This window comes from Oreochromis aureus, linkage group 5 (assembly GCF_013358895.1).
Source record: "Oreochromis aureus strain Israel breed Guangdong linkage group 5, ZZ_aureus, whole genome shotgun sequence".
Taxonomy (NCBI): domain Eukaryota; kingdom Metazoa; phylum Chordata; class Actinopteri; order Cichliformes; family Cichlidae; genus Oreochromis; species Oreochromis aureus.
Window position 1 is genome coordinate 22,060,038 of NC_052946.1, and position 139,640 is coordinate 22,199,677.

The following is a 139,640-nucleotide window of genomic DNA, read 5'->3' on the forward strand; positions in this document are numbered from 1 at the left end:
CCGCTACAATATAATAGACTACAAATAACCAATTAGAACATATAATAAATAATCTACCGTTCACCACCAACAACAATTGAATCTTCAATTTTTCTGCAGAACCTGCTATTCTATACGTACTATACATACATTGATTCTTATATACATTTGTGTCCATGAGAAAAGAAATTATCCCATTTTACTGCCTTAGTAATATTTTGAATCAAAGTACTATACTTTCAAAACTGTTTTCAAATGATGGGCCTACTGCTACTTCAAATTAAAACTACTTTTACTACTACAAGCATTTTCTTCTTCTTCTTTGCTCTGTTAGGGGTCACTCACTAGCATCCTCCTCTGTTACACCAACCCTCTGCATGTCCTCCATCCCTACACCCACGTATGGAAGCTTGTTTCCGCCACTAAAAAAAATGCGATCCATATCCAGTTAATAACTCGAAATTTCGAGTTACGGATAGCATTAGGAGGGGGGGGGTAGTGGGGAAAACAAGCTTCCATACATACCACACCCATTGCCCCAGACAATGTTTTTTCATTTATTTATTTGTAAAACTTCGTATAAAACTTTGAAAACTTCTCTATTAACCTGGAGCAGAAATACTGAGCTGGGTGCACAATAAAGACAAACTTACCTGCTCTCCAGGTTGTAACTCTTTGAACCAAACAAAGATGGCAGCAGGAAGTGACTAGTTGGCATAAGTACAAAAGCTAAATATCCATTCATTCAATACATTAATTATTAGGATGTTCAATAAATGTTCGTATTACTTATTTATTTACTTAATTATTTTTTGGAAAACTGAGCATCTTATCCCAATGAAGTTGGGAATGATTGCTTGATCAGACATCCAGGTTTAGGATAAATGACAGTCCATTCAAAACAAAACTTTATTAAAACCATTACAATACATTCAACATTTAACCACCTAACATATTGAGACGAGCAAATAAACGCTGGACTTTTTGTAAGTAGAGGCCCTGCACCGCACTGTGTGGAGATCTTAAAGACGGGGACGTGTTATTGCCGCAGGTCGCCAGAGGTCAGCATTGCACACTGCACACGCTGTTGCTGTCAGCGGGGAGTTACGGCGTGTAAATAAGATCGCAGATTTCTTATTTGCAGTCGAAATAAAGCAGATTTTTTTTCTTTTTTTGTTGTTGACGGATTTCGTCGGTTTCAGTCGATGCGGGGTCAGCTTTACGGACCGCGTGTGTGAGATGAGTTTCGCAGTGCTTTGGGATGCGCAGTGCGCTTTGCTGACTGGGACTGCTGCAGTGTAAACAAGACTGTCCGAGGCTGCAGCGCTGCTATCTGCACAATAAAACATACTCACACAATTCCGCTCATAGCTGACTTCTAGGCTCAGAAAAGAAGAGCTGTATTTTCACCGCGAAAAATCAGGGATCCTTTTTTCTTTTTTTTTTTTTCAAAATGCGCAAGGATTTTGGTTAATTTTCTCCAGGGGAAGAAAAAAGAAAACTGGAGCTCTTTAAGGATTTTCTCTCTTTTTAAATGTAATCAAACTAGACATCGGTCACTCGGCACATCTGCTACTTCTGGGGACACATAAAAGGTTTATCTCGTCGCCTGATTAAACAGATGGACTTTGGCTGCCGAGGACCCAACAACTCCTCCAGCCAAGATGACTGACAACCAGGAAACCCAAGATGCTGCTGCCGAGGACACGTCTCCGTCCGGGAGCGCGACCTTGCCGCTTCGTCAGCCGTGCGAGCGCCTCTCCTGCCACAAGAGCAGCGTGTGCTCCCGCTCCTACTTTGTGGTAGTGATGGTGTTTTTTCATGTTTACATCATTAACGTGATCGCGCTGCTTTTCTACGTGCACTACAACAGTGGGCAGGAAGACGCGAGCCGAAGTCGTGATGCTCCCAGCAGCAGCCACCAGCGCCCCGAGTCGCGACGTCCGCCATCGAAAGACGAGTTTCAGCGCGATATTTCCCTGCCACGGATAGAGGGAATAAGGGTGAGTTAGGGTGAGTACTTGAGGATGATGATGATGCATCGCTCCTTCTGTCATCCTCTCACACGCCTTTGATTTCCCTTTCAGGTGGGACATGTCCAGAAGGTGTCACTGGTGTCAGGGAGACTTCACGAGATGAGGACTTTGAGCCTGAAACCGCTTCTTTTTGGTAAGAGGCTGCACAGCCATGTAGCTAAAAGAAAATAAAAATGAAGCGCGTCAGATCAGCCTCAAATGCCCAAAAGGGGAAGAAAAAAAAGAAGTGCTGCAGCTTACACTTGGCTCTACTTTACCTTAACATAACCCAGACTGGGCTGAGTAGATGTGTATTGTGCTAAGATCATCCGGGACTTCATAAAATAGGCAAGTAAGTCCTAAGGCAACTGCTCTATTCAAAGTCGGTCCATTGCACATGTGATGCAATTAGGGTCTCACAGCTGACTGGGTAAACGGCAGAAATGCATCTGTACCTGAAGAACATAATGCATCAGTGCACAGCTTGCAGTGAGGATGCTTTACAAATATTATAAAGTGGGGAAAAATGTAGGCCTGTAGTCATTTGGATTGCTTCCTGATCTATTCACATGTTTTGTTTTGTTTTTATAAGTAATGCGATTTCCTGCAGATTTTAAAGAGCTGACTCAAGGTTGATATAAATAGATTTGCTGTAGGTCAGCTGGACACTAACTGAACTTTGGTTTGACAATATTTGAAATTTAAATTAATCTGATAGTTATGTTTTTTTCCTTAATCAAGTAAATTTTGAAAATGTGAGACGCAATATTCAGAATTTCCGAAAGTCAACAAGTCCAACTTTTAAATCAATCAACAACTGATTTAAACCAATGGTTAATTCCAGCCTGAGGAATGTAGCCTGACATTATAGAGTGGTACTTGTATGGCATCATTCTACTCAATTTGAGGACTCAAAGTGTTTTTCTTTTACCGGTCTCATTCACCCAATCACATTCACACTCATACAGTGCTTTTATCTGTACCTAACCACTGTTTTCTAACATTCATGTGCATACTACAATTTAATGCAGGAAATTCGGGGTTCTTGCTCAAGGATTCTTTGAATTATGCGGCTCGATCCACCAACCTTCTGACTGGCCTTCCTAACCAATTGGTAGATGACCCTTCCTACCACACTTTCTAAGCTACCCCATTAGTTTAAAAAAGATGAAGAATCAGACAGATAATGCTGTCTCAATTTCCTCCGTAGTGTTTCTTACTTTTTGTGTTTCTGCAGAGATCCCGGGGTTTCTGTCTGAGGATGAGTGCCGTGTGGTGATGCAGCTTGCCCAGCTGAAGGGTCTAATGGAGAGCCAGTTAATGGTACAAGATGGTCAGGAGGAGCTGGCCAGGGAGCTCAATCTCAGCCCAGAGGAGATCTTTAACCTTCTAGATATCAACCAGGATGGACAATTGCAGCTCCATGAGGTGTATGTCAGTTTGTGGACTGAGAGGCATAGTGTGCAACCTGAAGTATTTTTTTGTTACTTTTTGCTTCAGAGGTCTCTAACTCATTCCATCTTAAACACTGACTCCACCAGATACTGACTCATTCTCGAGTGAGAGATGGCATCTGGCTCACACCAGAGAATCTGCAAGAAATTTATGCTGGGCTCAAAGCTGACAAGGATGGCAATGGTAAGAAATTAACTTAATTAATCATTTCCACCAAGACCTTGTAAAAAAGATGCAAGGTAATGTGTATTCTAATTTTCCACTGAGAATTCACTTTACCTTGCATCTTTATCTCGCGTGTCTCAGTGCAGCCCTTCACATGATTTGCTGTTATTTTCATAGGCTGCAGTGCTTTTGAGCTCTCAAGGCCACAGTAATTACCTCCTTACAAAAATAATGTATGTATGGATAATTCTGAAAAAAATTTAGCTGGTAACTAAACTTACTTACCTTCTGCTATACATTTAATTTCTTTTCCAGTTAAAAAGGTTTCAGTGCTATATGTCCATGCTAGTAACAATGATGTGATGAGAATCTTAATCACATATTCAGCTCTATTTAAACATTAAAGAGAGTTAAAGAGGAATTTAAGCACGTAACTAGCAGAAAAGTGCTGCCAATCAGATGTGTTGATTAAGTGATTTGGTGGGCGTGATCTGCGGTGCCGTGCGGATGCACCTGCACGGCATCCGAAATCACAATCCGTGCGTCTGCACAGCCTCCAGACCAGTGTCGCCACCACCGCTGGAGGCGTGGGCGGCCTCCAGAAGGGACACGGCCCTGTCACCGGTTGGGGGGGGGGGTAGGTTTGGCCGGGTGGCTCCCCAGTCTCAATCGGGCAATGGGGGTCTGTGGTGGGGCGTGGTCTGCGGTGCCGTGCGGACGCAGCTGCACAGCATCCGCAATCACGCCCGCCGTGTTAAAACACGGGGAAGCAAGAGTTGTAAGTTGTGTGGAATGTGGTGTGATGCATATGCGGCTGCCAGCTGTGAGCTGCAGCCACGTGTATTAAATTTGGGTCTGAACAACGATCTATGGACCCGCCGTGTCTCAATCACACCACAAGTGATCATCAGCAAGTCCAACCATCTCTGTAAAAGCAGAGGTTTTGGCAGATTGCAAATCTGGAGCATTCAGGTGTTGTCATGGGAAGGTTTGCGACAGGCAGCATATAGAGACAAGTGCAGGACTCGGCAGACAGACTTATCTGAAAACACATCTTTATCAGCTGGCAAAAGGCAGATTTAACAAAATATAAAACAGAGCAGGATAGAGCTCGCGCTAGAAAAAAACAAACTGGAAGGAACTAATGCTGACTAACAGAGAGCCATAACATTAGGGCATGTATGATAAGGACACAACAGCGAATTGAAGAAAAATGAGGGCTAAATACACACATGAGGTAATTAGGGAGATGGAACACAGGTGAACTAAATTTGACTAACGAGGCAGAAATCTATACATAATGCACACTGGACAACAGACTATCAAAGTAAGACAGGAAATATCACCAACACACACAAACAGACTCAGACTAACACATGTGAACTTGACCCTGGGACTGAGGAGACAAAGAGATGGAACGTAGAGAGAGAAAAATGGGAACAGGAAAGGGGAAAGCACACAGAGCCACACTACAGCTGTATTAACTAGACAAGATAGGGAGCACAGACAGACAGGGAGGCAGAACACAGGGACCAGACAGACACAGGGACATGACTCGGGAGACAGGGATCACAAAATGGACTAACATTAACCAAGGAACTGAAATAGAAACATGGATAAGGATGAAACTGTTCAGAACTAGAACATAAACCACTTCACTAAACCCACAAAGCTCAACACAGTGGGTCATCGACCCATGAACCATGACAGGTGTGTTAATGTGAGGCCATCTGTCCAAAGCCAAAGCTTGGCTGATACTGAGTCATGCAACAGGACAATGATCTCACCTACACCAACAAATCTACAAAAGGACGGCTGTTAAAGTAAAGAATTAAAATCTTGCAATCGTTCAAAGTCCAGAGGATCTGGAGGTAACAGAGGCCTCAGGAGAGCTGTGCAAAAACAAATTCCAACAAACCTCAGTTAACTGAAGCTACATTACTAAGAAGAGTGTAGAGAATTCTGCCACAACAATGTGAGGCACTGCAGAAAACAATTGCTTCAAGTTATTGCTGTTGCAGGATGTTCTACGAGCTAGTAAATCGTGCGGTGCATAGAACTCTGAAAATGTTCACACGACTGTACATCCTCATACTTTGGGTAGGTTTGCTGAGTCTAGAAGAGTTTAGGCTTCTGAGCAACGATGCTTTCCAGCGCTTCCTGTTGCAGCGCGGGGTGAAAAGGAGTCAGCTGGTGAGGAACAGCAGACACACGTGGTTGTACCAGGGCAAAGGAGCACACCAGGTCCTCCAAGACATCAAAGAGAGGTAAGAAAGACAACCGTTACTGGGATTCATCCTGTGCTTACATTTATTTAAAATGTTTCCTTTCACTTGTCAAAGGGTGATTCGCCTCACTCGACTCCCACCCACATTAGTGGATCTTAGTGAACCTCTTCAGGTGGTTCGCTATGAGGAGGGGGGACATTACCATGCCCACCACGACAGTGGCCCGGTCTACCCTGAAACAGCCTGTACACACACACGCCTTGCTGCAAATGCTTCTACTCCTTTTGAAACGTCTTGCAGGTGAGAACCTAGAAGCAGCACTCCTTAACAAATATATATCCACGTTTGTTCACATATGAATTCATCTGTCTGACATCATTACTAAACTACTCACTGTTGCTCCATTGTGACAGCTGGCATGCTAGTTTGTGTGACTCAACATTATCTTGCAAAAAATTGTGCATGCTTGTTGTTTATGTGTGTGTTTGTGTGCTGTTTGCTTGCACTATACATGTGTGTGTGTCAATTTAAATCTGTGTTGCACACTTAGGTACATCACAGTTCTCTTCTACCTGAATTCTGTTGATGGGGGCGGGGAGACCGCATTCCCAGTGGCAGACAACAGGACCTATGATGAAGTGGTGCGTAATAGTGTCTGGGTCAGGAAATGTGTGCAAAGTGTCCTGCAAATGTATTGTGTACATTCTGCGCATGTGTTTCATAACTGTGGCGACTCACACATATGTCAGCAGCTGCATGAGTCTGACATCAGGCAAGCTATGTGACTGATTTTGAACGTGTGTTTCAGTCTCTCATACAGAATGACGTGGATCTTTTGGACACCAGAAGGAATTGTGACAAAAGTAACCTGAGGGTGAAGCCGACCAAAGGGACCGCTGTTTTCTGGTATAACTACCTGTCTGATGGAAGAGGTGGGTAAATGAAAGACAAATTTCCAGTAAAAAAGTGCGAATTATTTTCATTACGTATTTCCAGTACACACATCGAGTACCAACATTCAAATACAATGGTTATGAATGACCTCATTCATAAACAGTGCAGGTACATAAATTTGTAGTTTTTGTACCTGATTTTGTTTGTACTCTCTGAACAAATTTAGAAATGGCTCAGACCACAATATGAACAAATGGCAAAGATCTGATCTCACAGAATTTAAATATACATCTTAAAAATACTACTACTACTGCTTACTATTTTTACTACTACCCTACTAATAATGATTGATTAAGTAATCAAATTAATATTTGTTGTTAATATTAATGTTTTTTCCTGAACTTTGATGTCCAAACTTCTTTTTTAACTTGATCCACAGTGAGGGTCTCAGGCCCATTATTTTAGCGCCGTGTTTTTATTCACTTATTATAAACTGTTGTCACACTCATGGAAACACTTTGGAAAGCTGCTCTTTTTTGGCTTCTTTCTTGGGCACTACTGTATCAGTTTCTTGAGTGAGGCATTCTCCTGTTTTTTTTGCCTTAGTAGTGCAAGCTTCTATCTTACAGCATTGTCCCGCTTTCACCTACTCACGTCAAGATAAACATGCTTCTATATAAAGGGAAATTTGTAATATACACATAGTATGCAGATTCCACTGGACTGTTGATTTAAATTGATTCAAATTCACAAGCATTTGCATGGTGATGTGAATAAAATTGGACAGTGCACACATTTGTGAATTCAGTAGTTTTGTGCAGGGTAAATAAGTTTCTGTGAACATTAGCGAATGAGTCTCGATGTGTAATTTGCTTTTTTTTTTAAAAATAATCTTAGTAAGTGTTAAATAAGCCTAAAAATCCATCCTCATAGCTTACATAGACTCAGTAGTTCTTGGAAATGAGTGCATACCAACAGTGTTAACATGTTTACAATATTAGATTTGCATGATAACTTTTGAGACTAAACAGTGAATAGAGGCTGTTGGTACTGATGGTTAATTCTGGTATATGATTGGTTGGTTTGTTGTCATAGAAACATATATATGAGACATATACCTCATGGTGGTGTTGGATCAAAGTTAAGGATACAGTAGATACAGTGTCAGGCATTCATGAATGTCTTTACCAGAGTTGGTGCCATTAGGTAGAAGTAGATGAAAAAATAATGGACATCTGTACAGTCCTGATAGTTGATCAAATAGTTGTTTACATGAATAAAAGTTAAATGAGATCAAGAAGATATTAGAACTGAAGTTTTGGAGCCTAAGAATGTAGATTTAAAAATTCATGTTAATACAGTGATAAATACTTCTAATCTGAACTGCAAAATTCTCTGGTTGCCACCAAAGTGTCAGTATTTTAATGTAAATTTGATTTTTAAATTAAAATAATTAAAGGATGTTTTTAGTAAAAGGAAAAAAAAACACATTTTTTCTCATTAGGTTGGGTGGGGGAACAGGACGAATACGCTCTGCATGGAGGTTGTATGGTCACCCATGGCACTAAGTGGGTTGCCAATAAATGGATCAACATTGATCCAGATTACCAGAGGCAGGCTCGCTACCAGCAGTTGGTGTCACAACAGCCAGAAGAGGAAGAAGATGATGATGAAGATCTGACTATGAACACAGGAATACAGAGTCCCAGCATCCATCAAGACTTGTAGCTCATCTGCCAAATAATACAAATAAAAAATCCCAGCCTTCCTCAGTCCTGTGCACAATGTTTTTGGTAACACCCTTTGTGGCCAGTATGTAGAGACAAGATTTATTCAGGGAATGAGGTCACAGTGGGTTTATGCAACAGTAAAGAGATGTTTTGTTGTTATATTTTTTTGCTTGGATATTGCTATCCTGTTATTTTTATCTACCAAAACCTCATGTGTTAGAAGTATTGCACTAGAAACACAGTCAAGGAGTTGCAATTTAAAAAGCTTTTCTTTGCATGCGTCAGATGTGCAACAATTGCACTTGAAAACTGAAAACAAAAACCTTTCAGTGTCCTACCTTGTTACTGCAGCCATTACCAAAAAACAGGCTCACACACTGTCAGTGTGATGCATGTTGCCTTTGTTTTTCTCCCTTGAATTCATCGGTACCTTTTCCATGTGGAATGCACAATACATGAAATGCACAAGATATTGTCCAGATTCCATTTTATTTATTATGTATTTATTTTTGAATGCACTCTCACTCTCCCACATTGAATAAAATAAAGTGAGCTCTTCTGTCTTGAACACTAGTCTTTCTTTTATATAAGTTAAATAAAAAAACTGTATGAATATCGAATCAAGTCAGCAAGAAACTGAAGGAGACACCCTTATCACACAGTGGGATAGCTCATAAAGTAATAAATTGATATTGCATAAATTCATTATTCCTTCTAGTCAACGTTTTTCCATATGAGTTTGAATGAAGGCCTTAAAGTTTCGTGCTGGTAGGCAGCTCCTGTAATCAAAAAAGTGTTTTAAATATTTAATCGTCAGCCATAACATATCCATACCCAGACGGATGAAAGTTGTGTTTGAAAATGAAACCTGAATGTTGGCTGGACGTACCACTGACGGCTCATATGTTGGGATGGTTGTCGCTCCACGATGGTTTAGACAGTGGAGCACAGCGTCGTGTACGGAGGCAAAAAGACGTCTCTTTGTTATTTTCTCAGAGAAGAAGTCACCATGCTCTAATTGTTCCACCACAGAGGCTGCAAGCAAAAGAGTCTATGAGTGAATTATCACCACCATAAAGTGCAGCACAATACACCTGCAGCAGCAGTATTCACTTACCTTGACAACCAGCCATGTAGATATCTACATCAATCTCACTGAAGTCCTGGAAAATCTGTCGATATAATAAACCTCTGTTATTTCAGTAATTTATATCAGAATGGATCTTCAGGGTCAATTTTACTCTGACAAGGTATGAATCTATTACAGAAAACTGCAATTTAGACACCAGCATTCGAAAAGTATGCTGCTCTGTGTCTATATTTGACATTGCTGTTTAAAAACAACCTTGAATGCTGTAAAATGTTGTTCCCTGAATTATCTTAAAGTCTTATGGTTTTGTTCCAAGCTTTTAAAACAGCATAAAATGTGTGGGTATTTCACTCGTGAAATAATTGCCAGCTTATCACTCACATTTTTCATGGTCTTGATAGCCACTGTGTCAATGAAGTTAGCTGTGGAGAGGTCAAGAATGATGGAATGAATATCCCAGGTCCATTTGCCCAGGGAACCCAGAGAGACCCGCTCAAGATCATGGCTCAAGGTGTCCTCACTGCTCGAGCCCAGCGTGGTGGTGTCCCCATCCTGCAGCTCAGACATCCATCCTAAGCTGGTGCAATCTGGATCTCCTCCTTTGAGGTATTCCCATCTACCGTCTAGTGTTCGGGGAGTGGTTGGGATGACAAACACTGTCCCGTTTTCCCTCTCTGTCCCACCCGGCTCGTCCTCCACTGTAACGGTCCCATCTATGGATGTGTCTCTCCAACAGCCACCCTCTTCCTCCACAGAGAACTCTGAAAGCTGTCTAGCTGCCCTCTGTGCTCGTCTCTTAGGAGTTGGATATAAAGGAAATTATTTTTAATATAACTGTGAAGTACACCTTTGGGGTTTTAAGTTTAGAGGAGTTGGGCTACTGATGGCCCACATATATGATTATTCTTTCCACTGCTCCCTTTAGAGGTCACCACAGTGGATCGTCTGTCTCCATCTCACCCTACCTGTAGCATCCTCTTCTATTACACCAACCCTCTACATGTCCTCCTTCAGTATATCCATGGATCTTCCTCTTTTTCTTTTGCCTGGCACCTCCATCCTCAACACTGTGTTCAGTATATCGACTGTCCCTCCTATGGACATCACCAAACCGTCTCAGCCTTGTCTCTCTTACCTTGTCTCCAATACCTCTCAACCAGAACAGTACCTCTAATGTACTATATATAATCCTGTCCATTCTGGTCACTTCCAGTGATCATTTCCAGCTCTGCCACCTATAAATTGGCCTCCTGTCTTTTTTGTCAGCTCCAAACTGTGCATCATAGCATGTTTCACTACTTCTTAAACCTTCCTTCTCAAATCACCTCTGACATTCACCTCCATCCTGCCTGCACTCTTTCGAATCTGTGTGACTCATATTATGTATCAGTTTTTCCATTAACTTTTGGTAAGGCAACAGTCAAAATCACTGTATTCCTTTAAATATGACTGCCACTGTTCCATAATAAGATTTGTATTGAGAGTGATGTTAATGAATAGGATTAATAAATACATCACAGGTCAGACGGTTTGGTAATAAAGTAAAAAAACCAAACAGATTATTGCCTTGGACAATTGCAGAGGAGATATACTGGGTAAACTGGGAGAAGGATGTTGAGGTGGAGCTGCCAGGACGGAGAAAAAGAAAAAAGGCCCAAAAAGGAGGCTTTTGGATGTGGTGAGAGATGACATGTATGTGGTTTGCATAAGAGAGGAAGATGCAGTGGGCGAGAAGAGATGCTGCAGTGACCCCTAAAGAGAGCAGCTGAAAGGAGAACAAGATACTGAACATTTTCTACATATTACCTCTCTCTTGGCCTGCCTCTTTGCCCGTCTCTCAGCCCGTCTTTCTCTTCGTTTCTGTTTAGCCTCCTGCCTCCTTTTGTAGATAATCATTTTGCTGATGTTAAGCCCGCTCTGAAAACAGGAAGAAGAATAAAATGTAGGATGAGGATAACATTAATTTAAGAACATGAAACATGAACAATTTTTTTTTAAATGATTGGAATTGGGACTGACAGGGTCATATTGTTGATACATTTTTTTTCCACTGTGCAAGATGATTTGATTATTGATCAAGAAAATAGTGAATGATCAGACTATTCAAGAGATAAAGTCACAAGTTGCAGTCGTGGGCTTGATATTATTCTTACAGACCTTTTCTTTCAGGGCTTCCAGGTAGAGATCAGCATTGGCGAAATAAACTGTAGCAGACGAACGGAATATAGTAACACCTGGAATCCCTCTTGCCTGTCAAACACAGAGACATCATTATTTATTTGGCAGTCAAGGGAGACAAGCTTTTACTCATGGCTTTCTGTCTCACCTCTCTGTGCGTTTCTATATCCACATAGAGCTCTGTACCTGGAATATTTCCCAGAACAGAGTATGCCGGCCTGAGAAAAGGAATAAAAACACTTAATGTATGTGCGCATTATGTTTGCATACAGCATTTTGTCTAATCTGGCAAATCCTGCAGTCTAACATCTTGTCCCTAATGCTGCATCTCACAAACAGCATGACTGACAGACTGCAGAGTGAACTGCTATGATGAGGTGAGAGGTGTCTTACAGCTGAGTCCTGAAGATAACCGTAAACAAAGCAAAGGTGACGGATGCTGCCAGACCCAGATCCAGATTGAGGAGCAGTGTTGATACCCAGGTGACCAACCAAACCACCTAAAGGACACAGGGTTACACTGCATTATCCTGTTCCTGTGACAGTCATTATGAAACTCTGTCACAGCTGCTACATTTGAGAATGATTTAAAATTATACACAATCATAATTTGTTATCCTCTCACCAGGTCGATCTTGCTGCTCCTCCACAGTGTAACAATGTCATAGTACTGCTTGAACATCCCTTTCAAATTTACAAACACAATTGCTGATAGGACGGCCTAAAGCAATGAGAATAGTCAGGAATATGGTCAGAAATGGCAGAAAATCTGTAAAGCATCATAAAAACAGTAAAGACAGGCAGGTCATAGCGCAATCAGACCTTTGGCAGTTCCTGGAACAGTGTCCCAAGTTTAAGTATGGTCACTAACACAATTAGAGATGAGGCAACTCCAGCCATCTGCACAAACAACACAAAGATAAGACAGCATGTGTCTAACACATATATTCCTAACATTTAGCAGTCCCCAAACAACTATTTTATTGCTTCTTGTCTCTATTTAGCTTTTGGTTTGCATAATAACTAAACGTCATAAATGTCAAATTTACTGTTTACTATTCTTTTTTTTTAAGTTAAGGTACTCAACTAGGACACATTTGTATCCAGTTTGCTGTACATCTCTCGCACATGCAGTGCTTTTCTGGAATGACTTTGGTTTGTTATGTAACGCTTATTTCTAGGCTGCCTCTGTGTAAAGTTTTAACTTCAGGTGCTCACTCACTTGTGTTTTGCCCCCAGTTGTGTCTTGTATTAGACTTCGAGACATGGAGGAGCAGACAGAGAAGCACTGAAAGAAGCCTCCGACTGTATTACTCAGACCCAGCGCCACAAGCTCCTGTGACAGGGTGGAGACAAAGACACACAATTTGGATAGAAACAGATGAAAATAACTTTGAGTTTTACTGAATGTAGAAAAGGTCCTGGATTATTTGTTGTGAGGTCTAATTCACCTGGTTACTGTCCACCTTGTATCCATGTTTTAGTGCAAATGTTTTTCCGAGGGAAATAGTTATGGCGTATCCAACAATGGCCAGTGCAAAAGCATCACCGATAACTTCTCCGAAAAGACTCACATCTGGTACACTGGGGGAGCTTAAACTGGTGCACAGGTGGAGGATATGAAGGAAACCAGTTAGTTCTAACATGCTGGAAAGATAACTTAAGCAAAATGACAGCAGTAGAAGATAAGGTCAGATGCATACCCACTAGGAATTTCTCCAACAACTGAAATTGTGTAGTTGGTGTTCAAGTGGGCATAGGAGGATATCAGTGTCCCTGCCACAATCTAAAGTGATCACAGCAAACACGAATGTCACAAACACAAAGGTGCAAAGCTAAATTTTGCAGCACATGTCTACTTTTACAATCAATCATTAAAATTCAGTTATTCATATGACTAATTAGATGATGTGCACTTAATTATTAGCCATAAATATAATTTTTTTTTTGCCATGAAGTGCAAAAAGAGAGAGGCCCTGATGGTGGTGCTGAGTCAGCGGCTCTTTTTCCACTGTGTCTGTGCTTTTTCAGCACCGCTACATCAGCACAGAGCACAGAGGTGATAACCTAAAGAGCAGCCAGAGAGGGTGTCCTCCAGTCAACTCACCGTGATAAGCTCCACTGGGATGGGAACTGGCAGCTTTGAACTGAGAAATGAGTTGAGCTCCTTGGCTGCAATTAAAAGCACTATAGTCACAGCGCTGACCAGCAGTGTGGGAAGATGAGTGTTTGGCAGCAAAGAGCAAACATCCTTCAGAGTCTGAAAATGGTTTTAAAAGTAGGAGGTGGTTATAGATTTAAGCTATATATATATATCTATAAAGACACATAAAAGTGACATTGTACTGATTTTGCTCATATTAAGTCAGGAGTACAGAATGCTGTCTTTAACAAGCTGTATTGCCTGCATAGGTTGAAATCGAACTATGACAGATAACTGATTTCAGATTATCACATGCCTTGTAGTTAACTCTGGAACCACTCAGTAGTTTTAAATACTTTTTCCAATGCATGCTTTAGTACTCTGCAACAAAAACAGATTAGGATGTGTGAAATCCTACTTTAAAAATGCATAAAAGACATCTAAATGAAAGAGACAAAGCCCTAAAAGCATTTGTGCTCTTTAGGTGAGAGTATATATGCAGCTCCTCTGTGAGTGTCAATGCTGGGATTTAACACATACACTCAAGTTGTTCCAACACATGTAAAAGAATAAGGTCAGGACTGTTTTATTAACAGAAACACAGAGAGCACTTACTCACAATACTTCATAGTACTCACATACACCAATGACAGCGGACCACTAAACCGCGTAGGGGAAACTCCAAGGACGTACTTCAGTTGTGCTACGACAGCATGGGCAGCTGCAGCTGTTGTGTAAGCTCGCACCAGAGGTTCAGACAAATATGTCCCCACAAATCCAAACTTTACCACACCCAGTAACACCTGCAAATGCGATATTTTCAGTACATATGTGTTAATGCAGCTGTAATAGCAAATTAAAATTATTGTTTTCTTAGATGTTCCAGTTTTGCAAACCTGAATAAGTCCTCCTAGCACAGTAGTAGCTGCTGCCACTTGCACCCTGTATGAGTCCCTGGCAGTCACATCTACCTCTGCAGTGATGTTGGTCCCATTCGCTTTCTGGAAATCTACATCCGGAGCAAGTCTTTCTGTCACACTACCCACCATGATGCTGAGCACCGTAAATGTGCCTGAACACAATTAAACATAGCAACGCGTGTTATTACAACAATTACCACAGCTGTCATGGCACAGTGTATGTCTCCCATTTGCATCATTACCTATGGAAACATGGCGTGATGTTCCAAAAAAGAAGTAGACCAGTGCTGGGTAGAGTGATGAGTACAGGCCAAATACAGGAGGTAAAGAAGCCAGTAATGCATATGCCATACCTGTAGATGGCAGATGTTTTGTTACACCAGTTGACAGACAAGTATGTTTAAGGAGCTATGCTATTTGAATACAACTGGCAAGTCATACTAAAATATTCCCATACCTTGTGGCAGGTGCATTATGCCCACACTAATCCCAGAGATGAGGTCTGGCATGCCGTAGTCCCAGACTGAGTACTTGGGGAGCCAGTATAACACAGGCAGTCTGCTCACTATACTTTGCTTGAGGTAAGGTACGTTGCATCTGGGAGGAATTTGAAGAATTCAAGAAGAAGAACTGTGAAAATCTTTGTGCTGTAGAGCTGCTGGCAGATATTCTTTAGGACCTTACCTTAAGGAATTCTTTAGCTGCTCACTTAGAGAAGAGTGGATATCAGCATAGGATTTCCTCTGTGTTACTTCTTCCAGTTTCAGTTCATCAAGCACATCCCTCTCCACTCTGAATCTCCCAGATCTGCGTGCTGACTCCATCTGTCTAACTCTGTCTAAGTACAAAGATTCTTTCTGACTGCAAACGTGCAACCAAAAGCAGATGCCAGAGCACTGTTGTGGAAGCAGCAACTGCATCTGCATATGTACACCATATTGCCTAATGGTTAACTACGACCAGGCGGACCTGCTGAAGCAAAAGATGTAATTGTGTGCTGAAAGCAGAAAAAGGTTAACTCAGTGATCATGTGTTTCCATTCACGTTGTTTTATTTTTTCCATTCAGCAACAAAACTGAAGCTAATGAACCATGAACAGTCATTTTAAACCCAGCGTACCCTGGTAACTATTTAATGAAGTCTTCCTCAGAACAAAGTGACAAAATCAAATGTGGGTTCTTTTAAAGCTTTATGTCTTCTTTTTTTTTTTTTATCAGAAAGTCTAATTTCTGAAGCTTGTGCACACACAGTATACACTGGGTCTTTAAGAGAACACGGTCATGAAATCTGAATCCAAACTCAGAGCAACATCTCATACATTTCAGAGCAGCATGCATGTAACCAGGGCAAACAACCTGGAAAGAATTACCCCAAATGGTGGGCAATTTAATTCTGATGAGTGAAATTATGAATGACAACATAAAATATAATAACAGTTGTTGTTGTGACTGCTTTAAAACCTTCTCTTCAAGGATCACTCAAAACCTTCTGACCCACTTGTTGTCTGCCACAACACTATCTATTTTTGGGTTACCAGCTCAGAGGGCAGCAGCAGAGGAGGGGGTACATATCTTTGCCACGCATTTGCTCAGGCCTCTCTAACCCCACCGACTGTGACATTCGGCAACATCAACAACACATGTAGCCTGTTTAAAAACAGATATGCACTGGTCTTTTTAGACCGGAGACGGTCTTTTTAGTGCGCCAAGAGGAGCTGATGCATTTGGTAAGACTTGTTTTTTTTTAAAGGGAATAAATGCTGCACTATGTGTCTGCTGTCATAGTGATCTGTTACAGTGTGCATGTTACTCTGCTTCTACACTTCTATATGTTGATCTATATATTGTACACAAAGGCTAATCTGAAAATGTCATGTCATCATGTCATGATGGTGGTGAAAATATAAGGCACTGCTTAAAGTCTCTTTTAGACTGTACTGATCTTAACTGAAACATTACTTCCTTTTTATCCACATAAGCTTGATTTGATCAAACTTTTTTTTAACCAAATTTCACTCTATCGTGCACCAGTGAAACATCGGGAGTGACAACCTTTAATTTTCTTCTGTTTTTCAGAGAAAACCTCATTAGTTGTTCAGGGTGTATAAAACCTCCTGTTTAAGTTTGTAAATAACATTTTCACCGACGTTTTGAAGCAAAATGGATCTTACTACCAAACATGGGCTGCTGCTGCTCGACCAGCTGAGGAAGATGAGGGAGGCTGAGCATCTGACAGATGTGGTGCTGGTTGCTGAGGGCGTCAGCTTTCCCTGTCACAGAGTTGTCCTATCCGCCTTCAGCCCATACTTCCGTGTTATGTTCACCTGTGGCCTGCGTGAGTGCAACAACAGAGAGATATTCCTGCGTGACACTCCTGCAGACAGCCTGGCCCTCCTCTTGAACTACATGTACTGCTCAGCTCTTCCTCTCACTAATGGCAACGTGCAAGGCATCTCCATAGCAGCTTTTCTTCTGCAGATGGATGATGTCTTCACTCGCTGTCAGCTGCACATGATGGAGAACATGGATGCTTCCAATTGCCTCGGTGTATATTACTTTGCCCGTGATCTCGGTGCAGAGGAACTGGCTGACCAAGCTCAGCGCTTCCTGAGGCAGCACTTTGTCCAAGTGTGCCAGAATGAGGAGGTCTTGGAGTTGGAGGCCCATCAGCTTGGAAAGCTTCTGTCATCTGACGATCTGAATGTGTCTCGGGAAGAAACCATTCTGGATGTGGTCCTTCGGTGGGTCAAACACAGCACCCTGGTGGATGGAGAGGTACGTGTTCGACATCTCCCAGAGCTCCTGCGGAAGGTCCGTCTGCCACTGATAAACTCCGACTACTTAAGAGAAGCAATAAAGAGAAACACAGCCCTGCTGGCTGATGCTGAGTGTCTGGAGATTATGAACGAAGGACTGGAGGCCACAGCTTTGCATCCCGCGGCTGCACCACGCAAACTAAAGCTGCGCTATGGCATGGAGACCACCGATCTGCTGCTCTGCATTGGCAATGACAGTGGCGGTATCAGGTCAAGGTATGGCAGCTATGCCGAGCGCAGCTTTTGCTTTGCCCCGTCCACAGGGCGAATTTATTACATCACCTCACCTCGCTACGGAGAGGCTCTGGGGTATGTGTGTGCTGGGGTTGTGACTGAAAGAAATGACATCATTGTAGCAGGAGAGGCAAGTGCTCGCAGAATGGCCCGACAGAAAGACATCAGTGTTGAAATCTGCAGGTAAGAAAAGATATCTGACAACACTTGACTGCTTTGCCTTTGGTTACCCCACATACAGAAGATACTAAATGTTGCCAGATTTGATTTCCAGGTACAAAGTGGAGGCCCAGGGAAGCTGGGAGCACCTGACATCAGCAGAGTACCGTGATTCATATGCTCTGGCGTCACTGGGAGACACTCTATACCTGCTGGGTGGCCAGATGAAGCTGAAGAACCAGTTTCTCATCACAAACTGTGTGGAACGATGGTCTCTGCAGGGTGGACCCTGGCGGAGTGCAGCACCCCTTCCTATGCCTTTGGCCTGTCACAGCGTGGTCAGAATGAAAGATCGCCTTTATGTGGTGGGTGGTCGAACCCCACAGGTGAGCCAAAATAAAAGAAATCCCTTTTTTAGCTATTTAAATACATTCACTTTAAGTCTTATAAACTAAAGATACTTCATTTACACATTTAACGAGAGCTCTTACTGTGTCCCTATGTGACCCTTCTCTGACTGCACCTGCTCTGCTTTGTCATATCATTGCTCCCCTTCAACCTTCCAGTCATACCGGATGGATGAGGAGCCCGACTGTCTTAGTAACCGCCTCTTGGAATATGATCCAAACACAAACAAATGGACAGAGCTTTGTCCCATGAAATACTCAAAGTACCGCTGCAGTGCTGTGGTACTCAATGGGGAAATTTATGTGATGGGTAAGATGAATTATTCAGTTAAGCTGCCAATATATTTGAAGGAATTTTATTAGTGCCATTATGATGGCTGTCCTCTTTGAACTGCACTGATTTTTGTCTTTGGGAATGTTGCCGACTTCTCTTTCAGGTGGTATTGGCTGTGAGGGTGTGGACCGTGGACAATCCCGTCACTGTCTCAATGCTGTGGAGATTTACAACCCAGATGGAGATTATTGGAGGGATGGACCTCCTCTGCCGTGTTCCCAGCTTTCACTGCGTACCAACGCCCCCAATGCTGGTGTCGTGGGAGGAAAGATTTATGTTTGTGGATATTACAAAGGAGCAGGTAATGAAAAAGTATCCATATCAAATATGCATAAATATATATATTTTTTTTTTCCCCCTGTGACTGTATTTCCACTCTGTGTATTAACTATCCTTAGATCGCCATGATGACATAACAAAGGACATTCTGGAGCTAGACCCGTGGGAGAACCGGTGGACTGCGGTGGCTCGGCGTGCTTTAATGCATGACAACTATGACGTCTGCTTAGTGGCAAATCTCAACCCAAGGGGACTCGTATCCCCACCTGCAGACTTAGTAAAGCTGTGACAGCGCTCTCAGTCAGATCAAAGTCTGCGAAGGAGAATTAGTGAAGGAAATTAATCATTGATGCACTTATTGCACAGCTTATGGCAATGACTTTTTTCAAGCAAGAAAGCTCTTAGTACTCTGCATGAAAGAGATGTCTATGGTTAATTGCTTGGTTGCACACCGGGAAGTAGGAAAGCAATTTGTAAATACAATATATTTGTTGCTTCTTAATATGTTGTGTAACAGCTGCAAAGCGGATTATCCCAAACCTGCAGCTGTGTAGTATATCTGGAGTGTTATTAGCAGCTCCAGGAAAGGATTTTCTTTGAGGGTTATAATGATTATAATAGTGGACTTCACGCTTTGATAAAAAAAAAAAAATATATAGCAAAATTCTGGCACTTGGCCTGTTTTTGACAGGAAAAAGATTCAAGACAACCATGCTGAAGTTTGAAGCCACTTAAAAAAGTTATTGTTTTTGAAAGTAAGCACATTCATATTTATTGAACATGTTCTTTTGTGTGCGGTGTAAATGGCAAGTAAGGAAAAATTGAACAGTTCACCATAAATTGCATATATTAATTCTAATGGCTAAAATAAATGTAGGTGTACAGAGGAGTGATTATTTAGTAACCACCACCCCTGTGTTCTAACAGCCCAGTGCAAGTTTAACATGTTTAAAGATGCACTGTATAAAGCTGCAATAAACTTGGTCATTTGTGTGTCTGGACAGACGAGGTCAATATTTCTTCTTTATTTAGAAACTTGGATGATTCTTGCTCTAAAAAATGATTATTAAATGCATAAAATTGAAAAGAAAGAAAACCATGCTAAAACACAATCTTACAGATGTTTGTGCCAGTTTATGAAATGTCAAGAATCTCTTTCTCAGACTGGGGGTCTCTGATGCACTTTCCACCTGTGTGCTGTGTAATGGGGCTTCCTGGCTGCTTCCTGCTCTGGTTCTGGTTTTTATATATATAATAAAAAAAAGAAATGATAAGATCAACAATTTTAATTTAATTTTTGTGTACAACACAGTGCTCAGTTTTTGTTTTTTTTTTACAGCTCTTTCACAAAGACAAAAAGGAACAAATTTCCAAGAGAACACAGGTCAGAACTAATAAATACAAATAATAAATATAGATACACTTTTAGTCTTTTCTCCTCTATGCTCTGAAAATAAATAAAGAACACATTCTGGCACCTTTAATTATTCTTTAAAAGTCTAATTCAGAATCAAACAGCTGCCACAAGCTTCCTGGTTGTACAGTGGAGCCCTGCTCTGCTGACAGCTTCTCTAAGATGGAGTCTATTTCTGTGAGGCACACAGAGCTGCCGCTGTCCTGAGACCAGAAGCTCAGAGGCGTGATGAAACAACCTTCAGTTTCACTGGCTCTCCTCTCGTTAAGTGGCATCAGACTGCCTGGACTGACACTGTCCTTGCTGCTCACTGTGCTCATGTCACAGCTCTCAGGTTTCTGCTGTTTCTTCACGAGAGGTTGACGGTTTTCATCCGAGACTGCACCCTTACTCCTCTGTGACAAAACCAGGGGTCTCTTTTTGGGCCTTTTTTGTCTCAGACTGAATTTCTGCTTTCCAGCGAGGTTGCTGCGATTGTGACGGGGAACTTCAACCTGATGTTGTTCAGGGTTGTATGATGCACATGTAACCTGTGTGCCCTCAAGCTTGCTGTTGTGCAGGATGCTGGATACTGACTCCTCTGGTGCTGGTGACGTCTGCATGGCGTTATCCATCACTCCCTCAGAACGGGGTTTGGACAAGTGCTCTGAGACTAAGGCGCTGAGCAGCTTCAGGGCCTCTTCGAGCATGTGTCCTTGTCTTCCCTGTTCCTCTTTCAGACCCTCCAGACTACTTTTTAAATTTTGCAGATGTGAGTCAAGCTCTGCTAGAGTGTCTCCATTCTACAGGGTATAAATGAACAGTTATACTCCTCACTCATCAGAAACATTGCCAATTAAATCTCATCTCAAAATAAAGAGCACAATAGGCAACATCTTCACCTTTTGCACTGTTTCCTTAAGTTGTGTCATCACATCCTGTTGGGAGTCCATATTATTTACCAAAGTCTTAAACTGCTGGGAGATGTGACCCTGAAGATTGTCCAAATTATTTTGCACTGGGATGAACAAATTAAAACATTAAACACAGAATAAAAATGACAACGGCGTTAGAAGTGGATTGCTGCTTGGCAGGCAGCACCATCTGCTGGTGTTAAGATTTCCTTTTCAATGCATCAACTTAACCATGTTTTATAAAAACACACGAATCAACAAGGAAACTTACATGTTGATGTGAAATTGTCAATTTTTTCAGAAACTATTTGGCACACAGCTGCGTTTCTCTCAGTGCCAGCCACCAGCTGTTGAATCTGAAAAGAGAAGTTGTTTTGAATTTTTTGTTTTCAAATTAAAAACATTTTAAAGAGAAGGTAATCTGAAATTGAATAACTAGAATCAGTTTACATTATCACTTACATTGCTAAGTGTTTCTCTGATATGCTGGCATTCTTTGGCTAAGTGATCACTGTTAAAACAAAGAGCGGGGAAAAAGGTTACATAGGGATTTAGAGTTGCATATTTGAAATGACCAAAAGACGCACCTGTCCTTTTTTTCTTTTGCCTTTTTCTTGTCTTCTTCAAATTTATCCAGTATTCCTGGAGTTCTGGTTTTATCCTTCAAGTCTCCAAGGAGGAGAGGCTTAGTGTGATAACTGCTTGAAAACTTTGGGTCACTCCCCTAAACAGAGACAAAATACAAATGTGAGGAAAGCAAGAATTATTTAATATGTTTGTATGTGTGCGCTTATGATCCCACTTGTTTTTTTCACACACATAAACCGCTTTTATGGCATTGGAAATTCAGAAATGCTTATTTTTCATACAACAAACACCTACTCATTTCTTTGCCGTATTGTCTTTGTCATTTAAATATTTTACATTAATGTAAAAAAGGGCTAAGCTTTAACAATTCACAGGTAAAAAAAATTCGAAGAATAGGTAGGTAAAAACAAACACAGCAAATCGGCTTTGGAAAAATCCAGATTACAGACAAGAGTTAAAACTGAATAAGAGCATGCTAGAAATTAACACAGTATTGCAAATGAAAAGAGGAAAGCTGCAGGTCTATAAAAAGAGAATAATTAGCTGAGTGAAAACAGGTGATCTGACTGGGGAATTGGGTTAACAGTAATAAGTGTTATGAAACAAAGACAGTAAAGCATGCAGTGGTTTCATGGAGGAACTGTGTAAAGAAGGGCTACAGTCAAAGATCTGTAAATGTTAGTACAAGTGGGAGCCAAAGTTATAGATTTGGTTGAGTATGTAGTTTCAAGACTGTATAATATACACATCTAACACCAGGAGTGAGAAAATGTAAACCATTACTATAATATTTGCCTCGTTATTAGCCCTTTTGTGAAGGTAACAGGGTGGAGGGAAAAATCAATACAGCATTGTATTGCGATTTTGCTAGAGACACCAAATACTGATATTTTATTAAATAAATTTAAATATTCTTGGAATACTATGAACAAGAGCACACATCTCCTGAAATAACATAAGGTGAGATCTAACAGATTGCCAACATGTTGCCATCAGTGTAAATGAGTCTTTGTCGATGAGCACAATTCGAGGGGACTTGACTCAACTGGCTGCCAGCTGACTGTAGTCTAACAGAAAGTCTGGTGAGCGCAAATAACCACAACAAAAAAATATTCAAAGTGAGATCATTTCTCTTGTATTGGATAAAATAGACATTTACAAAGTTTAACTGTGAGGAATAATTTGCGTTCAAAAAAAGGTGACAAATTGCAAAGTAAGTTATTGCAGTACTCCAATGTTAAAATTTGCAGTATTATCATATCCTCATTGAAGTATTGTAATAATATCATATCGTGGGGCGTTTGGTTATTCCCATTTCTAATGCTTGGCTTTGCATTTCGTAACCAAGAACCATCTGCAAGGTGAACATGGGAAATCCTACCTCTTGTGAACTTTGCTGGGAAGTTCTGGAGGACAAACTCATATCCTGAGATGCACTCTGAGAATTTTCCTGCCAAAACTGAGACTCAAAGAAGATCTGAGAGTCTGACAAACTGGAGAAACCACTGGTAGATGCATTTCTGTTTGCATTTTCATCCCCATGAAGTGTAACAATAGAGAAGAAAACACAAACACATTCAAATTGTGTAGCAAAACCACTTAGTAACCTATTTTTTTTAATTGTCCTATGTGTTTACATGAAAAACTTCAAATTTTTTTTAGCTTTAAAACGGAAAATAGCAATGTTATATGTCAATAACAACATAGATAAACTAGTAAAAAAAAAATCATGTAGTGGCACATTTTAATTACCTGCTTCCAGTTGGGATATTTAGCATTTCCTTTATATTTCTTATATGATTCATTGCTCTTTGGTTATCTGTTTGTAAAGATAATAAGTTAGCCACAGTCTCATCTAACTGTCATATTAGCAGTACAGTAGCTGACAGGTAGATATTAGCAAGTTGTTCACAGCTAGAAAATCAATAAAGGCCTTCAGTAAAAAGTAATCTTGTTAACGTTAGTGTGTATAGACGTTATATCAGTAATTCACCACTGAAATATATTATTTAAATTACCTCACAGTTCTTACAGATGTGATTATTGATAGCTAGCTGGAGAAAACTGTGTGAAACGTAATTAAAACTCCCGCCATCTGCAGAGGCTGCGCTGCGTTCAGTGGCCGTCGGAATGTGTCCTACTGCAACACACCTGAATAAAATTAGTAGGTCATTATTAGTAAGCCTATATAACTTGATTGCAAGCTGAGGTGGCACTTCAGCCATTTGATTTATGTTACAGCAGCTCATGAGTGAATGAACATGGTGCAATAAAAAGTACTTTTAGAAGCACATTTTCCAAACACATTTGCTTACATTTATGTAAATTTACTTGAGTAGGGTTAGGGGTTGCCACCTCAGCATACAGTAAAGTTCTATAGTCTTGCTAATGACCTACTAATGTTATTCAGCTATGTTGCAGCAGGGACACCGGTCCTTGAGGAGGCTTTTCTTATCATACAGAGATTCTTTATCAATCAAAGTATTTATTGACATGCCTTGCTCACCCACCCATGGCTCTATCAGCATTTATTTTCATTATCTGCAGAAATTAGATTAAAGATAAAAGCAATACAACAAGCTAAACAGGACTGTAAAGTGGTCCATTATTATTATATGAATTATTACTAACACAATATTGTTTTGTACTTTGTTTAAAAAATTTCAGTTACTCTGCAAATCCTGTGAAAATATTTGAGTGTTCAAAACTGCAATTTATAATTTCCAAACCCTCACAAATTCAAGAGCGTTGTGTGTACGGATCCATTATTAATATTATCATTGTTACTGGTACTAGGAAGAGGACGAATTGGAGAATGAGAAGAGAAATTAAAAAAATGTTCTGCTTGTTATTCTTCTTTTCTTTCTCACAGGAGTGTCGCCGTTCTTATGACTCTTATTTTGAAAAGCGTTTCCGGAAGTTTACATGCTAAATGTAAATCCGGTAGCTGTGAGCCACTCGTTGTAGGATTATCTGTTTGTGGGTCAACACCAGAGGTGTGTGGATGAGCAGTTTGACAAAAGCTGTTACTATCTGTGTGGTAACACCTCCGCGGCGGACGAGACCAGCCGGTTACTAAACCGCGCCTAGGAGTTTGGTCAGGCCAAAGCCTGGTGCTTGGCTGGTAAGTTAACTTTTTCTGTCTCCACATTCAGCGGCTACTGATGTTGTTAGATTGTAAATATATCCGATCATGTGAAAAAGGTTTAGATCTTCAACTCTGGCATGGATATTTGGGCGTTATTTTAACTGCTACAACAATCAAGTTAAGCCTTCATCTCGGTGACAGGTGCTAGCTACTGTAGCTGAACCGCTGTGTAGCTCCACTGACGTTAGCTCGTTGCGTGCAGTTTTCTGATAATTTAGCTTTGCTGCTCTGCTCCTCAAATAATTGTATTGTACTGCAGCGTTAGATGTAAAAGTGTAGTTTTTCCACCATAAAAAGTTGTGGGGGGAAATAGTGAAAACTACTTTATTAACAACAAAAAAGGGCTATGCATATACTTGTGTTGTGATGAATGTTCAAACTGTTTAATGGTAACTAAATTGTAGTTTAGTATCAAGCATATACTGCATCTTCCACTGTTGTATCAGACAAAGGTATTTTTATATTAACTAAGTTAAAGTAGTTAAAGACAAACATATTTAGCTACAGTACTGTGCCTTGAGCCATCCTTCATATCTTTATATTTTGTTTTCTGAAGATCCTTTAAAGCTATTCTTTGGACATTGGATGCTTTTTCATGCCTTTTCAGTCCAGTCCTTGTACCTGACCATTAAAAAAAAAAAAAAAAACATTTGTTAAGCCACTTAACACTGACCATCATCAATCATTCAAGCATAAAAGACTTGTCTAATTCAAAGGATGAAGCAGTGTTGTGTCTACCCATAACAGACAGCTTAGCAACTAACCAGTTTTTCTGTCTTTAGGCATTTCGTTACTAGTAGCTTGTCACAAAACCACATAATTCGTTCCCATTTATTTACCCGAATCTGAAAAAAAGAAAGAAAAAGTTGGCACAGTTTGACATACAGAAAAAAAAGTATCTTAGCGACAAGAAAATGATTTGTAAAGTGTTATTAACTGAAAACTTAACATGTGTTGGCATAGTGTGCAGCGTGTCCTTAAAAACAAAAAATTAGGAAACAGGACAAGTTTGTTTAAGTAATCCAAACAGATTAATAGTATGTGAATGTAACTAACTGGCACAGGATCTGAAAGATCATCTGGCCCAGCTGATCCATCTACTGTTCACTGAACACTCATCAGAAATGGTCTCAGTGTAATCTTTAAGAAAGGACAACCGGGGTATTCCAAATTATTAAATAACTGGACTGAAAATCAGCGACAACAGGTGTTGTTAAGGAGCAATGAAATGTGATTTTTTTTTTTTTTTCAAATTCTTGGTAAATCTTTAGTGACAATAGGGAGGGAAAAATTCCTGTAACAGGAAAAAAACATCTGCAGAACCTGACTATGGGAGGGCAGCCATCTGCCTCGACCGGTTGGGGAAGAGGGGAAGGTGAAAGCAGGAAATAGTGTAACAACAAACACTTGGCAGGTTAGACGGGCCCTTAACTGCAGATAAGAAACATGTTTCTCCTGGGATACCTGCAGAAAAGTACAGAGAGAAGACACACACTTAAATGAGAGGCAATAGTGACAAACAGTAGGCTCAAATAAAGTCTATAATTTGCATTAGGGTTGAATCAATCAAAAATATATATGATTTAAGCTGAGAAAATCTGAAGCCAGCTCTCATTACTTACTGGTTTTCTAAGAGGAAATTGTAGTCAGTATGTAGGCTTTATACACATCCTATTCATGAAATGTATTAAAAGTTGTGTCTGCTTTTTGTTTTTGTTTTTCTCCAAGGGTTCAAATATGGCTCTGCCATTCCTTCTGGTCTTTGCTGCCACCGTGATTCTTATCAGACCCGAGACGCCTGTAACTAAGGTAGGAAATGAACATTACCTAAGCCAAAAGACCAGCTCATGCTTTGTTCAGCTGATGTCGATCTCTTAAACTATGCATGCTTCTCTGCTTACAGGCCCTACATCAGAACTCACTTGAATGTTGTGGTGATAAGCAAAGAGCTAACAGTTCATGCTCAAATGACACCCACTGTGAACCAGGTAGTGTGGATGTTTTTAATGTCTTATCACTGACGAACATATCGGCCTTATTACGTTGGCTACCACTGAGATTTGACCTGTTTGACATCATTGTTGTTATCAGTATACGATTAGGCAGAGTTAAAACACTGAGAATAGTGCAGAGCCTCTGATTGTTAAGTATTTTAGAGATTTGTGCGTATGGTGTCTTTAGTCTAGTTGACCTAAATTATTCCCCATAATGACTCAGAATAATTCATTTCTTAAGTTTGGAAAAAGGCTTGCTGTGCATCGTACTTGTGTTTAACTACGCATTTTAAGATCTCAGGGATTAAATGTGAAGTTAAACATCGTGTTTACTTAAGATCAATGTCGGCTGTACGTGGCCTTTGATATTAAATGAGTTTGACATCACTGATATAGATGATTTATTCTGTACAGTTGGGATTCAAAGATAAGTTAAAAACAATTCTGCCTTTTTGATACATGAATGGAAACAGAATGGGCTTGCATTTAGCAGCTGCTTAAAGATATCTGCGTGACGCTAATAAATCCAAAGCATCTGCTAAGAAGTGGAACAGGATGTGAGTGGTGAGTGATGGAGCATGAGAGCAGTTTTAAAAAAATCTCCTTACTCTATTATCTGTGAAATCTGTTTTTCAGTTTACAAGTTTTTTTTTTTCCAAGTTTCAATTTGTGGACAGTGAGATTATGCAGGACCCATGCCCTGTTGCCTCATCAGATTATAGAAACTGCAGTTAATTTAGTGTATCAAAATGGGGAAAGACTTGTAGTTTGTTGCTACAGCACTATAAATACTCAAATCAAAGTGTGTAAAAATTCACACTATGTAATACAGATGTCATTCTCTTGAATTTCACAGGATGTTTCCTGCGCGTCCTCGAGAACACCAACACCGTCTGCATATTGTGCGACTCAGCAGCTGTCGATTTAGAAAACATAACAGTCTGCACCTACAGTAAGGACTCTCGGCTCACTGCGTGTTGGATTGTGTCGCGCATGTTTGGGTCGTTTGTGTTAACTTGCCTTTTTCTGTGCTTTCTAGACTACACACTGGAGCGTAAAAATCATACAACTGTAACGACAGTTGTTCCTAAAATTGGTAAGACGTGCAGACTGATTTCGTGCGGTGTAATATTCCTTGCATGGTTAGAAGAGACGGGAATGTTGGATGCAGTAAATGTCTGTCAGTTCATTTTCTGTTTTTGTACTGTGTTTTTGTGCAGGTGGCCCTGGTGTGGCAGCCTCTCTACTTCTGGGAACGCTGTTGATCAGCCTCTTCCTGATACTCTCTGTCGCCTCCTTTTTCTACCTCAAACGCTCCAACCGACTTCCAAGTATCTTCTATCGCCGCAACAAGGGTGAGGAGCACTGCACAGTGACTCACAGTGACGCGCTTTTGGTGCTGGCTTTGATTTTGTAACTTTTTTTTCCCCTCCCAAATGCAACATTGTGTTTTTGGTCTTTTTCAGCCTTCATATTTCAACCAAGTGAGACAGTAAGTGGATTTTGCCATTCAGAGTGTAGAAACTGCAAATCTGTTTTCAACGAAGTCTTTGTGCGTTAACTCTTTAACCTTTGCTCTTTTCCTTCTAGGCTGTGATGATCCCCTCCTCGTCAGGTGAGATGGCCACACTCTCTTTTGTAAACTGTAATCTTTGACCAGGAAGTGTTATGTGAAGCAGCAGTATTTGGTATTATTCATGAGGATGGATGGCAAATTTTTCTATTTAAAAAAAACAAAACAAAACAATAAAAAAAAAACAAAAAAAAACACACAAAATGAGCTCAAACATGCTAACTGTGATTACAGTGAATGTGTCCTCCTGTTCCTCTCACAGATGATTTTATGACCCTTCATTTGCTCTCTTTTCCAGTGAGGAAACCCAGATATGTCCGAAGAGAGCGACCCTCTGCTTCGTCAACACTGAACAGTGCAACCATCACGACAACTTCATCTGCTCAAGTTTATAATGTGTAGGGGTGGGGGGTGCAGGTAGGAAAGAGAGCTCAGGAATGACGTAAGATTTACAAAAGGGCAAAGGAAGACAAGATGACTCTAATAAGGATGGCCAAATTTAACTGTAGCTGCTTTTGCTGCATTCATGTCAATAGGGCTGTTAATTTTTCTCTATGTATTGAGAGTATAACAAAAAACTGACCAGTATCAAGTAACTAACTTTCTGGGGCTCTGAACTGTCTTGTACTCAATTAGTTATTCGTTAAAAATGGAGCAGACACGCAGTCTCGCCGTCCTAGGAAAAATGGCTCGTGTTTATGTGCAAGTTTGTCTTTTCTTGTGGTGAACGAGAGTTGCTCGTCTCCCGATCATGCCTCAGTTTAGGTGGAAACGCTGTCGGCAAGCGGTTTTTATCTGTTGCGTTTGGTCGGTGAATCTAAATGAAGAGTTTGTTGAACATGTGGATGCCTGTCAGGTTTGACTCGTAAACCGTTCGTCGTGTCGACTTAGCGACAGAACGGTAACATGCGATGGACATTTTGTTTTTACTTGTGTGCTATTTATTCGCATTTTGTAACTGTGCACTGAGTTTTACTGCTTAGAATTAGGCTGACAGGTTAAAAGACGTGTCATCGTAGTTTTATTTCTTCTCTGGTGGACCAGGTCTGTAGGCACTGTATTGATGATGGATTGTTTGATTGTATTTTGTACTCTTGTTGTTGCCGTTGTATTTATTATTTTTGTAATCAGCCAAGATGAATGTATTCCACGTGCATAACACAAAGCATGCATTGCAGTTGCATGCACTTATTTTTTCATTCCATGTGCAGAGCCACTCCTTCGCTCTTTTTTTTAGAGCTGTGATCCTGCTGATGCATATAAAATAAGAGTTTCTGTTTTTTCCTGTCAAAATTTAGAATTTCCAAACATCCCCGCGCACTTTATCCATCTGAGGTCTTCACTGGACTTTGGACCTTGATTTTTTTTTTTTTTTTTTTTTTTTTTCAAAGAAATCAATGTTGCTATTTAGTGTGATTGAGATTTTTTTTTTCTTTCTGTTGCATAGACGGCAGCTCTGTAGTTGCATTTTGAACATTACTTGATTACCATTAACTTTGCCAAATGTATGAAGAATATGGCTTTGTCCTAAATGCTGTTACTGTGATGACTCTGCCATTATGAGCTTTAAATGGAGCCAGGAAGCATTTAATCACAATGCGTCTGTGCTAATAATTGGGTATTTGAATTATGACAAGTGGCCTTTTTACTGTAGCTCCAATCCTAAACCCTATCCAAGTTCTACATTGTAGTTTTTTTTCCTCTTTGATTCACAGATGGTTGTAAAAGTTATTTCTGTCTTCAGTATGTGCGGAGCAATCTGAACTGAACCAGATAAAAGGCAGCAGTCATTCCATGAATATTCCTCTTTTGGCTTCATGTGTTTACTGTTGTACAAACAACCATAAGCTAAAAACATGTACATATTGTTTTATACAAATGATGTATCGTTTTTGTAATGATGTACATATTCTAGTTTCAGTGCCATGAATAAATTCAGAAGATCTAAGTATTGTTTGCAGAAATAAAGCACCTTTCATAATCCAATGCAAAGTTGCCCTTTTTTTGTCTTTGCTGTTGTTTTTTAAACTTAAGTGAATGAATTATGTCCGCTGGTTGTCTGGAGAAGGGAAAAAGGTTCAATTGTTCAAATTAACTTACAAAAAATAACATTATTTATAACATTGACAGTATTTGTACTATAAAAATAAGAATACAGAGAAAGCAAAACCATAGAGAAAGACTTTAAACAATATACGATCTATAACAATCGCAGAGAGCAAATCCCCCTGAAGGACAAAGGCTATACTACAACTTTATGATGTTTTTATTACAACATGCCGATGTCAACCTTTTATTAAACGTGCTAACTTCAGCTTTTTCCTAATTTGTGTGACCTATGACCTTGAGGCATTACTGAAATGGTGTATTTTTATGATCATCTTTATTTACTCTTTACAAACGTCATATTCCATATGACTGAAGGTTTGCTTCTACAAACTGTAAAGTCTTTAATCTGTAAATATTGTAACATATGTTCGTGCAGTGTGTGATTTTGTGAAACTTAATGATTTTTAGTGTGATGCCACAGGGTGTCGCACTGAAAAAATAAGTGTGTTGTGCAGCTCTTTTAATGCGATATATTATCAATATGATGTCTTGGCATTTCTTTTCAAGGTCAACTTTGACCTTGGACGTTAACAATGAAGGTTAAGGTCAAATGCTTTGCCATCCTAGGTGCTCGTGTCCCCCAAGACCTAGTATATTGTTTTTGTTTAGGGTAATAGTTGAGGTAGTTTTTACTCATTTTCATTTTTGGTGAAACCCTGACCTGTTTTTCACAAAAATTAAATCAGCAGAGTTGTTATAGGTATCTACTATCACACAAAATTTGAGATTGATGTGAAAACTGCGAAAAACAAAACTGCTGACGTTACATCCAACCAAAATTTAAGAAATCGATCAAACAAGAACACTATCATTTCCTAAATGTTGCCAATACAATCAAAGAAAGAATTTTAAGAATAATTTTCAAGATAAAAGACATTTTATGAAAGTTTTTATAAAAAGATTTACTTTTTGGAAAATAAATACGTGTTTATGAATGACAGTAAAAGTGTTTGGATTTCTGTCGTGTTTTAATGTAATAATAGAACTTATATTGCTGTTATTATTATCAGGGTTAATATTTTGGGGAGCTGGAATGTCTCGTGTCTGGCATTCGAGGGAAGGACGTTTGCACCAGGAGCTACATGTGACAGGACATACTACTCTATTTATAACATCTGAGTGCAAGGGCCCAGTCTGACATATGCAAGGGCAGATGGACATCGTAGCTTAACTATTCCTGCAGGAAAACGCAAAGATAACTCTAAAATTGGATGATTTAAAGAAAAATAAATAAAATCTGCATCAGGTAAGCCTCTCTATATTTTACTGGAGCACATTTAACATAATATAGTGTGGTTATACGGCTCGTGGTTATGGATACTGCTGGTAAGATATTTAGTAGTATTGACCCACAGCAGTTTATATTCTGATAATATTAATTAGGACAAAAAAGTAATACTAATGGTATTTTGCTGTTACTTAAACAAAACCACAGAAAATGGCAAATGTATTGTGTTTGAGACGTTGAGGCCTATCATAATCAATCATTTTTGAGATTTTCCCTATGTTGAAAAGGCAAAACAAACCCAATGCAGATGTTTGTTAAGCTCATATGTTGTTCTCTGACACTGGGCAGCTGATTTGTTTTCATATCAGATTATATGACCTGTTTTCAAAGATCAGGGCCCTGGAGTATTTTGGGGTTTGTTATGGAGCTTGTGACTAAGGTGCTTTGGTGTTAGTTTGCCACTCTGAAGTCTCGCTCATTCATCAAACTTTGATCTGAGAAAGCTTTGCCCTCTGCACAACGGCTTCCTTTAATGACAGGTGATTATAAGCAATGTTAAACCTAAGACAAATGCACATGCTCTATATTTAACTCAAATGTGTTGATGTAACCATATCTGCTACCAAAGATACCAAGAATGGATTGTTATGCATCACTCAAGGCCACTTTAGTTAAGCTTATGCAAAAGAAAAAGAAAAAAAATTGAAATCAGTTTAAGTATAAATATATATTCTTCTTTTTTTAGATTGAAGAGCATGTGAATTGTCAGAATGGATGATTTAGATCACAGTATTCACATTGCAGAGGATGACTGGACAAGCTTCTATGAGGAGAGTGAGGAGTGCAGTCTGCTGCAGCCTTCACTTGCCTGCCTTGATGATGCCAGCCTCACAGATTCAGAGGATTTGGGAAACCTAAGCTCAGCTGTCAGCCAAAGCCAGCAAGACTCACAGCAGAATCCTGATGCTGACAAAGATGGAGATACAAGCAACGCAGCAGAATGCACTGAAGAAGAAAGCTCAAATTCGTCAGTGCCACCTAACCAGCCGGAGGATGCTGCAACAAAATCTGAAGAGGACTTTGAAGTATATCCTAAATGTCCTGCACCAGTCCCAGAGGAGACGGGTTACAGCGCTACAAACACTCTGCAAACTGAGCTACTGAATAAATCAGCACATCTGACAAAAGATGGAGAAGTGCAGCCAGAGAGTGAACCGCTTTCTTGTCACCAAACAGGATTAAATGTGAATGAGCCAGACATCACAGGGAGGGCTGTAAAGGAAGATGTAAGGAGTGTTTCTTCAAGAGCAGAGAAGGAACGCTGGTTTGTGACAGTGAATGATAATCCAGCACGATGGCGAGCACGTCCCACCTCTGTGAAAAAAAAACGAAGACAAAAAAAACCCTTTGAGAGACGTCACACGTGCAACACTACTCAGGAGAACTCACCTGAAAATGGTGTAAAGTTAGAGATGAATGAAAATAAACCTGAATCTCAGGGAAGAAGGGAATCTAAATCAAACCAAAACCAAAAATCAGGAAGCAACCCAAATTATGAACACATTGTGGAGGTAGGAATCATTTCAGAATCATCACAAGCGGCTTTAATATCTGATGAAGAAGACAATTTTCCGTCACTGAAACTAAATACTCTTAAGCCGATGATGAAGAGAAGCAAAAGTGAACCAGACAGCTCAGCTTTGATGGCACAAGACCCACTCACGCATTCACAGATGGAGAATGAGGAGTGCGATGAGCTTGAAGACAGCGCTGAGTTCCTCTCCGTTTACAGTTATGATTCAGAAAGCTATTTGTCAGCAGCTGAATCAGTGGAGGAAGCTCAGCATCCTCCTCAACACCCAGAAATGTGCCGCTCGTTATCTTTGACATCCGACAGCCAAAAATATGATGCTGACTCGACACAGGACAGACAAATGCATTCTTCTTTTTCCACCAATGTGTCAGCTGCCAGCTGTAAAGTTTATGAAGGTACCGGCGCTGTGCCTTCCCCGATGCTTCCATCTGCCAACCAAAGAAATACAAGCATGCCAGATCATATCCCCCCATGTGAAAATGAAACACACAGCTTGATACTCTTGGACACACCTGGAGCCCAAAGACATAAAATCAATCTTTCAGTATCTGGTTTCTCTAAGGAAGAACAGCTTTCCTCTCTCTGTGTTCCTGATGTAACAGTAACCACTTGCTCTGAGGAAGACTGCCCAGAAACATATGCCAAAGCTGTGGGTCACAGTCAACCCGTGTACGCCATCTCTGCTTTTTGGGATGAAATGGAAAAATTGACAATAAATGACATTTTGCAGCTCAGAATGAATAGATGCTCGTCGCCTAGAGAAACAGGAGAAGCCACGACACCAAATGTAGATGAATCCCCAACAAATCATGGCCCTCTGGTTGACACTGTGGAGTATAATTTGTCTTGCAGCACTCCCATGGATATGTCAGACACAGCAGACTCAGACTATTTCACGCAGGCCGACGAATCTAAGCCAGATCTATCTAGCTGTGAGTTTTCCACCTCAGATTTTGAAGAGGAGTACTGGCAGTTTGTTGGCACCAGCAGGAACCCCAGCCCTGACCCTCACAGAAAAAACAAGCACAGCAGGAGTGACTCTCCATTCTTCTCAAACGATGAGTCCACATGCTCCGAAGGCAGAGAGACGCCTGTGCCTTTAGAGGACTTTGCAGGGCAGTGTGTTGACAGCCAGAAGCCCCACACTTTGACCTCAAGCACACTTGCATTGCCTAGACAGTTAACCAAAAGTAAAAGTATGCAGAATATACAAACTCTCAACAGAGAGGATGCATCTTTGCCTGCTTTACTTGGTAATGATGAAAGTAGTCTGTTTTTTAGCAGATGTCAGTCTTTGGCAGAAAACACTGCTTTTAAACTAAGTGACAGCCTGGGAACACAAATTCCTCTGTCTTTTCTATCCAGCATAGACTTTCTTGATTACCAAATATCTTACCCAGAGGTGTTTGAATACTTTTTCACAGAGGATAAAGTAAACTCTGACTCCAGGCGCTTCACTGTTTATGATCCAAAAGACATCTCCGTGGCTCCTGTCTTTGACTATGCTCTTTGTTCATGTAGAGATGAAATGTCTTTCTCTCCCCTTCACTGCAATGAGGAGAAACCCATCCCCATTTTCTCTTGTTCTCATCCTACCGTCAGAGAGCTCACACTGCCCAAGCTGGACTATGTTTTCTTGAGTGCAAACTCTGATGAAGTGGATGACATCTCTCCCCTGAGAATAGTGTCTCATTCTTTCATTCAGGCCCACCAACATGGATCCACAGTAGAAGCAGCTGTGGGTGGATCTGCCAGCTGGAAAAGTTTACTGTCGATAAGAAAAATTCACTTCCATGATAAAGGGAGCATATGGTGCAGAGGATCTGGTGACTGGGTGTTTCCTGTGGACTTCGAGAAGATACCCAGCAGGAGAGAAGATCCAGGGGCACTGGTGCCGAGTGAGGGAAGGGTCTCCCCGGCTTCCTCTCAGCTGTTTAGAGAGCTAGAAGAGCAGCATTTCATTTTGGAAACTATACAGACAACAAGTAAACATGAGCTTATGTAAAATCAGGAGACATAAATGTAAAAATGCAACATATTCAATTTCACTTTTTGCCCTTACAGGGCACCAGGGCATCTTCTCCACACTGAAGCAGTCAGACATGTGTTTAGTCTGCATTGCCTTTGCCTCCTGGGTACTAAGATCCTCTGATCCAGAGGCTGCTGATGCCTGGAAAGCAGGTATGATCATTTCTGAATTTATATTCCTCTATCAGTCATAGTCAGTCATGATGTTTTTTCCATTACTTTGCTATGCTTCCTGATAAAATTTAGGGTAACAATTTATGATTGAGCCCCCTATTCAGTAGTTAATTTTGTAAGTACTGAATAGGTAAATTTTAAGTGATTAGTATTTTTTGGTATTTTTGTAGAAAAATCAATTATTTTCCCGTCTTCCATCAACTACACCTTACTCTTGGGGCACAGGCGATGTTATGGAGAGGCTCTAAGGTACTATATAGATAAGAAGACACTGTACACTCATTTTGATACTTATGTTTGAACAGTGACTATGAAAGATCACATAGGCCTGCAAATGTTAAGTTTTTATTTTTTTATGTAAGTTGGTAAGGAAGAACAGACCTTATTATATTTATATTGGTAAAATAAAAGGCGCAAGATTGATCCACTTCATAATATGAAGTGGATCAAAAAGTACTTATGATGTAAGATGGGGAAATATAGTTTGTTTCAAAAATTACAATTAAATTGCACACTACTTAAAATTACTTATGAAGTACTTTAAATCACTTACAGTACAATTTGTGTCTCTTTTCCTGTAACATGTTTGAAAGTGAGGCAAAGTTAATCAACTTCATAATATAACCCGCACCCCAAAAAGTACAGCGTACTTACAACGTAAAGGGAACGTATGGGGAAATATCATTTTGTATTTAAAATTAATTATGAAGCACTTTAAATTACTTATAGTATAATGTGTGTCTCCTTTTCTGTAAGATACCCAAAATGTAAGCAATACATAAAATTACCTAGGCATTACTTAAATTTATTTACAATGTAATTATTAGTTTTTTCCTGTAACATACCTGAAGTTATGCAATACTTACAATTACTCTTGAACTATAAATTACTTAAATTTATTTACAGTCTAATTATTTCTTTTTTTTCCCTGTAAACACTTGACTTTAACCCCCTTATTCTAGTGTACCTACTTTTAAGTATTTGTAGGTAAATTTAATTACATTGCATTTTCAAATCAAATACACTGAAATTCCATTTAGTTACTAGAGAATTGCGTCCTTAGTTGTAGGCTGTATTATGAAGTGCTGCCAATTTTAGTAAGGAAAATAACTTTTGCCTTAAAACATTAAACATTTTCCCTGTCACATGTTTGTGTACTAGGTGATCAAACACGAAAAGTTGAAATTCAAAATAACCTTCATGGAAATCCTTTTCAGCTCTACTAGCAAATCTGAGTGCACTATCAGCTATCCGGTACCTGCGGCAGTATGTGAAGAAGAGGAATCCTCCTCAAGCTGAATTTTGATATGTACATACAAAAGAAACTAATTCCAGCCATTCTCACTTGGGTCCATGCATAAAAATAAATCCACTGTATTTATATTTTGCAAAATGTGTACAGTTGAAATGCATACACAAGGTTTCAAGCTACAGCCTGGCATGAACTGAGAAAAATTAAAGTTGTTTCCAGACTCAGTTGTTCTGGTGCAATTTTTAGGTCAAGCATGTACAGTATGTGACAAAGATATTCAGGATTTATAGCTTCAGTGTGAAGGAACAACAATGCAGTTTAGAGCCACAAAGCAGAGATTTTACAGCGATATCAGGCATTTTAACGTTTTATTAACTTCAGTGTGTCACTTCTGGGTAGGCCTGCGTTGATTTAAGGACCATAACTAGACATTTTAGATTTGCTCACCACCTTCCACTTTGAATGTCATGTTGTGCTAAAACACACAGCTGCATAATGTCAGAGCAGCTTAATTTCGACCAGATGGAGAGTGTAAGTGGTTGTCTGTGTGGAGGAAGAAAGGTTTTGCTGTAGATGTCTCATTTGTATTTTGCTGTATGTTGTAGGGAAAGGTTAAGTAGGTGACAGAAAAGCTTTGAATACAGACGGTGGCTCCCAAATGTCTTTGTGAGAATCTTAAGACAAAGTCACGTCTGTGTATGATCACACACTGAGAGGTGTTTAGAGGGGATCTGGCATTTTTCGAACATTTTCTACAAGATGAAATTATTCAGATTCAGCTGAATAAGGTTAACTCAGCTAATTATTATACAAAAATGGGAAAAATCCTGGGTAAATTAAGATAAATAAACTGGTTTAGTGTCAAATTTGTTGTTTTCTTCTTGCTTCAGTTATCATATAGGGTGGCACAGAGGCACAAATGTTGGTTTAAAATGATTAAAAAGTCAGGGCAAGATCTCCTATGATGATGTCACATCCTGCGGGTGTACAAATTTCAAGCTAAACGAATATCTCATTAGTACCTTCAACAAAACACAAAAGACAACGATTTATGTTTCGTTGGTATTAGTGTCACAAATGTATCTTGTTGCTGTTGTGAAATGACAATTTTGTTGAAAGATTTTCATGTAAATGGTTGTTGTCAGAACACTTCATGTGATTTCCTTTTAGTGCCACAAATGATTAAATGCAATCAAATCAAGAATGAGAGCCTTTTCCTCTGTCTGAACACAAGCTGAACTTCATAAGCTCCAGAAATTTAAAATTAGCTGCAGAATGGTTGTACTAAGACATTTTCACACATGCACAGCAGCCCTGGTGGAGCTGTATGCGAGATCTGCAATTTTGTGACTCACACCGGATTGGACTCTAAATGGATTATAACCTGCCAGCTGCCTAGAACGTGTCTGAGAGAATACAGTAAGAGAATTAACTGCCTTAACCAAAGTGAGTATTTCAAGTACTGAAAATGCATTTAATGTGGACCATTTCCTGTTTTTGTAACATGTATCAGCATTGGGGGACAATAAGCTCATAAAAACAGGAGCTCCTATTGAACTGTCACTATAGTGTTCCCTCTACTACACTCTGAGTGTCTCTTTGGGAAACAGGAAGAGCAGGAAGTGCAAAGAGGACATGGTGTCAATTCAGAAATATTTATTGAAATAAATATGTCATGGATACACTTTCATATCATGTCACATAAATACTGAATTTGGGCAGTTCTTTTTAAAAATGTTCAAGCTGAAGTTTCAATCCAATTAAGTTGTTCTCATTAAAACTGGAAATACGCTTTCCTAATAAAATGAATAAAACACTGTCTGTACAGACAGATCATGGTCCAATTATAGTCACTGCAACTCATAATACTATATACTGTTTTTAGCTTATGACTTACTTTTGTGCTGGATCAAGGGTCAAGTGTTCACAACTACTGTTATATCAACTCGCTCATATAGGTACAATCTCAAAAATGAGTGAATAAAAGCTTCGGTTATAGTGTGAAAAGATATGTTGATATATAAAACTTTCAGATTTAAACAAATATTTAGCAGATTTAGGAGTACATACAACCTCTACTATGCTTTCAAAGGCTAAACACCACAATGCAACTTGCTACGCTAGTTTGGTGAAAACTGAAGACTGAGTCATGCTAGGTTATTACAATCATCCACACATTGATTTAAATGTCATTCTGTACAAGGAAATCTTTTAGAAATCATTACGGAGATATAGTTGACACCAAAGTCAGTCTGTTTTCATATCCTTTATAACAGCTGAATTTTAGCTCATTTTTAAGTGACTGCATAACAAACAAGTTTTTAGAGTCACTTTGAATCTCACATAAGAGTCAGAATAATAATATTATTATTAATAATGCTATTATTATCAGTGTTAAATATTATAATAATAAAGTAGTATAAATTTTCTAGTGATATGAAAATCTCAGACGGACTTTGACAGTCGCATTAAGTGCTGAACAAGGAATGCACATAAAGATCCACAAATATTTTTCTAAAATATATTAAAACAAACAAAAATGACACAAAATATTCTCTTACAGTTTCAAAAGTACACAGTATTGGGTAAAAGTTTAGAGTTTCAGGGCATGCACCTCCTTGGACTCAAGATGGCTTGTCACCTTCTTTCTTCAGACGGCTTTTGACAAACAGAAAAAGAGTTAGATGGTGCAATGATGTGTAACAACCGAGTTTCCCTGAGCAGTGTTGCCTGCATGTTGGACATTTTGGCAAATGTTGTACAAGTACCATTTCAATTTGTACCTTGCGCAGTTAAATGGTCAAATATGATTTCAGATAGAGAATTTTATTATTCAAATTCCTAAAGTGACTGAATAGAGAGAGCTCACCTGTAATAATCCTCCTGACCTGGTAGCGGGCCTCCATGCAGGTGATGCCCGTGCAGCCACTGCTGCTCCATTGCCATCCTCTGCAGCTCTGCAGACTGAGCATGCATGGCCTGAAGCTGATGAGCTGCAGACATCGGAGGAATTGGGCCCTGCAGCTCTCGTGGATACGCTGCTCCTTTTCAAATTTAAACAAGGTCACAGTGAACCAGTGGAACTCAGAAATGAGTCAAGTTGTGGTCTGTGACTAAGTACATTAAAGACTACAAACCAAATAGTGGGTGGCGCAGCATCTCATGATCATGAGGAAGATCGCTAAGTAAAGGGTTGGGGATTGGGCCTGCAGGGAAAGGGAATCGGGCCAAACGTGGTCCTGTTGCCAGGGGATCCACTAGTGGATGAGGGCTTGAACCTGTTTGAAGAAAAAAGAAAGACCTATTGTAAAAAGCTAAAGTAATATTAAGACCTTGATATGTTGAATACTGCTGAATAATTAACTTCACCTTGACCAAGGGGGTCCTGTTGGTGCAGGTGGAGGTGGGAGTGAATGTGAGAGTGTTGGTGATGGTGGGGTGTAACATTAAGCATCTGCAGCCTGGCAGCAGGATCAGTCGCCACTGAAGCCATCCTCTCAGCGTGAAGCCGCTCTGCAGTGAGTCGCTCAGCGTAAGTCAGCTCCGGCCGCAGCTGAGGTGCCGCCAAAACCATTCTTTCACGCTCCAGGTGGTTCAGCCCAGGATGGAACGGTGCAAAGGGATGTGGGGGCCCAGGTATGTGAGGAAGACCTAATGGCCCATGTCTTGCAAAGTGCTCCATAGGGTTCGCAGCAGGGTGCAAGGTTTCCAGGTCTGGGGGTTTGACCTCAAAGCCAGGCTTCATCCTCTCGCGTAACTCCCTCTCTCTGAGGTTCCTCAGCTCACGCTCTCTGAGGCTAGGCTCAGCACTGTACAGGCCAGGCATGTGGTAGGCCAGCAAAGGGTCACCAGGGGTCAGGGACACATAGAAAGGATGATTGCGGTTGGTGGGAGACATGACATGGGGTCGGGCGTATTCGCTTAGGGTGCGCAGGGCAGGTGTGTCTGGGCCAATGTAGGGAGGAACGGCTGCTACTGTGGTGGGCGGCTGCTCAAAGGAGGGGCGTCCGTGGCCTTGAGCCACCATATGAGCCTCACTCATACGACTGTCATGAGAGGAGCTGGATGCTCTCTGTAAGCAAATGAGAGTATGAAAGATAACTGTTGGCATGTTTCATGTAACAAAAAGGGAAAAAAATGAAATTAAAAGATTATTGCACTTACAGCACTTCTGTCGGCCTCCCTTTCTCGCTCTCTCTCTCTGTCCTTCTCCCTTTCGCGTTCTTGTCGAGCACTGAGCTCAGCTTCTCTCCTGGCCTTTTCCACAGCTTCCTCCCTTTTCTTGGCCAGCTTGGAGGATGGCAGTGGAGTAAAGAAAAGGTCTGTCCTGGCACATGAGTTGTAGCCACGATCCAAGTGCTTGATAAACCTGAAATATTTAACAGATATGCATTTATGAGGACTGAGTATCAGCTTCTTATGTACAAAGATTGCATTACGAATCATTCAAAAAGTTTAGCTTTTATATAATAGACACAAAGTCTAATGAAACGTAGACAACACTCTCATTTAATGTTGATTTGCTTGCTTGCTTGTATTTTTAGTTTGTTCTTTAAATGAAGTATTGAGATTTTTCTTCACTTAACCTGAAACTCATTTATGTATGTTTATTAAATTACTGTCAGCTATTAAGAAACTTTGTCAAGAACCAGTATTACAACATTGTTTATGCTCATTGTTTGATTGCCTTACTCACTTATCTGGAAATGAAAATAAAAGTAAACGTTATGATTTTGATCCAAGTCTCCCAATACAAAGAGCTTCAGACACATTAGTAGCTTTAAAAGCCTAGTGAAACATTTGAAGGGCCTTTTGGATCAACTTAAGTTCTAGTCGAAGAATGAATCATTTTGTATGAACTTCCAGACTAGTTGAGAGGTTGGTTTTCAGTTAATTATCCTGCCAATTATGGTGTTTTCAATTTTTTTGTCTCACTTTACAACAAATTAATAATATCCAAATCTAAATTTTGACTGGAGATGAATAGAAACATCCAGTCAATTTGAGGTATTTTCTTTAAAACCTGGATTGTTTTTTTACATTTTACATAAATACTGACTTTAAAAAAACAAACAAACAAACAAAAAACATACCGTGCAGACTGACTGGCATGACTTGCCATGTTGATAATGGTTGGCTCTGGTGAGGGGCTTCGAGGTGGAGACGGTGGGCTCTCAGCTTCCTCCATCTCATCAAGAGGCTCCTCTTTAACCTGAACTTGTGAACCTCCAGCAGCGCTGCCAGACGAAGGTCTCAGAGGAAGAGATTGGAATGATGGCTGGAGGCTCGGGACAGGGCCAATAGCAGTGGGTGTTACAGAGGTGAGGGGGTGTGAGGCTGCAGCAGGTGAGTAAGAGGAAGTCAAGTTTTTTCCAGAGTGTGTCTGCACCTGAGAGATCACTGGAAGCTGGGCTGGAAGTGAATGTACTGGCAAAGGTTGTGGCATAAGCTGAAGAGGTGGAGGGGGAGCACCTGGAGGATGCTGGTTGGGCAGAGAATTGAGAGGCTTTAGAGCAGGAGGCGGGGGCAGATTAGAGGGCATCTGGGGGAAAGGTGTAGCAGACTGATGGGGAAGCTGTTTGTGTGAAGGTGGAATAGGAGTAGTGGGAGGAGGCTTGACTTGAGGACCAGAAAGAGGCGGCTGGTGGAGCTGACCATCCCTAAAGAAGGATGGAGGTCGTTGGGGGGGCAAAGGCGATGGACCATGAGGCTGCAGAGGCTGCGCACAGTTGAGAGTGGATGGGATCTGAAATGCAGGAGGAATAGGAGAGTCCTGTTCCAATGATGATGGCAGAGCAGGTGGACCGGAAATACAGTGAGGGGTGGGCTGTGCACGGCTATTTGTGCCCACTGTGGCAGCTGACTGGCCAGTGGCGGCCTGAGGGGGATCTGGAGAGGGAGGAGGGGGGCTCTGAGCTGGATCCGCAGAGGGTATGCTTTGCAGTGGCTGGGGAGTGATGGGCTGAGAGGGGAGGGCTTGGGGGACCGGTGTGTCAGCTAACACAGCAGTGGGGGCAACCGGCTCTGATGGAACACCATTGGGCTGGGCAGATGAGTCGGAGTCACTCTCGTTGCCCTGTTGAGGGCTGGGAATGCTGGGAGAAGAGCTTCGGTTGTCCTGATCGATGTCTTTGGTGTCACTGCTGCCATCGTCCTGAGCACTGCGGCTCTCTGAAGAGCTTTCCTCCTCGACCTCAGCCTCACCCTCTGAACGCGAGCTCTGTGGATCCTGGAGGAACACACACACACACACACAGACAAAAAAACCCTGGTTCATATTGTACTTAAAAGTGAATTCATGTAACTGTGTTTTTATTTGTCTTATCAGCTGGAATGAAGACAAATTGTTACACTATACTGAATAACAACAGGTTTTCCTTAGATGTTACTGCAGCTTTAGTTTGCATTAAGTGCTCATGTGCTCTCACCTGTGTCTTTGGCCTTTTAGGTGTTACTTTCTCAGGCTCATCGGGCTCCTGAGCAGCACTTTCCCGAACACGTTTTGCTGATTTTTGTGACGTGACCTCCTCTTTTATCCTCTGCAGAGGACAAAAATGTCATCACTCTCCACAAATTAGATAACTCCAACCGACAAAACTATACACGCATCGTAATGCCGTGCACACAGCTGTTTAAATATTAACTTGGGTAAAAGACCAAAAGTTGAGGCACACAATGATGTGTGCTGCTGGTAAAGTTTCTGGGCTGCCTTTCCTCATCACAGCCATCCCTCAAGATTCTCTCAGTTTAAAGCAATGCATTATCAGGGACTGTAACATCTAGTCCTTTTACTGAAAAATTGTGTGGTTGTGAAAGCAAAAAGAAAAAAAAGAAACCCACACTCTACTGTTTGGCAACCAAAGTGACCCACAAACAACCAAGCCAGTATCACAAGATAATTCCAAACAGGTTCAACAAGTATATAAATAGGTAATCATGCTCTACCTTGTTTGTTTTCTTTGTGGAGTCATTCTTAGTATCTGTGGAAGACGATCTCAAAGAATTGGAGATGGATCCACTCGGGGAGGGCTGGTTACTGGATTGCTGATCCTCACTGGTCGGGGAGCCTGTAAGCCTCCTGTGGCCACTTCGTAACGATGATAATTGCTTTAAAAACAAAACAGAACACACATATAATACTGTTAACACCCAAAACAAGGATGACAAGTATCCCTTACTTGCAAAACCTGCAAAGAGGTGAAGCAAGATTTGAAAAGACTTAAAGCTATGAAATCCAATTTAAGTGTAATCTAATATCACTGGTAATAGTGAGTGTGTGGCTGATCTGCCAGCATCACGCTTACAGGTGCTCTACTACGCCGTGTCCTCATGCCATGCTTGCTGTTCACTTCTTCCTCCACTTTAACAGGTTTAAACATGAACGGAGCGCTTCCTGACTTAGGGGCTGACGGCAGACATCCGTGTTTGTTTTCATAAGTACGACAACTTGTACACAGCAAAGGGTTGCCTCTCCCTCCCTGGTGCCAATCCTTAGAAGCTGTAACAAGAAAAATGGCTTTAGGTACAAGTTTCTCTGCTAACTGTTTAAAAACAGCTTTCTTTATCAGCTTTTAGCCACTGTCCTAAAACTAAAACTCACTTGTTGTGCCACAATGACTGCAGCTCTTGCTTTCCTGTTCACTGTCTTCACTGTCAAGATCATCATCACTGGCAGAACTTGCATCCACTGCAAGAAAACAAACAAACAAACAAACATGCCAAAAACAGCTTAGACCGACACAAAGTCCAGCTCATAGGACTGCCAAATCTCTGGATTTTACAGTTATTCCTCCATTCAACAGACTTGGGAACACCTTTCCAAAGAAGCTTATGAGGATTACCTGAATAATTTCGAGACTGGGTGTTCAAAGGAGAAGCTGCAGATCGGGTTTTTGCTTTGCGAGAGGACGGCTGCCTGCGCTGCTGTCGGTAAGCTCTGGTTCCTGCGGCCTCTGGTGTTTTCTTCCAGTGGTAATAGAAAGTGATCAGTTCTCCCTGATGACAAGGACACAGATAGTCATGTTATGACTGTCATGTTATGGCTTTCTGATCAAAGATGTGACAACAGTGACACGTTACAATCATTATAAATGCTTTGTCTCCAAAAAAAAAAAAAAAAGGTGAAATTACAGTCTTTTTGCTGGGGAGAAAGTCTTTCCGAATACGGAAGAAATTTTTGCCATATTGTCTCAAGCCTTTGATGAAGCGTTTCTGTAGGGAGGAACAGAAAGGAGGCAAAAAAAGTTAAATGATATTCAGGCAGAACATCATTGCAGACAGAAGCTTTTAATAAACATGTAACTGATTTTTCTTGTAAGAGTACCGATCTGCTTTTTAAAGCATGTAGCTGTTAAAGATGCAATGCTACTGCAGAGATGCATCATATTAGAATCTATCTGAAGAACCATTTAAGATGCAGGTAAACTGCCCAAATAACAATAATAAAACAAAATACATCTAGACTACCTGCAAATACTAAGTATGTTAAATATATTTAAAACCTTTAGAAATTGTATCAGTTTGCACAAAGATCTAAAAAAAAATCTTTAATACCATATAACAAAAAAAAAAAAAAAAAAAAAATATGGCTCTTACCACGTCATCTCCCGACCAACACTTTTCAATAAGTTTTGGCAGAGGCTTCTTAACGAGACGCTGGAGAGCTTTTGCTGCATCATAGTGACTTGCATGAAGCTAAAATTGAGAAAAATTGTGGATTTTAATACATCTGCAATAAATGATGCTGGAAAATAATAATATGACTCAAGTTGTGCCTCATACCATGTTCAAAGCATTGAGTGTGGTGTCATCACGGGAGGCTGCTAAACATCCATCCTCTGTGGATCCACCATCACACATCCCTGCAAACGCCGCCATGCTCCTTGAAAATAAACAGAAGTATTTATGTTAACAAGCGAAACCAATGCTGAAGGGGTACCGTTACTCTTTCTTAGTTTAACATTACTTTTCATATGAAGCTATGTTGCCTTACATGATATTTAATAAATCAGGCAAAAAATAAAGGAGAGAACAGCAATGCAGCTTAAGAGCAAGAAAAGCAACATTTATATCATTGGAGCACTATTTTTTTTACTGACAGTTACTGACGAATGAAAAATGTCGCTGAAATGGTGAAACTGTGAGGCCAGATTAGATACAGCAGTATTCACTAAATCCCTGCATCACCGCCTCAATATTTTCTAACTTCAACATAATCGCGGCAAACAACTCAAAACAAAAAGCACAATAGAGTCTGAACTGACTCAAATCTACTGCAACCAACCAGAAAAAAAATCATCTAACAACAATAGCGAAACTATTTTGCATGTACTTCCTCATCTGTAACACTTTCCTGATGACTGTGTCAAAAGTGGGCTGGTAAGACTGGCTCTCTTTCCCTTTTAGTATTTTTACACCAATAATAGTACTTACTGCCAAAACATATTAAAGGTTACATAACAGTTTTAGATTATTTTGTAATCAAAAAGTTACATCTGTATTTAGCTGTTCAGTAAGGGCACTGAGTTATTTTCTATTAGATGTTATTGTAAATTCTGTTAATCTGAAATTTCCGAAGAAATTTTATACATACAATTTTTTTAATTTGCAAAAGGTGCCAAGACTCCCACTTACCTAGCAGCTCTGAGGTACATGAGAAGGTCACAGTCATTGACCCCAGGCGTCCACATGAGCTCCTCACTCTCTGTTTGAGTTTGCAAACCAGGCGCAGGCCGCGGCTGCAGCTCTGGGAGCTTGGCCTGCAGTGCAACAAACGAAAAGCCAAAACCACAGCAATCAAATAATCAGTAAAAGGGACAACAAAAGAAAAGCTTACATAGAAAAAGCTACAAAAAAAACACATTATTAGCATGTGTATGAAGTAAATAATGGTTAGAGGTTTTTCTGGTTATCAAATAGGTTTAGCAAGCTGAGTTACATAATAGGATTTTCATGAAGACACTGGAATGCAACATTGGCTATGAAAGAAACATTTACAAAGGATGCATGTATAGCTTTCTTTAATTCACACAAGCTCAAATACATAAATAAATAAAAAAATCACTGGAAACAGCTGTGGTTATCATACAAATTGGTGCAGACCTACTAATAAGAAAAAGTTGTGAAACTGCAAACCTGTGCAAGTCCCTGCAGGTTTGAAAGACACGTGTTTAGCTACATTGTTCAGAAAACACCTCCTAATCTCAACAAGTCCTGTGAAACTGATTGTACAGTGAGTCTAGTAGCTGATGCATTTCTTAATTACAGTTTATTTATATATATAAAAAAAGAAAGCAGCTACCTGATGACTTGGCCCCACTCTTATCTCTCCCTGTGTGCTGTTTAGGCTCCTGAAATTAAAGAAGAAAAAAAAAAACAAAACAGGCAGCATTACATTTCTACACCAGAGTAAATTAAACTCAATTGTTTTAATTAAATGCAGTCTGAAATGCATGCACGTGTATTTAAGAGGTAATTAGCGCTGTACAGTATGTAGGCAGGCACAAGATCAATATTTGCATGTAACTTGTCAGAGCAGCTTCCCTCCCACAGACTGCACAGTGATTTCAGCAGTGCGATAACATCCCGCCCCTCCGCCTCCGTGGGCCAATCTCAGCCGTGAGCCGCGACGTTTCCTTATATTACATGAATGAAATCCGACGCTACAGCCATCGCAAAACCCTGTCAATCAATCATACATGAGCTGCTAATTTCTACGGACACCATTACGAGAACAGTGTGTGCTACTTTTGGAGATCAGACTGACAGTATACCCTACCCTGCCTAGTTAACCTAAGCATTCCATAATAAATATCAACATTAGCATACCTAACATTTTGACACCGATTAGCAGTCTCTCATGTAAATACATGCCTCACGGGAATTCCACAGCCGATTCAATAAATGTTTGCAAACTCTGCCTAAGGTTAATCCCATTTATTGACAGTATTTACACGATAGCTGCAGAAATAACTGTGCAAAGAGAAGCGTTTTGACAAGCCCGTGCCATTAGCTGCTAACGAGACAGTAGCGTTACGCTGTTATTTTGGCTAGCTTGTTAGCCAGGCACGAACTTCGTGACCACTGACACTCCGACTATTTCACACAAGCTGCTCTCAAAGTAACGCGGGGAAACACTAAAACACCCATTTCAAGACAACTAAACTGCGAAGGCGACGTAAATGAAGGCGGCGAGTTAATGAAGTTACCTCCGCGGACTGAACAGGTCGTCCATGTCGAAGGATGTTTGGATGTGGCTTGTTGACACTACGCAGCGCAGTCAGCGGGCGATACACACAAACTATGCGAATCCCCTATTACATGGCTATTCAAAATGGAGGCGGTGTAGTGGAGGGACTCGCTCTATTTTTTTTTCCCTGTGCAATGACCTCAGCAGCCACAGCTAAGACTTCAAAGTTGCCTGGGTGTACATAACTGAGCATGTGCCGCCGATCAGCAGCAAGCAGAGCAAACGACACCGAGGCTTCACGATCATCATCACCATCACCACCACCAGCAGCTGCTGCTACCGCTGCTGCACAGGCAGCCATGAATCAAACAACACATCATACTGTGTACGGCTGCGGTTATTAGACAGCATTTTGAAACACATCACACCACATTGACCGCCACCTACACAAACTGTGATTCAGACAATACACTTAATGTCTTAATGCGGTTCAGCTTTTTTATTGCCACATTTGCTTTGAGTTCACCACAAGCAGAAGTAAACAAAATAACCATTAAATATTACATAAATGTACATTGCAACCCGCCATATTGCAAATTGTCAATGATAAGAATATTAATATATAATGTAATAATAACGTTAAAAATAAATTATTATTATCATTATTATAATTATAAGTTTGCACACACTCTTCATGGGAATGACTGTCATGGTAATATTGGGCTTCTAGTGATTTGTATGAACTGCTTTTTCTCGCGCTCTTTCCAGGGTCAAATACTGTAGGCAAACATTTTTAATGACTATTAAAAAACAAAAAACAAAACAAGAATTGGGTGCAAAATTTAGAATTTGTTTTGGATTTTCTCTAATCCACACAGGGTCAGTAGTACACACACAAACATTCACCTAAATCTTTTATTAGGTGGTGCTGAAGGTTCTTTCATCAACATCTAATCAGTGATCGAAACTGACAACAACTAATACGTTTCTTTTTGCCAGTCGCTGGACTGACCAATACTCAGAACGATAGGAAATCCAATGAACTCAGTGGAGATCTAAGAAGAATTGTAGAGCCATTTCCAAACTGCAGATCTCAGGATCTTCATTACAAACATCTGTACATAAGTACAACAACAATGTGTTACCACTTTTGAAAATATCTGGAGGAAGACCCAAAGTGTCACCCTCAGATGACAGGAAGTTGTTTGAGATATTCAGGAAGAACCCAGAAACCACCAAGGCCCAAACCCACCAACTGTAAACTGGTAGAATACCACCATCACTGTCCACAGTTAAGCACGTTTTTAATTCTCCCTCGCAGTCTGGTTCTGCTGGAGGTTTCTTCCCCTTAAAAGGCAGCTTTTCTTTCCCACTGTTGCCAAGCGCTTGCTCATACGGCGTCCTTTGATTGTTGGGGGTTTTCTCTGTATTATTGTAGGGTCTTTACCTTACAATAAAAAATACCTTGAGGTGTTACAGCTGCGTTACCCAAATGGCAAGAGGCATGTTTGGAGGAATAAAGGTGAGGCTTTCAAACCTAAGAACACTGTACCAGCTGTAAAGCATGTTAATGGTAGCATCTGTTGCTTGGCTGTCAGTGGGACTGGTACATTTCACAAAATGATTAGGATAATGAAGGACTATCTTCAGCTTTACCTGAAATCAGAAAACAGCTGGAAGACTGAAACTTGGATGCCAATGGCTGTTCCAACAGGACAAAATCGTGTCAAAAACAGGGTTTTGGAACAGATAAAGTAGGCTAACATTAACCTTCTGGAATTGCCCTCCCAAATCGACAGGGAAGGAAAACAAAACAAAACAAAGGTCTTCCTGTGCAAAAACATGGTTTAAATGTACTGGAAAGCACACATAAACCTGAAAAGATCAGGTGTTTTACTCCCCATGTATATCCTGATATGCTGTAAAATTAAGCCAATTTTCAAAGTTCATCCTCTCATGTCCGCATATGAGAGGAAAAAACAAAATAAAAGCTAAAAACAGCATCAGGAGCCAGTTTAACTAAAAAATAGCTACATAGCTACATTCTTTTTAATTTAATTGCTGAAACCCCCCCAAAAATGCTGTGTGCAAGCCACACATCTGGAAACATACTATTAAGATCGGATTGTTTAGACATCTTAAAAATTGTACCAGAGTAAAATTCGTAACATAGTCACAATAAAAAGAAATAATCACAATGTAATGTGTCAACTCCAACAGATTTCGATAATTATTTTACTCCACAAAAATAGAGAAACTTGAGATGGAAGAAAACTTTATTGTAGAGTCAGAGTTCAAGTAGTTTCAGGTAGTTCTCTATTCAGTATTACAGCAGGTTTTTATGTGAGTTCTACATTTATCCTTATTGCTGAAATGCATTTTCATTTATTAGCAAACAAGTTACTGCGCATTTGTGTGCATGCACATATTTGTAAAGTCTTCACTCCTTTACTCTATCACTGGGTTTCTGAAGTTTTTTCCAGCAAAGAGAGCCTTGTCTCCCAAATCCTCTTCAATTCTGTAGTAAGAGAGATGCAAAATTAGTTCTGCTCTTTAATTTAGTAAGAGGTCTTTTCATAACACTTAACATTTGATACAAAATTTACTTTCAATTAACTTTTAAATTTACTGTTGCCATTTTGACTGTTGTGATGACGATGGGCGGGTCTAACTGTTAAACTGCATGCTCATTGGCCAGTGAGTGTGCCGGTTCATATCACAAATAATGACCCAAGACCCCAGTGACTGAATGCATAAACTCAGCAGGAAGATGTTTAAAACAACTTTCAAGCCATTTTCCCATAGACTTCTATAGGAGCAGTAATACTTTTGCAACCACAGCTAGCGCCACCTGCTGGCCTTAAAATAAATGGTAAATGGCCTGTATTTATATAGCGCTTTAATAGTCCCTAAGGACCCCAAAGCACTTTACATATCCAGTCATCCACCCATTCACACACACATTCACACACTGGTGATGGCAAGCTACATTGTAGCCACAGCCACCCTGAGGCGCACTGACAGAGGCGAGGCTGCCAGACACTGGCGCCACCGGGCCCTCTGACCACCACCAATAGAATCCAGGCTTAAGACACTTGGGAGTTACGTTCATGTTTTACACTTTTTATGCTCATTTCAGAAAAACATGATAAAACTTGTGAGTTGAGTAAGGCTCACCTGAGAATCTGGTTGTATTTGGCCAAACGCTCAGAGCGGCAAGGAGCCCCGGTCTTGATCTGAGTGTGTCAAAACATTGTTTATTTTAGCATTTGTAATACATTTGTTCAAGTTGTATTATTATAATTAGGATGGACGTTTATTTATATAGTGCTTTAGAGTCAGACTTAACCATATATATTTATACAGTGCTTTATTCTATACACTGCAAGCACGTCATCTATCCAGTTTAGGAACACCAATCCCCTTCTCACAGATACGATGAAGCATTTAGGATTCTAGACAAACAAGTGTCATTTTTTATGTTCTAATAAGTTGCACCTTTACATCAAGTATTACCTGTCCAGTGCATAAGCCGACCACCAAATCTGCAATGAAGGTGTCTTCAGTTTCACCAGAGCGATGGCTCACCATCACACCCCAGCCGTTCTGCTGGGCCATCTTACACCTGCAGAGAGCAACGAGATTTTCCTTAAAGGTCCCCAAATGGATGATGCAATTCCAACAATTCAGGACTCTTTTCACTTTCTTCTTCCCTCCTCTCTTCTTTGCATTTCAGGTGCTACCAATGAAGTTATCATTCGAGTGCTCTGGTTAGCGTTAGCTTGTAGCATCATCAGCGCTGTCACCAGATTAAAGCTTAGTTGGGAAATTTGGGCAAGACTTTTAGGGTTTCCATGAAATGAAACATGTTGGGAAGATTTGATTGCACTTACAGTACTTACAGTTACTTATAGTAACCAAGGACATAAACACATGTATGCTGAAGAGAGAGAGAAACCCATAGAACCAGGTCACGAAAGCTTGTCCTATAAACCAAAAAATAATTTTATATACTTTGCTGTACCGATAAAGTGATCATGATATGTATTTCACCCAAAATGAAGCGAAAAGGCATAGTTTTTTGTAAATTGACATATAAAGCTGTCCTCAACTCAAGTAACATTATAGTCACGTCACCCATCTTTCCTCCGCCTCCTCCTTGTATATGTGGAGGGGATTAGTGGTGAAATAAAAACACACACACACCTTAAATCTAATACTTATATAAACATTTGTATGAGTTTCAAAGGTTCACTTACGCCCTCATGGATTCAGTAACTGTGCCAATCTGATTGACTTTAAGCAGCAGACAGTTGCAGGCCTTCTCCTCCACAGCCTTGCTGATGCGATTAGGGTTAGTCACAGTCAGATCATCGCCAACAACCTGGATGTCTGTGCTGCCAGTGAAGTTGGTCCAGGCTGCCCAGTCATCCTGGTCAAATGGATCCTCAATGGACACCACTGGAAGGACAGTTAAACAACATTACTATGACTTGAGATACTTTAAAACCTAATAAGTCCAAGAATTATTAAAAGAACTCCTACAAGACAAGAAACACCAACAACACAATCTGATTGTTGCACTTCTGCAATTACATTCAATAGGGGAATATTAGAAATGTTATATATGAGCATTAGTGATTACCTAAGTAGCTGTAAGTTATTAAGTTAACTGATTTTATTGGAAATTTTAAGTAGTAATAAAGAGGCCAACATCCAACAACCATTGCTCCTGTATACCAATGTCACATTCAGTCAATGCAAATTTATCAAATCCACATTTAACTGATCATTAGGAAAAAAAAAATCCTAATTATCTGAGTACATCTGAAAACTGTTGTGCTAATTATAGAAGCAACAGGGTTAGGCTAAGCTAGTCTGAAAATGTCCCTGCAACAAATAAATTAAATAAATAATCCATGTAAAAAAAAAAAAAAACTATGCTTACTTTAAAATGACTACTTACAACTCAGATTATCTGCAAAAAACAGTTTCAGGATTTTACCTGGATAATCCTTCACGAAGCTCTTGTAGAGATCAGCCAACTCGTCGGGTGTGATGTAACGACTCGGGTCATCAGGCGACTTGAAGTCCAGGTCATATTTTCCATCCCTGTAGAATTCAGATGCTGCCACATCCATGCCAATCACAACCTCATCTGTGTACCCTGCTTTAGCAATGGCCTCCTTCAGCAACTCCAGAGCTGCAAGGTTAAACATCACATATGTACAAACGTGTTCATTATTTGTTACTGAAACAATATTCCTGCATAACATGTGTGTAACTTATTTTACACGGCATTATATATTTAATAAGAGACAATAGAAATACATCCTTAGCTCAAATGTTTACCTTCCTGATTTTCCAGAATATTTGGAGCAAAGCCACCTTCGTCACCCACATTAGTGGCATCCTGGCCATATTTCTTCTTGATGACACTCTTGAGATTGTGGTAAACCTCGGCTCCAATGCGCATGGCTTCTTTGAATGTGCTAGCCCCGATGGGCAGGATCATGAACTCCTGCATGGCAAGCTTGTTGCCTGCATGAGAGCCGCCGTTGATCACATTGAAGGCCTGATGAATGCAGAGAAATAAGGCATATTAGTATTATAATAAGACGTTTACTGAAAGGTCAACTGAATGAAGACAGGCCAGCAAATTTATGCGTGCCATCAGGTAAACAAAGTCTCACCGGTACAGGCAAGATGACCTCTGGGTTTTCTGCGAGGTCAGCAATATGGCGATACAAGGGGACTCCTTTCTCTGCTGCACCAGCTTTGCAAACAGCCAGAGACACACCTAGGATGGCGTTTGCTCCAAACTTGGCTGTTAGTTGTAAATGAACAAAACAAAAACATGATATATAAATATTTTTAATGTAATGATATTGCATTAGTAATAAAAAAAAAAAAAAATCAGGATGAACCACCTTGAAGTAAATGGATCTAATTTGACTGTAAACCCTTAATGACAATCATCTTTAAAGGTGCAATATGTATAACATATTTGTCGAAAAATGTCACTGTTTTTTCATAACAGCATGCAAACAGCCTCTTCAGATCCTATTTAGTGCAAACTTTTGTTCCTTTTTTTTTGCTGCTGGGTTCACACCCCAAGTTCCTTTTCCTAGCCCCTAGGGCTGCAGGATGCCAGTAGCCAGAGCAGAGGACATCATAAGATGGGCATACTACACTTCTAATAAGTGTTGCGGCGCACCTGGCGCCGCTACACTTCTAATAAGTGTTGCGGCGCACCTGGCGACATCGGGAGAAGGATCATTTCCATTTGCTGTGTCGCAGCTATAACACGATGCAGTTTCTCCTGGAGGATTCAGGCATGAGGGGAAGAATAAACCTACCCTTACTGAATTTTCTCAATGAGGGACAATAAAGGATATTTCCATTCTATTCTATGCTTGCTACATAATCCTCCTATCCAGTGGTCATTTGCAAAGGTCTTAAACCGCTGTTGCATTAACCTTTTATGGGCACCTTTCTTTAAACTCGACTGATAACAGGTTAAAATAAAAGGTTCTTTTTAATCTAATTTTGGACTGAGGGGACAAAGCCTGCACATTCACTCACTACTCCATCTTAAACACAGCATTTGAAAACCTTTTAGTGTAACTACAAGAAAACAAAACTGTTCTCATTGGAACAGCTTTGCAATTCTGCTGATTAGATGCTTCATTTGTTTAACATCACCATTAAAGGTATGAGAAATCTGTCATCAAGCAGACATTTATGAAGACTATGCTGCAGTGTGCATAATAGTACAGATGCTTCTGTCACTTACATTTGTTCTCTGTGCCATCCATGTCAATCATCATCTGGTCAATTCTCTCTTGCTCAACCACAGACACATCCTGAGCAGACAGTCAGATTCACATTAGCATTTCATCATCGATGAAAACCCTTCCAAAGGTTACTTAGCATACATATTAGAAAATGCAGACACTAAATTATCTTACTTGGCCAACAAGTGCAGGAGCAATGGTTGAATTAATGTGCTCTACAGCCTGTGAGACTCCTGTGAAGGACACATTAGAGATTATTCTTTCAAAATATTACGGGCAACCCTTGCAATCTCAATATTAAAGCCATAGATTTAGCAGAACGTGCAACTCTCGATTCTAAAATTCATACTCTGACACAAAGAAAGAAATGTTTGTGTAATTAACTCTGTTATTTCCCATAGTCAGTGTTTTAGCGGCTATTTTAAAATCAACATGCAAATCATCAATACTGAAATGACAGCATGCTTTACAGCCAGCCCACCATGCACATTGATCGACTATTAAATTGACACATTTTTATTTTAAATTAGAAGGACAGGCAATGGGAACTCACTAACCCTTTCATATCTGGCAAAGAGAACGAGAGAGAGAATGGAGAGTTGATAAAAAAGACAAAAAAGAAATACAAGAAAGAAGTTGATATTTAAAGTATTTTTCTTAAAAAATGAATTATACTTTAGGTAATAAAGCTTCTTTATCAAAAACCAAAAAAACCAAACACGTTTCAACAATTTCATGAAATTAAATAAAGGAAATATGTACAAACCTTTCCCAAGGTAGCGAGACTTGTCGTTGTCCCTGAGCTCCAAGGCTTCATAGATTCCTGTAGATGCCCCGCTTGGTACAGCGGCCCTAAACAAGCCTGGGAAAGGTACGTGCAAACAGAAGCAAGACAGAAGAATAAAAAATGGCTAAATAATAATAAAACAAACAAAACAAAACATGAATAGATAACCACATCTTAAGGACAATTTAGGTAATGAATACTATTTTAACTACAAAAAAAAAAAATGGCCCAGAAGGCACATTTAGGCCTACCCTTGTCAGTGTAAAGGTCAACCTCTACTGTGGGGTTTCCACGAGAGTCGAAGATCTCTCTGGCGTGGATCTTAACGATGGACATGGTGCAGGACCTTGAGAAGAAACAGAGCTGCACTTGTTAATATTGGACAAAACAAAAAAAGATGTTGTAAATGTAATAAACATACAACAAAAAAAGAATATTTAAATTTCTATTTGAATTATTAAAACATGTCTCCCGTACCTCTTTCACTCTCTCCCCTCTGCGAAGCTCACAAACAAAAATACCCTGACCTAGCTGCAAGCTTAAGAGCGACAACATGCATGCTAGTATGCTAATTGGATTAGGCCTCCTCATCTGATTAATCACATGGCAGTTGGAAATGGTTGCGTCTGTCACAGCAAGGTTGAGCTTCCAGTTACAGTTTGTTTGTGTTGATGCAGAAAAACGTGAGTGAATTCAAGGCTTTCATGAGGAGTAACAATGCTATCGTGATTACACTCACTCCTTTTTTGTGCCAATACTACCCACATGACTAGACATGTTCAGTAATCTTTTCCATTTGCTTAACAGATAAATAAGCCAAAACATAATGAGGATTGCTAGAAACTCAGTAAAGAAAAACAGAAAAAACCAAAACAACAACAAAACATTAGAGAAACAGCAATTTCTGTTTTAGCTCCCCAATATTATCCAATTCTCTTAGTAGGAACAGAAACAGCAACTCTGAGATGTCCTCCGTTCTTGCTGTCTGTGCCTTAGGATAACATGGTATCTATGCCCACTGATCTGCCACTGCCAGTTATTCCTGATGAGATGGGTTTTTAAGTTGTTTTTTGTGGACTCATCTTCAAATAGCAATATCTACAGTCACCCTTAAATCTTTGTAAGTTAAATATCTGCCACAGTGTCTTCAGGAATATGCAATTTCAAAAGTGTAGCAGAATTTCAAAATCATGCTCTGAGGCTTGAAAATTCATTTATTGAAGCATAAAGCATCGATCTAAAGGCTTATCCAGCAGGGTCTGATGAAGACTTCATAATGGATTTGCATTATCTGATTTGCTTAATTAATGCTCCATGACCTGGATGACTGAGAACCTCTGCAGACTTCAGGAAAATACTGAAGAATAAAGGTGGTCATACCAAATATTGACTTTCAAGCTCAATGGAATTGCACAAAGCCGTTTTTATCTTATATACCGTGTGTCCAAGCATGCTCCAAATAAATCACTGCCCCCATTTCATAGAGAAATATTTTTAAAAGAGCTATAAACACTATATTTGATCTTTTTGGCAAAGAATATTGATATTTAATTAGCGTGAACATATAAATCTTTTACATTTTAACATCTTCTCTTACATGACTTGCATTAATGCAAAATATAATGATTCACCGTGTAAAGGGACACATATTCAAGGAAATCTGAGCTTAAGCTTACACGTTGGAATTGTGAAATTAAAAACTGAGCAAGTAATGGTGGTTGAATGGGAAGATACAAACCCTCAGTTAAAGATAAACACATAAATGTAAACTAAACGCAGAATGTATGAATGACTTTTTCGATCGTAGCAGCAGCGCTGCTGATGGGGATGGTTGTCAAATATCAGCTAGCTCAACTTTACAGAGAAAACGAACTTTTAAACAAAACCTACCAAAACGGGCAATTACATTAATTAATCGTGGCCCAGAAGTAATTACCTTGATAACAGATGCAGAAAACTGTGGGAGAAAAACTACCGGGTACAGCGAGAGCGAGAAGAGACGACGAAGAAGAAGAGTGCCTATGTGCGTGCTGCTGCCCCTACAGTTTCCAATGTGAACTACAACCCCATCAGCTTCTACAGTAGCCTGTGTAAGATTAGATTAGATTAGATAAAACTTTATTAATCCCTCGGGTGGGTTCCTCTGGGAAATTCGGTTTCCAAATAGCACAGCACCGACAGAAGTTACAGAATGTGAGCAGAATACTATATATACACATATATAAATACAGAGACATATATAAATAAAGAGTATACCAAAGGGATAAATAAAATAAATAGGAATAAGAATACAAGGGAATTGCACATTTCAATTATTGAAGTCTATTGCACCGTTGAATATTAGCAAAAAGTATTGCACAGTGAAAAGGCACTACAGCTTAGTTGTCCCCCCTACAGCTTAAAAATCTTGTGTAAATCTTGTAGGTAAGAATGTCTGTGTTATTTCAGTGTAGACTTTTAACAGGAACCATTCTATCTATCTATCTATCTGGACTGAAAATCAGTTGCAACAAGTTTTATGGAAGAATGAATCCAAATTTGAAATTTTCAGTGCAAATTGTTGTTAAATTGTTATCATTGTTATCATTGTTGTTGTTTTTAAATGCAATTTCTGGTTAAAGAAGTCGATTCATCATTTGTTACGGTAAGCAACATAATAGATCTGTAACTTTTAAACAACATAATTACATAATTTAAGTGGCATTTCTTGCATTTGCGCCACCCGACTTTTGGATACAAACGCACACAAACTGCTTGTATCAGTGTGTCTGAATGGGTGAATGAAGCGTGTTGTTTGAGTTCTCTAGTAGGGTAGAAAAGTTCAATATAAGAACCAGTCCATTTACCATTTACTGTTTGCATATAGTTGCAATTTAAACTGGCTTTTACTTTTTTTCATCTGTAGTAACTTTCATGTTTGGTACCAAGAGCATACACATTTTTAAATGAAATAAAGATTTTTCTGATAGAACATCCTAGTTTTACATTTGTCATCTCAGAAAGCATACAATACCAACGTTTGTATGAGTTTAGCTGTTTGGTAAATCCATTTTCAAGAGACAGCAATCCTTTTTCAGCTAGCTGTAAAGATGGCATGGGGTCCTCTGTATGACAAAATATTCACTTTGCTTTTGTTAGTTTTTTCCTAAGAAATAAGAGCCGCTTGTTTATAGGGGTGCCACCCTGGCATTTAAAAGCATATAAACTGCTGATTTAATTAATTATTTTGAATTTATTATCATTTAAACAAACTGCAAGGAAGGTGAGACAAGCTCCTCATTTCACACATCAAATGTAAATCTTTCAACAGTCAAGTACAGTCAAAGAGCAAAGTTACCAGAATCTTTTGATGATTATTGTTTGATTCACCTTTAATCTGAAAATATTTTGAGACATTAGCCTTAGATTAACTGGGCAGGTTACACCAAGCACGCCATTAAAAGAAAGCACTTTATTTGAAAAAAAAAAAATACAAATACATATTTCTTTAAAATGTTACTACAAAATGATGTGATCTAAAAATGCTATTATCACACTTATCGATGAGTGACAAAATAAAGGAAAACCCTAAACCTTTGACCCTAAAAAAGAGATGTGTCAGTTTGTGCATGCGGTATGGGGACATTTTTCTGGGATGCTCAGGTCTCTCTGCTTTGACAGAAGAGTAACTGCAAATCAAAACAAAGTTGCTGAGAGTAAGCTGCTTTATCCTGTCATGAAATGAATCTACCCTGATGGGAGTGGCCTTATTCTGCGAAGCTGTTATGCACTCATCTGTATTTCATACGATCCCACTTAGTGACCTGTTTTTGCTGTTATTTCAGATTCTCCCCAAATCTGATCAAATGACGGGTTACTTATTCGTGCAGCTTGGTCTGATGTTATCTTCTTTTGTGTAATGACACAGTTGCGCATCACGCCCTTGATGCCGCACCCTCAGGCTTTCATATCAAGTTTCATTTAAGCACTTTTGGCTCTGCTGTTCTTACCTAGCACTTATAATCTTATGATCGGAAACATAACACGTGGGATCTTACACTAGTAAATTTGTCATGTTTCCTGTTCCCTTTTTGACAAAACAATCTGCATTTTCTTTATAAGATTTCACAATACTTGATAATAGCAGTCAGTTTTTTGTTTTTAAAGACAGACAGGAAATGCTAGGAAAGACAGCAGAGGAATGGCATGTGGCAAAGGCCCAGCTGGCTGGCTGGTACTTGAACTGGGGTCTTAGCTGCTTTTGCATCCTAATCCAGTCAGACTCTAGCTTTCCCCTTGCAGCTTTTCTTTTTGTACATCTAAATTGACCCTGCCTTCTGAGATTTTTAAATCTATCCCAGCTTCTTCTTCTTTATTGCACCATCGCCAGCAAACAAGAACAACCGTATGCTACATTTGAAAAAATGAAATGTGGAATGATGAATATCATCTTTTTCAGCTGGTAATCTTAATCTTTCTTGTGCTAGTATGTTTCTAGTATGGTTGTTATATGCTTTCTCAGTGATTTAAAAGGAATATATGCATATATATATATATATATATATATATATATATATATATATATATATATATATATATATATATATATATATACATGCATATATATATTTAAATATATATATATATACATGTATACATATATTACGAAATGTAATAAGTGATTTAACACAAAACAGCCTAAACGTTTATGCTTTTAGTCCTTACTGTAGAGCATAGCTGGACTGGCCATCGGGCATACCGGGCATTTGCCGGTGGGCGCTGGCGATTTTTTGTTTTATGGGCCGATGGATTTTTTTTTTTTTTTTTTTTTTGGAAGGGTATATATAATGAAATGTGCTGGATTGGCCAATTGGTCATGATCGACTCTGGGCTGGACCAATTACAGCCGAGGAGGCCGGATGCACCTTCCCCTTGTTTAGCAATCTTATAGACGAACTAAAGAAAATGGAGAAAAAAAAGGAAAGGAGGTGTTTATGAAAATATCACTAAATCTGTCATTTATTAATTTTAATATTAATTAATGATCATGTCTCACCTCTAGTGTTCTTGGTCTTAATTTAAGGTTTTTCCTATAGCGATTGACAGATCACGTGACTTTCGCGCATTGCATGCCGGGAATTCGAGGCAAAACAATCCAAGTACCGCATCAAATGCAAGCATTTGCAGCACCGCAAAACGTTCATTCTCCGGTTCCAATACCTTCTTGGTTTTTCTTTGCCGCACAAAAAAGGAAGGTACAAAACTAAGGAGAACAATGCCGGTCCGTACAAAGACAGACTCGACGAAAAGGCAAAGAAAAGATACAAGGAAAAAAAATCAAAGGAGTGAAAGGGTCAGACCCTTATGAGCACACAGAGTGGACAAAAGACGATAGCGTGCTGCCCAACTTTCACCACACTCAGATTTATAATTATACGGTTCTTGGAGTGAGTGCATACACTCATGAAGTTTTTAGTAACTTCAGGTCACTGCAACAAGCCCAGGTACAGTTTACCGATGGATGGGTACAGGACCTTGAAATGCACCGTGTAGAACGAAAGACCATCGTACAAACAAAGGTAAGTTTACCAGTCTCACAAATCGTCGTCATAAATACACATTCGTTAACCGTTTATTAATATAACCTTTGAGCTCAACGGTAATTAATTAGTAGTGGAAATAATTTCTGGTACGCATTACAGAAATGTAGCAGTGACAATAATATTGTATGTTGTAATCGCACTGGACAATTAGTGATACAAAACAACTGTTTTATCCTGTGAATAAAAGTATATGTTTTTGTCAATGTACCGTGGTAATAACAGAAGCGAAACGCAATATTCTGTCAGGACAATTCACTATTTATGCACAATAAATAAAGGAGCATAGCGCGACAATTTCTGTTCAGCGCCAGACTTGCTTGTAACCTATATCACCAGTTATGTTAAGAAAAATGACATATTAACTACAACAGAAGACTCACCTTTGTGGGAATGCTTGGAGCAGACTAACATGTGAGCTGGAGTGTTCTGGGACGTTATATTTGGTATATCCAGACCATCCGTCGGCTCTTACTTCAGAAACATGGCTTAAAAAATTTCTCTTCAACCACGTAATCCGATAAAAAAAAAAACGATCTCTTTACCCCTCGGCTTCCAGTGGCTGTCATGCGACCGGCTATTGCAGTTAATAATACAACAGCTTCTTGCCATTTTTTGTGTTTCTTTTTATCGCTGTGTAACTGAGTTCAATTGAAAGCCTGCGTGCGCTAGTACCTCTTGCCTCAAGTTCCCAGAATCCTTTGCGGTTTTACCTCTGATTGACGTCACATTTTCAATCTCTATCCTGGTGGGCCGGTCTCCAGTCAAAATGCCCGGGCCGATTTTTTGTCCCAGTCCAGCCCTGCTGTAGAGAATTGTATTTTTATATTTGTTCATAATATTGTGTCCACCATCCTTGTTTGGATCAGGGTGATATGGTGTGTGATATATCACGTGGTCAGCGAGGCACTTTCTTTTGCAGACAGAATTATTGAGGATGCTTAAGGTCTCTATCCAGACTGATACCTCAAGACACATGGCAGCCAGGCACAGTAGCTTTTGTCTTCAACTTTTTTTTATATATCTTTCGGGTTTTTTTTTTTTTTTTAGCCTTTATTGCAACAGGATAGCTGCTGGGAGAAATTCCAGGGGCACCTCATACTGGGTGCTGGTTTACTCAACCCAGTGAGCTAAACCAGCATTCAGTCTTTTGGCTTTCTTTCTTTTTTTTTTTTTTTACTCTTATAGTAAGTTGCAGATCACAATGTTCCTTTTACAGTATAATAAAACTGAGAATTAGCGGTATTTTATACAATATACTCTTACATTCCAGGTTTCAAGATAACAAGTGTCTTTGTGCACAAAACCAAGTTTGTAAAACTGTTCTGGTGCAGAAGAACGTGCTTGCATAAAGTCTTGACACAACCCCAGCAACATCTTTTGGATAAACTGGAACACCAGCATGCTCCTAAACATCAGTATTCAACCTCATACTCCTTGTTTGGCTGCATGTCAGCAAATCCTTGCAGCCAAATTCCCAAATCTTGTAGAAAGCCCTCCAGATAAGTGTAGGCTGAGGAAGGAAGATACTGCAGCCCATAGGTCTGTGATTAGTCAGTCAGAATTTTGGTATTTAATGTTTAACTTGAGTAACTAACATCAGTGTTGACTCACAGCTCTGTCAATATGGACCTCCGCTAACATATGCATAGGCTTTTATAGAGGAAGTAAGGGAATGGTTTTTGTATTGTGTGCTCTGCAGTTAGTTTTGCAATTGACAACTACAGCGACCCTCAGGTGTAAAACTTAGCAACAGAAGGAAAACTTGAATATTTCAGGAAAATAAACCCAGACAAACCTGAAACCAGAGAAAAAGCCAGAACACGATCACATGTTTTTGCATAAAATGTTCAAATGAAGCTGTAAGTGAATTGATTCACATACACTACATGGACAAAAATGGAAACCCATGCCATGAAGGTCCCGGTGCACAGTTTTTGTGCTGATGTTAATGCTGTAGGAAGTTTGGAGCATCGCTGTTATTGTGTCAGCAGACCGATGACAACTTTTAGGCACTGTGCGCCTCAGCACATGCACATACATGGTCTGCCACTTCACAGGTTATTTGCTGTGGTTCATAAACTATTAAACTTTGTAATAACACCACTTCCGTTGTTCATGGGATATCTAGGAGGGAAGACATTTCACTTACTTGTTGCAACCTATTATAAAACCATGCTTGAATTTAGTGAGCTCTTTAGAGACCCATTCTTTCACAAAAATGAAGACAGATTGCATGGATAGGTGCTTGGTTTCCATAGACCTGCAACAATAGAATGGGCCAACACCTGAACTGGAAGATCAGGAGGTGTGGCCTAATTCCAATTCAATTCCAGCTGGAGACATAAATCAAATTTGCGTTGTGTGGATGAGATGGTCATCTGGTGTAAGACAAACATGCAGGGCTACTTACTGTAGTGACCCCTTGTGACACGGGAGCAGCTGAAAGCCTTTTAATAAAAAATAAAAAATAAAAATAGAAGATCAAAACTAAACAACACACAGCCATGCTGCCCTATTTCGATGAAACACAAAATGTTGCAAAAATAGTGTATTTGGGAATACCGCTGAAGTCAGCCCAATAGCGCACTGTAATGGATTCTACTGTTTTTCTTTTTTTCCAAAGAATTCAGAGGGATAGCCTTCCGAACAATGTTCACAAAAGTTATCTGATAGATTTACAAAATGATCTGTTACAGTGAGGTGAGATCACTTCACAAGCAAGACGTGAGACCTTATCTCAGCAGCCGCTTCATCTATTCAAACCACATTTGTTGCATGGATTCAGCACCTCTTAAAAATGATTATCTCAGCTAAATACTGTCACGGTTTGGCAGGGCAAACCGCGGGGATGTAGGGAAGGAGGACCCAGGCGCGGAGCTCTGTGTGTAAACAGTGCGTTTATTTACAATGTATGGAAACCAACAACAATAAATCCCCGTGCTCTCCTGTGACTCCCGTGTCATGCCCTCCTTGTGCTTTCTGCTCCCGTGTGTCTGCACTCCCGGTGCTCGCTGCTCTCCCAGCTTCCCACGTTTCTCCTGCAGGAAACAATAGCGGCAGCTGTCAGGACACTTAACTATAGCAGGCATGCACTCAAGGACTAAACCTAAACTGGATTACTAACGTGGAGTCTCACGAAATGATCCCGCGCCGGTGGGAGCTCCAAGACTCTCCTAAGTAGCTCCCCCGACGAGCCCTGATCAGCAGCAGGTGTGTGGCAGGAGCTTCGGGTGTGGCCAGTCCTCCAGCAGGACCACACCCATCTGGCCTGAAGGCGCCCGCAAACCGGCGCTCGCAGAAACACATACACACATCCGCAAACAGGGAGAAAAGGGACAGCAACACCAAATATACAAACAATACAAGACAAGTCCATAACTGCTCAGGGACCCTGGGTCGCTCAGACCTAGGACCCTGACAAATACAGTAGCTCTGTGAGTACAGAGGTCTTGCTCAACGGCTGTTTGTGAGGGGCAGTCATTAAGGTGGTCTAAAGGGAGGGTGGCCTTAAGGTGAGAGAAGCTACTGTAAAAAACAAAAACAAAACTTGTTTCAGACTGTGGATAAACTGAGGGGCTGCACCAAGGCCCAGTACAAGATAAATTAAGGATTTTGAACTGTGAATCTCTTAATCTCATTTTAAATAATGCAGAAAAGAGAAAGTTGCAGTTAATTTAATTAAAAAAAAAAAAAAAAAACATTTTGCAAAATTCAGGTAAGATTACTGGAAAGTAGGATACAGTCCACTGGTTGCACACTTTAATGTATTAGAGATTTAATTTAAAGAACAAACAAAAAAAAAACAAATTGAAATAATTTTTCAGAGTTCACTAAAATTATTTTCAGTGCACTAATTCAACATGTCTGTGGGTTCAATGTTTTTTGTTGGGTCTGTTTTAGTTTTGTCAGACTGCCAATGCTCTGCAAGTTTTGTTTTTTTTTGGGACTTCATAGTATGCTCTGTGTTCTGAAAACCACTGAATAGTGTGAATATAATTATAGCTGTAACACAGCAAAGTATCCGAATGATACAAAGTCACTGTACAGGGCAGGCTATACGCTGTGAAAGTGGGTTTAACAGGAATGGCAGGTGGTCTTTTTTTGTAGTAATTGTTTTCCATGCAAAATAAAAGCAAAGAAGCTAAATTACCCCCCAAATTATTTTATTATACAAATTTTAAGTCACATGTTGAATAAAAACCCTTAATCAGTACAAAAAATACTTTAGAAAAAAAGTAAAACTCTGAATTAAGGCGTTACAAAATTTGTCTTAATACCTTTGTGAAGGATATACATATTTGGTGTATTATATTTAATAAAAATACATGAATTAGACCCTGAATATATAGATATTAGCCACAAATAGTCTTTGAGCCAGAAATTCATCTGTCATACTGTCATGGTCAACATAGCCACTGACCCAAACACTGCTGATGGAGTAGATTTGTTTGGTTTTTAGGTATTTGAAACCTACAAATATTACTACTCAGTGCAATATGTTATACATCCAGTCTCTAAGGATTTAAGGATTTCAGATGTCCTTCCTTTGGACATATACCACAGACAGATCTCCTAAAACAAATACTGATAAATTTATCCCAACCCATTAAATTTATAGCTGTTCTAAAGTTTTTAATACAAATGTAAAATCATATGTAAATACAGTTACATTAAAAAAGCCCTTAATAGTAGTTTAGTCCAAGAAAATACCCATAAAAAAATAAGTAAAACTAGTATATAATATATTGTAGAATTATTGTATAAATTCAAGCAGGAAGCATCTTAACACCTATGACAACTGTAAAAAAGGTACTGTATATTCGTTTAGATTGATATGTAGTAAAAAATGCAGACACAGATGAATAGTACTTTGAAAGTATAAAATATATATAACCGAAAAATAGCTGTTATTATTTTTTCACCCAGTGATAAAATCAAATGAGAATTTGGAACGCTGATGATGTGATGATAATCTTTATGGATAAAAGTACTGCACCACCATCACATTACACTTACAGGACAGCCATGCCACGAAGCTCCTAGGACACAGCTTTTGTGCTGATGTTAATGCCAGAGGAACTTTGTCATTCTGTACCACGTTTGTCCTTTTAGCTTAGAGCTGAATATAGCAATGATGGCAGTGAATTTCAGTGAATTTCAACACAATTTAATAAAAAAACCAAACAAACTTATTCTAGATGTTTGATATGTCAAGCTGGTCTTTTTGTCTTAAAACAAACTGGTGTACTAAAAATGACCCACCATATAAAACCATACAGCAAACAAGCTGCTTTACATATTTTTGAAATAAAAAAATAAAAGATGCTCTTAAAGTTGGGAATTGTGTTAAATATGGTCATTTGCTCCATTATTGTGGACATGCAGTGAAGCTCGCCCTTTCTTTTGTTGTCACCTTTGCCATCACTGGAAGGTCATCTGCTGGGCGGGAGCTGGTCTTAAGACGCTGGAAAAAGGCATTAAGATTATTAATGAACGTCACAGTTAGTTATTCAAAAGCAAAGTTGCTACTAGTAACATCACTGACCTGCCAGAGAGTCCCTCTTCCTTTGGCCAGTTTGTAGATCATAGTCACTGGGATCATAGAAAGAGACGACATGGCGAGGAACCAGCCAATCCAGTAAGCCCACCAAGGATACACGTAGGTGTTGTTGAACTTCAGTGGTGTGTAACTTATCAGCAAAAACACAAGTGTTCCCTTTAAAGGAAATCATCATCAATAATAAACAGTGAAAGACGGAAATTATACAATATTGATAAACTATTTAGTCAGACTGCTTCAGATGCTTACACTGCAAATAAGAGGAGTGGCATACAGCCAGCAGTACTTGATTAGTGACAGAGGTTTGTAACCGATCATGTCCTCAATGTTGTCACAGAAGCGTTGAGCACCTAGGACAGAAACATTTATTTATTATTGTAAACAAAAAAGAAGCTAGGGGCTATTTGACCTGGAGTAGCATGCTCACAGTTGCTGCTAATTTCCAATTTGCAGCAAGTATAAGTGTGTATGTTGCCACAATGTCTGCTCTTTCCCATACAAGGATCATGCTGTTGCTGCCTCCCCCACTTAAATGTCTTTCCATGTCTGCACATGGAAGGGTGTGAACCCCCGTTTCTCTTGCTTTCCATATATATATATTTAAACAGTTGTACCACTGACATTTATAACTTACCATAGATCCATCCAATAATCACTGACTGGAAGATTGCCATCAGAAGAAGAGTGGGGCCACTGCATACATAGTGATCAAAGATCTGCAGAATGTATGCGCCAGCCTAAAACAAAAGCAGCAAATAGAGTGGATTTTATTTATTTAAAAAAAAAAAAAGTATTACTGTAAACAACTCAAAATCCTGTTAAGTTAATGGAAACAAAAACACATTTTGGGAGTTTACATATTGTGTATTTTGCATCAAATGACCATACCACAAAAATATTTTACACAATAAACATATGACCAACAATAAATGTGCTTCTGACAGCTCACCTCTGACACTAATAACAGGCCGAACATATAGCAGATCGCACAGATCAGCATCAGACAAAGCTCTCTGCGGTATCCTTTTCGTATGTGGGCCGGGTAGACATCTGTTAAAGAAGTCATGATGCTCTCGAGACCTGCAAACTGGAGAGTAACACAAAGACAGGTTAGTGTAGAGATAAGTTAAGCAACAGGAAAACAATAACACTGCATTACATTTTTTTTTACAAGACATGAGAAAGACTGAAGCTGACCTGGCCATCTATTCCCAGTAAGATGATCATGGTGAAAAAGCACACAGACCAGACCTGAGGCCAAGGCAGCAGGGTCACAGCTTGTGGGTAAACTATGAAGACAAGTCCTGGACCTGCAGAGTGAAACCAAGAACAAGTAAATCATGTCAGAGTGCCACAGTGTCTTCAGTTTACAGAGAAATGTTTAATGCATTTTAAAATTTAGAAGATTTCAGGGTTAATAACTGTCATGAGGAAAATATTATTTTTCAGTTAATAATCTGTCATTTTAATACAAAGGGAAAAAAACCACATGCCAGCCTGAAATCTAACCAAACAGGTGTGCAGCCTCACCTGATTCAGCAACTGTAGCAATGTCCACGCCCTGCTTTTGTGACATGTAGCCCAAAACTGAGAAAATAGCAAAGCCCGATACGAAGCTGGTCCCACTGTTCAACAAGCAAAGATAGAAGGAGTCTCTGCAAATCAGAAACAAAGCCTGCTGTCTTTATTTGTGAAATGGTAACGTACAACAAGGACTGACACTGTGATAGCGACAAATTACTAAAACTTCTAAAAATGTCTGTGTGTGTGTGTGTGTCTTCTGTTCTTCGCCTATCCTGATGCACTCTTATCTTTGCGGGTTTTTGTGTGCGTGTGTTTGGGGTGTGTGTGTCATATTTATGAAAGTTGTGCTGGTTGTGAATTTAATTCTCCTTCATGCTGTACCTCACATTTTGTATTGTTCCTGCATTATCATAACAATGTTGGTCAGTGCTATTAAATTGTTTTGTTTGGTGCGGGTTAAAGTTACGTTGAGTCAGAGTAAGGGTTCGACACTTGTAATGAGTAGATTTGTGATGTCTCTGAGTGTTCTCACAAAGATAGCTAAAAACAAAATTAAAGGATGATTTTGAATATATTTTACACAGGTCTTATTAACTGATAATTCTGATGACTGATAAAAAGCATTAGGAATTAGTAGCTATAGTAGGAAATAATTGCAAATTGTGATTTAAGACATCAAATTAGATCTTCATCAGGTACCTGTAACAGTTATTGTTGTACTTGTTGTAGCTTCCAAGTGTAGTCAGGCATCCCAAACATATGGCATAAGAATAAAATATTTGTGTTCCAGCATCCATCCAGACCTGTAAACCAACAGAAGATTATTTTTCCAAAAATCCTGCTACTAAATTCAAGGTTCAAGGTTCAAGTTCATAAATGCTGTTATAGTGGCACAAAAATCTAAAGAAAATAGACTAAATCATACCTGTGGGTCAGCAAGCCGGGCAGGATTGGGATACAAGTAGTATTTGATCCCATGGAAGGCTCCGGGAAGGGTAATTCCTCTGACAAACAGCACAGCCAATGTGATGAAGGGGAATGTGGCTGTGAAATATGTAGCCTGTAAAAAAAATAAAAAAATAAAATGGGAAATACAAAAATTACACCATAACTAACAAGAGAGGGCATGGTAAAATTTGCAAGGGAACATGCTGTGACAATGCTGTGAGTTTGGCTGTGTATTTTTTTAAACTTTTTTTATTTCTTTACTAATCCATCAAGATGTTACTTAACAAGAATATTTTTATTTATTGTTTTTACAATCTTGAATTTTCTAAACACAATTTCTTGTCACTAACACAAACCGTATCACTTCAGGAAAAAAAGGCGCCAGTGTATTAATTAAATTAAAATTCCAGTGATTTAAGAAGAAAACAGGAGAAGTTAGTACACGCTACAGTAGGTAATTATATGGCAGAGGCAGCTGGGATCTATTGCACACGTCTCTCCCACAGAGAGATTTGCCAGTCAGCAATTCCAATTCACTTTCTCACAATCACAAAACTCCCGTGAGTCATGCCTATCCACTGAACGAGGCACACAAGAGTGTTAGCATGTTTCATAACGTTTCTTCAAACTGTTGCTTTCTATATGAAATTAAACTGTATTTGACATTAGCTTGCTCGTGACTGCTTTAAGTTTATATTTCAAAGATTCAAATTGTTTAGTTACTTTTTTACCGGTCTAGACAAAAAACCGTGTGTTTGTTTTCCATGAATACTGGAGTTATTTTTTGTTTTTGTAGTTTGTGAAAAAGGGGCCTGCTTTTTTCTTTACAAAGTAGTTTGACCAAACTTTTTTTTCAAGTATCTAAGATAAGAGATAATCCTTTATTAGTCCCATACGTGGGAAATTTGTTGATATCTTGATATCTTATTTAGAATTGTGCCTGGGGTGGCTTCACTGCGGCTGCTTCCTATTCGGGTGGCTGTAGCTCAGGTGGCAGAGCAGGTCAGCCACTAATCAGAAGGTCGGTGGTTTGATCCCAGGCTGCCTCCTGGCTGCATGCCAAATATCCTTGGGCAAGATACTAACCCCATGTTTGCCTACTGGTGGTGGTCAGAGGGCCCGGTGGCGCCAGTGTCCGGCAGCCTCGCCTCAGTCAGTGCGCCCCAGGGCAGCTGTGGTTACAATGTAGCTTACCATCACCAGTGTGTGAATGGGTGAATGACTGAATGTAGTGTAAAGCGCTTTGGGGTCCTTAGGGACTGAGTAAAGCGCTATACAAATGCAGGCCATTCTAACTTATCACCAGTAATTTCTTTAATACTGAGTCCAACAATCTGATTGCATGTGGCTGCAGGTCTGACACAACCACAACTGCATGACAACACTGAATGAACATTTCCTGTGCAAGAATTTAACTAAGGTTAAGCTCTCTCTCTCTCTCTCTCTCTCTCTCTCTGTCTCTATACATACATATCTATATATCTATATATAGATATAGATAGATATATACATTCTTCAGATCAAAGATTCTGCAGATCTTTGATATGTTTACACACACATACAGTAAGGAGATGTCAGAAATACAAACATAATATTGCTTAGGTCTATTAAAGAATGTGATTGCGATGTAATTCTACAACAGTTGCAAAATTTGTAATTTTGTAACCCTCACGTGCTAAGCACACGTAACACTGAACTATTGCCTTGGTAGCAGCATAAGGAAAAAAACATTGGATGTCTGGGAGTTCTGGTCTTGTTGTTATTTTCCATGCCACACCTTAGTCACTCAGCCAATCTCAGTGAGGACAAGTTGTTGCGGGTGATTTTAGAACAGGAGGGAAAGTGTTTCAGGTTATTTATGACCCCTTCATCATCAAGCAACCACTGATTATAATGTTTTGTGAACCAGACATCCTGTACTATGTCCGTCATTGCATTTAAGTGCCAAACATTAAAAAGGAACTCCTTTGTTATCTTCTTTGTTAAGTATGTGGTGTGTGCTAAGTGGAACAAAAGTCTCCTAAAAGGGTTTTTAGTACTTAGCAGTAAAAGGCTGATGGGGTTTTTTCATCACCCTGCCGGGTGGGCTGGTAGGCAGGTGGGTGGGCGTTGTGGTCACCCAAGTTTCTGAATGCAATGACTCGATAATAAAGCGACGTAGGAGCTTCAAATTGATAATACAGGTGTATCTACTACAAATCTCGGACACACATTTGTCATTTTAGTGTTACCTTTCCTGTGGATTTAACTCCCTTCCAGACACAAAAGTAGCAGATGACCCAGGCTAGAAGAAGGCACAGAGACAGTTCCCACTGAATGTTTCCCAAGGCCTCTATGCCAGTGGATATGTTCAACACCCGACGCCTGAAAGATGATGCAGTGTTAGTTAGATGAATGGCCTTTTAAAGCAGTATGTGTTGTTGTGTAAAACCTCATCTTTGTACTGCAATTACTAGTTAAGATTTTAAAAAATATTTCACCATTACTGTCACTACCTACACATCATGTGTGAGTTTGGAGAGGGCTACAAAAATGGGCAACATGTGAGCATGCGTGAGTTTGCATGTTGAAAACGCAATACCCAGGAACATCGATATCTGAAAGGAATGCGTTTAAAAAAATATTATTATTAGTTACATATTTGATTGACAACTCAATGAGGCCAACATGAAAGACCTGATGAAGTTGAAGCTCATTAAACTATTCAGAATGATACATGCTTGAATGTGCAATTAAAATCACTTCACACCTTTAGTGCAGGTGTTTTCAATTATCCTGGTTGATTGAACCCATCTCAGTGCAGAGGGGGAGGTATGCTGACAGATGTTGCAGCATATGCTGTTACATGTCAACTGTCTTGCTCAGGAAATATGAGTCTCTCAGATAAGGCAGAAGATCTGACTAAAACTTCATGATAGTGCAAATCAGGTCATTTCTTTGTTTTCACATTATGTATAAAGGCATTTTCAGTTAGGGGCAATCAGACATCTGGTAAATTTTTAATCTGTGTGGCACTAAGTGGACTCACCAAACTATATAATAAAACTGGCAAACTAGTCATAGCACATGCAAAGAAACACACGTAAGCAGTCCTTAACTAGTGTGGAAAAACAAAGAGCTGATGTGGCTGCGGCATGCACATGTAGAGCTTTTATCTTTAGTAAAATTTTCTACCTATAGCTGAGCTTTCATATGAAGTTTTATTAAAAAAAATCATGATAACTCACTGCCAAAACTCTACAACAGAAGATGATGAATTTACAGGTAACGTCCAGTTGACAGTGGCATTGTAGTTGTTTATTACCACACAACGATCTGAAATAGATTAAAATACAGTTAAAGATGGCAAATCTTCAAATGCTTGATTGCAGATAGATTTTGTTTAGGTCAGTTAAAAATGCTTAAACAAGACGTCACATCTAGAAACACAATGAAGTGACATTAACTTTATCCATACTATTTTTAAGGTGACTGATTTGTTGGTGTATGCAAAGGCAAAGAAAAGTATAATAGCAACATGTGTATTTACTTGTATTCCATGTGTTATTACAGGTGGCCCATGGCAACTCTCCAGAGAGGGAAGAGAACAAGTAGAGAAAAGCCCAGGCTAAAATCACAATATAGCTGATGCCTCCGTAGAAAAGGATCATTTGGCTTGCATATCCCATGCCTGGAAACAACATAACTGTTAGCATTGCAATTCCTCACTTTTTCCTCATTGATCTGCTTCACCACAATCCCAGTGGTTAGCTCACCTTCAAACAAGGGGCAGACCTTCCTCCAGCACATGATCCCCCCCTGACTGGTGTACTGGCCCAGTGCCGTCTCCAGCACAAACAGAGGTATGCCACAGGTCACAAGGAACAGGACGTAAGGAATTAAGAAAGCACCTGCAGGTGACAACAAACTACCATAAACACATGACTAGTATACTATGTATAGCAAAAATATTCTAATCATGTTCATCTTTCAAGACAATACGTACTTACTTGGGCAATGCTAGGATATACTTTTGAATCATAATGACAGAAACATGTCATATCTGTAGTTAGTAGTCTTTAAAGGTATTATGAGTGGACTGAAAAGAACTAAGCCCAGGAGGGAACCTTGGGGTACACCACAAATGTTTGTTTTCTGTTAATGGAAGTAGACTTTTCTTATTGGCCAGAGTGGATGTTCCACTTGTGTCCACAGTGACACACAGTTTCACACCAGTAAAATATTACTGGATCTGTCTCTGACCTGCATTCTCACATAAAGGTCACAGTTGAAAGCAACTTGTCTGAATATAAATATATTTTATAGTCTATGTACTTTAGGAAAGCTTTCTAAGCCCAAGGTGTAAAATAAGGTGGTGCAGCGGCCCAGGTTTAAGCCTGGTCTACCGCCCTTTGCTGCATGTCTTCCCTTTCTCTCTCCTCATTTTGCTGTCTATTTTTATTGCTCTATCAAATAAATTCCAAAATGAACAAAAATAATCTTAAAAAAAAGAAATGTGCGTCTAGTTCATCAAAACACCAAGAAGATATCTTGGGATATTCTTTGCGAAGCACTTTTAATGATATTACTGTAAATTCTTTCTTATCTGTTGTGAGCTTTTCTTACATTAAACAATGTGACTAAATCAACAGTGGAGCTTAACTTAACTGTCAAAAGCTATAACACGGCCAGTTACAGTGTCCTGTCCATGACACATCAAGATAAAGTAACTATTCATGTGGATTAGGAACACTGACAAAGTGACTGAAGCCAACAGAATGTAAAAGATTATACAGAGTTACAGAATTTGCTGCAGTTTCAGTCTTTACATTATTATTTCTGAGATTCAGATTTTTTATAACTGCAGAGAGAAGTTTATAAGAATAACAGTAGAAACTGGCTCAACTGGAACAGGATGATGCTGTTATAGTATGTAATAGTATGTGGTCTAAAATGGGGTGATTTAGAAAAAGACAGCCACATTTCAGATATCCCTGTTAGCTGATAGTTTAGATACATTCATATTTACATAATTCAATTGTTCAGCTATTTTTTATGTGGAAAGCTAATAAAGACACAAGTATTTTTATTGCTGTTGCCAAGCAGGATACCAACTTAAACTAGATTTCCTTCTGGGGCAGTTTTGCTGCAATTCAATACTTCCATTGTGAAGTAAGTGTTACCTTGAACAACTATAAGTTTTGAGTGTTGTTTCCTATTACCTTCTTTCTGGCTTTCCTCCTGGTCAAAACAGAGTCAGAGTTAGGTAGAGACAGAGTGTGGTCGGGGTGGACTAATTAAGAACTAATATTGTGATTCTTCATTGACATGGTTGGAATAACAATAGGGCTTTACTCAATAGGGAAAAAAAGGATGGGAAAAAGGAACCCTGAATTTATCAGTTGTTATGGTGACACTTGATCAAATTGGAACAAAGGCTGATAACATCTATGAGCAGACTGTCAATTTCTCAAGGATAAAAGCTAGAACATTTATATACTGTCATCATTTTGCTGTGGCTGAAAATAGTTGTAAGACCTGAAGTTCATTTGTTTGAAATGCCTCTGACATATCTGTCCTCATTTAAGGTCCAGGAAGGGGCGAATCACCAACTTTCAAATGAATGATTTCCATCCCTGAGAGGTAAGTCAATAATATTTTATCTGTCTTTTGTTCGTTTGATTTCATTCATTCATTTTTGAAACGCTATCATCAAAATCTGCCATGTGAAATGTTTACGATGTCCAGTTTGTTTCCAGTTTAGCACCATCACATCACATCACAGGATGCTGTAAATACAAGTGTCGAATTTTCTCATTCTCTTTGTATCCAGATATTTTTCATTCAAGTGGAGCAATGCTGAACTTAAATTAAGAGGCTTCAGCAAAGAATCTGATTGTGCTTTTTGGCACAGACACAGACAGAACATTATTTTTTTAGCCTTTCATAACCTGTCAAATCCTTAATCATCAAACAGGCAAACAGAGACACAGATGGATAGCAGATACAGTTCACATTGGACAGTTTTAATCATTTGCAGCTTTTAACAAGACTTTGAATGAAAGTATTTGGCAGTGAAAATAAAATATCTAATTAAAGCCCATAATTGTGCTTTGGTGAATAATTAAAACATATCTTCTCAATTCCTTAAGAAAAAAACATTGTGATCAACCATTATACTACACTTTTATTAATTAAGAATAATGAATAGAAATACTTACCTCCACCATTCTTGTAGCAAAGATATGGAAATCTCCACACATTGCCTAGTCCAATAATAGCACCGGCCACAGACAGGATGAACTCCTTTTTGCTGCCCCACTTGCCACGCTCTGCAACAGTTTTTGAAGTGCTCTTTGTGGGGAGATGAAACAGCCTGCACAGAGAGTCTGCCATACTGCTGAGCAAGAGGTGGTCTAATCGCAGTACTGGCAACGACTCTTGAGTGTCTGGATTGACTGGCTGGGGACTGTCTGATGTAGATTTGTATTGGGTTACCTAATGCTTATCTAATTTATGAACTGCACGGCCACAAGGGGGACCTCTAGATTTATACCCAAAAGTAATTTCCCAGCATATAGCCGACAAACAGGAGAGAGAAGTATGTGTGACTAATCTCCTTTTGAGCATGGTATTGAAGGCTTACAAAGCAGGGTTCACTGTCTCAAACGAGCTATAAATGATATTTTAACCAAGTTAAAAAAAGAGATTAGCTTCATCTCAGTCTTCTTGCATTCATGTATATTGTTATACATTATTACAGTTTTGTGTAATAAAACATGCAAGGATCATGCAAGGAATTTCCAATACTTAATACTGAGGCCCCCAAGAGAGTCTTTGCCAGGAGGCCAAGAATTTCTAAAGCCTCATTATATGCTATTTTCTGTGTGCAGTGCCTGTGTACATTTCGTTCCATCAGATGAAGTTCAGCTAAATGTCTTAGCACCATGTTGCCTTCCTAATAATGAAGACTTATAGATATTTTGTTTATTTTTAGAGGGAAAATTTGGGACTCTTCTACTGTGAAGCTATACTGTAGTGTGCACAATGCAGCATGCAGTTTAGCATTGTCTTAAAGAAATATACAAGGCCTACTTTGAAAAAGGTCACGTGGAGAGGAGCTTATGTTGCTGTAAATAATGTACAGACCTTTCAGCTCTGTGCCTATCCAGGTGTGCAATTTGTAATTAAGTAATTAGCATCTTATTTCCTGTGCAAGCAGTAAACACTCACTTTTTCACAGGGCTACATACAGTCTGTTGAAAACTTTATTTTCACATGAGTGAATATGTGACAAAATCTTTGAGGATGGTAACCACCTTTCTTGCAAGTGGGTAGAAGCAACCTTAGTGGGATTCAGCTTCACACTGGTCAGTAAGCATGTCATGTAAAATATATTTTTTTAAAGCAGGCCTCAGGTTTTGCCCACTAAATGACCCAATGCCCTTTCAGATGAAGTTTCTCTAGTCTCAGCGAAGTCTTTATTATCTGAATCTGGAGAGCGTTGCTTTGGCCTCATCTGGATCGATGAGCTGACATGAAATATGCCCCGTGAGAACATTAACTTCAAAACTAGGTAGCAGTGCATCTTCACACAATCATTCACAGTTGTTCTCTCTGTTCTCCTGGCTGCCTGAAACATTTCCTGATAAAGTTAACCTTGAGCTCACATTATTTTCATAACACTCTAAACATCAGTCTCACATCAGAATATGTGCCCATAATTATGTGCTAGAAAAGTTTCCGGGGCACACTTGAATCCAAATGGTAACCTGAGGCACCTGAACTTCCCAACAGGTGTGTAGAAGGCTGTGAGGAACATGAGTTCTTGTCTATGTAGAGAAATCAATCATCAGCAAGGATCTGTACAAATAATATATCACTTAGGGGTTAATTTTCTTTCTACATGTGAGTGTCTATATAAGCTCACTCATTAGCTAGGTTGGTGAACTTTAATGGTGTAGCCGTTATTCCTCACGGTGTGTTTGTGCTCAGGATGTACAGCGCTTTTTGCATTTGGCTCTGTTTTGATAATGTCCTTTTGCAGTTTCTGCAACAGGTAGCAGACCTGGTGCAATAAACTTTAGTGATGTGGTATCTTTAACAGGACTGGTTTTCTCAGTTTCAGATTAATTGATGGGTATGTATTCTACTGTGATAATAAAGTTAAACTCAACCATTTGTCACCATATCTGCAGGAGTTAATTTTGATGAGGTTAATGTTAAAAAGTTGCTGTTCTGTTTACTGTGACACATGCTGAGCAAACACAACAACAATAAGAAACTTTCTATTTACTTTTTAGATGAACTAAATTGTCCATGTCTAGGAAACTAAATGTATGACTTTGATTTTTCAGCTATTAATGATTTCTATTTCATGTATCACTTTATATTTATGCTTTCTTCTACTTCCCTCCTAACTTGTCCTAGTATTATGTTGCCTCCAAGTATCCAGTAACCAAATTACTCGTATTCCTTTCCGTCATTTCTTCTCGTCAAGGACTATTTATGAGCATCTCACTATTTCAAAGTCACAGCAGGAGGCACCTGAGGATCTTTGATCCCTCTCTCTGAGTGGAGACTGATACTTTCCTCCTTGGCTGCCAGTGTTGGCTCTTCAGCTTTCCTGCAAGTGCTTTACTCTTTTCGGCAAATTCTCTTTGATTAAAACAACTATTCAGAAAATAAAATTAAGTTTTGATACCAAAGTGTTAAAATATTTCTTTACAAATAAAAATCCTGCATGCATAATTTTAATACAATACATACAATACAATACATACAAAGTTGTATTTTGTATGTATAATTTTAGTTAATCAAAAGAACAATTAGAACTATTAGTATTAACAATATCAAATAGAAATCAAAAATATAATACGTATCATATGAAAAACAAGTACAATGTGGTGCAAAAGTCTTGAGCTGCACCTCGTCTCTTTATGTTTTGCTAGGTAATAGGTGCAGCAGTTAATTAAAACATGCAAATATGCGAGGCAAAAACAGGGTTTGTATAATCCTATGAGCTTGAAAATCAATATTTACAGCTTTATTCTTCAACTCTCCTAGGCAAACCTTCTTGAAATTTCTTTAAGTAGTCTTTAGGAATAGTTCTCCGGGCTTCTCGAAAGACATTCAAAGCTCTTCTTTGAATGTTAGCTGCCCATTGTTCTGTTATCTGTCAACATGATCCCACACTGCTTCAATATTGTTGAAGTCCGGGCTCTGGGGAGGCAAAATGCCAGATGGAGAAGTGTGATTCGTCACTCCAGAGACCACAGCTCCACTGCTCTAGAGTGCATTGACATTCCCACTCTTTCCACTTTGTTATAACACCACTAACAGCTGACAGTGGAATATTTAGTAATGATAAAATTTCCCGACTGGAATGAAGCAAAACTTGAATTTTGCTCTCTACCAGAAAATCTTGAAAGAGAATGTCCATCAGTTCATCCATTGAAGCTCAAGTGCACTTTGGCTATGCAAGCCCACCTGTGAATGGCTCAAAAAAAGAGAAGATTTTGGAGTGTCTTAGTCAAAGTCTTGATTTAAATCAGGGTGAGATGCATCGTCGTGACCTTAAACAGGACTGTTCATGCTCAAAAGTCCCCCAGTGCTGCTGAATTAAAACAACTCAATGAAGAAGAATAGGTCAAAATGTAAAAGATTCATTGCCAGTTATTGCAAATGCTTGATTGGAGTTCTTGCTGCCAGGGGTGTAACAACCAGTTATTAGCTTTTTTCTCTTAAAAAAGTCAAAATCGTTATTTCAAATCTATGTGTGAGAAATATGTCAAAAAAAAAACAAACAAAAAAAACTGAACTGGAGATAAATACTTTGCTGTATTGGATATCGTTACATTGATAATAAGTTTACCTCTTTCCATCAGTCCCACATTAGATACCACTTTACTTTGCCCCATTTTCTTTGCTTCCTTCAAGTCAGTATATCCCACTTGTCACCATTTATTTCTGGAGCAGTTTTACAGCCCTGGCAACCACTAAAGTAGAACACACAGAGGATGTGCTGTGGATGTTTCACAGGCAAAGGGAACATCTTTGAATGACACTGTTGTAGAGTGGTTAGATATGTGAACCAGACTGGATATGTTCACTGATTCACAAGAAGCACATCGAGATAAAGGGTAAGTCACACAGAAAAGAAAGCTTGCTACACTATAGAGACTGAATGATACTCCAACTGACAGAAAGACCCAATGGAGAGCGAGTAAAAGAGTCAATCCTTAAATAGTCCAAGTGAGTGAACAGTGGGTTACAATCAGATGTGCCAGCTAGGGAAGCCAGGGAACCTGTAGGTAGTGAACACAGGAATTTAATGAGACATAGAGGAGGCAGAGAGAGAGCCAAAGAAGGGGAGAAACAGATGGAAAAGATGGGCAAGCAGATACCATGACAACTTGTCTCACAGCCACATTCGAAGTATTTGATCTCTCGCTCTTTAGCACTGCTTTTATGGTGCCAGTAAATACCAGTCATCACAGAGAGACTTGGGTGGAAGAACTGGGCAGTCCAGTATCAAATGAACGGTGGGAAGAAGGTCTGAAGTGTATATAAGGCTTCTCTATCAGTTCTAGGTGTGGATTAATACAATTTGGAGTGGCTCAAGAGTTGGGAGTTCGCCTTGTAATCGGAAGGTTGCCGGTTCGAGCCCTGGCTTGGACAGTCTCGTTCGTTCTGTCCTTGGGCAAGACACTTCACCCGTTGCCTACTGGTGGTGGTCAGAGGGCCCGGTGGCGCCAGTGTCCGGCAGCCTCGCCTCTGTCAGTGCGCCCCAGGGTGGCTGTGGCTACAATGTAGCTTGCCATCACCAGTGTGTGTGTGAATGGGTGAATGACTGGATATGTAAAGCGCTTTGGTGTCCTTAGGGACTATTAAAGCGCTATATAAATACAGGCCATTTACCATTTACATCCTCTTATGGATGTAAATGGTAAATGCTTAATCAACATTCAGCAAGATTGTAATTTAATATTCTTTCTGACAGGACCTTTATCTCCCAACCAATGAAGCCTCTTGAAACTGGCATTGTTGCAGCCAATTAAATTTAATAATGCTAAACTCCACTGAACTCTCCACTGAAGTTGTGGAAGTCACTTTTGATAAAGGTTGTTTGAAACCAAACCATGATTCATGGATTATGGTGCTGTGTTGACATTTCTCTGTGAAAGTAGCAACTTTTCTCTCTTTCTTTGTGTTCTTGACCTTCATGGCAGAGCAGGCAGTCTAACTTTTTCCCCTATTTTGTATTTTCTCCTGTTGAGTGGCAGTTTTAGACAGGGTCAACATGGGGTGCTAGAATCACCCAGTGACCATGACTGATCATCAACAAGCCTGGGATGAATGAGAGAGTAAACTCAAACCCGGTTAAGGAAAACCTTCAATTCAAATCCTGCTTTGACAACACGAACCATAACATGTATTACACTTTTGTGCAATGCTTTTAAGAATAATTCCAGAAATAAAAATACAGAAGAAATTCCTTACCATGGTGTGCAGTGTTTCTTGTTTTGTAGATGTACAACCATCCACCCTAGAATTCATTAAAAGCCCAAAATTACCCTGACATTCACGCCCATGATGAGTGTACGTAAACATAGATCCCCAGGAAAACTATTCCTATTGGTGACAGAAGTAAGGAAACAACTCTTTGCCAAGAGAGAGAAAACTCTGACTGAATCAAAATCAGGGTAGGCAGCCGTTTGTCTTAACTGGTTGAGGTGTGAGGTGACAAAAAAAAGAGAAATAACTGAGAAACACCAAACAATAAAATCTGCATGCTCAACCATCCAGGTAAGTAAATCCCAAAAGGTTGTTTCTGTTCATCTGGACGTAGCTTCTTCAGTCTTCAGTCTGAGATGAGTGATGTCACTTGGATGAGTCACAAAACATTTCTCCCACTGAAAACGCTACGTCCAGATGAACAGAATCAGCCTTTTGGGACCAAACAGCAAACTTACTAACCAAAGGACATACAATGTTGATTCAGAGACAGAGATTTCTTCAGAAAAAGGACAGAGCATCTGTCCACACATGCATGGCAACCCTAAATGTTTCCAGAGAGTAGGACTTGTATTCAATTTTACTTCTGGAAACTAAAAGAACAACACACAGGCCTGATCTGTTCAGTCATTAGGTCCTATAAGATCCTGAGGAAGCAATTTAAGAAGGATTTTGAAGTATGCCTGTCAGTATTTACACCACTGGATACTTTTATTTTTCAAGAGCACATAAAGCTTAAAAAGCTTTAACCGGAGTGATGGTGGGATCAAATTTGAGTTTAAAGGAGAACATTTTATTAAAGTGAATTCAAACGAGTGATAAGTATAAATGCACGGTAATGTCAATATAACTTTTGGACAATTATATAATTTGGTCATTTTTATCTATCAAGACATTTAAGTTAAGTTATTATGACAAATAAAATATTTTTAGCTTTAACTGAAGTAATTAAACAAAAATCTTGGATCCAAAATAAGCAGCTGATGCTGTGGCTCAGCAGTGTTGACTTGCTGTTGACATGCTGTGCTGTCTGTCTGTCTAACACCAGAAGTTCACTTCTCATGTTGCCACTACATTTTCCAGCTGCTTATTGAGCATTAGGAGCTGTAAGCCGCAAACTAGGAGAGTGGGTCCAGCAGATTCCAGGCATAACATCAGAGGCCTCTGTCCTTGGGGCAGTTAAGATACTGCGCAGTATAATCTTCAAACTCCAAACAGGGCAATACATACACCCACACACCACACATACCCCTCCCCCAGTTTTTAAATGATGTTTTTATTCATGGAGGGGAAATAAGATGTCGAAATCTACCTGGCCCTTTGTGAACAAGTATCAGGTGCAATAGTAAATATAAAAAAAATAAATCTCCTCCTTTCCCTTTTCAGGCTTGGTTGGATCAGCACCCCCTGAGGCTGGCTCTGCGTCTCCTCTTACAATCTTACCAGGGATCCTTCAGACGCATAAGATACAGGTGTTACTGCACCTTGGAAGCACTTTATTTATAATGAAATAAACTGTACTACTGCTGCTATTATTACTACTACTGATGATGATGATATGAATTTCTTTTGTTAAAAATATTTAGTATATCATACATATGAGGAAATCTCATTTTTGAAATTATCAAGACAAAATGTATTTCCAGATAACCAAACTTTAAGACAGGTTCTTTTTTTTTCTTTTTTGCAAAGTAAAGCCTAAATGAAAATGAAATGTGGTTTGTAATGGAGTTTTTAGTTTATTCTTAGTAACAACACTGTTAAAAAGTCGTCTGTTGTTCTGATCTTGTGGGAAGCTGCAGCAGACCTGCTGATAAAGAATGCTAAACGTAAGCAACACAATAAAAAACATTTGGTTTTCATAAAAATTTGATTTTACGCTGTAAAGGCGACATGTTAGTTCGTCCAGCAGAGGGCAGCCTTTCTTCCACATTCAAAGGAAATGCTCGGCAAACCACAGAAGAAGAAACTCCTTTTGAAATGTGTTGAATGAATTCGCTGGGCTAATAAATTCCTGGCTACTTATTTAAATTAAAGTTAAACTAAACATTTTTTCACAACTGTTGTAGCTTACTGTTTGAGGTGACAATGTCGGGGATTCCTCCGGACACATGGCAGCCTCCCACAGTGGCTTTGGAGACGACGTAAGTCCCCAATGAAACACTGGATGCTAACTCAGCTAGCTTTGAGGAACCTGAAGTGTTGGTGTCTGTCGCGTTAATAAACTTGGCGTATTTTTTAAATAATCTTTTTAACAAACTGCATAAAGCAGAGCATGTTTCCTCTAAAAAGCAGTGTAAGGGATTCTTTGCTATTCAGAGCCGCTAAAGACATGCTAACCGGCCGTGCGTTGCAGGATGGGGACTGTTGTGGTGGAGCTGTACTGGAACCATGCACCAAAGACCTGCAAGAACTTCGCAGAGCTGTCCAGAAGAGGATACTACAACAACACCAAGTTTCACCGGATCATCAAAGACTTCATGGTGCAGGGAGGAGATCCCACAGGAACAGGTGGGTTCATAAGATAGTGATAAGTGCTTGGGTACCACTGTCCACATATAAGGTAACAGGTCCATGCTTTGAGTAAGCTAAATGCTTATAGTTTGTTCCAATTTACAATGTGTTGTGTGTTTTGTTTTGTTTTTTCCCCTCCCCTAATAAACTGACATGACTGTTTTATGACTGTGCACAAAGCAAACTCCATAAATAAAGTTTTGGTGTTGATGCTGGCTAATATTACATTACTGCTCATTTGGCTGTAAACCAGCCAGGTTATAAAATTCTTATATGGAATCATGGGGGCTGTTGAAGCAGCATATTAATGCTCGTAGTTTTATATAGTGTTATGAACTAACACAGCCAATCCCTCAACATGTTTGTACTCTGCTCATATTGCCTTCATATTAAATCATTTTTTGCTTTTTAAAAAAATTTCTTCACGTCACTATATGGGCCGCAAGTGGCCCCCAGGCCACGAGCTTGGGACCCCTGCTCTATCGGATTAAGATTAGGTGACTCTGCGGGTGATTTGAGTACAGCGATCTCATTGTCATGTAAATCAAACCAATTTCAGGCTATTTGACTTCCGTGATATGGTGCATTATCCTGCTGGAAGCAGCCATCAGAATATAGGCGCACTGTGGTTATAAAGAGATGGGCATGGTCAGCAGTAACAATCAGGCACGCTTTGGCTTTTGAATGAAGTTCACTTGGTACTAAGGAGCCTAAAGTGTGCCAAGAAAATATCTCCCACACCATTAACACCAGCGGTGTGAATTGTAGTCTCAGTTTCATGTTCTTACCTAACAGGAGTGGCACTCAGTGTGACCTGCTGTATCCCGTCTGCTTCACGCTTCAATACGCTGTGTGTTCTGCATACCTTGGTTGTTGTTATTTGAGTTACTGCTGGCTTCATATCAACTCAAAGAGGTCTGTCCGTTCTTATCTGAGCTCTGGCATCAACAAGGCATTTTTGCCCAGAGAATTTTCTCTTTTTCAGACTGTTCTCTTTAAACCCTGGAGATGGTTGTGTGATCAACTCGTGCTAAGTTCAAAGTCACTTAAATCACATTTCTTCTGCATTCTGATTCTCAGCTTAAATTTTATTGTCGTCTTGAACATGTCTACATACAGAGTTACTGCTATGTGATTGGATGATCGGGTATTTAGATTAATGAGTAGTTGAATATGTATACCTAATAAAGTGGCCCTGTCACTACTCTCTAATTTCACATGTTCATCGTCTTCAGTAAACTCACCAAATGCGCCACTTGTGATGTTTGTTTTCTGAACAGGTCGAGGTGGTGCCTCCATTTTTGGCAAACAGTTCGAGGATGAACTACACCCCGAACTAAAATTCACAGGTAATGCACACAGGAGAACAACACTGGGATAGATGTGTAGATGAAAGGCTTTTATAGACTTATAAAGAAAGAAAAGCCCTGCAGCAAATCCTTCAAATTATTTATGTGTGTCAATGCTAATGTCTTAATCTAGTATTTGTATGCACATGTTCACACATGGATGCTTCCTTTTTAGATTCAAAGGTTCAGTAGAGTTCATATATACCAATAATTTGTAAAGGTTTCTGGTGTTTTTGAAACATTTCTTTAGTTCACAGCTGAATAAACTGAGTCCAGTGATCCTGATAAATATCTTCGTGATAATTGATAGTGAGGAAATTTAATTTCTCATTGTTTCTGTGCCTGTTAGGTGCCGGTATTCTGGCGATGGCCAACGCGGGGCCGGACACCAATGGCAGTCAGTTCTTCCTCACCCTCGCACCCACTCAGTGGTTAGATGGAAAGCACAGCATTTTTGGAAGAGTGTGTCAGGGGATGGGAGTGCTGAACCGGATTGGGATGGTGGAGACGAACAGCCAAGATCGTCCAGCTGATGATATCAAAATTCTCAGAGCAAATGTATCCAGTTAAATGAAACTTTTTTTTGTTTGTTTGTTTGCTTTTTTTTTAATAAAAATCTTTTTAATGTAAGTCAAACTTGTGTTTTCTTTAGCTGTGCAAATAGCCTGTAGACAATATTAACCCACCAAACTGTTAGACATTCTTACTTCGTTATCACTATCAAAACAAATTAAGTATTAAAGCCAAATTATTGATTATTACATCGTGTGTAAGTGTTAACTCCGCATGGAACAAAATTAAAACCACAAGAGCAATTAAATGGCAAGCAGTATCAATCAAATATTGATTACTACATATCTGTAAAATGCTTTATTTTCCAGCATGACAACGATCGTAAACAAACTGTCAATGCTCTAAAGACACAATAGAAACTGATCAGTCATGGGTTGGCCCGCACCATAGAGTGTGTATGTGTCACACTCATCATATTCACTTAAATTACACAAAAGCCTTCACAGTGAAAGCTAAATTATTCCCCAAAGTATTTTGTTATAAAAATTCAAGGTCAAATATCAAGACACATTTAAAAAGTCTTTTAACCAATACAATAATCCAAGAAAATACAATGCACCTTAAAGTAAAAGTAATGTTTAAGAGTTCAGTTATAAATGTAAGCAGCAAACATCTAACCACGTTTTGACAGACATGAAAAGGTATATTTATTTGGTTTATTATACATGTTGATAAAAAAAAGTAAATATACTCTGAATTCTTAAAATACATATGGATCGTTAAGCCTAGTGTTTCCTGATATTTGTGTGCAGTACAAGCAACATTGAATACATGCCAGAAAATGTCAAGGAGGAATCTTTCCAAAGGACACAATTTCATAGTTACTCCTCAGTTCCAGGTAATTAAAAAAAGGAGGGGGCACTAAAGGAGTCTGAAGTAAAAAAACAAAATAAAACTGACCTCTATTGCTTGTATTCAGTGCATTTTAACCAAAAGAATATAGGAATATAAACATAACAATAGTTCAGAACACAGTAAACTAGATGTGCAACCCTCGACATTACAACATTTTAAGTTCAGTGCTTGTTTAAAATCCTTGAACTTTGTTCTATAAAATGTGCGTTTTATTTTTCATGTGTACGTTATAAAGCATTTTGTATCTTGTATGTTGTAGCATTAACCAAAATAAAGCTACAAGCTTAGTGAAGCTTTTTTATTTTAAAAGTTATGAAGGTGTTTCTACGCAGGTGTCCATGTTATTTAATTATTTAGAACTTAATGTGAGAATGGAAAAAAAAATGTTTTAAAATTATTTAGATTTCAAAAACATAGATATAATTTTTAAAACAGGCTCTGGTTGACAGAGGAACAGAAAAACAGGATTTTACTTTTCAGTTTGTATGAATATATGTATACATTTTGATATAAAAAAAACCCCCCAGAACGCATTGTAACAGAAGTAGCAGTTGATGTAATGTAGGAAATCAATAAAAAATGTAAATACTTTCATCATAAAAAATAAGAATAAATACTTGTATTTGGTGTTGCAGTTTCAAAGACTTATTAGGGGAAATTAAAACGTGTTAAACTGAATACGTGTTTTGTTTTCACAGTTTTAAACACTAAAAGAAATTGCTTTTATGTTTCTAAAAAAGAAAAAAAACTGATTATGCTGTCATGGTGAACACTTTTAATGAGTTTTAAAATTTCTATTCACTGTGTTGGTCTATGAATATTAATTGCAAGTTTCTTTTCAATAACATGCTGTCAACAATGCCCTGCCTATAAACATCTATAAACATCTGTGTGTTCATAGTGAGTTTAAAGTAAAAAGTTAAGTGAAAATGTGATTGTTGTTAGGGTTTGAGGTATTTGAAGTCATATCAGAGGCCCTATATTAGTGTAGTAACCTCTAACAGATAGACTCGTGCTTCAGATAGACCCTTTCACCTTATAAAAAATATTAATACCAGCCACCATATATGTGCATAATAGAGGACCCACACCTTAAGTATTAATTAAAATGCAAATTAAAAGGTACGTTTAAAGATTTGCATTTTAGTGAATATGGCTGAACAGTTATATTGGCGCACTTAGTGAATGATGGACATTTATCATTTCCTTTTCCATTCCTCGAAGATCACTTGCAGGCCGGGAGCTGGTCTTCAGACGCTTGGTAAAGGAATTAATATTGTCAGTTATTATCAGGTTATCAATTCAAATAGTCATTAAAAATCTAAATAACCAAATGGTGACACTAACAACATCACTGACCTGCCAGAGAGTCCCTCTTCCTTTGGCCAGTTTGTAGATCATAGTGACTGGGATCATAGAAAGCGACGACAGTGCGAGGAACCAGCCAATGCAGTAAGCCCACCAAGGATACACGTAGGTGTTGTTGAACTTCAGTGGGGTGTACTTCAGGAGCAAAAATATAAGTGTTCCCTTTACAGGAAAACAATAAAAAATGATAAACATTATGGGATGAAAATATTGATATACTGATAAACTGTTTACAGAACCTTCTTTAGAAACTTACACTGCAAATGAGAGGAGTGACATAGAGCCAGCAGTACTTGATCAGTGACAGAGGTCTGTATCCGATCATGTCCTCAATGTTGGTGTAGAAGCGATCAGCACCTAGAACAGAGACCGTTTACTAGAAAGCTTGTGTTTAACTTTTAATATTTAATATTAAAATTATATTTTTACGGTTTTTACAATGAACACTTTTTCAAATGACAATTATACAGTGAATATGGGCTGTACACGCTCAGCTTTAATTTAAGGAGGAGGCCTTCGTCAATTGTTCAGGCTCCTCTAATTATTTTAAGGACACGCTGCATATCATGCTAATATATGCCAGGTTTTCAGCTAATAGTTCTTTGAGAATCACCTTGTTGGTGCAAAAATACTATTTTATGCCATTTTTTCATCAAATCACCCAAAAAAGAGGGAATAAATTATGTTTTTGCCTAAAGATATCATTTAAAATCAGTTCTTTCCTTCTATGTTATTTGTAGACACAACACTAGTTCATCCCTTGAATTACGTGTTTAACAAACAAAACAAAACATTCCTCTGAAAATGGGCCGGTACAAGGACTGGACTGAAAATAAGTGAAAACAGTCAGTTTTCAAAAAAATGATAACATCTCGCAAATATCTTCCGTCTGCATTAAATTCAGTACATTTCAAAATTTCTACAGATACAATAAGATGCTTTCAGTTGACAGTGTGCCTCTTTAGCGGGTCCTGACAGTTGCTTTTTAACGACAAAAAAGGCTTCGCGCTGTATATCCAGCCCTACCTGTGTATGTATATTCAGCATGTATAGAGAATTACAACATATATTTTGGTAATAATAGTGGACAGTTAGTAGGACGTCAATATAAAAAGACATAAAAATCAAAGACTTTTATAACAATAACAATTTTGTCTTACCATAAATCCATCCAATCGTAACTGACTGGAAAATTGCCATCAGCAGAAGAGTAGGACCGCTGCAAACATAGTGATCGAAGATCTGCAGAATGTATGCGCCAGCCTAAAATTAAAACATTCAACATGTTAATCTTGTTCTTATTCACACTTATTATCTGGTATATCGCTTTTTTTCAACAACTTTGATATCCTACAAATTTAGAAAGCAAAGTGAACTCTATATTTTACTAAAAGAAGCATAAAGACAAAATCTCAACAACAGATTATGTACATATGTGTTTTGTAAGGTTTCATTAGGTATGTGTGTTTGTGAAGGAATGCCAAATGCTATTATTTTTCTGTAAAGCAAATTTACTTATGGGTATAAATAAAGAAATCTTAACCTTAGATTTAAAAAATCTCCAAACAAGGGCATGTTTACTAATACATTAAGCTTTTTTTAATACACTGTGAACTGAAGGAACCATTTGCCACAGTTTTGAAAGACAAACACTTCTCCACTCAAGTCTGGGTTGATGAGATTCCCACACCCCCATCACTCTGGTGTGTCCTTCCTGGGCCATCCTTCCTAACACTTCTTAAAACACCTCGCCTAGAAATTGACCAAACCCCTCTGTAACTGTAAGGCTAAGCCCCAGAAGCACTTTATAGTACATCAGTTTTTGCTCATTATTTCCAATCTTATCCTTTTGATCACAACCCATTGCTCATGGTTCTAAGTGAGTCTATGAACATCCCTGTTACTCTTCCTACCACTCTTCTCACTCAAGACCCTGAGATACTTGAACTTTTCTACATGTGGCAGCAACACCAACCAACTTGGAGTAGCATTCCAGTCTTTTCAAGTTATGAAACATGGCTTCAGACTTCAAGGTGATAATTCTCATTTTTGCTGCTTCCCATTTGCCAGTAAATTGCCACTTGATGAAGCCTGAAGGACCACATCATACACAAAAAGTAAAGTTGTGATCATGAGTCCATCAAGTCCCACACATGTCTGTCAATAAGAATTTTGAATAGAATCTGAAACAAAGGGAATTCAACACCCACCAAAGCTGACATTGCTATTAACTCAAAGTTTGCACTCAATATTGTTGTGATTTTTGTGCTTCCTTTGTTTTGATTTCCATTTTGTTATACCCACCAGGCATGATACCAAGCCAACCAAGCCTGGGGCATTTACAAAACACTGCACAAGATCCACATAAAAAGAAGGCGCCATTAAATATTCAGATTTACACAACCATCTTTATTTTGTAGCACTATATTTTTCCGGTCTTGCATTGCCACTCTTCCAACTTTTATGAAATGAATTTCAGGCATGAAAGTTATAATAATCATTTGGTTTTTAAACATCTCACCTGTGACACCAATAACAGGCCAAACAGATAGCAAAGCACACAGATCAGCATCAGATAAAGCTCTCTGTGATATCCTTTCCTTAAATGGGAGGGGAAGACATCTGTCAAAGAGGTCATGATGCTTTCAAGACCTGCAAACTACAGAATTACACAAAGACAGGTTAGTGTCGAGGTAAGTTAACCAGGAGAAAAAAATAACGATACTGCATTACATTTTCTTAGGAGATACAAAAAAGACTGCAACTCACCTGACCGTCTATTCCTAACAAGATGATCATGGCGAAAAAGCACACAGACCAGACCTGAGGCCAAGGCAGCAGGGTCACAGCTTGTGGGTAGACTATGAAAACAAGGCCTGGACCTACAAAGTGAAACCGATGCCAAAGTGTTTCTAAATGACAACTTTATGGTCAACACGGAGTTGAACAACTGTTAAGGAAATGCAGATTGGATCAAATAAATCTGAAAAATGTTAAACGGTAGGAATAGAAAATGAGTAATCAGTTAGGTCCTGACTGTTTATAGTTTAAATAAGTGTAAATTCAAGCTGAAATTAAGAGGTCAGAAATTCTGTTGCGGGACCTCAAGAGAGATGCGGATAAATGAATGTCTGTGAACCTCAGTGAAGTGAAGCAATGCTTTAAGAAGCAGAGAGCGAAAAAAAAAAAAAAAAAAAAAGTTATTCCTGCTAAGGATGGTTCCACCAGCTAATAAATCATGGAGTCCGCTTAGTTTTTCATACACTGCTTCTGCATTTTTTAAATTTATTGATATGTAAAACCTTGAAAAGGTGTACTTTCTGTAGATAGAAAACGCATGCATAGTGCCTGGAGGTATGCAGAAGGTCTGTATGCCTCCAGGAAGCAGGTTGTGGTTTGTAGAAAGCAGCATTTTCCATAATAATAGTATTTTTTTGCACATAGTAGGTCAAAACGACAGCCGGGAAAGACAGATGCATTAGGTTTATGCTTCCAACAGTCTCCTCAAGGCACTTTATATTTTATAGTAAACGCTCAAAAATAATAGAGATAAAAAAACAAACCTCAACAATCATTTGACCCCCTATGAGCAAGCGCTTTGGCAACAGTGGGAAGGAAAAACGCCCTTTTTATGATAAGAAACTTCCGGCAGAAGCAGACTCAGGGGAGTGGCAGCTATCTGCTGCAACCAGTTAGGTGTGAGGGAAGAAATATTAATAATAACTAACTATTGCCACTGCTAAGCAGAACAGCCTGATGGCCACAAATACAAATATGGCTCTATGATATTGACCGACAGACCATCTGATAATGACATGTGTGCCTGCATTCATGTGTTGGGGTTTTTATTGACTACAGAAACCCCGAGTGGCATTCTTATTGAATTTTGGTTGGCAGTAGTTGAGCAAACACTACACAGCATGGGGTATGAAAGTTTCAGCATTACAAGCGTAAGCTGCTCCAAGTCTTGGGAAACAAGGGACAATCATTCCATGCTTGGGAAAATTCCCCAACATCATGCCTTGTGGTGTCAAAGTCATTAGTGCCAGAGCTGATCCTGTATGCTTGTGGATAATTTTAAAATTTCAGGCTAAAAATCTGAACTATAAAAATGAAAAATAAGAGCAGTTCAGGATCATATACCTCCGCCAAGGCTGAAAGCTGCTTCCATTAACTGAGCTGCTGGATCCAGCTGAGTTCATAATATTTATTATCTTGAGAACATCTAGATAAAAACTTTCCTCTTACTTGAATTTGATACATGTGTTGTGTGAAAGAATTAATCTGCCCGCAGTGTTAAAGAAGCTTTTTAAAATATTCTTGTGTCCAGAGCTGTATTTGGATCAACTTTAAAATGAAATAACAAGCTTTCATGCTAATATGTCTGTATGTTTTGAGTAATGGTGCTAACAGACAAACCAGGCCAAATGTATAATGGATGAAGTAAAAAAGCCAGACTGACATCCATACCTGACTCAGCGACTGTAGCAATGTCGACACCCTGCTTTTGCGACATGTAACCCAGAACTGAGAAAATGGCAAAGCCTGACATGAAGCTGGTCGCGCTGTTCAACAAGCAAAGATAAAAGGAGTCTCTGTAAATCAGAAAGAAAGCATGTTGTCATCATTTCTTTTAGGACAACAAAAAGATAATGGGCTGTGGGAAACACTTGCATTGTTACCCACTGGTTACTATTCTGTTTGTGGTAGTGCTCGAGGGGCTAATTCAGTTTACAAAGTGCTTCTCAGCAGAGACCGCTTGTCTCTGCAGCTTTAGTGAGCTCAATGTGGAGGTTTAAAAACCAGTTCTACAGCTGCTACAGATTTCAGTTGGAGTGACCCTCCAGCTTCCCAGGGATTCTCAAGGACTGCGGTCGCCAGTAATCCAATATGGTTTTAGTGGAGTCTGCCCATAGAATACATAAATAACAAAGTGCATGGAATAAAGCACTACATGAATGTGTGGTTAAAATGTGATCTGTAGTCTTTAAGTGCTTTAAGAGGTTAGTAAGACTAGACAAGTGCACGGTGACTGAATGTCTATCTGAGACAGCCACTGACATACAAATGTGAAATGTGTGTCACATCTTTGCAAGGAGCTCACCTGTAACAGTTATTGTTGTACTTGTTGTAGCTCCCAAGTGTAGTCAGGCATCCCAAACATATGGCATAGGAATAAAATATTTGTGTTCCAGCGTCCATCCAAACCTGTAAACCAAGTTGTTAGTTCAGAAACACTGCTGCAGGAAAACCTGAAACAATTAAGAAATGAGGCTGAATCATACCAGTGGGTCAGCGAGCCGTTCAGGATTGGGGTACAAGTAGTACTTGATACCATGGAAGGCTCCAGGAAGGGTCAGTCCTCTGACAAACAGCATGGCTAACAGGACAAAGGGGAATGTGGCTGTGAAATATGCAGCCTGTATATATATATAAAAAAAAATAAAATTAGGTTTTAAATGACTTGTTTATGACCACATGCTATGATGAGGCCATGCTGTTAATGTCAGCATCAAGATATTATTCAGCAAGTCAACAGACACCCCCCCCACACACACACACACACATTTCCTACACACCGTTTCTAAATAGACTTATAAAACCAAGTCAAATCATGCATGATTAATCACATAATACAAAATCTGATTCTGCGACTGCACCTGTGAGGTAACACCGAATGCATAATACCATTCTTATTCAACTGCCACTTCCATGACCAGAATTTAAATCATGTGTGACACACAGGATCAAGAAATAAAATAAAGAAGTACAAGAATATTAAAATTAGTTTATTAAGAGGATGCTGTATATTTCATAACAGTTGCAAAACTAGCTTTCATAACCCTCATTTGTGCCAACTGAGGCTGTTATGTGTTGTGGTGTGGTTTGAATACGCTGTATGAAAGCCCGGCATGTGTAAATGTGAGACTGAACCGCTGCCGTGGCAGCAGCCTGAGGGGAAAAAAGCAGTGGATGTCTGGGAGCTCTTATTGTTTCCTTTTTTTCCACACCACACCTTAACCACTTGGAGAACAAGTAGTGGCAAATAGGTAATTTGAGCTCAGTACCGAAACAATTTAGGATTTTATAACCTTTCTGTTATGCAGCCACTGATTATCTCACCTCCACTACAACTTAACAACATTTTATGTCAGTAGGTGATGTAATTTCATGCTTACACAACAAACCAATATACAAAGCTCACAAAGGGAAATTTAGGAAACAGGTGTGCCTAACAGGTGTGCCTAATCCAGATTAGAAACTATGCAGAACATCTATCTATATGGAAACTCCAAATAAATGAAAATTAGATTTTCACAATAAAATTGGCAACAGCTACAAAGACACTGTGCAACATGAAATATCAATGAATCTGAATGACTCTGTGCCAGAACCTGAAAGCCACTGACAACTGCTGAAAACTGCTGAGGGTATAAAATGCAACTCAACATTTGAACTTTTAGTGTTACCTTTCCCGTGGATCTTACTCCCTTCCAAACACAAAAGTAGCAGATGACCCATGCTAGAAGATGGCACAGAGAAAGGTCCCACTGTATGCTTCCCAAGTTCTCTATGCCGCTGGATATATTCAACACCCGACGCCTGAAAGAAGACGTGCGATCAGTGTATGGAACGGTCTTTTAAAGCAATGTGTGTAGTTGGGTAAAACCTACAAAGACTTTAAAAATGAAGATTCAGTGAGTGTGGCTAGAAACCTGATGTCAGCATATTTGCACAGTAGACTACTAAAATGCTGAGGCACATGTACATCTGAATGGAATCCAGACTTTTAGTGTTGTTGTTATTTTTTATTACTTACATATTGATTGAGAAGTCACTGGGTTTGGCATGAAAGGTCTGTTGAAGCTGAAGCTCATGAAACTATTTAGAATAACACAAGCTTCAACATGCAAAAGCTTTTCACACCTTCAGTACATGGGTGTTTTCAGTTATTCTGGCCATATTAAGTGTTTAATGCCAGGGGCAACTATGCTCCACCCTGACAGAGAAATATCAAAAAAAGTGACTGAGACATCAGTTTAACAGTTTGTAGATCTCTACACACTGATAGCAAAATGTTAAAAGAAGTAACAGACCCTTCAGGGAAAACTGGTTGTAGCTAAAGCATCTTCACACTAAACGTTTATCAAAATGATATTTCTGTAAGATTTTTATTTAGTTTTGGTTTTCTACACATTTTAAATGTGTCATAACAGTTTAACTCTACTTAACAGACACATGACATTTCATACTACTTATAATTTCCTCTAAATTTGCACTTCTCATTTTAAAAAGTCAAGTAAAATTCTTCGAAAACTTTACTGGTGTTATAAAGTATATGCCAGTATATACACAAATACCATCATGTATGGCAAATGAGTGTTTTGAAAAAAAGATCTGTTATCATAGTCTCTTACCATTAGTTACTCTGTGATTCCCACCCCATTTAACATATATGTAAATATCATAACAGAAACATTTTTCAAAAATGCCCTGAAACTTCTGTTTACAATACTGTCAGCTCTGTCTGCAGAACGTGTGGCAAAGCATCCTGGGATCAGACTCAATAGCATCTTCCCTGTAAATTGCTAACAAGGTTGTTCATGCAAATCAAAAATTTAGAGCTCACCAAAGATGTTTTGGCCTTCCTTCTTTTAAAGCGGGGTTTAGTTTTTCCAAACCTAAAATATTTTTTTTCTCTTCTCTGTTTATTTGTTTGTCTTTTTAATCCAAATGCATGATAAATAAATAAATGCACAGACTTCTATTAAGTAAGGTTCATACTTGCATGCATATTTATCCCCTAATGAGCAATTAGAGTCAGAGAAAAACAATAGTTAATGACACTTACTCTCATTGGCCACTTTATTAGGTACAACTCTGTATTAATGTAAATATCTAATCAGCCAGTAAGACAGCAAGTCGGTGCATTTATGCACTTACATGTTGTCAGGACAACCTGCTGAAATTTAAAGTGATCATCAACAACAAGAGAAAGAAGTGTGAATTACATGACTCTGAATGTGATTACAGATAAGCCAGTTGGAGCTGGAGTATTTTAGAAACCACTAATCTACTGGGATTATGCCACCATTTCTACAGTTTATAGCTAATGGTCAAAGAAAACCATTAGCTTGCTGATGCCAGAGGTCATCAGCAAGGCCAGTAACGCTAATTGGTAACCAATTAGTTACCAAGTCGTTACAACCAAGGCATGCAGAAGACCATATCTGAATGCAAAACGCAACAAACATCAAAGCAGATGCACGGCAGCAGAAGACCATACCAAACACCTAAGAACAGGAAACTGAGGCTATAGTTCCAATAAGTTCACCACAGTTGATCAACTGAAGACTAGAAAAGTTTTGCCTAATCTGATGAGCTCCGACATTCAGACGGTAAACAACATGAACTGGCGTAAACAACATGAATTGAGCAATGTTCAAATACCACAGTCTCTCTGACTTTCATTGCTGATCATTTCCATCCTTTTATGATCACAGTGTGCCCATTTTCTGATGGCTGCTTCCAACAGGATAATGCACCATGTCACAAAGCTCTAATTACCTCAAAGTAGTTTCTTGAATATGACATTGAGTACCCCTCTGGCCTCCACAGTCACCAGATCTCAATCCAGCACCTTTGGGATGTGGTGCAAATTTCTGAGAAATGTTTCCAGCACCTTGTTCAATCTATGGTATAAAGAATTGAGGGAGTTCTGAAGGGAAAAAAATGATCCCCCCTTGTACTAACTAGGTCTACTTCATATAGTGAATGTGAGCCCTCCAAACTACATGATAAATTACCATTAATGCTAACAGCCACGTAATGCACACACGTATCTGAATTTTTACATGAATTTCGAAACAATGCTGAGGATTGTTAACAAATTATGTCCGATTAGTGACTTACTGCCAAAACTCTACAACAGAAGATGATGCATTCACAGGTGATGTCCAGTTGGCAGTGGTATTGTAGTTGTTTATTTCTACACAACGATCTGAAATGTATCAAAATGTTGTTAAACACGCTCTGCTGACACATCAGTAAGTGAATACTGCATTACATATTGTGAACATTAGCTTTAGTATTTCAGAAATATACAGTTGTGTGAATATTTGCATATTAATATTTCAATCAAATCATTATATACTTAAAATTCATTTAACAATTAAGGCAGTAATTTGTTGATGTATATGTGGGAAAGAAAATTGAATTTACTTGTATTCCATGTGTTATTACAGGTGGCCCATGGCAACTCTCCAGAGAAGGAAGAGAACAAGTAGAGAAAAGCCCAGGCTAAAATCACAATATAGCTGATACTTCCATAGAAAATGATCATTTGGCTGGTGTATCCCATGCCTGGAAACAACATTACTGTTAGCATTGCATTCCCTCACTTTTTCCTCATTGATCTGCTTCACCACAATCCCAGTGGTTAGCTCACCTTCAAATAAGGGGCAGACCTTCCTCCAGCACATGATCCCCCCCTGACTGGTGTACTGGCCCAGTGCCGTCTCCAGCACAAACAGAGGTATGCCACAGGTCACAAGGAACAGGACGTAAGGAATTAAGAAAGCACCTAGAGGTGGGAAAAAAACAACTGTAAACAGTAAACATAGCTTGGCTCTGCTTAGAGGGCAGTAGATGTTAGCAGTGAAAATAACAGGACTGAAATACAGTAATAGCATGATATCCTCCTGAGAACCGAGGAAAAAAGTATCTTTCAGTTGAACTTTTTTTGTGATTTCCTGCCTCTTTGGAGCTAAAAGAGGCCACACAAACACATGAGATATGACTGATCATTGCCCTATATCGAGCACATCAGGACTCAGTAGCCTAAATAAGTCAAGAAACCAAAAACAAATGTCCATTAAATGAATAGGCTGGGTCTCAGAAGGATATCTAAAGGTGTTGGCGAAACCACCACAAGTCACTATTGTTGTTGTTTATCCTGTTTATTGTTTATTTCTTTCAGACACTACGTACGAAATGAATCACACAAGGAGATCAATGCTCTTTATCAGATTTAGCAGCTAGCTCATTTGCTGTCCAGAGAGACGCAGTTATAAAGTCTATCAGCAGAGACACACCAAGACTCATACCTACATGCATGTGCAAGCACACACACATACGTGCATACCTACATACCTACAGATACACATGCTGACAAATTGAAAATCACGCAAAATGTATCAAAGTGTTAATCAGATATACAGAATTATACAACAATTAAAATACTGGCGGTGGCCAGTGGAACCCCTCAGCCTGCTAATAGATGCACCTGTGGTATCAGTTTTAAAATCCTACATTGCCTTCTTCTCAAGTAATCACATTCACAAGATTTTCAGAAAACTTGACCTCTGACCTCTAACCTTTAGGTCAAGGTCACTGAGATTCAAACTCGTTGGAGATTTTTAGTAGATGCACTTATGGTATCGATTTCAAAATGTTAGGTGACTTCCTTCTCGAGTTATTGCATCCACAAGATTTTTAGAAAACTTGACCTCTGACCCCTGACCCTGAGGCCAAGATTTTTTAGTAGATACACCTGTGGGATCTATTTGAAACTCCACTCCTACTTGGGTGTACAAGCTGCCCACCCGCATGATGAAAATACTCCCCAGCCTTTTATGGCTGGTGGTAAAAAGAAGCAATCATAATAATGACATTAATGCTCATAAGACTGAGTAAAAACATCCAATAAAAAAATCATCTTTTCACATCAAAAGCCATGGAAATCTGTACAAGTTTTCAAATTATTTGGATGTACATTTCAAGCATTATTTAGAGGTGGCAGATAATCTTGTGTACTAAACGTATATCTGAATAAATTTTTGGTTTATCAAAATGTTACATTTAATACATATATGACATTTGTGAAGTGGTCTGGTGGATCAGCATGATGTACAGTCATGGAAGTGAGAGAGCATCGTTGCATGCGAGTAAGTGTTAGGGTTGATTTTTTAATGTAAGGGTGAGATCTAAGGTGACCCCTAAAAATTGAAACTCTTCAACATTTCTTAGGTATAACAAGTAAACAAAGGTGATACACAGCAGGTCAGGCTTGCAGGTACAATTAGAAACCCAGTCCCTCTTGAGATCCTGTTCAAAAGTGTCCAGTTTAACAAATTTGTACCCTGCCAACCTTGCTTTATTTAAAATAAAAAAAAAGGCAAAGTCAAGACTCCTGGGCTGCAGCTCCTGTTCTTGAGATGGGACAGGCTGGGTTTGGTTTAGCTGAGAACTGGAAGTATCATGTATTTCTGGAGGGAAGGCAGCATAAAGAGCTTTAAGTAATTCATTGAAGTGTCACAGAACACATTCTTTCACACCTTTCTGGCAGCTGAAGTAAACTTGCTGGTAAATGTGGCCTTTAACCCTCTTTGAGATTAATATTTGCAGCTGTCGAGGTACAAACCTGTTTTTGGTGCCAAATCGCTCCTCTTCTTGTTATAAATGACATTAAAATTGACACATTGACGTAGTTTAGAACATACTGCCAAATCACTTCAGCTTTCATTCTCTGATGACACATTTTGTTTCTATTACCCGCATTTTTTTTCCTCGCACTTATAAATCTCAAACGACGACTTTTGGCTTTGTTTATTACCGGTTAACCCTACTGCTAATCTTTATTAAAAACACACATGGACACTATAACGAGCAGCTCCACGGTCTGTGCATCAGTGTGGACAGACTGTTTTCTGTTTTTTGGTGAGGAGCAGTCCTGGGGTGTGCGCCAGTAGTGGTGATAATAAGCTCCGTATGCGACCAAAAGTATGTACTGTGGGACTTTCTGCGCACTGCAGCGGTTTGGTACTGCGTTACGTCACAGGTGTGAAGTCTCTGCGGAGCCTGGCTCGTCAAATTCACGCTGACTCCTGCTCCACGCCCTGCGCTTTGACTTAAAGGCGGTTCCTGAGCTTGTCTTCTGGTCCACCTTTATATACCGATGGTTTAACCCGCTGCTATTCTTGTCAACATTTACTAATATAATGAATGACTCGTCTTTTGGGATGTTTTACTTACTTTATTGTTTATTACACTGACATCATCACATGGTACTTTGTAACTTGTTCTGATTGGTAACTTGTTGCCCTTTGCCAAAACACTGTTGCATTCATGCAGCGCACTTTTGGTTGTTTGCTTCTTGTCATGCGCCTAAAACTCTGTAGATTAATAAGTAAAATTCAAATTAGGCTAGAAAAAAGGCGGAAGGAATTTTCTTTGTAATAAAAAAACCCCAGAATAAATCTGGCAATGAAAACTAAGCTGCTCATCAACTAATTATTAGACCCCCCCCCCCCCCAACCAAGAAAAAGTCATCAGGGATTAATAAAACAATAGTCTACTGGTCGTAGTCTGTTTGTGTTTTTTGTCATGGGGAAGAAAGAGTTTCGGGGGCTCAGACGTTGCACTGCACATTGGTTAAAGGGGGAGAATAACAGAAATACTCACCCCCGCCATTCTTGTAGCAAAGATACGGAAATCTCCACACGTTGCCAAGTCCAATAATAGCACCGGCCACAGACAGGATGAACTCCTTTTTGCTGCCCCACTTGCCACGCTCTTCAACAGTTTTTGAAGTGCTCTTTGTGGAGGAATGGAAGAGCCTGCACAGAGTGTCTGCCATGCTGCTGTGCAGAGAGCTTACCTAATGGTAAGACTGGCACAAGTCCCCGAGTTTCTGGAGGGACGGGCTGGGGACCGTGTCATGCAGATGTGCACGAGCTTACCTAAATGTTACTTAATTGTTACCTAACTGTCCGACTATGAGGCCACAAACCGAGCTTTGCAAGACTGTCGGGCCAGCAGCCGACTGCTCAGTGAAGTAGTGAAGTCCAGCTCACTACTTTATTGGGGTTTTTTGGGTTCTGACAGAATTCTTTCAACATGTAGCAATTCGCTGTGCGTGCAGAAGTTATAACATAACCAACAGCCTCCTCTTCGGGGCAGTGCGAGCGTGACGGTGGAGAAACGTGCTTACCTGTCAAAATCAGTTCCGCCCACAGGTGTTCCGTGGGTGTGCGCGTGCTCGGTATCTGTCCCGAGGGAAGAATCCTCCTCGGTGTTTGACAAAAAACAAAACAAAAACGAAAAAAAAAAACACACACAGACACATAAAGAATTGCACCGTAGCACCATAGGCGTAATTCGGCGGCTATGTTATGACACCAAATTGAGGACTGAGTTATAAGTACTAAAAGTAACTCTTTGAACAACCCTTTAGAAAGTACGATGGATTATCATTGCCACACACACACACACACACACACACACACACACTCTTCATGATTTCAAGAAAAAAAAAGAAATGTTGAGATTACTGTTTGGCAGCTTGAAACAACAAGTGTAATCTCCACATTTCGAATTTTTCTCGAAATACAATTACGACTTTAATCTGGAAATCATAATGATCGAGCCAAGACCTGTTACGCAAGATCCGAGTTAGCGGACCAGTCTTTTTTAAAACCTTTTTTTAAATGTATTTTTCACATTAACTGATAACGTTGCTGAAATGTTTTTATACAAAGAGGAAAAAACTTAATGATTGAATATGATTATATTTTTGAATACAGTTTAGTGTCTGGCATTAGTTCTGTATGACTTTTAAATAAATATTTATTCTGATTTGTTTTCCTCCTTTATCACCGCTGAGTCAACACACAAAAGGTCGTTTTTTCCCCGACTGTTAACGTTTGTAAAATTTTAGGACAGTCAGAAAGTACTGTCTTTTATTTAGCCTGCAGATGTTTTGCCTGAAGTTTATAATTTATTTTCTTTTTCAGTTGTACTGTTGTATATTTAATTTGCGTAATTTGTTATGCAAGTAGTGCTGAATGTAGCATCTCTCTCTCTCTCTCTCTCACACACACACACACACACACACACACACACACACACACACACACACACACACACACGTATAGTTAAGGCAGTCTGAATAACTTCTATCATTTTCTAAAGTAAGCAACAGTGACATGTATTGACAAACCTTAATAAAAGTAATATCATAAATAAATAAAACATCATTAAAAAAAAGTTGTAGAAATTCTGAGCACTCAGGTTAATAATCTTTGACTGTGAAGCTTAAAATAAACAAGAGGACTATTACCTTTACAATTAGGGAGGGAAATTTATTTTAAATATGCAATAAGTTAAATCAGTCTTAATAATGGAACAGTAGCATAAGAATATGCCAGAGTCCACCAAAATTGTTTTTCTCACAGTCAGTATGTCAGAACATCAGGACAGGAAGCTACTATATCAAACTAGCTCGCCACTCCAAACATTTACTTATTTATTATTATTACTATTATTAATTTTTGTTTTTGCGAAGTCCTGTAAAAAACCTCTGTGCCATGTTAGAAAAGTATTGATGTTAAGTACATGCAATTAAAAGGCTACAAAAATGTTTCCATCAAATAAACTGTATGGTGATTGTACATATTCCACAAATACAGAGTGTTGTGGGAACAAGCTGATATACAACAAACCAAAATGTAGAAGTAATTTGTTGCTCGGAAGCACACTTAGACTTACGTAATAACAAATTAATAACAAATTATAGGTAATAACAAATAACAAACTTGTAATAACCTGTAACAAATTATTACAGGTTATTACAAACTTGTAATAACCTGTAACAAATTATTACAGGTTAATATAAAAACAAATGTACATAAATAATGTAAATAATATAAAAAAATAAGACGTGGATTGCCACTAGAGACAGATAATAAGAATATTTTTATAGTTAGATGCAAATATTTTTGGACACTGACATAATTTGATGTTATTTCAGTTGATTGTTAAATCATATTAAAGACATTAACATGATAAACCCAGAATTACAGATTCTTAACTTTAATTTAAGGGGATGGACAAAAACATAGCGTTAACTCCCGATAAAGAGCCATTTTATGCATCCACTGTTATCAAGAAATGAAATCTAATTGAAGATGATAAATAATAAATAAAATGCTTATTTTTAATACTTCATTGAGAATTCCTGCAGTAAATGGTTGCCTGAACCCACTGATATCACCACTGATATCCTCCTTTATTAGGCTTTACTGCAGCCGACTTTTTTGTTGGTCTTTAGCGAGTGTAAAGCATGCTCGGCATGATGAATAATCCAAAACCCCTGTGATTGCTCCAGGTTATTGTCCACCAGCCTTGCTACATTTCACTGAACCTGTGCAGAAAGTATAGTTTTGCACCATGTTTTTCAGGTATTGTTATATTCTTCTGATCATAAGTTTTCCATACTTTTTTTATTCCTGTCCTTCTGGTACAGTACCAGCTCAGTTTTATCTGTTGATGGTTTTTGGCAAAAGCTAATCTACACTTTATTTTCTTGAGGCTAAGGAATGTGTTTTAACCAGCCTTTTATTTTCTTTTTATGACAGAAGAAACTACTTTTAGCTACTCCATTGTGACAAGGCTTCACCACAGCAGGATATTTGATGTGGGAAAGTTTCATGCCAGATGCCCATCCTGACAGACCCTGAAGGGATTTGTGTCTCTGGCAGGATTCAAAACAGGAACCTTTCAATCACCAAGTTAATGTGTAAACCACCGCACTTTGTAGGCACTTATCTTTATGATAGACTAGGATAATCACACGCCCAGCTCCTGGATAGTCTTCTTCAGCCACAGAAACCATCTTCTTCCATGGACGTGTGGGTCTATGTTGCAGAGTTCACCAGCGTTTTATTGCTTTTCTCTGAATTTGACCCTCTAATGTTCTCACTGTCTCTTTAATGACTTTTTAATTTTTTAACAATGTAAAAATCACTCATTCATTTTTACTGGTAGCATCTCTGAGTGCATGTTGTAGGTGGCATGCAAACCTTCTGAACACCCCTCAAACATTTACCGGCTTGATGTATGAAGAATTAATAGAATTAAAAGAGAGAAAAGAAAAAGCACACACACATCAATGAAATAGCTTTAGTGCAATTACAATTGAGCCCCTCAAGATGACGGACAGTATATAAATATTGCAAGAATTTGTAAATGATTAAAGCAATATTTTTGTTCAACCCCCAAATCAAATCTCAAATCCACAGCTACATCAAATTCATAACTGTACATAACAAATATAATCTACCTACCCACACAGCTAAAATAACAGAAACCGTGTCAGTGTCTAAAATATATATTGAGCTCACTGTATCCAAATCATTCTTCATTCAGTGAACACATCAGCTGCAACTTTATCTTTTTGTTTGTGTTTTTTCAGATTGTGTAAAAATCTGAGGTCACAGTGCATTTTAGTGGACGGCAATAACTGGCATCTTCTGATCCTTGAGCAAGGTGACAGGCTGTAATACTTTATCCTTTAGTGAAAAAAGTGTTGGCAAACTTCACAAACCTTGTTATGTCAAAAGTGTGTTATTGCTCTATGCCTCACGGTGACACATTATTGCTTATTGTGCACATTGCAGAGACCCGAGGGCTGTACCTGAGGCCGAAGTACTTTAACTAATTTACCCTGTGGTCATTAAAAAAAACAAACAAACCCAAACTCAACTTGAGTGGTGTTTGTGGTATATGACACTACAAAGGAACTGAGATGTTGGTGAGTAGACTCAGTATTGAGTTGCCTTCATATCGAATGGGAACTTTTGGCACAAGAATATTATATTAATATATTTCTTTCAAAGGGAGCAAGTAACACTTTCAACAACAACAACAACAACAAAAGGCCATTAAAAAATTTACACTGCCAAGTCAAAAAAACAAATCGCACACTCAAATATTTTGTTAGAATACCTTCATGGTTTGATGACAACACAAATTCCCCACAGTATCGTTTTGATAATCTTAAGCAAGAGTTGCACAAATTTTTCACTAAGATCTTGTATTGTATGGACTTTGTGTCCGCTGATTCTCATGTTCCCCAAACAACTCTTTCACAGTTTGAGCCTGCTGAATCCTGAATTTGTCTTCTTGGAATCATGAAAGAAAAAAAACCCCCACATTGTTGGTAATTCAGTACATTTAGGTAGTCTGACCTCATCTTTTGTTTTGCATTTTGGCATTTTTCACCAATTAGCCTCCCTGATAAGTGGTTTTCCCAAGGTTACACAACTGGTATTGTCTTAACAATGTGGAAATGCTCTTAGCTTCATAAAAAAAAGATGTAAGGCAGAGTGGGGGGAAAAAACCCATCATCCTTTTTCCCAAGATGATTGTTCACCATGATGGGTCACCATCATCCTCTTACCAGCTTGCTTATTTAAATATGGGCGGTTGCTTTTCTTTCTTCCTTTTTTTTGACCAGGCAGTGTAAGACAGATTCATCATGCAGGGATGCAGAAGAAAATTTAGAAAAAAAATCATCTTAAAACATGCCAGCTGCCTACGTTCATAGGCTTATCAATATTACTGCCACATCATTACAAGTACATCTCAACACAATAACAAGTATGGATTCTATCAATCAGATAAAATTGTGGCAGTGTTTGTGGGAAAGCAAAAAGTTTGTAAATCTAACGAGAAAGTCACCTACAAGGCTCAAGTGCTTTTGTTTGAGGATTGTGGTGCTAAATAAGAGCCTACCAAACACTGGAATGATTTGAAACTGTTTGCTGCTAGCAAGACAAAAAATGTAGCGGGGAATAAAGTTACCCCGATAGTCACTAGTCTACACGGTCTCTCAAAACTCGACCTGCTTCGTAGTACATGCCTCTGAACCCTGCTGGAAGTATTCGGAATTAATTATCTTATCAGTATTTTCTTTACAAAACCTTGAGTTTAAAATAAAATAAAAACATCACATCTGAAAAATTCGTAAAAATGTTACGGTTTTCAGACTTGCATCTCCATCTCAGCTCCACCTCTTCCCTTGTATTCGCTGGCAACAGGAGTAAGAGTGTTGTCTGGGTTTAAAGGGCACTGCTCGGGCTGCTTTGCTTTCCTGTGCGTCCTGCTCTGAGGGACGCAAAGCTGCCTGAGGTTCTGTGGAAAGAGGATCAGTTCAGTCCATTTGGAATAAATCATAACTTTGCAAAATGTGCAGAAATGACCAAACACCTGTAAAAGCTTCCCCGGTGTTCCTTAATATTGATTAGATTACTGCTAATTTGAATGTTAAAAATGAACATGTTTACAGTTTAACAGACAGGATGACGCCCTGGAGTCTTGTACTTGATCTGCTGAGCGTTCCTCTAACACCAGAATGAACTCGGGACTTCTAATGGAAATGTTTTAATAACTATTGGATGGATTGTGATGGGATTTGGTACAGATATTAATGCCCCCACACAGGATGTTGGGGGATAACTTTACTGAGCCCCTGATTTTTCATTATTCTTACATGTTTCCAGATGGATGTCTTATCTGAACAACACTGGAGCAATTTTTTAACCCACTGACCTTTCAGCCAGTCCAATCTAATGGCAGACTTTTGGCTTTTCTGGCAGCATAAGCATATTAAAGTTTAGGGTAATCCATCAGGAAGTATTTTGTTGTCTGGTGCCCAGTTTTGATGTTTAGATAATGTTTTTGGCCTAAGATGAGTTGCTGAACTGTCGGTGTTAATAACTTGTGTCAAAGAGGCAGCAACTTTAAGGAGACTGATGCTCTCTATGTGAAAAGCTTTTATTTTAAACTACAGAATTGTAACGTTTAATGATCTTGAATGTGTTGGACTGTTAGTTAAAGAAAAGAACATTCTGATGTGTTATTAGATTAAAAAGCTCATATAGTTTAAGATTTTTCAAATATTTTGTTTGACAACAGTAACAAGAGGAGACATGTACACAGCACTGCTGAATCTAAACAAGCACACTGTTTGGATTCATCCAGTTTTCCAGTCTTTCAAGTAGGAAATTGGTCAAATCAGCCAGAGCGCCACACTACCTTATCCAGACTGCACTTATCATGATGAAAAAACATTTAACACTAAACTGAACTGAATTAGTAACAAGATCACTTCTTTACTGAGCGCATACCTGCCAAATTGTCCCTTTCATTGTAGTAACTTTAAAGATGATCCACAGAGGAACCAGAAGAACACAAAACAGTCCAAGAAACCAGCCCAACGCGTACGCCCAGGTCGGATAGACGTAGGTTTTGTTGAACTTGAGAGGCTTGTATCTCACAATTGAAAAGACAAAAGTACCCTGACAGAAACAAAAACAACACAACAATGAAGTTTTGAAATATTAAAAGAATTTCAGTTAAAAAAAAATCCTATTTACTGAGAAACCACATTATTATCACCAGTGAAAGTACAATGAGTATAGGTTGCTAAGTATAGGTTATCTAACTACATTTACACTAAATGTGTATGGATAATTTTGTTCACATATTTTTGTGTTCTTTTCATCTGGGAATATTTTCCGTGGATTCATTGTTCCTTCATTGTCAGCAAATCTAAAATAAGTTATTAAAGAATTTGATTTTTGGTCAAGAAACATCTGTCTGGCGTGCACATGCTGGTGCAGGCTCCCACTGTTGTGGGTCCTCTCATGAAGCACTAAGCACTTTTCCTCCAAACCCCTGTTTTCACTGCTGACACATTTATATGCCACGATGCTGCACATCATTAACATTTGTCTACAAGTCCTTTAGCTTCTGCTTTGCCCTGCTGGCTGTTCATAGTGTGACAATGTAGGGTCCTTGCATTATGCAATAAAATACATCTTAAGATTATTTTGTTAGAGACAGTTCACAAAACAGTAATCCTGAAATAAATGAAAACAAACACACAAACAATAATAAATAATGAAATAAACTATGGTGGATTTTCTCTCTCTCTCTCTCTCTTTTTTTTTTAAAAACTTTTTTCTCTCTCTCTCCACCATATTCATATAACTGTCTCATACTAGTCTCAGTGTGTCACCAGCAGGGTGCACTCTGCACAGTTTATCACAGAGACATATGCCACAATCACATTGGAAGGTTAAGTTTCCTCTGTTACTGCATCACATGGCAGCCGGACACTTTTTTCTCTTCTTTATTCACTTGCATCTCTTGTTCATTCCTCATCTCCAACTATTTCCTAAACTAGAGGAAGTTTTAGCTTTCAATTGTTGTTTGGTGCTTGATCACAAAAAGAGTCCACAACTTTTCATGAATAAATTTCACTACTTGTGTTCTTAGGAACTCTGTTTCACTCACTAGACACACGGCAGGGGTAACGTAAAGCCAACAATGCTTCATTAGAGGCCAGGGACGATAACCTATCATGTCTTCAATGTTGTCATAAAGACGATCAGCACCTGAGCAGAACATGAAAAGTTAATAACAAGGTTAGAATTACCACTATAAATTCTACAAGGACTGATAAAATAACAATAAAATTATAAAAGGTATTAATGAAATAGAATCATAAAATGCTTTCTACGAAGTCAACCAAAACAGTGAAAGTCATTCTTAAATAAGATAGCTGTGTGATGCCAGTAGATGACAATTGATTTTTAACAGCCGTACAATCAAAATTTGCCAATTTATCTGACACATTATGATTATTGACACCGCGCTGCAGGTGGCTCGGTCCTAGTTGAGCATCACCATCTCTCAAAAAGTGTAATAGTAATATTTACACTTAGATATCAATGAAGATATCAGGTGACATCACTGCTTTACACATCAAATGTTTTTCTCATCCCAACCAGGAAACACAGTGAGGCAGTCTATTAATCTTTGTTCATGCATTGCAGATGTGTTTTTATAATTAAATGTTTAGTGTTCTTTAGCTCGTTTGTGTTTATTCACATTCAAAGAATCACCACTTTCAGCTGATTTGGATGCCACAAAGTACACACATGAGGAACACTGAATGCATTCAACAATGACACATTTTTAGGTAAAAACACAATGAAAAACAGTCAAATGAAGGTCTGCAAATTAATTTTTTGGAACATAAATAATGACCACAGCTTCTCCAGTCTAAACAACCTAGGCACTATCCTGCACATTATCTTTAAGCATCATGAATAGAAATGTTTCAGGCCATTACTTTGAATAAATAACGGGCACATTGTATAAGTTTTGTACCATTTTAGAGCTAACCGAACAGTGCAAAGGTTTGGACAAGCTTAGCTTGATCTCTTAGATGACTACCAATGCCTCAAGTTACAAGTTCCACACTTATGTTAGCAGCCAATCAATCAGCAGTCATTGGCTCATCGAAGTAGCTCCCTAGTACTTTTAAGATTAAGACAAATGATGCAATGAAAGTAGGAAAAAGGTACAGGAAGGATTTCCAGTTATCTTTGGTTTGCAAAGCTATTAACAAATGGTAGTTAAAAGGAACAGTGAAGCTGAGGTGTGAAAGAAAACTGCTTACAGAAAATGAAAGAAAATAAAGCCTCTGTTTAACTACAGAAGACCTCCAGCAACACCTGCCAAACCACAAGACTTTTATGCATAATCGATACCTAATGTAGTGTCAGAGATTTGCAAATTTGTATATCTAAATGAGGCTAATCAGCCCTATGGGTGCATGAAGTTAAAACAGAACTTTCTAGCCACAACACATGTCAACTGTTAAGCAGTAGGATGGATCCATTATGCTTCCAGCTTATGTTTCAGCCAGTGTCAGTAAATACAAGCAATTTTTTTCACAAGGCAAACACCCTAACCCTGTGCAAACATCTGCTAAAAAAGCTCAAATACAAAGAGGAAAGCATCTACAACAGGATAATGCTCCTAAACACTGCTTTAAATTCACAACGGACTATGTGAAGAATAGCAAACTGAATGTTTTAGCATACACAAGTCAGCGTAAGTATAATCTACTTTCTTATCCAACTGGTCGAGTGTAGCTTCAGATAAGGCTGTGAATGACGAGTCAGTTACACGTAAGTATTTTTTGTTGTTTTCTTTTGAAAGACTTCACAGTAAGAACAAAGACATTCTGTCAGTTAACAAAAACTTGCTATTTTATAATTACAGGACAGTCTGTGCAAGAGCTGACAGAGCTGGTTCTGCAAAGCAGTTTTTCATGTAGAAAAACTGAGATGCATAATATAAAATGAGTTGATTGATTTCTTTGATCTAATGCATTTAATTCATTTAAACCTCTTCTGTTGTTTGTTGTCCACAATTCACAATTTTTAGCAATTATTAATAATAGAAAATTTGTCTTTTCTATTAAAAGGTGAGAACCCCACCTGTCGCTCTGTTTCACTGTTTGAGAACCACTGATTTAACGACTGCTTTAGATAGCAAGAGGGAGATAGCAGGAAATATTAGATGAGCAATTTGAGAGCTTTTTTTTTTTATAACACTGACTTCACATAACTGTGCTATTCGAGTGGACTGAGGGGGAACTCCACCACAATAGAAAGTGTTTAAAAGGCAAAGCTGCTGGTAAAGTGGTGCTGAGTCAGTACCCACAAGACACGGCTTATTCTTGTGACCCCAGCTGAGCAAGATTCAGAATAGCTGGAATGAACGCCTATACAGTAAGCCTAAATTTTGGCCTTTTAGTAATAAGCGACTCAATAAAAGCAGTCTTAAGTGTATTTTCAATTAATGCGGGATTAGCAGGATCTGAATCAGCTTTCTTAGCTAGATCTGTGCAAACATGCAAGGCTTTGGCTCTCGGCTGACTCACCATATATCCATCCAATCGCTATCGACTGACACACAGAAAGAAGGAGAAGATTGTTTCCACTACACACATAATGATCAAAGAGTTGAAGGAAATACAAGCCCCCCTGCAGGAAGACAGAGAGGTTAATTGGTATAACTAACCAAACATAAAGACAACAAATGCCTGCATAAAAATTCAGTTTTGCCTAAAAAGAATTAAGTTAAGAGTAATGAGCACTGGTGTATTTTTACACACTACTGAGGGTAGTATAAAGAGTTGTGGGAAAGTTAATCAGAGCTCTCACCTCGGTGACGAGGAGGAGGCCGAGAAAAAAGCAAACAGAGCAGAGGCAGAGCAGCAGCAATTCTCGACGATAAGCTCTTCGAAACACACTGGGGAACATATCGGTCACTGAGGTCATCAAACACTCCAAACTCACAAACTGCAGGAGACACAGACAAATCAAACACATTTACTATGAGCCAAAAATGTACAGTGATGAAAAATAAACAGAGGATTTCTAATGGCTTAATGCAAACCTGTGTATCTGCCCCCAACAAGATGACCATGATGAAGAAACATATAGCCCATAATTGAGGTAAGGGCATCATGGCTACCGCGCGCGGATAGGCAATAAATGCCAAGCCAGGTCCTGTTCAGAAATATTTTCAGTCATTGATGGCAACTTAGATATTTTTGGATAAAACTGCCTATTGCAGCCTTCTCCCATTTTATATTTTAGTTACAGCACTCTAAAAGTTTTAAATCTGGACTCACAAACTCCTGCAACATCCTACTGTTAGGCATAATGACCTGATGGCATTCATTTATTTCATTGGAAAGAGTTTAAGGTCAGGAGGATTGTTCAGGATTAAAGGCGGGGAATTACTGTATTAGCCGTGCTTAGCTAAGAGAAGCTGATACAGGAATTTTGTCTCCAAAATTAAATTAAATTAAAGCCATTTCCATGCCAAGTAAAAACACAGGCAAAGTTTTTTAAGTTTCCTGAAATTAGCATTCGTTTGTTTTGCCTTGATTCTGTTTTCTTGTTTTTTTTTGTTTTTTTGGGAGGGGGCGGGGGGTTACATTTAAAGTGGATTAATAAAGGCCCACTGATGGTGTAATGACTTCGTTAAATATAACAGAGGTTGTGTAATGATGTCCTACCAGAAGCTGCCACTTCTGATATTGGCAGTCCTTGTTCGTAGGACATATACCCCAGAACAGAAAAGATTGCAAACCCTGCAACAAAACTGGATCCGCCGTTCACCAAACACAGAACAAATGTGTCTCTGTGGAAACAAAGAAACAAAAGAAGAAAACACACAGCATTAACCAAAGAGCAAAACAGGAAACACACTTAAAGCTAAAGCAGCTGTTTAAAATCTTGAAATATGAAAAAAAGTACCTTGCTGCCCAAAATATTAATTAAGAAGAATAAACTTGTACAGGATTTGAGCATTATGTAAACTTTTTTATTTGCTGTTCCATAATCAAGGAATGTCATAAACAGTCTGCATGTTATTAAGAAAGCCTGTGCCGTTTTATAAATGCATCACTTTGGTGCTCCCTGCTGGCTACTCTAAAAGTAAGCAATAAGTGATTAAATAACATTGAAAATATCTGTTTAGTGCAGTTTTGGTTTGTCTTAACAATAAGATTACTAGAATCTTTGAGCATTGTTTTTTTACTCACTTGTAACAATCATTGTCATACTTATTGTAACTGCCCAGAGCCGTCAAACTCCCCTGACAAATCCCAAAGGAGAAAAGAACTTGTGCACCTGCGTCCATCCAAACCTGATGCCAACACACAGACATTAGTTTACACTCATCACTAAATGACGATATTCATTGTGTAAAATGTAGGTATTTTAGTGTTTAGGCTTCCGTGGATAGTGTTCAAGCTTGCAGCTTTTCTTGGTATTGACACATTCTTTTGATCTTATTACTTACTTGAGGGTCCACCAACCTTGTGGGGTCAGGATACAGGTAAAAAGCTAAGCCGTTTATGGCTCCTGGTAAAGTGAGTCCACGAGCTAACAGAACCACCAACATCACGTAGGGAAAAGTGGCCGTAAAGTAAACTACCTGTCAACAACAAGGAAATGCATGGTTCAAAGCAGACATCACAGGGACGTTGTAAAGTTTGATGTTCTTTGGTGTAAGAAAACATTTTTTGCCATCTAAACGTATTTCAGACAATACATTCCTCATTTGTGCCATAGTATTGTGTCTCTTTTTTTGCTTGCAGCATGAGACATGACTGCTGTCTGCATTTAGGTGCAACTACTAAAAATACAGGCAAACACCAGTGCTACCCCTCAGCCTCATAGTGGACACACTTATGAAAGTGAAAATCCTACGCTGCTTCATTCCCGGTTATCGAATTCATAAACTTAAAGGAAAAAAAACACAGACACACATATTGTGGCGTGTTGGGGGAGCAGCTAGTTCTCTCCCATCATGCCTTGGGACATGTGCTGCTGTTTAGATGTTCTTGTTTTATCGTTTATGGTTACGTTACTTTTAACTGTTATCTTGAATGTTGTGTTTATACTGCGGTTCAAAGTCACTGATAGTTATTGTTTTATAGGAAGAATGCAGTACCATAAGTGAGTTCTGATATGCTGTTATTGACCCTTGAAGCACATTGTAGCACAAGAAAGTGTTTAATAAAGAGCTCTCCCTACCAGCTTGGGGTTGAACAGCAAGCTCCAACTTTCAGTTGAGCTTCTTTGCTAAGATTCTTCTGCATGCCACAATATTCTCTAAGTGAAGGAAAAACCTGCATAAATGTGTACAGACTGATATTGTGATTCAGGGTCCTGTGAAAAATGCTGAACATGCTACATCAAGCTCTATTTTGGATTAAGATGTGAAAGGAAAAATATGTAGTTGATCAAGATCATCATAAAATAGGGTATAAAAGTTCAAGAAAGCATTTGTGAACAATTTGAATTAACATTTCTGTGGTCTGTTCTTTATCCAAGCCACTATTGTCGACACTCAGCCTAAATAATGACCGAGTCTGTTATACTCATGTCTATGATGAACATTATACTTATTTATTTGTAATTGAAGCTGGAAAAAAACTGCAAACTTGTAACCCATAGATCCGCCTTTAGTAACCGTGAGCAATCATTCCTACCAGTAAAATGAAAACAGCCCATGCCAGAGCATCTTAGTATCAAATCATTTTCTTCTTTTTCAGCTATTTCTGCTGGTGCTTGTGTGCTAACAAAGTAGCCCAAAACCATGATGCCCCCTCCACCATGCTTCACAGATTGAAGGAGGTATGCATCACCCTTTTCCTCCAAACATATCCCTGTGCCTCCTCCCAGAGTTCAGATTTAGTTTGATCTGTTCACAGAACATTAAGCAATACTGGAACCGTGTGATCTTTGAAACTTAATGTTAAGAGATTTTTACATTTACTTACTTTGATAACTTTTATTTTGCTTAAGTATAATTTCTTGTGAGAACATGATGTGCCTGCAACCTACAGATTAAGGAACAGAAGCATGCATGAGGAAGTTACAAAGTAACACACTCTCAGGCAGAGACAGTTCCAACCTGAAGCTGATATGACAAAAGATACTAGTTCCTCTTGTCTTATGGATAACGGCCACTCATGCGATAACCATATCTAGAGATGTTTTTCTATTACGTATGCTCCACCTAGAGATGCTGTGTAATCTATTCTCTGCTATAAAATAAAGAACGGACTGAGGCTCTGCGCGACTTGCTTGTGTCTTGCCACGCAGTAAGCTTCGCCCGTGTACACGAAATAAATTGAGTTTGTGTTTCTTGCTCTCCTTCCAGGTTTTCCTTTGACACTTAAGCGCAGGGAGTTGCTGTTACCCTTGGTTCTCTTTCACCTCTGTTAGGATTGCATAGTAGTGTAATCTACACAGGAAGCCACTCCCAGGGAGAGTACCAGCAGTCCTGAACTTTTACCTTGTTACATCCTGATAAACTCCAGCTTGTGTATTTCTATATTGTTCTTCTAAGGTCCTATAAAGGTTCTTTTGATTGAAGTATATGGTTACACCAACAAACTTATATGAGAAGATTAAACTTCCAGTAACCAGACCTTGGATGTGACTCTGATCATTTTCTTTTCAGTGACCAATTAAAACAATCCTGGTATTTTCCAAGGGTTTACAAATTTGTTCTTGCAATGTTACTTCAAAAGGTACCGTAGATGTGATAGTAGATGTATAAACTGTGTTGACAGAACTTATTTTCTAAATGGGGACTAATAAATCATATTTTAAAGATGTTGCTCTACCTTTCCAGTGGATTTCACTCCTTTCCAAACACAGAAGTAACAAATGATCCATGCCAGTAAGAGACACAAAGCCAAGTCCCACCTCAGGCTACCAATCTCCTCAATCCCTTGAGATATACCCAGTACTCTTCTCCTGAAAAGAAACCCATATTATTTGTTAAAACAACAGCTGCTTGGGGGCAAAAAACTTTTTTCACAACTACTATAAGTGATTACAGAGTTAACACAATGCAAATGTTACGGTATTTATTTACAATAAACCAGAAAGTCAGTTGTGCAGTAGCCCATCAGCCAGACACGAACCTCCCCCATTTACCTATACAGGTATAAAATGCATATCATTTGAACAAATTCAGTGGATTCAAATCTCATTACCTTAAATATGTTGAGTGTATTTATTTAGAATGTAATTCTACAGATAATCTTTTGGGTCTGGTATGTCTTCTTTTATCCACTTGTCCAATTCCCTCAGTTATTTTAAGGATTCACTGCACACCATGCTGACACATGCCAAGGTTTCAGCCAATAGCTTATTGGGAATTTTGTGTTTGTCATACTGTGCTATCTTTGGCATTTTTCGTATATTCAAAAGTGTATTTTTGTGACAGGCTGCTAGTCACAAAGTGCCTAAAGATATCATTTAAGAGTTTTCTGCTGTGTGTAAACACAACAGTGGTTCATGCCTTGAGTTAGGTGCTTTTTCTACACCTAAATGATTGACAGGCCCGTGTTTAGTAGTTAGTAGGTTAACAAATGAAAAAAATTCTTTGAAACTGGTCAGGAACAAGGACAAGACTGTAAGTGAAAAAGCAACAAATGTCCAAAGAAACACTTTGAAAGACTTTCAGCCAGGAAAACTATTACTTGAGCACTTTAAAAAAAACTACAATAAAATCTGGTAACTTGGAAAAAAATAAAAAATGAGGTGTATAATCCCAAATACTGGAACCTTGATTTAATTAATTAATGTATCAAATGATACAGTGCAATACTTATACTGTAAACACCACAGATGAAAGGTATCAGAAATTATTATACTTATATTGTATTCAGTAAATTACATGTTACTGTCATGGAGTTAAAATGATAAGGTGTTACAATCACTATGAGTCATTTTGCATAGTGTTGTTCGGTGGTTGCTAGGCAACATGATGAATCATAGATAAGAACTTTTAGCAGCCAAGTTTGGTTGCATAACTTCTGACCATGTAAAAGGAGTTTGTGAACAAACTGATAGACAGACAGAGATTTGCTGTATTACAATAAGATGTGTGAAGTCACTGGTTGGCTGTGACCAGTCATATCAGGGACAACTTAAACTCATTCAGCACCAAGTGTTTGAGTTCAGGACTGTTGTGAGTATATGATCAGTAGTAATCTTGGCCACGGAAGTATCAGCATGCCATACCACTGATCACATTACTGATGTCAGTGCATTTATGACATACATGGTGATAAGAAGGCACCAATCACACCTTCCTAATATTGACTATATCAATGGGACCACTCCTTCCATAATTGTGACCAATAGTATCATGATTAAAATAATCCAACAGCACAAAGGTGGTATGCTGCGTATGGTGCAAAGTGATATTTCAAGCAGTCACATCATTTGGTATTTGGTGAGCCTCTAAACGATCAAACACAAAAATGACTTGTTGGTATTATCGCCAATTATCAGCATCCATCCCGAGAAGGATTGTACATCTGTACCAGATTACAAGAATACATCTAAAGACAGTGATGATCCAGATTAACAATCAGGAAATTGTATTTGGACGGATTATGTAGTGTGGTTACCATGTGTATACAGATTGCCTACACTGGGAACTACTGAGAAATAATGAGCAGCTATTGGTTAATCAGTATGGAAATGCTGCTCTCCAATAACTCAAATATATGTTGTTGAGGTTTAAGGACTGATGGCTCCAGTGTTTGGCAAAAACTCCAGAGGTAAATCCATCTACCGAGGTCAGACACATGTCATTTACACTTACTCCCAGAATTCTGTTGCTGGTGTTGTTGCATTTGCAGCTGCTGTCCAGTTGGATGACGCATTTGCTTTATCAAATTCAAAACAAGACTCTGACAAAGAAAAAAGCAGAGCCATGTCAACAAAGTTTAATCTATGTTTGATAAAAGAGATATTAGAGACTATGAATTTCTCAAGCACAAAATGACCCTCACTGTCATGTGAGATTCCCCAAATCGTCTAGATCACCATGTTTATAACCCTGAAATAAAGAATGACCACAGTGAAACTCTTCCTTCGGTCTGAATAGCTACCTGTGTTCCAGGAGTTCCTGCAGCTGGCCCATGGAATCTCAGCACTGAAGGATGAAAACAGGTAGAAGAACGCCCATGCCTGGATCACAATGTATGACACAGCAGCATATGCAATCACTACCTGGGTTGCATATCCAATACCTGAGAAGATAAAGTGCAGTCAGTATATATTATAAAAAGGCAATTAAATTATACTGCAGCATATGGAGAAAAGCTCCATGGCATCCAAAACGTTTAATGTAATTTTCTTTTCTTTTATTAAACATGCCCTGCAAGAGAGTTTCACAGAACTATCTGGAAAGTAGTTGTTGGATATTATTTTGAAAATAATGGTGCTAACATCAGTCCAAAGTACTGACAACACAAGAGGGACAGAAAGGCAGTGACAGGCTGGGAAAGCTAATTCGTTGTTTTAGAACCAACCAAAAGAAGGTTTGACTGGATGACCACTGCATGTAAAAAACCCAAAAAAAACCCAAACCAAAACTAGGACATCTCACTATTATCACGGATTGAAGGAACGAGGAGTCACCTTATGTAGCCAGGCTGACAAAAAGTCAGAGCACTGTTGAGGCAAGCGTTCCTTCATGAACTTCTTCACATATAAAATTTTAACCATTAGAGAAAAATGACTCATAATCATCTCACAGCTGTAACATTAGCTACAGCTACCTTCAGTACCATTGATGGAGTCTTTTTCTCCAATTGATCTTTCCAAGTTAACTTCTGTGATTTCTTCTTCCAAACCATCGACGTGTCTTTTAGACCCCATTCCTACAAAACTGCTCAAAGAAGTCCTGCCATTAATGTATGTCAATTTTTCAATCTTAAATATTATCAACCCTTCCTAATAATCAGCTATGTACCAAATGCCATCAAGCTGGCAGTAGTTAAACCATTACTTAAAAAACTCTCTCTTTTTCCATCTATCTTAGGTAAGGCCAATTTCCAACTTTCTTTTTATCTCAAAAATTCTTGAAAGAGTAGTTGTCATGCAGCTAACAGGTCATCTGCAGAGGAATGGTTTATTTGAAGAGCAGGACAGAAACAGCTTTATTAGGGGTTACAAATGATCTTCTTATGGCCTCTGACAGTGGACTCATCTCTGTGCTTGTCATTGACCTCAATTCAGCATTTGATATCGTTGACCATAACATTTTATTACAGTGATTAGAGCATGCTGTGGGTATTAAAGGCGCTGCGCTGGAGTGGTTTGAATCATCTCTGTCTAATAAACTCCAATTTGTTCATATAAATTGAGATTCCTTTATGGAAAAAATATTCTATGCAATGTTCTAATTAATATGAGCTGTATGATAGTCAAGGATAAACTCAGTACACTTAGTGACTGGAAGTAGCTCAGCTTTTTTTTTTTTAAGTTATTTGCTCATTACAGTACACACATTCATAACCGTCCTTGTGAAAAGCCCGTAGAAGGAAAAGTGTTATTGTGTGACAATTTTAAGGCAAAGGAGGGTCAGATTAACAAAATTTAATAAAAAGCTCACTGGGGACTTCCCCCTTTGAGCCCTTGAGCCCTTGAAACCTTGTATGCGATGCTTTTTCTCCCTTGCAAGTACAAACGCTCCAGTTCTTGACTGTTCCTCATTTTTGTTCATTTTTATTCTGGCAGTTTGGTCCTTCGAGTCGGATCTTAACATCTCCCACACTTGGCTCCGGAGACCGAGCACAGGGGTGTGTGTGTTAAAAACACAGTTTGAGGACATAGAGGGTGGGAGTGGAGGAAACTGGAAGTGTGACAAGATCCATGAACCAGAGAAGCAACTAGAATTGGGAGCAAGTGGTCCGGGTCGCTAACAGGGAACCTCGGGCGGAAAATAAGGTAGGCCTGTTACTAGGAGTCAGGCACTGGAGGTCTTGTGGATGTTAATAATAATAAATAACCATAAAATAAAAATAAATTGGGAAAAAAACTAGCCATTTAAAAAAGGTTTGTGTGTGACTGACCAGTGTCTCCAGTTGAGACAAAGGGGGAAATCTCACATTGACAACAAAATCCACTGGACCACGGACCAGTTGCTCAGGTGAACTCCATATTAACTGGATTAATGGGACGAAGGTGGACAGGATTAACAAAAATGGTACAGATACATTTGTACATTTCTCAAGTACTGGTAAAGTTTGGACATAGTACCAAGTGGCCCCGGCAGTGTAATGCCACTGTTGCATGACATGACACAACGCAGAGCAGGACCTTACACAGACATCCAGAGCACAATAGGCCCAGATGCAGCTTATGAGCAGAAATTTATTCCTCACAACTTTATATTGGAAGGGAGCATAGTGGTGGCCTGTAAATTAGGCCCAAAAGAAAATGCCCTCTACAGAAGATTTGGAGCTCCTAACGTGTCATTAGTGAAAAGGAAAACTGAGAGGTGGCAGGATTTAGGAGCCTTTGTAACGAGATTTGAGGAAACAAGGGATTGGACTGAAGAAAAGAGACACCCAGGGGTGCAGTACTCTCCCTCTTTGAAAGCATATTTTACCAAGTTAAACTGGGCCTAAAAATAAGAAAAGAAATACATCTAGATGACCAGGGAAATGACAGGTATCCATTCGTTTTCTTACAACAGAAGAAGAGAAATCACTCAAAGACATTCCAGACACATTGTCTGGAAAGGTTCCACGGATGTTGGACTTATTAAAGGAATAGAACCAGTAAAAATAAGCCCTAAATATTTTGATAGACCTCACCAAAGACAGTACCCAGTAAAAAAGAAGCAGAGGAAGGTATAAAACCGATAATCGAATATTTAAAGAAGGCAGGGGTAAAAGAGTGTCCAGATTCCATGTGTAATACACGTGTTTCCTGTAAAGAAAGCATCCCCATCACAAGGATGGAGGCTAGTGCCGGACCTCCAAGCAGTAAACAATGCTGTCCTGCCAAGAGCCTTAGCCAGTACTGTACTCTTCTGCCCACTTAAACTACTGGTACCTCATGCATTTGATGCGCTACTCCCGCAAAACATGATATCATTCTTTTTTTTCATTACACCATTTATCATGTATGGCCACAAGGCTACAATGGCCACAGGATGCTCAGACAAAAATGTATGGCTAGACTGAATGTTTTGGACAGAGTCTAAAGTCTGCAATTGCTTGAGAGTATCATAAGTGACTCTTCAGTCACTTATGATACTAATTGTCACACTCACCACTACCTGTTTCCTGCTGGTCCCTCCTGATGCAGAAGCATATCCCGGAAACTACACCTGCTTCACAAGGGCTGATGGAAGCTGGAACTTCAGCTGGAGTGGTGCAATGCCACCATAAACGTCACCACTGACACTGATGCATGTGAAGCGAACTGGTTTTTAAACCATACTGTTGGTAAAGCAGATGTTTGGTGGCTGTGTGGGGATAAGAAGCTAATATATTGAAATATATTAATTAAATAATGCAATATTCCCCTCTAACAAATTCACATGAATCCTGGTGGAACAGGAGCAATAAACAATACTTCACGTCACTCCGCTGAGGTCATCTGTATGAACTTCAGATTAAAGGAATGCTTTTGCAGTCTCTTATTAGCAATTAGCTATAACTCATTGTCCCCTAGCCTCCATCATGGGTTCACTGCATATAAGATTAAGAGACTTAAATATAAATTATATTAGAATTTGTCACTTGAACAAAGTGTAAATGCAGAGAACCTAAGTCGAAAGGTCAGGTGTCATTTGTTTCCACAAACTTATTCCATATACCAGAGATACAAAGAAAAATGTGAGGATGAGGAAATCAAAGTCGCAGGGCCTTGCCTTGAATCTCACGACGCACGTCCAAATAGGCAACTGCAAACTTTGCTGGTTGGAAAAATAGCAAGGCAAATACTTATTTTGCACGGTATTATTTTGTCATATAAAACAAACTAATAATTTATACGTTTTCTTAAAATACAGCAGCTGACATTTTTGCTTTGCTTTGACATTTTTTTCCATCCAATGCAATTAACTTTCACAGTTTTACATAACAAGAAGTTACTCTAATATGCTTTGGCTCTTTCGAGGTAAAATACATCGTAGAACTTTTAGCACTACTGATTAAAAGATTTAAGTGATAGTGTAGAAATATATTTGCATCTGCATGCATACTTTTGACCCTGCATAGATTAGAAAAAATCCAAAATAAATTTAAACTTCTTCACCCAATTCTTGGTTTTTAAGGCCATTAAAGATATATGGTGCACAATCATTCCACCATGAAAATAAAGTTGAACAAAATCATTAAAAGTCCAAACTTACCATTACATTCACGAGCATACATAAACTTCACAACTTTAAGTTCGTCATACATACAAAATCTCTGGTGTTTCAGGTCTACTACTGCATGTCTATTTAGTTTTATTTGTATAACATCTCCTATTCAATTCACGCCATGTTTTGGTGTGGTAAAATGCAAAGATAAACCAGCTTGAGCAGCTGTTCTTTGGCAAGCAGACTGGGTTAGTGACATATTGATCATATATATTCAAACACTAAACAGAGATCTATCTGACACACTTATATAATGGACATATTGCAAAGCATGTAGTAAAATGTAATGATTACATATTTAACCTTTTGATCAGGATCAAACTGATAAAAAATAGTATTAATAGACTCACAGTTATGTAACGAGGGCAACGTCTGTTTAATCATGGTTTTGATTTGACTTGGTTTGATTAGATACATCGAGTGATATTCTGCACTTCCTTGGTTATTTTAGAAAATTAAAATCAATTATTTGACTACTGTAAAATAAAACATTTCTAAAAGCTGTACTGTGCACCTGTTTAAAAAAATAAAGCACCACATCATTTTCATTGTGTTGACACCTGGAATTGGGCTGGGCTGTTGCAAGATCTTGATTCTTTTCACTCTGACAACAATTTGCCCAGGTCCCACTGCTACAAAATATGACCAAATCATCACTAAACCACCATCTCTGGCTATCGGTATGAGGTGTTTGTGGTGTTGTGCAGTGTTTAGTTTTCTCAACAAAAACAACATAATTGTTCCAGAAGTCTTGTAGTTTAGTCAGATGCAACTTTGCAAACCTAAGCTGTGCTGCCATTGGCTTTCTCCTGTCAACACTTCCAAACAAGTCATACTCGTCCACTCTAATTAAAACCGCCATGAGCTTTAACATTTAACAGGGCAACTGCAGTTTCTCTGAGGATTGCATGGACTGACACCGGAGTGAATTTGCTGGGACGTCCACACCTTATTGCTCCAGACCAGAAAACTGCCAAAACGTCGGCTTTTATAGAAGTGTTCACACTTGCTGATGCTCGGTCAATCAAGCACACTTGAATAGCAGCACCTGTCTGCTAATTATCCTCTTAAGTCCTATCAAAGCAGTGAGGGTATACTGCGTATATTATGCTGTCTGAGCAGCATGATGTGTAATTTCATGTTTTTAATCCTTTAGTGTATGTGACAAGAGCACACCTCAGGTGCACAACTCAAGATGCCTAGCTTTAAATTCTCATAGACGTGAGAATTTTAAGGTAGGGTTAAACTTGCCCTTAAGGGAACATTGACACCTTTGCATGGTAGAACTGACTTTTTTTTTTCTTTTAAGTGTTTCAACATCTCTGCCATATTCATGAATGTAAGGGGTGTGAGTCGCCTTCATAAATCAAGTCAAGTGAAAATGTCACAAGGTAATTCAGAGTGCTTTGCAGTGGGATAAAAGAGGAAAACAAAAAGATATTTAAATATATAAAGCACACTTTCCCATGTTCTCATATATCTTGTTATATATATTTATGTCCTAATGTGTACTATCGACTATCTACTGTAGATGCTATCGTCACAATGAATCCAGGTGGTTTTCCACTACAACGTCAGTAAGAGCAATGACAAAACAGTGCTAAAACTATGGGATGAGCCAATCCTCTGCAAACATGCCTTTTAATGAGTAATCTTTAAACCATATGTGGTTACAAGGATCCAACCAGCAGGAGTTGCAGCAAATAAAGGTGGTGGTTAAAAAAGACGGAAGCAATGCCTCGCTCCATCCCAAAGTCTGCACTCTCCTCTGAGTCGCAGAATGTGTCATGTGGATCATGTGGAGTACTACGAGATAGAGACTTGTACGCAACATCCATCAGGTTTTTCATCAGTCACAGTCAGTTTTCTTTTTGAGACACACCTTTCACAGATGATTGATTCGTGTATGTGCTGGGGACAGACATGAGAAGCTTTTCTTTTTGGCAGTGAACATAACTGATTTCTTTGTTCTCAAGACAACAAGTTATTTTACAATTCTCTGAAGAACGCATATTCTTGACCTTGATGTTTTTTTCTCAAGGAAATGTTCTGTGTCAATCAGATATGCCAGATCTCTCAAAGAACATGAACTAGTACAGTAGATGAAGCAACATGAGAGTCTCAACGCTATAAGATACGATACATTACTCACGCTTGTGCTCTGAACAAAGTTAAGTAAAGCTACATAACTTTTTTGTGCTCATGGCACTTACATGGTTTCATACATCACTCCAACAAATAAAACCTATTATTTGAGTTATTGTGTTCTTTTACTTTCTGGAAATTGCGTGTTATGTGCATTTTTTAAATGTGAAAATAAAGGACAATTCCACTGTTGGTAAAGAGGGCATGTTTCCATACAGTATCAACTCTCACTTACATATTTCAGCTTTTTTTTTTTTTAATACACTGACCTTCAAACAAGGGGCAGAAGTGCCTCCAGCACGTGATACATCCCTGAGATGTGAACTGTCCCATGGCTGTTTCCAGGAGGAACATCGGGATGCCACAAGCAAGCAGAAACAGGACGTAGGGAATCAGAAATGCACCTGAGAGTAGAAACACGAGGATCATTACACAAATATGCCACAATACTTGTCTCGGGGCAAATCTCTTCAAGCATTACCCTTCACCTATTTGACAGGATGACAGATGATATATAATAACATAAATAACATATATAAAGTACATATAAAATACATATATATAATACATATTACAATATTTATGTGTGAAGGTTAACAATAAATATGTTTGATTTTCTATTGTGGGAAATTCTGCATACCTCCCCCATTTTTGTAGCACAAGTAGGGGAACCTCCAAAGGTTTCCCAGCCCGACCAATGTCCCTGCTACGGCCAGCAGAAACTCCAACTTGCTCGCCCACTGGCCGCGGTCCAGCAACTGAGTCTTCTTCATGAGACCTTTTTCTTGCCCGGGTGCCTCCAGGCTGTTTCCTTTAAGAAATTCCCTCGGCATGCTGAGAAAATCAGTCGCAAATTAAGTTGTTTTTGTTGTTTTAAACAACCAACCAACAAAACAAAACCAAACCCCTCACCCCAGTGTCCTTCCACTTCTTCCACACTTACAGGACAACTGCTGTCAAACCTTTAAAGCTCTCGTTCACGCTGACAGAGAGCTCTGGGGGTTTTATTGCACACATTCAAAACTTCTCAGCTGACTATTTGGCATTGCTTATAAGCTTAAATTTATTCATTCATTGAATTTAAGCTCGCAGGATAATCAGGAATTGAACTGGCGACAGAGTGCTGCCGCATTTTTTTGGCGTTAAAGCGTGCAGAGCAAAAGGAAAACGCGGTGAACACTTACCTCTCCATCACCAAACTCCCGCCCCCAAGAGCCCCTTTCCAGCCCCAGAAAACTGATCAGTATTCCTTTCAGCAGGTTACACTGCAAGAGCTCTACACAGCAGACATGTCATTGATGTTTTTAACGAACACCTTTTATTGCATGTAATGCACAAACACACCAACAGAGGGCAGTAATATTCCTTCAACATACATTGTAAAATTACTATTACAACACTCCCACTTAATTTTACCATGGAGTTCACTTACTTGACTGCCATTGCTTATTTCTTTCCAAAAAAAACAACATTATGCACCTATATCACAGTGTTACTAGAAAATAAACATTTTCTCTCGTTTTGAACTCACACAAAAAAAAAATGTACTGTGTCCATCTTAGACAAAAACATTATTTTTCATTACAGTTATATGCATCACATCCTAACATAAGCATAAGGATAACCCTTTTTAAACTGAACACAGTCCAATCTTCTCTCTGAGATACTCAAACCTTTGTCTAGGCAGTGGTTTGGTTAAGATGTCAGCCTTCATGTTCTCTGTACAGCAATACTTCAGCTGGATTTGTCCATTTTGCACACATTCACGAATGTAGTGGTAACGAATGTCTATGTGCTTTGTTCTTGCATGATCAACTGGATTTTTTGCGATTGCAATTGCTCCTTGATTGTCCTCCAGGATCACTGTTGCTGTGGTTTCCATTCCAAGTTCAGTTAGTAGTCGTCTTAACCAAACTCCTTCTTGTGCGGCTTGGCTCAAAGCAATATACTCAGCCTCTGCAGTTGAAAGTGCAACTGTTGCTTGTTTCTTGCTAAGCCAACTAACTGCACCTCCTGCAAGTAGAAAGATGTTTCCAGTTGTAGAACGTCGATCGTCCTGATCACCTGCCCAATCAGCATCTGAATACCCAATCAAGGTTCCTGTTTCTGTTCTTTGATATTTGAGTCCCAGGTTTAGAGTTCCTTTCAAATATCTCAGGATTCTTTTCACAGCTGTAAGGTGTGTAGTGTTTGGGTTTGCATTGAATCTTGACACCACACTCACTGCTTGTGCAATATCTGGTCGTGTGGCCATGGCAGCATACAATAAACTTCCAACCATTGACTGATACATGCTTGGGTTTACAGGTTGACTGACATCATCACTCTTTCTTAATTTAACATTTGTGTCGGCTGGAGTTCCTACAGGATTGGCACTGTACATTCCATACTTTTGTAGTATGTTTTCAATATACTGTCTCTGATGAAGCACAACATGGTTTTTGGCCTTGTCTTGGACCACTGAGATGCCCAGAATGTACGATAGCTCACCCATGTCCTTCATTTTGTAGTGTTTCTTCAGAGTGTCCTTTAAGTTCGTCATGCTCTCTGCTGATTCTGTAATCAAAATCAGATCATCAACATACACAGCCAATATTTCCAACTCCTGACCTGTTCTAACAAACACACACTGATCTGAGGTACTCTGTGTAAAACCAATACTTTTCATGAACTCTGTAAAAGCTTTGCTCCAGCAACGTGGAGACTGCTTCAGTCCATATATTGACTTGTTTAGTTTGCACACTAGATGTTCCTGTCCAGGTTTGATGTAACCCTCCGGCTGCTCCATGTAGATTTCCTCTTCCAGGTGTCCATTCAAGAATGCGGTCACAACATCCATTTGATGCACATTCAGGTTGTTTTGCACAGCAAATGATAACAATGTACGAATTGAACCAAATCGTACAACTGGAGAGAATGTTTCATCATAGTCTGCACCATAAATCTGTGAATACCCTTTGGCAACAAGTCTGCACTTGTATCTTTCCACTTGTCCATCACTGTGATGCTTAACTTTAAAGACCCATTTTGATCCAACTGCTTTGCGATCCTTTGGTAGATCCACTAAGTCCCATGTGTCATTTTCCAGCAGTGACTCATATTCCAAATCAGCTGCTTCTTTCCACTCCTTTGCATTTGGACTTGACATAGCCTCTTCCAGTGTTTTTGGTTCTGTGACACAACAGAGGTTTGCATAATGATCAACTGTAGCTACATCAGCAAACTCCTCAAATCCATATCTCTTTGGAGGTCTTCTGATCCGCTGATCTCCTTTTGCAGCATCACTGGCGACAGTCTCCTCAGTACTTGTTTGTCTTTCATCCGTGTGTAGTGTCACCTCATTCCCAAGACAGAGATCATCTTCACTTTGTTTGCATTTAAACTCTGTTTCATTGAAGACCACATCTCGTCGAATCAGTATTTTTCCTTTTGCTCATCCCACAGTCGGTAGCCTTTTGCATTGGTTGCATATCCCAGGAAACGAACTTTCACTGCCTTTTTGTCCAGCTTCTTTCTCTCTGTGTCTGGAACATGAGCATAAGCAACACAACCAAATACTTTCATATGGCTAACATCTGGTTTTTTTTTTCATACCATCTCTGATAGGGTGTTTCATTCTTTAAAGCAGATGTTGGGAGCCTATTCTGTATGTAAGCTGCAGTAGCAACAGCTTCTGCCCAGAATGTGTTTGGCAACTTTGCATGTGACAGCATACTTCTAGCTGATTCCACTAGAGTTCTGTTTTTTCTCTCTGCGACACCATCTTGCTGTGGTGTGTGTGGTACAGTCATTTCATGGTGGATGCCTTGAGCTTTCAAATATTCTTGAAACTCTTTAGATGTGTATTCCCCACCATTGTCAGTTCTGAGTCTTATTACTCCCTGTCCACATTCATTCGAGAAGATTCTTTCAAACTCTTTGAACTTGCTCAGGACTTCCGTTTTTCTCTTATGAAATACACTTTACAACATCTGGAGTAGTCATCAATGAAAGTTACAAAGTACTTTTTTCCTCCTAGTGACTCAGTTTGAAAAGGACCACAAACGTCACTATGCACTAATTGCAACTTATGTTTTGATCAATTTCTCCCACTGATTTGTAAGGCTTTCTTGATAATTTGCCCTCAACACAAGCTTCACAAAAATGTCTTCCTCTTCATTTGTAAAGCTAACTCCTTTACCAAGTTTTTGACTTTTTCAGATTTGTAGTGTGACCTAGGCGCTGATGCCACATACTTGTCGGAACTGATGCAGTTGACGCTCCATGACAAGTTGTGCAGTTTCCTCGATGTCCAGCTGATACAATCCGTCAGATCGTTGTGTTCCCATTCCATGGAGAGCTCCATTCTTTCCTCTTATGTAGCAATGAGTCCTTTTGAACTTCACTGTGTTTCCCTTCTTGGCAGCAGCTCCCACTGAGAAAAGGTTCATTGATAATTTGGGAACATACAGCACATCAAACATTGTGACATCTTTTCCATCACTAACTCTGAATGACATTTTCATTGTTATGTTGCCCAGGCCTAAAGCCTCAACTACTCTGCCATCACCGAGTTTCACTGTTTGTGGTTCTGAAAACTCTTGGTAGTTCTGTAGAGCTTCTTTATTCCATGTCATGTGTTTTGACGCTCCTGAATCAATTAACCATTCTTCTTGTTGTGCATCACTTTTACATGACTCATTTACAACAAAAGCTCCCTCATATGAGTCCTCTTTGTCTTTATACAGCACGCTTTTAGCCTTGTGGGTTTTGTATTTCTTTTTAATGCTTGGACAATCACGCTTGATATGTCCTTCCTTCCCACATCTGTAACATCTCCATGAGTCGGAGCTGTTTGCTCCCCTGTTTTTGATCCACTCTGCTCATTTCTATGCATCTGAGATGACATAGCTGATACACTACTGGACACATTGGTGTTGTCAGTAAGCACTCGCTTTTGTTCCTCATTTATCAAGGCTTGTTGAACAAACTGTAGTGTCAGACTGTCCATCTTTGTCTCCAAAGCAGTAACAACAGTTGCATAGCTGGGTGGCAAACTACCTAGAAGGGTGACAATTTGATCTTCCTCTTCAATTACAGAACCTATTGCCCCTAGCTGATCAGTAAGTTCCTTCATCCTTTTTAAATGATCATTGAGATGTTCTCCTTCCTTCATTTCACACCGGAAGTACTTCTTCTTCAGAAATAGCTTGTTAGCAACAGTATCTCTTTCAAACTGTGCTTTTAGCATCTCCCATGCTTCTTTGGGGGTCTTACAGTTTGTTATCAAGTACAATTGGGGTGTACTTACATTCAGTACCAGCACTGAAAAAGCCTTTTCCTTCTTCCGTTCAAATTCAGCTCGTACTTGGGAATTAGCATCCGCAGCTAGCTGCTCCGTCTCTTGTACCATACCCCACAGTCCTTTTGCCTTCAACAGGTGCTCCAGTTGAAATTTCCACGTTGCCCAATTCTCCGGTCCGTTCAGCTTGTCAATAAACATTCTATCTTCCATTGTGAATCCCACAATCCTGTTTATGACTCCCAAAAAACGTGTTAGCAGCTTCCTTTGGCGACCTCTGGGCCCATAACCTGATGTTTTTAACGAACACCTTTTATTGCATGTAATGCACAAACACACCAACAGAGGGCAGTAATATTCCTTCAACATACATTGTAAAATTACTATTACAACAGTCATGAACAGAGCCAAAGTGAGAAACAAAGTAACCGTGGTCTGCTTTAGCTCCTCTGACCCAATTATTGCCGGATTGGTCTGCACGTTACGCTGTGTGGCATTAGGAAAAAAAAAAAGGTTTGGCTGTGACAAAGATCCGATCTAATGCCACTTCCCTCCTGTATTTTTCCACTCAGACAGGAAGACCTTGAGTGTATAAGATTAGCACTTTGGCTAATAACTAAAGCAAAGCAGCTGAGCCGTCTCCGTTAATGTCATGTGCTGTAAAGAGACCTCAATGAGCTGCCAGCTGGAGGATTTGTAGCAGTGGGTCATATATCACATGAAAGCAATATAAACATTTCTGTATGCAAACAGGCATGCGGTGGGAATTACTGAACGTATTGTGTGCATCCTATGTTATTGCATGGCATCTATAAATAGATGCAGGTTCTGCTTCACATCTGTACACCTGCAGCTGTTTTAATTTCCTTCCTGAATGTATTTTTCTGAGCTCTGCTTGCTGAATGTGTTGTCTCTGAATAATTCACTACATTGATATTGCTACTGATAAATATTTGTTTTTTACTCTGTTTACTTACGTCTTCTAGTTGCTGTACTCAGCAACTTTAGGCCTGCTGCACCCCCCATGCTCTGACACATAAAGCTAAACCAGCCTCAGCATTATAATTAGACTGCAGATATGTGCTCCTGTAGTATTTCCTTTGAATTAAATATAGTGAGACAGCGATGTCATTTAATATATTTTCAAGTGCTGTGTTTCGTTTATATTTAAAAATATGTTAGTAAAAGTATCTTATTCAGACTTGTACATATTAATAACTGTGTTATGATTTCATCTTTAAATGGCAACATTGTAAATCAAGTTGTAACAACGGTTGCTTTAAATAATGTGCACATTATTGAACAGTCAGTCTCACATTTTGTCTTACAGCCTTTCAGTCAGAATCGTTCCACTGTCAGAAAATATATGGAGCACAAGCTTACAGATAAACTGTAAGCTTGTGATACCCAATGTGATGACAAATGACTGTTGGATTGACCAGTGTTTAAATTGAAGATTAGACTGACACTAGCTCATATTATGGCTAATTTGCAAAACTCTCATATGGGCAGAAAATGTGAACGTCTGTGTCTCTGCTTTAAGAAAGTCCTCTGTAAGCAACACATCCTGAAATCTCTGTCTTCAGGTTCCCAGAATGGCAGAGTACAGACAGAACTGAATGCATGAAATGTTACCAGTTTTAAAATGAAACATATTAGCTTGCATGAAGCGAAGGGCAGAAAAAATGTTTGTAGGAACTCTGACCTGTCAAATAGCAGCACAAACCCAGTCAGCAAACAGTACACACAGGCTATGTTACTAGTAAACATCTGCCACTAGATGATCAGCTCAACTTACTGCCATGGAAAGCTACAGCCATAAATACAGGTTCACATGTAATACATCCAATACATTCCACTTAGTTTTCACTTTTGAAGTTGTCCATGCTTTTGGTTTGCTACTTTTGAGTGTTCCTAATTTGATTTAGTTATTCAATTGTACAGCAGACGTTTGGTAATGATTCCACGTCTCTTCATATCTCGGTTCACAACACCGCACCAAACTCAGAAAAGAGAAAACATCCTTGGCTTTATTTTTCTTTAAGCCAAAAAGAAATTGTGAGCAGGCTTCCATGATTTCGCGCTCATGCTTACAAAGAGGCGCTCAGAGTACATCAGGTACCAGTTGTAAACGCTGGTCTCAGGTCGCCACAGGATCTGACACTATCAGACAGAGAGTAGCTAAACTGTCTCTGCACCTGTGCGAGTAAACATTGGATTAGCCTTAATCATTCACGCTGACAGAGAGCGAAAGAGCAAATTACACACATGAAAAAGACCGACTACTTAACTTTGACATGACTCCTTAGGTACAGGTGTAAAGGCGAACAAGGATAATGTGTGCAGCATCACTCTTCATTAACCTCAAAATGCATACACGCAATGAAAAGGGTGTCTCTTGACTATACACAGTGATGTGAACAAGAAGGTTTTCACAAGACTCCTATAGTAGTCCTGTGAAAAACTAGGTGCATCCTTAATACTTCCATAGGAATTACAAGTGTAATAAGCAGCCAGGTGCTGCTAATCAAATCCAGTTGATTAACTGATCATCATCAAGAGTGAGCGCCTCTATAAAAGCAGAAGCTCTGGCAGTTTGTTGGCCTGGAGGATTCAGGTGTGTGTTAACACAACAAGGAGGAAAGACATCAACAATAATCTTAGAGAAACAATTGCTGTTGCCCATCAATCTGGTGACGTGTATAAGGCCATTTCCAAAAATGTGAAGTCCATCATTCTACTGTAAGAACAACAGGAAAACATGTGAGACAGCTGCCAGTCTTCCTGGCAGCTCTGGGTAGACGTTCCTAGCAAATATCCCTTTAAGTGAGCTGTGAATAAATGCATGGCCTCAAATCTCAATGAACTACAGCAATGCTCTAAAAACAATTAGCCAAAATTCCACCACAATGATATGAAAGACTGATGAAGTCATAAAGTTATTGCTAACAGTTCAAGCAACTGAATGATAGGACTGAATGAAATATTTTTGACGAGTGTATTCTTATTTCTGTAGGAAATGGTAATGCTTTTTAAGCCCTAAGGCTTTAAACAGAAGGAAGCAGCTCTTATCTCATAAACACAGGTTAATTATTTTTACATCAAAAGAGTCATCTACACTTCTTATATATGGTTAACTTCCTTCATAGTAAATAATTTACTCCAGATATGGGGAAGTTGGTGGTTATAAATGTTAAATGAGGAATTCAGCTGTATTTACCGTACAAATGTGTCACATTTTAAAAATACTAGATACAGGTTTATATTCACACTATTGCCTTTACTGAGAATGCGATGTCCATTTATGGTCTACATAACACAATAGTTTCTTGCAGCTGAAATAGCAGCAACAGTGCTGTGACTGAGTGCAGTTTTCAGGTACTCATAGTGAGTCTGTCAGCAGATCATTTACAATTTGCCCTTTACATTGCTTTAGTTGATGAAATGCTTAAAGCCAATCTTTAAATTTGAGGTCAGTTTAAGAACATTTTGCTTATCTTTCTGTGTCAATCAGCAGTCAGTTTGACACAGTCAGTTTGTTCCATTTTTTCTAGCACAACTGACAGGAACAGAAGGGGCAAGTCATAACAAAGGCTACCACAGGAGCGATGGATATCTATGAATCTACTGCAAAAGTGGGCTAACTAATTGCATGCTGAGATGCACGTGAAGAGGAAGACTGACAGTGTTATTTTAATCCAACTAGTGCAGGGCTCTGCTTGCAATCAAAAGAGCAAATGCTAACAAAAAGTTGTACATCCATGCTTCTGGTTCAGCAAGGTACCAGGATAAGGCACCAAGGAAATTACATATTAATTTTAAAAAATGTTTATAGGCTACACATTTTTCAGTTTTTTAAAATGCCAAATAGTAAATGGGCACCAGAGCTGTGCATTTAGGACATTTTGGGATTTGAGTGTGGGATTGTGACTGCTATTTTCATACAATGGAAGACAGGTGCACACTGTGAGGTGTGTGTGTATGGCTGGTATGCAGTAACTCATGTATAAATCCACCAAACTTTGTATGTCTTCAACCTTTAAGCGTGCAGTTGCTGCTTGCAGGTTTGAATGCATGTTAAATAATCCCTCTGGTTGCTGCACAATGACAAGCTCAAGTGTTTCTAGTGAAATCACAGACAGCCAATCATATTTCTGGTATTTCAGGTTCTATGCTCACATAGAAATCAGACACCCAAGCGACAAACAGCAGCACAAGTTTCAAGACACAGTGAAAGGCCATTGTACATCTACTGGTGTTCTCTTATTAATCACTTTAGCTAAAGCCACCGAGCCGCCCAGTAAAGTGGTGCTTTGTTTATTTACTTTTTGATAGAATATCCAGACAGTCATATGAACACAAGGCTTCTCCCATTTAAGGAATATATTTACATTTTGGTGTAAATCTAAAGCCCACATGAACCACATTCTCTGTACATATAATTACCATCACACAGGGAGACGTGCTTAAAAGATGCAAAAAAAAAATCTGGAATAAAAATCACTATTTAATTGTTGGTAAACCACAATTTGAAGAGTAAATAACTCCTCTTGTGCAGGACATTGAGCTACTCATTCTGCTTCCAATGGCCTTCATACATTTAACGTCACTCATCTCCGTAGAGTAAAGGCATTCCTGTCAGCTCACCTCTTAGCTGCTGCGCCTGAGGATGAATGATCTTCAGTGCAACACTTGGGGTATTGTATTACAGGCATTTTATAAGGACAGTTTCACATGCTTGTGGAACAAAGCTTTTCTCTTCTTAAAGTTATCAGGTTTCTTATGACGTTAATCAGATTTTTTTCCCCCCTTTTCTTTTCTCTAAATCTTAAACTCTTATTGTAAAAATATATCCAGTAAATGCCATAACGTTAGAACGACGAGGCACGTGATCCTGGAGGGGAAAAAGCTTTGTTAGTTTTTGAAAAACCGACACCATTTAGTGCACAATGGATTTTTTTTTTTTTTCCATAGCTTCATTTTAATATTAGAATTACATTTACTTTTACATTTTGGACAAATCCACACTCTATATTTGATAAAATTCAGGGTAAAATTCACCAGATGTCAGGCTCACCTTATTTTGGGGATGAAGAGGAGTTCAGATAACATACAACGCATCTGTGTGGAATGATTTAAGAATGAAAATGACCCAAATGACCTTTTTCTTTTTTTTTTTTTTTCCTTTTTTGACAGTTCAACAAATGAAGCTTTTATAGTCACCTCTAATGGCAGCATGATAAGACCATCACTGCATACTCATTAATAAGCCATGGGTGGACACAGAAACATACAACAAATATCTGAAGAAACTTTTTCAAACTGAGACCAAAACATAAAGAAGTCCCCCCTGCACTTTCATCAAAAATATTAAGCATGATTAAACCTTCAGCTGTGCGTTCAAAACTCAAGGAGAGTCTACAACAGCAGTGAGTCACTCGGGCATCGCTCTGATGAGTCAGAGTGCCTGCAGCTCCTTGCAGGTCCCGGATTTTGTCATGCTCAAGCATATTTGGCACTCATTTAATTCATAAATTCATATAATAGTCACAAAGTTAGCCCAAACTGTATGTAAATACACAAATCAGTCACAAAAATGTACAGCTCAGACCCGTACATGTACATCACCCCCTGGTGGCAATTACACCCGGACAAAAACAAACCAGATTTTTAAAAAAAATACACAATAATAATAATAATAATAATAATAATAATAATAATAATAATATGATATTACAGTTTTCTGATGCTTTTCAGTATTTTGACAAAGATCTTGTAGCATGAACAGGAAGTTGAGGTTTTACAATATGTCATTTTTATGATGATGGTGATTGAAAGCACTGATGAAGACAATCTAATGTATAACTGCTGGCCTTTTCTTCCTGTTCCCACTGTATTCTTTAAACCCAACACATTCGTTCATATACAAAAAAATCCCCCAAAAAACAAACAAACAAAAAAACCAAGATGTAAAATGTGTCAGCTACACCAACAGAAGCTGCAGCTGATGGGAAATCAGAAGCTTGCGAAGCTCAGCGTCACCTGACGGTTAAATGACAAAGACAGTAATCTTTACTTATAATCGACAATGCATGCTGCACAACACACTAGTCATGATTCACACCTTTCCAGTCATACTGTGTTTGGCTTTTTCACTGCTCAACAGATTTTTACAAATCACTGTCCGTCTTAAGTGGCCTCAAATAAAAACTCTGAAATATTCAGATTTGATTTCAACAACCTTAAAGAATGGTCCCACATTTTTAGGAAAAATGCTTTATCTGCCTTCATGTCAAGAGTTGGACGAGAACACCACCAATCTCATGTCTTTACAGTAAATATAAAGCTGGCCCTTGTAGACTGCTAGTTCAGTGTAAAGATTGTCAGCTACTTGAAGCAACTCCCCTGTTTAAGTCTAAAGGTATTGGAGTCTGCCTAGCAACACCTTTGAGCCTCAGCAATTTGTATTTTAACTACAGTACTTAACAAATTACATCATCAGTTTAGAAACAATGCTGTTATTAATGTGAATTCCCATTTTAATACCCAAACTTGAGCTGGCAAACTGGATTTCTCCGAGAAGTCTCAGAGAAATTAATCAAGCGTAACATTCAACCACTAAAACAAATATTTTTCTTTTCTTTAACTATACTATGACACCTTCAGAAAAGATTTAATTAAATTAGACATAATTTTATCCAATTTTATTCAAACCTAAACATTGTCAGAGAGAAACTGTTCATAATACTACCACAGTATGCTTCTTATGTACAGTAGTGATTCTAGATAGCTTAACTTCACTGACAGTACTCCTCTTTGCTCCTGAACGTTCATTTTTATATTCATTTGGCTTTAAAAACACCAAATCAGCTGAGCAGGACTTGTAGAGCGCCTGCAAATGAAGATAGGATATTTTTCAGTCTCTAAGTCAAGTTGAGCTAAGCTAGGTGGGAGCATGATAAACCTTATCGTTTTAGCACATATAAAGCTGCTGAAGTGCCAAGTCATACAGGATAAATAAGCATTTTTGAACCGTGTAAAAAAAAAAAAAAAAAAAAAAAAAAGTTTCTGCTCATTAATTTATCCCTTCATAACAACTCTAAAGTGGTGAATAATTAATATTTTTATGACAGCATTTTAAAAGGTGGTTAGCCTACTAACACAGGTGGCTGCTACCATTAGCTGTCTACTAGCATTCCCCTTTGCTATTTCAAATAATTAAAAAGTAAAACAGTATTTTAAAAAAAGAAAATTAAAATTCTATTTTTAAAGAATTTTTTTTTACTATTTTATTGTTATGTTACTTATCACAAATGTGCTATCCAAGCTACCCAGGATTGCTAGCGTTAGCTGATAAATTAGCACGCCACCCTCTGTTCAAAATGTGCCAAAGAAAACACCCATCATGGCAGCAGATAACATGCTAAACTTGAGGCTTCAAACCAGGGCTTCACAAACCTACATCTACGTCTTTCATATCACATGAGAGCGTCTGTAGCGTCAATCTAACTCTTAGTAAGAAAACAAATATTCATGTATCCCAAAATGCCAAACTTCTCTTTTAACAGACATCATTTAAGAAAAATAAAAGGGGAAAAAAAATACAGTGATTGACCATCAGTATTGACTACAAAGTACAACACAAATGACTAAAAGGCCATTTTACTTTCAGTCTCCAAACCTTCAAGAGGTGCTGACTTTCTTTCTCCATCAGGATGCTGCCATCAATGGCAGTAAAGATATTTCTTCAGCTTGAAAATGCAAGGCACAACAAGATTTTTAATTTTTTTTTTTTTTTTTTTTTTTTTAAATGGATAAGATATGCAATTACGCTTTCACGGTAAACACAAAGAATATATATTATTTTTTTTTAACTTTTATTTTAAAACAACCCCTTCAAATAAATGCTGTTTTGGGGAACCTAATGAGAGGACTCGTTGCCACTTGCCCTGCAGACTGCACAAGCAGAAACAACCACACCACACTGACAACCTCATAGACACCTGTGTGAATCATGCCTTAGGCATAAATACTAAAGTTTATGAAAAGTAAATGCTTGAGATAGCATCGGCACCAGGCCAATCACAGTGAGTAATGAGGTGGGTGCCGTTATCTTATGGCCCCTGAGTTCGTTTGACCTCAGCAGCGATGAGATAAGATCAGTACTTTGAAGCTGAATGATCTGAAAAACTATTACTTAAACGTCATTGATTATTAATCAATAAACACTGGCAATCACAGTAATGGTGCTGAATTTTATAATGCCTATAAAACCACATGTAACATTATTCTGAGAAAATGGATGATTGACTTACTGAGTTGTTTATGATACATCATCACAGCTTTGAAAAATGTAACGCAATAAACTCTGAAGTATTGGCAATGGTGACATAATATATGGCACTGTTCATGTTGAGCTAACTGACAGTCAAGAAAACATTTTTCCTTTTTTTTTTCTTTTCAAAGTCAAATTCACTCTACTGAGGCTGAAAAATGAACATTGTATCTCAAATAATAAGATTCATAGACAAACATGTGATTAAATACATTAAGCCCACACCTCTTTAGACTATACATTTCAATACTCTTCAAATATTGGTCCAATTTGGATTGGCAAAACAATGAATTACATATTATTGCAAAAAATGTAAACATCCCTCTCACGTATCGCAATAATGTCCTCGCAAATCCAGCAAAAATGGCAGCTACAAGTTGGTCTTTTTTTAAAATATAGAGTTATCGTATTTTTGTCAAAGAGCAAAATCAAAAACAATCAAATTTAGATTTAGTTTTTTATGTAACGTTAGCAAGCTAATTTACACTTATTTTACTACAGTGAAAGCTGATTAACTGCTTTGTCAATCATTTGAGAGTTTCACAGTTTCAAGTTTAATGTTTGTGGTTTTGAATGGATAGTTAGAAAAATAATAGGTAAGATTGTTGTTGTTGTCTGATAAAACTAATAAATTGTAAAATGCTTTTGAACACTTACTAACAATAAAACATTAGTAGTAGATTATTTTATATTTGCAGCCATCTTTTAACTAATTAACTGAACATTTTAATAACTAATTAGGGCAAAAATATATTTTTTAAAAAGCCTGCTGGTTACATATGATCAAATTTTTAAAGAATCTGAATATTTACTACTTTTTCCTGAAAGTAACAGTAGTACAACAATATTTGGGACTAAAATACACAAGTAATAATTAAAAATTTTAGATGTATAATGCCTCACACAACTGCTTATTTCTGTTTTGTATTTGAGGAAAATATCTGAAGTAGGAACTGAAATATGATAATATATAGTTTCAGGGAACAGGAGAATTTAGGTTTTAGTTTTAGCTTCACATAAGCACAGAAGAGCCCTTCCGAATTTTTAAGATATTGATATCCGATACTGCGATATAAACATTTGTTTTGTATCGTTTTTCTCTCTTTCAGGCACATTAAACAAAAAGAATTCCAACATTTTTTATTTCTTGTTATTTATTTATGCGTTTACGCTCTGGCCAACTCTGTTTGGATCAGCCGGCTGTTGTTGTTGTTGTCTGTTCTAAACAGATGTGTTCACAAGAGGGAAGCTGTAGAGTGCCCTCTGATGGACAAACCATGCAACATCAACACTCAGAGCACGGTTGAAGGGTGTTTTTTCTGTCTCTTCTTTACCTTTTTAATTTTAATTTATCGAACATTATAAACCCTAACACTAATATCTCAGCAAATAGCTATTATCGTCCGATAACATCTGCACGTCAATAAACTGGTTGGGCTCTGTTTATTCTTAACACATTTTAAAAGGTTGTATCCACTCAGCTTGAATACTTGCGTTCATGCACAGATGTTAAAAAATGCATTTTTGTCTCATTTAATCTAAATGCTGCGTGGAAAAAAAAAAAAAGACCAACTTCAGCTTAATGCCACAATACATCTGCATCTGAAGGCCCGCACATGTGTAAACATTGAACATCTGGCCTTCCTTTATAGGCTGAAAACATCACCCTGATGTGAACGCTCATTTAAATAAATTAAAAAAAAAAAAAAAAGAAGAAGAAGAACAAAGAAAGAGACAGATTCATGTGCTTCCATTAACTCTCCCCATACCAGACAGTCAATCAGAAAACACTCTCGATTACATGAAATATTGGTCAAATTAAACATTCAATTAAATGGTACGTGACATTTCTACAGCTCTGAGAAAACAAAAAAATCTCAGGAGAACACAATAATGCTACTTCTATCAACGATATGATAAAGGATCTGACATCACATCATTTTTTTTCATGTAGCTTACATGGGCTACTGTTAGTATGTACATGTAGCAGCATAAAAACCACCCTAACAGTGATTATCAGACCACAAGATTACCATTCTTATATCCCCCTTCGAAATGGCTGTCGATGTGGATGAGGTGGAATGTGCAGATTTTATTATTTTAGCTTGTGTTATCCTTAAAAAGCAGGATTTTCTTTTTTTTGTCTTCTGACTGTTCTCCTCTTATGCCTTTCTGTCCTATAGATTTCTACCAACCCAAATGGCACATTTGATTTTATTCATCGTACAGTTTGCAATTAAGTTTTGGCACTTAAAATATAAATACAGTCTTTCTTTTGTTTAAAATATAATTAAGCACAGTTATAACAGTAATACATCAGTGTCCAGCGGTAATCTGAGGTGAAACTTTGGTCTCCATATTACCAACTGGACTACAAAACGCTGGTCGTCACGTGGAAAACAAAATTACTACAACTTTAAAAAAAAAAAAAAAAAAAAAGAGCGAGAGAGAGAGAGAATAAATTAAAGTGAAATAAATAAATAAATAAATAAATACATAAATATCTGATAATTGGTTGATAATTTCTCTCACAAAAATCTTCAGTGGATGATTTTGCGACAACCCTTTCCAAACAGAACATCCGTACCTGATAACTGACAACATTTTGTGTGAGGTTATAGCTTAATGCCACGATTTGAGGTTATCAGCGTCTCCATCAAGAACATTTAAATAAACTATCTACATTATTATCTCCGGGAAATATTTGGCCCCCTGTTTTTGGTAAAAGGACACAACCTGTGGCTCCAGTGGCGCGGGAGTGGTGACAAAGAGCGTTTCAGCGGCCCAGGGTCAAAAGTGCAACGTGACAAGCGTGAACCTCCTGCAGGTTTGAGATGATAAGCAGGAGGTGTGATCAAAGTTGATATGCTACTTTTTCAATTGCTGCATGTTGATAGGAGGGAG

At 38.8% G+C, this 139,640-nt stretch overlaps 13 protein-coding genes across 16 annotated transcripts in view; 5 read left to right on the plus strand and 8 right to left on the minus strand.

Moving 5' to 3' along the window:
- Positions 1-1,063: 1,063 nt before the first annotated feature.
- On the plus strand, positions 1,064-8,499 carry p4htm (prolyl 4-hydroxylase, transmembrane (endoplasmic reticulum)). The gene is made up of 9 exons (XM_031731457.2): positions 1,064-1,982; positions 2,067-2,148; positions 3,232-3,422; positions 3,536-3,632; positions 5,719-5,881; positions 5,957-6,142; positions 6,393-6,483; positions 6,651-6,774; positions 8,241-8,499. Exons 1-9 carry the CDS (start codon positions 1,644-1,646, stop codon positions 8,462-8,464), a joined length of 1,497 nt encoding a protein of 498 aa, XP_031587317.1. The 5' UTR covers positions 1,064-1,643; the 3' UTR covers positions 8,465-8,499.
- A 609-nt stretch (positions 8,500-9,108) lies between these two features.
- On the minus strand, positions 9,109-15,682 carry slc26a6l (solute carrier family 26 member 6, like). Its single transcript, XM_031731456.2, has 19 exons — positions 15,482-15,682; positions 15,255-15,394; positions 15,040-15,150; positions 14,774-14,949; positions 14,516-14,680; positions 13,842-13,994; positions 13,438-13,520; positions 13,186-13,333; positions 12,957-13,070; positions 12,557-12,634; positions 12,360-12,455; positions 12,128-12,234; positions 11,883-11,952; positions 11,714-11,806; positions 11,363-11,473; positions 9,938-10,351; positions 9,584-9,638; positions 9,356-9,501; positions 9,109-9,245 (listed from the first exon to the last, which is right to left on the minus strand). Exons 1-19 carry the CDS (start codon positions 15,619-15,621, stop codon positions 9,219-9,221), a joined length of 2,427 nt encoding a protein of 808 aa, XP_031587316.1. The 5' UTR covers positions 15,622-15,682; the 3' UTR covers positions 9,109-9,218.
- A 712-nt stretch (positions 15,683-16,394) lies between these two features.
- Positions 16,395-20,326, plus strand: kbtbd12 (kelch repeat and BTB (POZ) domain containing 12). Its single transcript, XM_031731465.2, has 6 exons — positions 16,395-16,523; positions 16,873-18,029; positions 18,121-18,391; positions 18,572-18,722; positions 18,850-19,047; positions 19,145-20,326. The coding sequence occupies exons 2-6, from the start codon at positions 16,957-16,959 to the stop codon at positions 19,312-19,314; spliced, it is 1,863 nt and encodes a 620-aa protein (XP_031587325.1). The 5' UTR covers positions 16,395-16,523; positions 16,873-16,956; the 3' UTR covers positions 19,315-20,326.
- Positions 20,327-20,328: 2 nt separating this feature from the next.
- On the minus strand, positions 20,329-24,055 carry iho1 (interactor of HORMAD1 1). The gene is made up of 8 exons (XM_031731468.2): positions 23,939-24,055; positions 23,673-23,739; positions 23,302-23,440; positions 21,920-22,056; positions 21,795-21,843; positions 21,604-21,688; positions 21,321-21,436; positions 20,329-21,221 (listed from the first exon to the last, which is right to left on the minus strand). The coding sequence occupies exons 2-8, from the start codon at positions 23,723-23,725 to the stop codon at positions 20,517-20,519; spliced, it is 1,284 nt and encodes a 427-aa protein (XP_031587328.1). The 5' UTR covers positions 23,726-23,739; positions 23,939-24,055; the 3' UTR covers positions 20,329-20,516.
- Positions 24,056-24,840: 785 nt separating this feature from the next.
- c5h1orf159 (chromosome 5 C1orf159 homolog) lies at positions 24,841-30,621 on the plus strand. The gene is made up of 9 exons (XM_031731431.2): positions 24,841-25,044; positions 26,797-26,877; positions 26,972-27,056; positions 27,919-28,014; positions 28,102-28,158; positions 28,283-28,417; positions 28,529-28,554; positions 28,653-28,677; positions 28,934-30,621. Exons 2-9 carry the CDS (start codon positions 26,806-26,808, stop codon positions 29,035-29,037), a joined length of 600 nt encoding a protein of 199 aa, XP_031587291.1. The 5' UTR covers positions 24,841-25,044; positions 26,797-26,805; the 3' UTR covers positions 29,038-30,621.
- A 1,277-nt stretch (positions 30,622-31,898) lies between these two features.
- si:ch211-157b11.14 (uncharacterized protein LOC799552 homolog) lies at positions 31,899-38,181 on the plus strand. Its single transcript, XM_039612660.1, has 4 exons — positions 31,899-31,990; positions 32,718-35,551; positions 35,631-35,747; positions 36,986-38,181. Exons 2-4 carry the CDS (start codon positions 32,743-32,745, stop codon positions 37,072-37,074), a joined length of 3,015 nt encoding a protein of 1,004 aa, XP_039468594.1. The 5' UTR covers positions 31,899-31,990; positions 32,718-32,742; the 3' UTR covers positions 37,075-38,181.
- A 478-nt stretch (positions 38,182-38,659) lies between these two features.
- On the minus strand, positions 38,660-48,549 carry rereb (arginine-glutamic acid dipeptide (RE) repeats b). Of its 2 annotated transcripts, none has more exons than XM_031731430.2 (17): positions 48,228-48,549; positions 47,321-47,369; positions 46,654-46,778; positions 45,802-45,901; positions 45,616-45,714; positions 45,151-45,231; positions 44,862-45,015; positions 44,621-44,707; positions 44,325-44,518; positions 43,966-44,127; positions 43,449-43,559; positions 42,114-43,249; positions 41,185-41,389; positions 40,390-41,092; positions 40,158-40,298; positions 39,890-40,058; positions 38,660-39,678 (listed from the first exon to the last, which is right to left on the minus strand). In XM_031731430.2, the coding sequence occupies exons 1-17, from the start codon at positions 48,251-48,253 to the stop codon at positions 39,645-39,647; spliced, it is 3,576 nt and encodes a 1,191-aa protein (XP_031587290.1). In that variant the 5' UTR covers positions 48,254-48,549; the 3' UTR covers positions 38,660-39,644. The 2 variants fall into 2 exon arrangements, with proteins under 2 accessions (XP_031587290.1, XP_031587289.1); XM_031731429.2 differs by having other exon boundaries at positions 39,890-40,064; positions 48,228-48,548.
- A 1,917-nt stretch (positions 48,550-50,466) lies between these two features.
- Positions 50,467-57,842, minus strand: eno1b (enolase 1b, (alpha)). 2 transcript variants are annotated; one of them, XM_031731428.2, is made up of 12 exons: positions 57,729-57,842; positions 56,044-56,138; positions 55,772-55,867; positions 55,180-55,238; positions 55,005-55,074; positions 53,902-54,035; positions 53,561-53,783; positions 53,214-53,411; positions 52,468-52,669; positions 51,725-51,833; positions 51,386-51,444; positions 50,467-50,726 (listed from the first exon to the last, which is right to left on the minus strand). In XM_031731428.2, the coding sequence occupies exons 2-12, from the start codon at positions 56,126-56,128 to the stop codon at positions 50,657-50,659; spliced, it is 1,305 nt and encodes a 434-aa protein (XP_031587288.1). In that variant the 5' UTR covers positions 56,129-56,138; positions 57,729-57,842; the 3' UTR covers positions 50,467-50,656. The 2 variants fall into 2 exon arrangements, with proteins under 2 accessions (XP_031587288.1, XP_039467747.1); XM_039611813.1 differs by lacking the exon at positions 57,729-57,842 and adding an exon at positions 56,270-56,323.
- A 7,731-nt stretch (positions 57,843-65,573) lies between these two features.
- Positions 65,574-75,825, minus strand: LOC116313682 (sodium- and chloride-dependent GABA transporter 2-like). The gene is made up of 14 exons (XM_031731455.2): positions 75,607-75,825; positions 73,162-73,296; positions 72,936-73,076; positions 72,634-72,721; positions 71,638-71,770; positions 69,384-69,518; positions 69,158-69,261; positions 68,465-68,589; positions 68,132-68,244; positions 67,884-68,021; positions 67,569-67,671; positions 67,184-67,284; positions 66,920-67,090; positions 65,574-66,838 (listed from the first exon to the last, which is right to left on the minus strand). The coding sequence occupies exons 1-14, from the start codon at positions 75,779-75,781 to the stop codon at positions 66,743-66,745; spliced, it is 1,758 nt and encodes a 585-aa protein (XP_031587315.1). The 5' UTR covers positions 75,782-75,825; the 3' UTR covers positions 65,574-66,742.
- A 7,017-nt stretch (positions 75,826-82,842) lies between these two features.
- On the plus strand, positions 82,843-85,401 carry ppil1 (peptidylprolyl isomerase (cyclophilin)-like 1). Its single transcript, XM_031731464.2, has 4 exons — positions 82,843-83,046; positions 83,259-83,413; positions 84,697-84,765; positions 85,115-85,401. Exons 1-4 carry the CDS (start codon positions 82,991-82,993, stop codon positions 85,333-85,335), a joined length of 501 nt encoding a protein of 166 aa, XP_031587324.1. The 5' UTR covers positions 82,843-82,990; the 3' UTR covers positions 85,336-85,401.
- A 179-nt stretch (positions 85,402-85,580) lies between these two features.
- On the minus strand, positions 85,581-100,557 carry LOC116313681 (sodium- and chloride-dependent GABA transporter 2-like). Its single transcript, XM_039612388.1, has 14 exons — positions 100,024-100,557; positions 97,010-97,144; positions 96,784-96,924; positions 96,475-96,562; positions 94,032-94,164; positions 92,847-92,981; positions 92,666-92,769; positions 92,032-92,156; positions 90,331-90,443; positions 90,083-90,220; positions 88,722-88,824; positions 87,818-87,918; positions 87,553-87,723; positions 85,581-87,450 (listed from the first exon to the last, which is right to left on the minus strand). The coding sequence occupies exons 1-14, from the start codon at positions 100,196-100,198 to the stop codon at positions 87,358-87,360; spliced, it is 1,755 nt and encodes a 584-aa protein (XP_039468322.1). The 5' UTR covers positions 100,199-100,557; the 3' UTR covers positions 85,581-87,357.
- A 2,950-nt stretch (positions 100,558-103,507) lies between these two features.
- On the minus strand, positions 103,508-129,515 carry LOC116313661 (sodium- and chloride-dependent GABA transporter 2-like). Its single transcript, XM_031731426.2, has 16 exons — positions 128,712-129,515; positions 124,305-124,435; positions 123,761-123,954; positions 123,390-123,524; positions 116,702-116,842; positions 116,413-116,500; positions 114,416-114,548; positions 112,078-112,212; positions 111,818-111,921; positions 111,290-111,414; positions 110,662-110,774; positions 110,427-110,564; positions 110,144-110,246; positions 107,701-107,801; positions 106,530-106,700; positions 103,508-105,534 (listed from the first exon to the last, which is right to left on the minus strand). The coding sequence occupies exons 2-16, from the start codon at positions 124,310-124,312 to the stop codon at positions 105,385-105,387; spliced, it is 1,839 nt and encodes a 612-aa protein (XP_031587286.2). The 5' UTR covers positions 124,313-124,435; positions 128,712-129,515; the 3' UTR covers positions 103,508-105,384.
- Positions 129,516-132,256: 2,741 nt separating this feature from the next.
- The window catches only part of frs3 (fibroblast growth factor receptor substrate 3), a 14,842-nt gene continuing 7,458 nt past the window's right edge, over positions 132,257-139,640 (minus strand). For both annotated transcript variants that reach the window (XM_039612386.1, XM_039612387.1), the window contains one exon: positions 132,257-134,443. The gene's annotated coding sequence lies outside the window, so the exon portion shown is untranslated. The remainder of the gene's footprint in view (positions 134,444-139,640) is intronic.

What these genes read in the sequence shown, in the direction of transcription:
- p4htm (XM_031731457.2), top strand. Translation starts at nt 1,644, where the DNA reads ATGACTGACAACCAGGAAACCCAAGATGCTGCTGCCGAGGACACGTCT. An exon ending in CACGGATAGAGGGAATAAGG is followed by an intron (nt 1,983 to 2,066) that starts GTGAGTTAGGGT and finishes TTTCCCTTTCAG; the next exon opens with GTGGGACATGTCCAGAAGGT. An exon ending in CTACCTGTCTGATGGAAGAG is followed by an intron (nt 6,775 to 8,240) that starts GTGGGTAAATGA and finishes TTTTCTCATTAG; the next exon opens with GTTGGGTGGGGGAACAGGAC.
- slc26a6l (XM_031731456.2), bottom strand. Translation starts at nt 15,621, where the DNA reads ATGGAGTCAGCACGCAGATCTGGGAGATTCAGAGTGGAGAGGGATGTG. An exon ending in GTCCGCTGTCATTGGTGTAT is followed by an intron (nt 13,995 to 14,515) that starts GTGAGTACTATG and finishes AACCATTTTCAG; the next exon opens with ACTCTGAAGGATGTTTGCTC. An exon ending in GTTGGAGAAATTCCTAGTGG is followed by an intron (nt 13,334 to 13,437) that starts GTATGCATCTGA and finishes CCTGTGCACCAG; the next exon opens with TTTAAGCTCCCCCAGTGTAC.
- kbtbd12 (XM_031731465.2), top strand. Translation starts at nt 16,957, where the DNA reads ATGGATCTTACTACCAAACATGGGCTGCTGCTGCTCGACCAGCTGAGG. An exon ending in ATCAGTGTTGAAATCTGCAG is followed by an intron (nt 18,030 to 18,120) that starts GTAAGAAAAGAT and finishes TTTGATTTCCAG; the next exon opens with GTACAAAGTGGAGGCCCAGG. An exon ending in TGGGTGGTCGAACCCCACAG is followed by an intron (nt 18,392 to 18,571) that starts GTGAGCCAAAAT and finishes TCAACCTTCCAG; the next exon opens with TCATACCGGATGGATGAGGA.
- iho1 (XM_031731468.2), bottom strand. Translation starts at nt 23,725, where the DNA reads ATGAATCATATAAGAAATATAAAGGAAATGCTAAATATCCCAACTGGA. An exon ending in GCAAAAGAAAAAAAGGACAG is followed by an intron (nt 21,844 to 21,919) that starts GTGCGTCTTTTG and finishes TTGTTTTAACAG; the next exon opens with TGATCACTTAGCCAAAGAAT. An exon ending in TCAGAGAAACACTTAGCAAT is followed by an intron (nt 21,689 to 21,794) that starts GTAAGTGATAAT and finishes TTCTCTTTTCAG; the next exon opens with ATTCAACAGCTGGTGGCTGG.
- c5h1orf159 (XM_031731431.2), top strand. Translation starts at nt 26,806, where the DNA reads ATGGCTCTGCCATTCCTTCTGGTCTTTGCTGCCACCGTGATTCTTATC. An exon ending in CCGAGACGCCTGTAACTAAG is followed by an intron (nt 26,878 to 26,971) that starts GTAGGAAATGAA and finishes CTCTGCTTACAG; the next exon opens with GCCCTACATCAGAACTCACT. An exon ending in TATTTCAACCAAGTGAGACA is followed by an intron (nt 28,555 to 28,652) that starts GTAAGTGGATTT and finishes TTTTCCTTCTAG; the next exon opens with GCTGTGATGATCCCCTCCTC.
- si:ch211-157b11.14 (XM_039612660.1), top strand. Translation starts at nt 32,743, where the DNA reads ATGGATGATTTAGATCACAGTATTCACATTGCAGAGGATGACTGGACA. An exon ending in GGAAACTATACAGACAACAA is followed by an intron (nt 35,552 to 35,630) that starts GTAAACATGAGC and finishes TTGCCCTTACAG; the next exon opens with GGCACCAGGGCATCTTCTCC. An exon ending in TGCTGATGCCTGGAAAGCAG is followed by an intron (nt 35,748 to 36,985) that starts GTATGATCATTT and finishes AATCCTTTTCAG; the next exon opens with CTCTACTAGCAAATCTGAGT.
- rereb (XM_031731429.2), bottom strand. Translation starts at nt 48,253, where the DNA reads ATGGACGACCTGTTCAGTCCGCGGAG. An exon ending in GAGTGGGGCCAAGTCATCAG is followed by an intron (nt 46,779 to 47,320) that starts GTAGCTGCTTTC and finishes GTTGCACTGCAG; the next exon opens with GCCAAGCTCCCAGAGCTGCA. An exon ending in CACGGCGTAGTAGAGCACCT is followed by an intron (nt 44,128 to 44,324) that starts GTAAGCGTGATG and finishes TTGTTTTTAAAG; the next exon opens with CAATTATCATCGTTACGAAG.
- eno1b (XM_031731428.2), bottom strand. Translation starts at nt 56,128, where the DNA reads ATGTCCATCGTTAAGATCCACGCCAGAGAGATCTTCGACTCTCGTGGA. An exon ending in GGATGGCACAGAGAACAAAT is followed by an intron (nt 54,036 to 55,004) that starts GTAAGTGACAGA and finishes TACAACTAACAG; the next exon opens with CCAAGTTTGGAGCAAACGCC. An exon ending in AAATACAACCAGATTCTCAG is followed by an intron (nt 50,727 to 51,385) that starts GTGAGCCTTACT and finishes CTCTTACTACAG; the next exon opens with AATTGAAGAGGATTTGGGAG.
- LOC116313682 (XM_031731455.2), bottom strand. Translation starts at nt 75,781, where the DNA reads ATGGCAGACTCTCTGTGCAGGCTGTTTCATCTCCCCACAAAGAGCACT. An exon ending in TTGCTACAAGAATGGTGGAG is followed by an intron (nt 73,297 to 75,606) that starts GTAAGTATTTCT and finishes TGTCACCTGCAG; the next exon opens with GTGCTTTCTTAATTCCTTAC. An exon ending in TGCTACAGTTGCTGAATCAG is followed by an intron (nt 68,245 to 68,464) that starts GTGAGGCTGCAC and finishes TTCACTCTGCAG; the next exon opens with GTCCAGGACTTGTCTTCATA.
- ppil1 (XM_031731464.2), top strand. Translation starts at nt 82,991, where the DNA reads ATGTCGGGGATTCCTCCGGACACATGGCAGCCTCCCACAGTGGCTTTG. An exon ending in ACAGTGGCTTTGGAGACGAC is followed by an intron (nt 83,047 to 83,258) that starts GTAAGTCCCCAA and finishes CGTGCGTTGCAG; the next exon opens with GATGGGGACTGTTGTGGTGG. An exon ending in CCCCGAACTAAAATTCACAG is followed by an intron (nt 84,766 to 85,114) that starts GTAATGCACACA and finishes TGTGCCTGTTAG; the next exon opens with GTGCCGGTATTCTGGCGATG.
- LOC116313681 (XM_039612388.1), bottom strand. Translation starts at nt 100,198, where the DNA reads ATGGCAGACACTCTGTGCAGGCTCTTCCATTCCTCCACAAAGAGCACT. An exon ending in GGTCTGCCCCTTATTTGAAG is followed by an intron (nt 96,925 to 97,009) that starts GTGAGCTAACCA and finishes TGTTGTTTCCAG; the next exon opens with GCATGGGATACACCAGCCAA. An exon ending in TCTGTTGTAGAGTTTTGGCA is followed by an intron (nt 94,165 to 96,474) that starts GTAAGTCACTAA and finishes GTCTTCTTTCAG; the next exon opens with GCGTCGGGTGTTGAATATAT.
- LOC116313661 (XM_031731426.2), bottom strand. An exon ending in ATCAGAAGTGGCAGCTTCTG is followed by an intron (nt 110,775 to 111,289) that starts GTAGGACATCAT and finishes ATTTCTGAACAG; the next exon opens with GACCTGGCTTGGCATTTATT. An exon ending in AGCGATTGGATGGATATATG is followed by an intron (nt 107,802 to 110,143) that starts GTGAGTCAGCCG and finishes TGTTCTGCTCAG; the next exon opens with GTGCTGATCGTCTTTATGAC.